At 45.6% G+C, this 122,052-nt stretch overlaps 1 protein-coding gene and 1 long non-coding RNA gene across 53 annotated transcripts; one reads left to right on the top strand and one right to left on the bottom strand.

Annotated features, from left to right (window-relative positions):
* Window positions 1–1,749: 1,749 nt before the first annotated feature.
* Pmfbp1 (polyamine modulated factor 1 binding protein 1) lies at window positions 1,750–51,605 on the bottom strand. 51 transcript variants are annotated; one of them, XR_015643257.1, is made up of 21 exons: window positions 51,469–51,543; window positions 49,554–49,614; window positions 44,536–44,691; window positions 32,220–32,468; window positions 29,079–29,300; window positions 22,443–22,613; window positions 21,823–21,933; window positions 18,289–18,415; window positions 18,049–18,206; window positions 16,381–16,621; window positions 13,994–14,183; window positions 13,679–13,832; window positions 12,591–12,758; window positions 12,207–12,344; window positions 7,733–7,893; window positions 7,039–7,206; window positions 6,543–6,710; window positions 5,716–5,819; window positions 5,214–5,288; window positions 2,514–2,812; window positions 1,752–2,002 (listed from the first exon to the last, which is right to left on the bottom strand). XR_015643257.1 is itself a non-coding variant. In XM_087593797.1 (21 exons), exons 1-21 carry the CDS (start codon window positions 51,498–51,500, stop codon window positions 1,986–1,988), a joined length of 3,114 nt encoding a protein of 1,037 aa, XP_087449923.1. In that variant the 5' UTR covers window positions 51,501–51,571; the 3' UTR covers window positions 1,752–1,985.
* On the top strand, window positions 15,907–96,357 carry LOC134483361 (uncharacterized). Of its 2 annotated transcripts, XR_015644135.1 has the most exons (5): window positions 15,907–15,990; window positions 36,585–36,707; window positions 92,274–92,352; window positions 94,984–95,040; window positions 95,130–96,357. It is a non-coding gene; the product is annotated as an uncharacterized LOC134483361 (long non-coding RNA). The 2 variants fall into 2 exon arrangements; XR_015644136.1 differs by lacking the exons at window positions 15,907–15,990; window positions 36,585–36,707 and adding an exon at window positions 81,449–81,522.
* Window positions 96,358–122,052: the final 25,695 nt, after the last annotated feature.

The following is a 122,052-nucleotide window of genomic DNA, read 5'->3' as shown; positions in this document are numbered from 1 at the left end:
AGTGTCTAAGTAGCTGAACCTTTGGGGGACGTTCTTATTTAAACCACTATACCTGATGAGCTGTCTCACCAACTCCCTTTTCTAGTTTGGGTATCTTTTCTCTTCTTCCTGCCTAAGCACTCTGGTACTTACTGGTACTGTGTTAAACACAAGGGACCAAGTGGAAGAGTGGGCCTTGTTCTTAGCCTCAAAGGTAATCTGTCAGCTTTGAGCATGAAGCTGTGGGCTTTTCATGTGGAGTTTTTTTTTGGGGGGGGGTTGTTTTTTGTTTTGTTTTGTTTTTCAAGACAAGGTTTCTCCTTGTAGCCCTAGCTGTCCTGGAACTTACTCTGTAGTCCAGGCTAGCTTCGAACTGCCTGCCTCTGCCTCCCGGGTGCTGGGATTAAGGGCGTGCACAAATACTGCCCGGGTCATATGGAGCTTTTATCATTCAGAGGCAGTTTCCTCACCCCCTTTCTTCATTGTATCTTAAAAATTACAAGATGTATTGCCGCAGCCATTTCTTTTTAGTATCAGCTGTTAAATGCCTCTGAAGAGGCGGACTTCTTTGGTTACTTAAGGAATACTTAGTTCCCCCCGCCCCCTTCTCACAGCCTATTCTGCTACTCTGGTCTGAGCTTTCACAGCTAGCTGACTGGGTGTAGTAGTAAAGCATTTCTATCTCCTTGCTTCCCATAATTCATTCCTCCTTGATCTGATATAATCACCCCCAGAGAAAGTGAAAGACAGCTTTGGATGACTATGTTACATTCACAGTATCTGGAGGTTGCAATTTGGCCAACGTGGCTGAAACCTCTTCATGATTTATGGGGATAAGTCTGCCTTTTTAGAAGACTGGTCTGCGAATCTCAAGGATACTGAACTAAGACCAGGATGTAGGTCTCACTGGTATCAGGTGTTTCTCTTTTTCAAATATTTCTACTTTTCTCTAGAAAATAAAAGCTATTCTAAACCAAGTGGGGAACAAAGTTGGAAACACTTAAGCAGATGGGCATCAAACACCACGAGAGAAGTTTCCAGAGCTTCGCGGTACCTCATTTCTCTCTGCTTGTTGGAACTTAGCCTTTCTGCACATTGGCAAGGCTGAAACCATGATTAACAGAGTTTTCTTGGCCTTGATTTGACTGGGGAGGGAGTCTTTGAGAGTCACTGTCCACCAGTAGGCTTCTTCCTCCCTTCTCCCCACCCTCTCAGCAGTGCCAGCGCCTCCATTTCATATTTTACCTTGGTAGCTCGTTGTCTCTATTTCCTATAACCTGGAAATATAAATTCCAGACATGTACTCAGCTTAACAAAATCCTACCACAATAAAATAGTTTAGCTGTCCTTGGAGTTTGTTATAATGGAATTTTACTTGTATTGCCCTGGCTAGGGAGAAAAGTAAACTTGTTAAAAGGAGGAATGTGATATGGCAGCCAGGCAGGAAACAGATGGTGTGCTCTACCTCCGCCACTTGGAAAATACATCACCTATTTCTAACACTTTCTTTTGGGTCCTAGAACTGTTTCCCCTTTTGGGGGTGAAATAAAAAGGGTCTCTAGATTTTCTATTAAAATTTCAGACAGAGACAGAGGGGGGAAGAGGTACTACTACTCTTGTTGGTTAAAAGACCTAATCCAGGTAATTTAGTAGCTTCCTTTGGGAACATTGTTTCTCCTACAGAAGTAAAGAGACTAGCATGTTTTGACTGGTGGAAAGCACTGTGATGAACGGGCTGCTGGGAGACACCTCAGAGACACCAGGCGCTGGTGGAGGCTGTGTTGTTTGTATCTTTATTTCAGAGTCTGGGCCCAGAGTCTGGGGGGAGTGAGGTACCACAACTCCACTTCAGGAAGTAGGCAAAACAATAATGCATGAGCATGGTGCAAACGAGGCAGGGGCCTTGACGGACGACTGTAGGAGCTGATTCCGGTCAAGAAAGAGGGGCGGGAACTCACGGTCCTCTGTATACGTGTAGAAGAGACGCTTAGGGTGAAGAGCCAAGTCTAGCAATAGGAGGATCCTGGGGGAACAGGGAAGAGACAGGGGAGATGAATGAGTAACTCCTTTAGGGCCAGCCTCACAGCTAGGTAGCCCTGTTGTAGGGTGACACTGGGGTGTCATGGAATGAAGAGGTGCTAGGAACCATAGGCATAGCCCAGGCTGAGTGGAGAGCTGGGGTGCTCTTGTGGGGTTTCCAGCCACATAACGGAAGGAAGAAGTCTTCTCTTTCCCTCTTTTCCCTACGCCCCACAACAGGACTAAGTCAGGGGAGGAGGTCGGTCTGAGATACGAGGTACTTGTGTATCACCAACATCCTCAGGTCTGAGGGACACTACAGATGTTGGAAGGGCTGACCACTGGTTTGAGGCAAGCTAAGCGTGTGACCAAAGGTCTGTAGTAACCTGTTTTCTTCTTCCTTTTTGACTTCTAACCCAACTATTTCTAAAAAACAATGTCACATTATTGCTGTTTTGATTCAGGGGACAAAGAAAGGAGACATTACAGAAGCAAAAAGCCAGTGCTACAGGCACCTGAGCAGTGAGGCACCCCGGTGTACTTGGTGAGGTCCATTTTCGGCAGTGGGTCCTGGCATACTCCTCTCCAGCCCAGTGCACCGCACAGCTTTCCCTTCTGGGACGGCTCCAGTTTGCACGGGCCTAGGACCTTGGCACAGATCCTCGGGTTCCCAGCCTTTAGCTTCTTCTCTTCAATCTCGTTCTTCAGCTTCTTGTTCTCCTGCTGCAGATGGACCATCACATTGTGGAGGTGGCTGTGAGAGGGGAAGAGGGGTGAGGAAGGCAGGTGGCTGTTTCGCCTACTCGGCTCCTTGCTGGAAAGAACACAGAGGGGGTCAAACGGGAGGGGTGAGGAGGGCCTGCCCGCCTTTTCAGAGCTGCTGGGTTCTTACATGTGCCCTGAGTTCCAGAGAAGCGACTTAGATCTGTGGGGAAGACCCAGGCAGCGGACCACTCTGCTGGCCCCGGGCTGCTCTTTTGTACTTTCTTTTTCTTTTCTTTCTTTTTTTTTTTTTTTCCGGAGCTGGGGACCGAACCCAGGGCTTTGCGCTTCCTAGGTAAGTGCTCTACCACTGAGCTAAATTCCCAGCCCCTCTTTTGTACTTTCAGTGGGGACAATTAAGCCTGTTTTGTCTGGGTTCATGGACGGATTCAGTTGGACAGACAGTGGAAATCAGATAGAAGAACCAGAGGGCTGCTTTAGACACTTCTCACTTTGGATGCCCATAGCTTTGTCTGGGAAGCTCTCTCACCCAAAGCCAACACCCTGGATCTCTCTACTCCACTTTTTGAAGAGGAGAAAGTACAGGGTAACTGGCTCTGTTGAGAAGACAGTCGATTTTTTTTCTTTCCATTTTACAGATGTGTTGGTAGAGACAGGGAGATAGGGCAAAGGAGAGATAACTTGGTGTCTTTTCTATGGCTGAATAGACGACAATATTATCAACCTATGGATTTCTCCTAACAAGTCTTGAGAGAAGTAGATGACAGAAGACTCTGTGGGGACAGGGAAGACATTCAGCTTTCAGGATCATTTCTGTCCTCTTCAAAATGAAGAGGTCCTGGTTCGGTGCTTCAACCTGGAATACTTTGGCTTCACAACAAACAGCATGGAAATAAATGACACACACTCAATGGGAAAGCATGCTCTGAACTTGGATGATTTTTCCGCCCTCAGACTGGCAAGATGTGGCCCAAATTTCTCAGGGGACGCTGGGAAATGGTAGGAAACTGAAGCTTGTGGGTGAGCACAGCCACCGCTCTACAGGCCACGAGGCAAATTATGGGTATTAAATGCATGCTTGGATGAATAATATTTTCAACTTACAATGAGTTTATCCAGCCCCAGCCCCACCTAAAATCAAGGAGTGCCTCCATTCTCAGCTCACGAGGTCTCTCGAAGATTAAGTCAATGTGTGCAAAATATTTAGAACACTGCTTCCACATACTGAATAACAAATGTTAGTTGACTTATTTTTATATTATATATTGTTATATATGAAATATAATTATGTATAATAAATATAGGCTTTTTTCTTATATTTTACTTAGTTTTAGAAAAAGCCATTTTCACCAGGAACTCATCCTTGAAATTCCTTAGTCTTATTTGAAGGAAAACCATTTTAATATCAATAATATTAAAATAATAATAATAATAGGAATTTCAAGAATGAGCTCATGGTGAAAATGGCTTTTTCTGGAACTTGGTAAAATATAAGAAAAGCTTGGAGTTATCTATTGCATTCGGATTTTTTGGTCAGTCCTAGAGATTGAGTTGAGGTTTCTTGCTCAAACCATACAAATGTTCTACTGCTAGACTAAGTCCCCAGTTCTTTTCCTGACTTTTAATTTTTGAGACGAGGTCTCACTAATTGCCCAGTCTTGCCTTGAACTAGATCTATAGCCTTGGTGGGTCTTGAACTTATGGTGGCCTGTGCCAGTGGGTATGGAACTTTTGAGAGTACAACTATTACTGTAGCTAAATCTGTTCATAAAATGTTTTCCCCTCCATTGCAAAGTGCCATGGTTTGTTTTAGAGCAATCACATGACAGGATGGGTCCTCAGCTTCATTTCTGGTCACATGCTTTATCTCCTTGCTCTCTGGAAACCTGGTCTCTTCTCCCAAAGCTCCCCAGTCCATGTGCCCCTGGCCAGGGTCTAGTAAGGACCCTTCTCTTCTACCGGTATATCTGTGTCTTCTACATTCTGAAAAGCCCACCCTACGCCAGGCCTTGGTTTCTTATTCTCCATTCACAGTGGTTCTATTTTCCCCTTCTACCCTAAGTACAGGGGCCTCCGTTTCCTGGGGACAAGGTAAAGCAGAGGAACCTTCCACCTGGACTTCCTGCCTTGAATTGTCCCACCAGAGAGCCATGGCTTCCTTGTGCCTTCGTTCATGGACCTCTGTTCCAGTCCCTGCACATAGCCTGTCTGCCATTGCTCATTCCTTTCTTAATGCCCTCAGCCTCTGAAAAGTCAGAGGCGGTTGGGGAGGGAGGAGGTGGGCGGTCCTTCACTGTGTTACCATTGAGAGGGGGAATTAAGGTCTGGTGTAGTCAAGTGAAATGCCACTGTAGCAAAAGAGCTGTTTCAGATCTCAGGGTCCGTCTGGGATCTTTGGGTTTTTTTCTCTTCCCTGGGGGCTGGTCCCCATACAGAATGTCAATCAACCAGGGGTGGTCCCAAGAGGCAACTGTCCAGGGAGGAGGACTTACTCCTTTTCACCAGTCAGCTTGGCAATGTATTTAACCTGTTCTCGCAGCTTGTTTCCCAGTTTCTCATTGGCAAGCCTGTAACAAAACACACGAGGGAAGAATGACTCCTCCCTAGGTCTGCCAGAAGCTGACTGATGGGTAATGGATCTTCCTGGCAGGGTTTCTGCTGGCTCCTTGGCTCCCGCATCAATCACCTATTCCCTAGAGGGAGAGCCTTGTCAGTCACTAAGGACTTATATTCTGCTGACATCTTTGTCTGTAAGGGATTGGCTTCCACCGGAGGTTGAATCCCAACTTGGGAAGAGGAAGCTTCATAGAAACGCCCCCATCATGGAATGCTATTCTGTTACTATGTTGCAGGCTTTGTAAGACAGCCTGAAGGGGTGAGACCCCTCTGTCTTGTGTGTGAGTGGGTTCTCAGGCAGGCATGTGTGATGGGCCACTGTGGTTCTCAGCCCTTCCTGGTCTTGGGACCCACCCTACATCTATCTCAAACACTTACTTCTGCTCCTTTGCCCACTGTTCCACATTGCACATAATCTGGTCATTCTCCCGGTGGTGCCTATAGTTCTCTTTGGGTGCTGGCTTTGAAGGCATAAGGCTCGGCTTTGCATGAAAGAAGACAACAAGACTATAAGGGATGAGAACACTGGCTGCTACCTCCCTCCCCCAAATCTGGATTCTTCTGGGGGGGGGGAATCAACTCTGCTGTCCAACCTGGGGCCAGAGTTGCCACATGCAGGATCTGCATTCCTCATGGCAGTGACACCTTTGAGGAGGTGTCATTCCTGGCGGACATGTGCATTTAGAGTAACGATTCTAGGCTAATGCCAGTGAAGTGACTTGTTCTAAAACAGTAGTGTTCTGAGCCAACATTCGCAGCAGAACCAAGAAGAAGTGTTTTGAGCAAGTGTCCTGTGGCCACCTAAAAGTGTCCCAAGACTTCCTGCCATGAGTAGACCTGCTCTGGTTGCTGGTTATATGACTTGTCTAGAAAGCTACTTAACCAGTTGGGTGGCAAAACCTGTCAGGACATGCTCAGAGGGCAGCAAACTGGGAGAGGGGGGCGTCTTGAGTGGAAACTGATGTGCCGGAGTCTTTTGCTGGGACAAGGCTTTGTCTGGGTTAGAGGTGAGCCGGAAGTATCCAGACTGTGCTCCCTGCTGAATAATGCATGCAACGTTTGTGTGTGTGTGTGTGCGCGCACATGCTTGCATGTATGTGTTCACAAGTGTATGTGTATGTGCGTGTGCATGTATACCTTGTTCCTGGCATCCCCAAAGACTGCCCAGTGTGGAGAGGAAGTGACAGAATCCAAACAGTGCCCACCTCCTTCTCATCTGCAAGGAGGTTCTCTTTCAGGGCAGTCATTTCCTCTTGGAATTCCCGGAGCTGTGTCTCTTTAGCTGCCAGCATCTTAAGGTCACTCTGGTGCTGCCTCTGCCACTGCAACACCTGGTTGCCCATCTCCTCCAGTTTCTTGTCAAAGTTGTGCACCTGCTCAGAAGTGCAAAGTGAGGGGAGTTGGGCAGGGGCAGGGGCAGGACCAGGCAAGGAGGAGAGCGCCCTCTCTACCCTGGAAGATTGTCTTGGAGGGGGTTGTGGGGGAGTGTGCCTTTTATTTCCAGTGACCAGCAGAGGGCGCCCCTGCTCTGAGCTTCCTGCCTGCCTGTCAGTCCAGAAGCAAGGAAGGTGGAGTGAACCCCAGCAGCCAAAGGCTGAGTGCTAAATAATTCTGCCTGCAAAAGGTGACCTTGTGGACCTCTAACAGGAAGGGAGCCCGAGCGCACGCCCCGCCCCCCTCGCCCGCCCCCCAGACTCTTACCTCTAGCTCACTCTGCTGTTGGAAGCCCTGCAGTTTTTTTAATTCCATATTGAGCTTTTTCATCCTTTCCTCATAAGCCATGATTTCATCTTCCAGCTGAGCTTTCCTCTCCTGGGTCTGTTGCAAGTTGCGCTGCAGGCTCTTTGTCTCGGAGGTTGCCTGTGTGAGCTTTCAGCAAAGACAGAGTGGATTAGAGTGGCCTCCAGGGCCCTTGGTCTCCTCTGCTGAGTCTTTAGTACAGAAGGTTCAGGCCCTCCCTGTGGTGGTGCCCATGGTCAGGTGGCAGGTGATCCGAGGGAAGGGGAGGGATAGCGGGTGGCTTTCTACGCCTCCCTTCCCAGTCTTTCATCCCACGTCATTCCATTCCCGCTTTTTCTACTCTGATCCCCCGATCTGTAGATATGACTACTAGAGAGGGGGCATGGATTCCCCTGACTTTGGGAAGAACCCTGTCTGTGAATCACCAGTGGTAAGACTGGTTAGGTATTACGGTGTCTGTCACCTTACCACGAATACAAAGACAACAACATATAAAACTAAGACAACGGGGGCCTTCATTGGGCGGACAGCCCTGTCCAGGCAAGGGTTAAAAAGCACCGAAGAGTGTCAGTCATATAAGAAACTGATCCCTGTCCACTCATAGCTCCCGGATTTCTTTGACTACTTCCTTGGCAGAGAGTAGGCGTGGCCTCACCTTCTCCAGGGCCTGTGTCAGGTCGTCTTGGCAGGTGCCTGACTTCCGCAGAAGTTCCTCGTAAGTTTCTTTACTGACCATGTTCTGGAAGCAGTTCTTCTCTTTCTGTATGGCCGAATCCAGCTGTGTCTGCAGAATCATGATGGAGTCTTTCTGGCGGGCTATCTTTAGGGAATAAGAACATCACCATCAAGGCTGTTTCTGGCATGCGCAGATGCAGGACTGGAGGAGGCAGGCAAGAGTCGGGCTCTCCCTCATAGCTGTAGACATTCATGTTCACATCCCCATCTTACTGATGCAAAGCGCAGAGCTCTTTCTAAGCTGCCCTGCATCCCTCCAGCCTCATTTCCCTTAATGGCTACCATATCGCCAATATAAAAATGCATGCGGGGGTGGGGGGTGGGAAGCCCCGGGACCTGCTAAGTACACAAAATATGTTTAACTGATGGAAAGATGTCTGTCTGCGCTGGGGAGATACCTCAGTTTATACAGTGCTTTCAAGGATTTGAGTTAGATTCATAGAACCTGTTTAAAATACAGAGGTCTCAGGGCTGGAGAGATGGCCCAGTGAGGACCCAAGTTCAATTCCTGGCTCCCACATGGTGGCTTACAAGCACCTGTAACTCCAATCCTGGGGACTCTGATGCTTTCTCCAGCCTCCTCAGGTATTGCATGCATGTGGTACACAGATATACATGTAGACAAACTATACATATACGTAAAAATTAAAAAAATGCTGAGTATGCTCTTATAATTAATCCCAGTCCTGGGGAGATTGAGACAAGTATACCCCTGGAATTCACAGGCCAAGCAGACTGGCCCATTTGGTGACTTCTAGGTCACTGAGAGAGCCTGTCTCACAGAGAGAGAGAGAGAGAGAGAGAGAGAGAGAGAGAGAGAGAAATGAGGAATTACCGGAAGTTGTCCTCTGGTTTCTACATGTACACACATATATGTTCATGAATACCCTTGTGCACCTGATCTAGAACCCAATACCAGTTCATAGATATGATACAGCACTCTCCTTACCCAGCCCTGTATGTATTTTGGTCATCTCTGCCTCCTTGTTGGACCTTAGAGCCCAACACAAAATAGCCATGCAATAGTCGTATAATCAACCTTAAGTTTTTGGTCGAATGAAAGTCTATTTAGAGATTCAAATATTGTGTGGTGCAAGGAGGGTGTCTTACTGAACACAACTCTGGCAGAAGTATATTTAAAACAACTCTGCATCTTAAACTTGGCAATGAGTAGACTGGAGGGAGTGGTTAAAGGCAGTTGAGATGTGGAATAACATGATATGGGTTGAGGTCCAGGTTCTGTTGCTTATTCTCAGGCCCCCAGTCCTTTCTTCACAGGCTGGAGCCCTTTCACGTGGTGTTTGGGACAACTAAATGAGATGACACGTGTAAATAGGCTTTGTAGTGTATCAGTCACCATATGGATGTGAATTACCATGAATGTAATATGTTTAACTGCTGGAAACTCCTGTCTCCTTGTAGACTGTAAGTCTGGGACAGAGATCTGTTTCTAAGTTTGGAAGCAGAAGGAAGGATGAGTAGCCGCTAAGCCATCCTTGATTCCTGGCTTTGTCCTATGGTCCGTCCCTCAGCCTGTCTTCTCTAGTATGACTCTGATCTCCACATCCTCCTAATGGGTCTCCTCACAGCTACGCATCCCTCTTCCCCAACACATTTCCATCTATTAGTCAGAGTTCTGCGTGTCTCATCCCTTTCAGGAAATCCCCTCGATGGCTTTTCATTGTTCTTAAAAATACAGCTCACAATGTTTTAGCTACGCTGACCTCATTTCAGTTCTTAGATTAAGTCTGTGTTAAAAGAGAGATACATGATGCACAAAACAGGAGCCAAGCTAGAAACATAAAGAGGAACCATAACTATGATTATGTCTGCTATAGTATTGAGTTAAGGAGAACGATGGTATCATCTTGACAGTAAGAAATAGGCACTCGACAGAATTCAACACCTACACTGACAAACCTCTTAGTAACTGAGGAACTGAAGGAAGCCAATAAAGGCAGCACCAAGCCCATTGGGCACATTGCACTCAAGCGGGTGCATGGTGTTAGAGCAAAGAGCCAGATGCCTACTAGTGTTGCAGCCCACCATCATACTGAAGATACCGTCCAATGTGATAAGGCAAGACAAATAAAACGCAGAGAAGTATTACAAAGAAATGTTTAGAGAACTGTGTTGTTTACAAATGATTTAATCATCTTACTAAAAATAACCCCTGAGCTGGACAGTGTGGTGCATGCCTTTAGAGGTAGAGGTGGGAGGATCAGGAGTTTGAGGACAGCCTGGGCTCGTGAGACCCTACTTTCAAAAGAAAGGAGTTCCTGGGCCTAATGTACAAAAGGCCTGGGGTTTGATCCCTAACACTATGTGAACGCACACACATACACACATACATACATACACACACACAGCAGACACACACACTCACTCACATACACACACAGCAGACACATACATACACACTCACACACACACACTCACATACACACACTCACACACACACTTACACATACTCACACACACGCACACACACACTTACACATACTCACACACACACACACTCACACATACATACTTACACACACATTTACACACACAGACACACATAGACACATACAGACACACACACTCACACACACAGACACACGCACTCACACACTCTCACACACACTCACACACACACACTCACACACTCACACACAGACACACATTCACACACACTCACACACTCACACACTCACACACAGAGACACACATTCACACACACTCACACATACACACACTCACACACTCAAACTTACACCCACACTCACACACACACACAGGTACGCGAGCACACACCTTGTGAGAATAAACTGAAAGACGACTGTAACTTATAAGCGAGCCTACTAAGATGCTCGTAGAATTCTTACATACAAAAGAATGAGGCTTTATATTAATATTAGAAATTATAAAATACAGTGGGAACATGAGACCATCAAAGAAATGGAAAAGTTCTTAATATATATTTCCTTGTTTTCAAATAGCAAAAGTTCCAAATAGAACATAGAATATTGATTAAGGGAAGTAGATATTTAGAAAGCAAACCTAAGCCCATGTCTAACAGCTACTATTGATTCAGTGGATCTATCACATCTATGGGAAATGCTTTTTTAAAAGTTGAACATAAAAAATGTTGAAAATGCTCACACACCAAAAACCAACCAACCAACCAACCCAAAACCAAACCGAACCAAACCAAAACAAACCAAAACAAACCTCAAACAACAACAACAACACCAACACCCATACAGATCCCTTTTACTTTTGGAGCAGAGGGATTCCGATATTGGAACTCTTACTTCCAAATCTACATGGCTATCTTTGGAGATCAGGCTCGTACTGAACACTTCGGCAGCATTCCTTAGATGGAAAGAGGCTTCTCAAGGAGCTGCATGACCAAGACCAATGACCAAGAGTTGCTGCTCCAGAGGACAGGACTCCAGGAATGCCAGTACCTGTGACTGTACACTGTGTAAACTCAAAACTAGTTAATATTAATTACAAGCCCGAGGCCAGTCCCTCAGTTCTCAGGGGCGAGACATGGCGGGTGGTCACGTCGCTGCCAGCTCAGACTGTGACTTTTTCGTTCCCACAGTGAGTCACAAAGTGCTGATGGGAAGTGTCAGTTTAAGCTTCCAGTAGTCCTGCGATTTCAGATCTTTTTGTATCGTGAAAGATGAAGGGTAGCTCAAGAGACTGGTCGTCTAAGTACTGTGTATTTTTTTTTCTTGTCCAGGAAGGTATAATATATTCCGCTGGGGGAAAGCATCACTGTGTGCGCTGGAGAAAAAGGGCGTGCATTAGAGTTGGATGATCCAGGTTCAAACACTGGTTTGTCCCATCACTTACTAATTAGTGGCCCTGGGATTCGGCCTTTCTCTCCTTTGTAAAAGGGGGATCACAGTGATGTGTACTGTTAAGAGGGAAGCAGACGGAGGGTACCTAAAGAGAATGAGGGAATTCAAGAGCAGCTCCTAGAATATGTCACAGTCCCATGCCTTTCATCTGCATAACGAAACGTCGAGCCGGAATCAAACGCCCCTCTCCTGCCACCTTTTGGTGCTTTCCAATTAGGTGTGAGAATGTCCTCTCTCAAATGGCTCCAAACAACGAATTCAAAGTTCTTTGTCTAACTTGTAATGTTGGAAGATTTGGTGGAAAATTCCAGGTAGTTTGGGGCAGGGGCTCCCCAAGTGTGAGGAGAAACCTATTACTTATAGAAGAACCTCACCCCCCCCTACACCTCAGAATACCAGTCTGTAGCCATCTTCCTCACCCATTAATACTCATGAGATGAGCTTTCAGGGCCTCAGTGCCTGAAGCCAGTGAAGACACAGAGAGGAGAGCAGGCATGAAGTTGAGGGTCCCCTTTGTGGGGGGCTGCTTCTACTCACCTCCGTGTTGAGCTCTTGGATGACTTTCTGAGAGTTATTGTATTTGTTGATAGAGGAGTCCAGTTGTGAAGAGCAGGAGCTCAATTCCGCCTGGAGGTTCTCCTTCTCCTCTTCCAGTTTCCTCAACTGCTCTTTTGCCTGCTCTCCCATTGAACAGTGAAGCCCACCCGACCCCCGGACATGGGTTAATCACAAACTCCTTCTTTCCCCCTCCCTCCCCTCCTCTGCCCTGTGGCTCCCCAGCTCTCCTCCCTGTCCTCCTGACTGGTCCCCTTCTCAGCCTCCTCAGTTGAGCTCTGAGCTCCCCGGGTGTCTGTCTGTCTGCCACCCTCTTGGTCCTGCATCCACAGTCTGATCTTCCCAGGTCCTTTCTCTGTCTCTCACCATCTTCTCTTTCTTTTTCGATTCCTGTCGCAAGGCCTCAATCTCTTCCTCCAGTGCCTTTTCCTGATCTTTGCTCTTCCTCAGTTGCTCTCGCTTCTCCTCCAAGAGCCTTTTTGTTTCTGCAAGTTCGTCTTGTAGCTTGCTTAGGGAGTTCGTTAGCTCCCTTTGCTGGAGGGGCGGGGGTGGGGGGGAGGAAGACAGTTTCATAGTATAATATTTGGGGAAAGAAATCCAGACAGTTTTACACAAAGGAGGGTGGAAACACGTGTGAGGGTGATTTCTTAGCTCTTCCCCGCCCCCTACCTCCACAGATGTGGTAGGATTAACTAAACCCATTTATCTATGGGTCCAGTTGCTACAATGGCGACTTTCTTGTCCATCTAACCAACTCTTCCCGTAACAACTTCTTGGCACGAAGAGCAAATCCTAGAGGAGCACAAAAGGGGTGCATTGGGGATCAGAGACTTTCAACCGATGGGTTGAAACAGCCTTGTGGTCATCATCAGGAGGGCTGTACAGGTTGGGGATATAGGTCAGGAGGTGAGCGTTTACTGCAAACAAGCAAATGAACAAGCCAGCTGTGGTGGCTTGAATGAGAAGGTCCTTCACAGGCTCCTGCATTTGATTACCTGGCCCCCAGTTGTTGGCACGGTTTTCAGAGGAAGGTTAGGAGCTGTGACCTTGCCGGAGGAAGTACGGGACGGGCTTTGAGGATGTAAGGCTTTCCCCTGTTCCTGCCTTGTGCTCGTGGTTCATGCTGAGACCCCGGCCAGCACGCATGCCTACCAATCCCTCCCAACCCCCCTCCCCCCCCCCCCCGCCATGATGGACTTAAATCCACTGCACCATAAACCCAAGTAAGTTTCCTTGGTCGTGCCGCCACTTTATTATAGCCAAGTAACCAAATATGACAATTGCATTGCCCTCTGGTTACTTTTAAAGATAATCTTTGAGAACACTTGGCTCTTGACCATGGGAACTGGCTTCTAAGTGGCTGGCCTAGCAGCGGCTCAACACAAATTCTGGAAAGTTAGAAAGCATGAACTACTCGGCCTCACTCAGGACGGACGGCCTGCCTGCTCTCTCACCTTTTGCTCAGAAACCTTGGCGCCATGAAGCAGCTCGTCGATTTTCTTCTCCTCTTCATCCAGTGTCTTCTGAAGCAGCGACTTTTCCTTCTCTGCGCTCGAGAGCCGTCTCTGGCCTTCATTGAGTTCTGAGCTCAGCTCCAGTAACTGTTGTCTATAGCAAGGTGGCCACCGGAAGAGCTTCAGGGTCTGGGGTGATGGGTGGTGGAGATGATCCCACCCTAGGGCCTGCCATTTCTCTGTCTCCCTTCTGGGCAGTTGCTAACCTATGGTCCTGGGACTGGGGCTGGGGCTGGGGGGTGGGGGCCGGGGTACCTGTTGTTTTTTCGTTCCTCTTCAGTTTCCGAAGACTCCTTCTGTAGCTTCTGCAGCTGGCTCTGCAGATCCTTAATGACGTCGTCCTTCCGCTTGTCCTGAAGAAGGCAGTTCTCGAGTTTCCGATGAGCGTCCTCTAGGTTATTTGCAGATAGGTGCGCCTCATCCTTACACTGGCTTAGATTCTGATCTGAAGAAGGCAAGAAGGGCTCCGGGCGAGAGGGAGCGCGTCGAACGCTCGGTCAGGACTCACTAAAGACTAACTCTTTGATTCTGTGACATACTTCAGTTCTCGGCCTGTCCTCACCTCTCCTGATGCCATCAGGAATTCTGCTGAATTGCCTGTCTTCAACTACCCTTTAGCCATGGTTTCCTCCCTGACTAAAATGAAACGAATTGCTAGAAACTCTTCATCATCTCCTCTGTAGCTCATTCTGTCATTAGGGATAAATCCCGGGTCTCAAGGAGTTTTTCGTCTGGTGAACACTATGGTTACCCATCCGTTACAGAGAATGCAGAAATGTTATTTATTGATGTATTTGCAAAGCACCAAGCTACGTGAACTGAGAACTCTTGCCATGCTAAACTCACCCTGCCCTGGACTCAGCCGTGACAGCTGTGAATGGACTTGTGAGGAGGGAGGGAAACTGATTCAGACTTAGGAGGAGGAGGAACCTATTCTAGGAAGGAACAAATGTGCTGTGAAGAGCTTGCGGGAGAGGGATGAGTAGTTGATCTGGGATGGAGAATGGGAGGGATGGAAGGCTGCGACTGAGCCGGAAGGTAGTGAGAGGGCGATCAGAAGATTGAAGGCCTGAGAGAAACACTCAGACTCAAAGGCAGTAACCAGAGACACGTGGAGGGGAAAGAGCACGTTAGGAAAATGGCAGTGGTGGTGTAAATTGGAGGCAGGGGCAGGAAGAGCTTTAGAGGCCCAACCTGGTCTACACAGTGCATTCCAGACCAGTCAGAGCCACATAGTGTGGCTCTGTCTCAAACAAAGACAAACAAACAGGAATGTGTTCAGTTAGATAAGACTTCCAGCAGTCTCTCTCCATCCTCTGCCTCCACTGAGGGCTGAGGCCCGGCTGAGCTGTCACTGGGGGGTTTTGTTTTGTTTTGGTTGGTTGACTGTGTTCTCTCACCCTACTCTTCCTTAAACACAATCCTCCCATTCTTTCCATGAGGTGTCCTGGTCTGGTATATTGGGAAGAAAGATGGTGTCACTGAAGAAGGAATCATACATTTTGTAAAAAGGAGTCAGGAAAATTAAAAAAAAAAAAAAGCACAGGAGAGATTATTTTCCTGTTTGGAACAGCTGAGGGGAAGATGGGGTGCTTAGGAGATGCTGTCCGTCCAAGGCAGGCTGATCACAGCTGCAGAGAATCTGAGGAAGGAGCTCCTTAAAGAATGAATACAGAACGGGAGAGGGTGGGGGCAGCGCCTGCTGGGAGGGAGGACTCTGGTCAGGGCATGGAGACAAGATAGTGTGTGTTAGGTCTGTGTCAGATGGAGGGGGTAATTCTACAAAGCGGAGGCCTGAGTGTAGGTGGCTAATGTTGTCAGGACAGAGCTAGGAAGAGAGGAGCAAGGCTCCAATCTTCTATTTACACCGACAACCAACTCATCTAGCATTGAATGCACCTCTTTAGAGTGGCTGATGCAGTGAGTTTTATGAACTCTCAAGGTTGTATAGCTATCAAGACAAGAACATTGTCCCCGCACCAGGTGTGGTAATGGCACACCTTTCATCCCAGCACTTAGGAGGCAGAGGTAGGCAGATCTTTGTGAGTTTGAGGCCAGCCTGGTCTTCAAAGACAGCCAGGGTTGTTATACAGAGAACCCTCTGTCTTGAAAAACAAACACAAACCAAAACCAAAACCAAAACCAAAATCAAAACCAAAATCAAAACCACCCCAAATCACTGTCATCAATCCCGAAGAAACCCTGTACCCAAGGCAAGAGAAAGCAGTGGAGAAAGCAGTCTCCTCAGAGAGGTGAGCACATGTTATAGAACAGAGTGTGTTTGGAAGCTGGAAGGGGTGGGTGGGATTGAAAACGAAGGGAAGGAAGCAAGAGACAAGGTGTGTAGCGAAGGTCTTGGAGAAGACAGAGCTAAAATGCTATGTCAGGAAGCAAGGGCAGAACCCTGTCCTCTCTGGGACGTTCATTCATCTAAGGTGGCTGAGGGAATGATGGGACCAACAGGCTATAGCAGGGGCTTCAGAGGGGTTCTGGGGTTTAGAACTGAGAGTTCAGGAGAGTTGAGGGACTGCTGAGAGCTGCAAGATGAAGTTGTCGTCGGGGTGTGGACTAGGACCCTAGTGTGGCCATTTGGGGAAAGAGGTTTGGAAGTGTGGTGGGGCAGTGTGAGCTTGGGGTCTCACCTGACACTCTCAGCTGCTCCCTGGCCTCCTCAAGACTCTCCTTCAGCTTCTGGATCTCAGACCGAAGGCCCTCGTTGTCTATTTTGGATGTGCTCTGCCTCACTTCCTGGAGGTTTGCATCCAGTTCTTTTGTCGTAGACTGCAGCTTCTCCAGCTCCGTTTCTTTCTCCAAAAAGAGACACTGCACCTGTGTCAGTTTCTTCTCCAGCTCATTCAGCCTCTCGTCCTTGTCTTGGAGCAACTGAGGATGTGAGAGAAGAAGGGGTGCTGGGAGAGGCCTGAGTATCAGCCATACAAGTTATACGGCATCTTCGTGCACGCCACTGGCACGCCATGCTGGGATATTCCAAGAAGCTTCTACATGAGCTCCTTGCTACCATTTTGGGTCCCCTCAGGTTATTTTTAACTGAAATAGCCAGATGGGAACTTTCGGAGTGCCAGCCAGAGCTACCTGTGTTCAAATCCCTCTGCTGGCTCCGTCCTTACTTAGAAAAAGGCCCAAGTCTTTACAGCCATGTCCCAGGAGGCTCATGGTCTGGTTCTGGTTAGGCTACCGTCTGGCCTGGCATCTGGGAACCCCCACCTGTCTCAGTCTCAGCTCGCCTCCTGGGCTGGAGGGTCTCTGGGCTTGCTGTGTGCTCTCCGTCTGGAGTGTTCTTCCTTAAGACCCCTGCCTTCAGCTCTGTCTCTCACATATTAGTCATTACACCATCGGTTTGACCTGGTAGGTCTGTCCCTGCCTTCCAATCTCTGCCCAGGGTCACCTCATCTGAGAAGCCCTCCATTACAACCTGGTAAAGCAGGCACCAAGCTGTTTCAGAAACTTGCCAATCTCCTCTGCAGCTCTTTCAGGATTAACATGTTAATTTTGTTACCCACTGGTGTGTGTGTGTGTGTGTGTGTGTGTGTGTGTGTGTGTGTGTGTGTGTGTCAGTGGCACAACTGTGTTTAGCATATCATAGGCAGTCAGGAGTGCTAAATGAACATATCTATGGGCGCCTTTTTTTTTTTTTTTAACGCTCTGGATGCTTCTGTCTTGACTGCTGGGTTTCAGCCATATTTTAACACAAGAGGGAGGTTTTAATGATGAAAAACAATCAATTGTATTATTTTTTATGGTGCTGAGGAAAGTACAGGGTTTGAACTGTGCTGACCATCAAGGCTTGTACTGGTTTTAAAATCTTCCCGTTCTTGGCAACTGGTTCTCTGCTTTTCCAGGGACAGGTTTATAACAGTGGCGATAGACCTCATAGGCTGCAGCATGGCTCCACTAACGTCTCATATGCTCTGATTTATGCAGGCAAAAGATAACTGCGAATTTGTGTGTGTGTGTGTGTGTGTGTGTGTGTGTGTGTGTGTGTGCGTGCACACAATGTGGTTTGCTTTTGACACAGAGGCTCATTATGAAGCCTAGGCTGGCTTTGAACTTGTAATCTCCCTGCCCCAGCCTCCCAAATGCTGGGATTGCAGGCATACACACCACCGTGCCCAGCTTGACACCCAGTTTTCACTTGTTATTAGAAATGCCAAAGAAGTTCTGTGAGTGACGCCTGGCTGGGAGAGTCCTTGGTCTCTCTAGTAGCCACACAAAGCCGCTCCTGGCCAAGACCGGCTTCACACTTGGCCCCCGTGGCTGCACCAATCAGGACCCGCAGCAGGCTAACTCACCTTGTCCTTCTTTAGGGACAGCTTCTGTGACTCTGTGTACTGTTGCTGCAGATCTTGCAGCCGGTACTGCAGGAAGACAGTCTCCTTGTCCTTCTTCTCGATGACACATGACGTCTCTTCCCGCAGCCCGTGGAGGTCTAGCTCCAGCTTCATCATGTCTAGTGAGGCGAGACAGCGCTGCTTACCCACCCGAGGCCAGGTGCCCTCTGGCCCCAGCTTCGGCTCACAGTCCCGTTTTACCCTTCATGATCTTTTTCTTCTGCTCTGACACGGCTTCCAGCTCCAAGCGCAGGTCCTTCACGAGGTTCTGGTACTCCTCCACATGCAGGCACTGGCTGTCTTTCTGTTCTTGCAGGTACTTTAGGATCTAAGTGTTGGAAGGAAACAGAGCGGAATGGGAGGACAAGGAGCCAAGCGCCTCCCTCCCTCCCCCTCCCTCCCTCCCTCCCTCCCTCCCTCCTTTCCTTCCTTCCTTCCTTCCTTCCTTCCTTCCTTCCTTCCTTCCTTCCATGTTTTCTAGTCTTTAGTGTGTGCGTGTATGTGCAGGCATGTGTTTGTGTGTGTATGTGTGTGTGTGTGTGTGTGTGTGTGTGCACGTGCGCAAGCCAGAGGTTGATTTTTTGGTGTCTTCCTCAATCATTCTCTACCTTATCAATCAATCAATCAATCAATCAATCAATCAATATCAATCAATTTTTGAGACAGGGTCTCTCTCACTGAATCTCACCCACTTGGCTAGACTGGTTCCCAGGATCTGTCTCTGCTTCCTCAGCTCTGAGATCGGACATACAACTCCGTTTTCAGTTTTTCATACGAGTGCTTGGGGTCAAAGTCAAGCACCCTTGCTCGCATAGCAAGCACTTTTGACTCAACTATATCTTTAACCCTTGGAAGGTGGCTTTCTTAAAGGCAACATGTCCATAGTCCAACCACCCAGGGACAGACAGCAGAGAAGAGAGTATCAAGAGGCCAGTGAGTGTTTGCAGTTCCTCAGGGGTGACAAAAATATTCTAGACCCAGACGGTAATAACTGTTGCCTAATCTTGTGAAAATACTAACAACCAAAGTGTTTCGTCAATGATATCTCAATCTGATAGACATTTAAAACTCATTTTAAGAGGGAACGGAAGACTTAGCATGCTCACACAGAATGCTATCCTGGCAATAATATCTAATGGAGTTTCCAGCTAGGAACCATCCTAGGAACCAGGGAGAGTGGGGCATAGAACACAGACCCTTGCCTGAGGAAGCTGGTCTTTAGCAGTGAGAGACAGTAATGGTAACAATGACCTACTGAGCTGGCCAGTGAGGGCTATGGGAGATACCACACACAGAGCAAAGCGAACACAGTAGTGTGTGTGCACAAGATGTGGGAAGGGCGTGCGCTGCCTTTGTAAGTAGGATGGTGGGTTGACCTCATTGGGAAGGGGATCTCCATGCAGGGACTTCCTGGAAAAGGGTGGGCGAAGGCATGGTGGAATACCTATGGGAGAGCTTTGACACAGGGACTGATGGGCCGTGGACAAGGAACTAGGTGGAGGCCCAAGGGGAGGCTGAAGGGGTCACCATGGGAACAGTGGAGGAATCGTGGGAATGATGAAGAGCTCTGGTCCATCCCACTGTGCTGGGTGCAGAGTTTCTTCAAATATTTCCTTTCATTCTAAGAAGGCATTGCCTTCCCAGTGCTGAGGAGGCAGGGCATGGGGCTGAGGCCAGAAATGGACGGCTTGGTACCCAGGGTGCTGAGGAAATTGTAGCAGCATCAAGATAGAGGTGCCCTGGAGAAAATCACCCAGTGTGGCTACTGTGGGGGTTCAAAGACTTACAGCAGCCCATGCCAACTGTGGGAAGGGGAGGTTTCTGGGAGAAGCTGATGTGCAGACAGCACATCTGGGTGGGGGAGGTGGGTGGAGTTTTGGGTAGGAAATACGAAATGGTGGGAGGAAGGTTGTTAGGGTTAGTTTTTATGTCAGCTTGACAAGATTTTACAAACCTCTGGGTATGTCTGTGAGAGTGTTTTCAGAAAGGTTCAGTCAAGATGGCAGACCCGGGGGAACGTTGGAGAAAGAGAGCTGAGGACCGACATTCATCCTCTCTCTGCTTCCTGACTGTGGATAAACTGTGACCAGTCACCCTCTGCTCCTGCCACCATGACTTACTGTCCTGAGGATACATGACTGCATCCTCAAAGTGTGAGCCAAAACAAATCTTTCTCCCCTCAAGGTGTGCCTGGCCAAGTATTTGGTCCGAGTAACGAGAAAAGTAATACATAGTTATTCATTCTCTGTGTCAGAGCAGCGGACATTCTTTCAAAGCAGCTATTGATGAGATGATGTTATGTAGCTTTTCCCTCTGAGATTGAAACATTTCATCCCGCAGGGAAACTTCTTAAAATAGAACAAACAACTCAAAATAGCTTCTGGATGGAGTCCCTGAAACTGACCAGATTCACCAGGCCCCTTCCCTGCCAGAGAAAGTCAAAGAGAGGCTGCCGAGGGTCACTCTTAGACAAGGCAACCTGCAAAGACCTTGAGGCCAGACCTAGAAGAAGCAGAAGTCAGCCAAGATATCTTGTATAGGTCAACTGAATCCCCTGGAAAGGTCCTTCTCCATCCAGCTGAGCAGCCTGCAGGCTGTGTAGTGTGCTCCAGGTTCCCAGCTTTTGAGAGCTGTCACCCGTGCTGGGTTAGGCTTTGGTGACCAGCTGTCTTTGAAACATTTCTGCTTCTGTGAGTCACCCCTCACCCATATTCTGGTAAGTAACCCTAAGAAAATGCACTGGTTCACCAGGCTGAACCTCGGTGGTCTCTGCACTTTGGTCAATGGTTCCCTATCCTGACTGAGAAGTCGGGATGAGATGCGTATCCTCAAAGCTCAGTATCCATGCCGCAGTCACCTGACACTGCAAAGTCTTGAAGAGTCTGCCTAACCACTAGAGGACCCCTTAGAGAACTCGTGTGTTGTTTCCTTTCTTAGCCCCTTCTATGCATACTCCTTCTCCATCCAGACCCAGGCACGCTTGCATGAACTCTCCTCAATATTATTCAAGCTGGTTTTGTCATAGACGTCGTGTTTAGGCGTGGAGGACTTAAGAGCTCACCTCCGGAGCTCATGACTACGGGTTCATCAAAACTTGCGGTTTGTCCATGTGGCTTAACTTCTTGTTTATTATTTAGAATCAACATGTGACAGCTCTTCTGAAACTATTTTACGTGCACACATTCGAGTTTGTTTGTGGGTTAGTGCATGAGAGTGCCAGTGCCCGTGGAGATTACATTCCTATAGCTGAGTTCCTGGAGTTTATGAGCCGTCTGATATAGGTGCTGGGAACTGAACTTGGATCGTTTGCAACCTGAGAGCTCTTAGGTGTTGAGTCATTTCCTTAGGGCAACTTTTGATACTGCTTTGAAGTTACAGAATAAGAAATAAAAAAAAGATGAACGGGTTTGTATTGATAACTTTCCCCCTATTTTCATCTCTGGGCAGATTCTATAAGTTTGTAGAGTCTGAATCTGTCAAGCCAACAGGAGTACTACCTTGCTAGGTTGTAACGTTAGAAGTGGATTAGAAGGTGGGTGAGTTCTACAGTCTACCTAACGCTGCCACAGTCTTTGGGGCTGGAGTACGGTATCCACAGTATCATTTTGGCAGGGCTGGACAAGATTATATAAACACAGAACACTTACAAATACTATCCAAATAATAATAATAATAAAAACCAACCGGAGAAACCCAGAGCAATCTCCCTCAGTCTAATCCCACAGAGAACCTCACCTTTGTGATGTCTTCACAGTCTTCTGAGGAGGTAGGGGGATGCCTGTGGGTGGCCGTGTAGGAAGCAAAGTCTGCTCGTAATTTTATCAAAGCCTCCTCACGTTCCAGAACCTGCAAGAGATCGCAGGTCAGTCAGGGGGAACGATCAGTAACACGTAGCGGGCTCTCTCTGCAGCATAGACTTGTGGTATGATTGTACAGTTCACAGTGCCCTTCCTGCAGTCTTGGGACAGAGAGGGAATTACACTCTTAGACTTCCATTGGGCTGTCTGTGTCAGACAGAGTGGTTTGCTTCACTTCTGTCAGCGGCCTCGTTTTGGATCCTTTCTGGACTTCTATGAAGTTTGCTTTAGGGAACAGGCTTAGGGGAGGCTTTGGGAAACGTGGCTAATTTACCAGTGGTCAAGAGTGTTTGATCACTAAGAAAGTTTCTTGAGGAGTGGGTGGAAGTACTTCAAGGAAAATGAAGGAACATGAAATTTGTGTTTACGGAGAGGACATATGCCACAAAAGAATATGATCAAGAGGCAGGGTCAAACATTTCAGGAGTCTTGGGTAAAGACTTTCTCATGGCTCTGTGGGGAGTCTGGTAGGGCAGTGCTCCAAAGTGAGGCTTGTACCAAAGAATTACTGCAGGCCAGTTTGTTCCGAAGCTCCTGGATTAGGTCGTCCTGTTCAGAAACCTTTTGCCAAACTTCAGACAGTCGCTTCAGGGTCTCCTGATGTTCTTGAATCATGCATGGAGAAGTGTAGATGCGAACCTTCGAGTGGTCACCTTTGTTCTCAGGGTCCTAGGACGTTTAAAAATAGTGAATTGGCTTTGTTTGGAATTTTCCAGTCGACTTCAGAGTCTCACTAGATGTTGCAGGGTATTTGATCATACTGTGAACCCAAAGATTGTGCTATTTACTGAAACAAACAAACAAACAAACAACCCCTGTTTCTAATGTCGCTCCACCTTAGCTTGCACCTTGAATCCCTCTAGATGGAATACAGACAGGCCCTTAGGGCGCAGCATTAATCCCAATGAAGCTTCTGTTTTCGAAAGTGAAGTCTAATTGAGAGGCAGACAAAGTGATGAATCAGAGAAAGATTTGCCACAACTCTCCGAGAAGAGAGGGAAAAGGGAAGCTACTTGAGGGTAGTGCAGAGAGGGAGAGAAAGGAAAGAGGCACAAGGAACAAGGACAGTTATACAGAGACAGGTCACAAAGCAAGAACAAGCTAAACAGAGAGAAGACAGAATGAGACGGAGTAAGAAGGAGCTAGAAGATTAGAACAGATTTCCAAGGTTAGTATCAGGCCAAGCAGAGCAATTCAGGAGAGGCCAAGAGAAAGAAGCCAGATTGAATCAGTCAGCTTGGAGAGGAGTTTAAGCCAGAGCAGCTGAGTTGAACCAGCCAACCAGAGTTCAGACAGAACTAGGAAGAGTGAGCTTATTCAGCAGCAAGCCTCAGAGGCTGAAAACATTGTAGGCCTAGATTAGATTGTATGGAGGTTAGAAGCTTCTGGGCCTCGGCCTAGATTAGCAGACCAAGGTAGTAAGCCTCAGAGACAATTACTACAGGAGAATAGAAGTTACGATTACAAGTAGACTCGTGTCCTAAAAGTGTATGTTCACCTTTGGTCAGCAGAATTTTGGTTAGAAAAAATAGCAGCCAGTGTAGACTCAACATGAAAGTACCCAACAGTCCTCAAAGGCATGCATCTGTGTGTTTTGTGACTCAGGTTCCCACCACTGCACCCCCCCCCATGACACCTTGTGTTACCAATGTTTTTGGTAGCTGGGACTCTATGTTCCAGGCATATCTGTGTGCATATCTGGATAGTTTTCTTTTACAAATGAGTGTTTCTGTACACTGTTTTAATGATGTGCTCAAGTGACAATTTGTTGAGGATATTTTTCCATACTGTTATTTGTAGATCTGTTGTATTCATTCTCTCTCTCTGTCTCTCTCTCTCTGTCGCTCTGTCTCTATGTCTCTCTCTCTGTCTCTCTCTGTCTCTCTGTCTCTCTCTTTCTCTGTCTCTCTCTGTCTCTCTGTCTCTCTGTCTTTCTGTCTGTCTCTCTCTGTCTCTCTCTCTGTTTCTCTCTCTGTCTCTCTCTCTCTCTGTCTCTCTCTCTTTCTGTGCATGTGTATGCTCATGTGAGTGGAGGCTAGATGTCACCACTGGGTGTCTTCCTCAATCATTCCCTGGTTTATTTTCTGAGACAGAATTTCCTCCTGAACCTGCAACTCAATGGTTCGGCTGGACTGACTGGCCAGCAAGCCCCAGGGGTTCTCCTGTCTCTCTCTCTCTCCTTGCTCCTGGATTATAAGAATTCTTTCAAGGTTGACTTTTTCACGTGGCTCCTGGGAATCAAACCTGGGTCATCATGCTTACAGGTTAAGTACTTTACTGAGCCATGTCCTCCAAGTCTATCTTATTCATAAAATTACTTTCAAATTGAATATAATGTTGTGTCTGTCTTCTCTTTACACGGTGACCTTGCAGGCAAGTGTGCATTTCTCTTTGACTCTTCGCTCTAGCCCTGCACCCTCTCCAGTTTTCAGAGAGGACAAAAAGTGCACATCCTTCTAGATCTTTTACCCCTGCACTGACATTATCAACAAATCTATAGGATAATGGGCGGCGTTGGATTCCTAAGACGTAACAGTGGATGTCTTAGAGGTGTATGGTGCACGTGCTTCTGCTCTGTGCTGTCTCGTTTTAAAATGCATTTAGTCAGCTTCTTGTTGATGAGCACACAGGCTGTTTGTAGTTCTTTTCTAAAACCAAGCTGAACCAAATGCTTTTGCACATTGACCTTTGAGTATCTTTGAGCAAATGTGTAGATTAAACTCCTAGAAATGTGGTCTACGGCCCAAACCAAAATAGATATTATATAACTGTCCTTCGAGGAGGCTAGAACACTGGACACTCTCATCAATAGGACTGTTCACCAGGGTGTGTGTGTGTGTGTGTGTGTGTGTGTGTGTGTGTGTGTGATAGCCAGAGGAAAACTTCAGGGGTCACCTTTAGCAATGCTTCCCACCTGCCTTGAGACAGGGTCTCATTGGCTAGAGCGACTGGTCAGCGAGCCGTAGGGGTCTTCCTGTCTCTGATTTCCCAAGCTGGGACTGCAAGCACCACCACCACACTCAGCCTTTTCACGTGGGATCTGGGGGATTGAACTCAGGTCCTTGTGTTTGCAAGGCGGGTGCTTTCTTGACTGAGCCACCTCCTCAGCTCCACTGTGTCTAAAAACTTTCTAATAGACAGCTGAACTCATGCATGACGTTCACGATCCATCTTGTCATCAGCCCGTGGTAGTGACGGGGAAACCGAGGCACATAGCTAAAATAGCTCAGAATTCTAGCCTGGATGGCAGATCCAGTCTCCATTAAATTTGTCTCCCTAACTCCCAAAGCACTCTAATTTCGGGCAAAGTTAGAAATAGTTCGTGTTCACTGGGCGTGAACGCTGCCTCTGAGCATGCTGGAGAAAGGTCAGCCAGTAACCCAGAATTGATCACACATGACGCGCATGTAAATAATTTAGCATACAGGAGGCGAAGGGTTGGAACCATAATAGGAAACTGAAGACACAGCAAGAAAATACCTACAGGTTCTGATATCATCTCCATACCATAGGATAAAAAACGGAAATTGAGTCGTCCATTAAGCTTGAGAGGTGTGATAAAGACTAAAAGAAAACGTCTTTAGTTTGCCCTGTCCCCTTCCCTGCCCCCAGGCCAGGGAAAAGAGATGACCTATCACCTCTGAAACACAAGATAGAGAAAGACATCACCTGCTGGGCTTTGGTCCTGGAGTCACACAAAACAGTGCCGTGAGGCGTTCAGAGACCCCGGGGAAGATGGTTTCATCAGTTTGTACATTTGGCTGACTAGCGTTCGAGATTATGTCCAAACAATCTTTGGACAGACCAGAAAATATTGAAAAAGCTTGCTTGGGTGTGAGTACAACCATTTTTGAAATAATTAAGAAGACATTATTTATAGGAAAAAGGAAAGTCTGGGAATGCGGGTTGGGTAGAGAGAGACCTAGATAGGCCCAAGGAAGAACAAACACTGGAGTTGTTTGTCACCTTAGAGGGACAGCCGTTTCCTTTGAGACGTGAACTGTTCCAAAGCCCTAGAGAAATGCAGAAAGTTCCCCACTCATCTGGGGATCACCTGTGTCAGAGATGAGAGCACAAGGGGCCGGGGTTGTAGCTCAGGTGGGGAACTCTTGCCTACTATGTGCAAGACCCTGGGTTTAATTCCAGTAAAAAAATAAAGGTGGACAGATAGTCATATTGATAGATAGGAATTTAAACTGTCAAACTAATCTTGCTTCTTTAAATTTAATAAAAGATGTTTTAAAACTGACATCCCAATCAAGTAGCTCCCCAAATGGGGTTATTCTACATGGAAATGTGTTGATATGAGGACATATTATCTATTTCGTTAAAGGACAGTATAGCCAAAGCTGACTTTGAATTTCCTTTGCATCCTTGGCTGGCCTTGAATTTATGATCCCCCTACCTCAGTCTCCCAAGTGTTGGGATTGCAAGCATGTGCCCCCATGTCTGGCGGTTACAAACTCGAGAAAGCTTATTAGCAGGAGAATGGGTTCGTGTTTAGTGGTGAGAACTAGGACCAAAGACACCCTGGAGGGCAGCTCAGTCCAGTGAGACGAAAGGAAAGCTGGTCAGCCCTGCCTCCCTTCTCTCTGTTTTTGAGATGGTCTCACCACATATCCCTGGCTGTTCCCAAACTCACTATGTAGACCAGGCTGGCTTTCCAACTCGCAGACACGATACATCTGCCTCTACCTCCAGAGGGCTAGATTAAAGGAGTGTGCCACCACACCCGGCTTGAGTAAAATTTGAAGATAAAAGTGAAGTTTAAAAAATCCATAATGTTTAGTTGCACATCTAGTCAGTAAGCTCAGTCAAGTGTCTGGTACGAGATAAATTCTTCTGTACACCAGTGATCATGCCGGTTTCTTTTTAAAGTATGTGTGCGTGTTTGTTTAGCTTGCACGTGTATCTGTGAGCCTCTGTGTGCAGTTCCTGGTGAGGACAGAGGAGGGCATCAGATCCCCGGAAATGGAGTTACGGACAGTTGCAGGTGGTGGGAATTGAATCTGGGTCCTCTGTAAGAGCAGTTCCTGTTAGTGTTCTTAACTGCTGGCCCACAGTTCAGCCCTTACACGTCTTAAGTGTGTAGACGTTCCTCTTCAGGCTGGACATGGTAGCTTTTTCAGTCAGCACTTAGGCAGAGGCAGGAAGATCTCTGTGAGTTCAAAACCATCCTGTTATAGAAAGTTCCAGACTAGCCAAGACTGCATAGTGAGACCCTATCTCGAAGTAAACAAACAAACAAACAAACCACCCCCAAATCCCACAAACAAATAACACAAACCCCCCAAAAACAAAAAAGAAAAACCACCCAAAAACCAAAACCAAAAACCAAAACCAAATAAACAGAAAAACCTCAACCAGCAAGCAAACCTCCTAGTGATAAAACCAGGCCTGTAAAGGAAAAGTGCAAACCTTTAGTGGAAACAAATGAAGAAAAATTATAACACACCATGCTCCTCAGGGCTCACTAACCTCCTAGAGTAATATATAATAAAATGTGAGCAACAGACAACATAGGTGTGAATTTCATCAGGACATCTAGGAATGCTTGAGGAAAGTTTGAAGTACATAGTGAAGGAGGAGGGGCTACAAGGTACTGTCAACAGGCCGTCAGTCACAGTCCCTGAGGAGCTCTGCCACCAGCAGAAGGAAAGCTAATGAGTGCGAAAGTCTTGAGAACCTTGTGTACCTCAGTATGGCTCCTGCAAGTGGATGCTTGAATTGGCGGGGAAGGGTTGGGATGTTCAGTGAATGGTTTTGGGGACCCCAGGAGAGTCACGTACATAAGTGTAAAATTAAAGCTACATCTCATTTCCTATGCACATATGGACTAAAAACTAAAGACATAAATATGAAAACTTAATAAAAAAATCCTTTTATGATCTTGGGTGTCAGGGAGGCCTTCCAAAGCAAGATGTAAAACCTGGTTTCTATAGGGATGTGGGGGTTTGACTCCACAGATGTTTAAAGCTCACACATGGTAAAAATGTCATTAATAAAGCCAAGTGAAATGTTATGGGTGGTGAGGGAAACTTGCGACACAGCAAAGAATTTTTATTATAGATATTAAGGTGCTCCCATAAGTCAATACAAAAGGAGTAAAACTACTCATTCCCCGGAAGCCAGATCCCTTCGGTAGTGAAAAGCTTCCTAGCAATCCTTGTCTAGCTGTTATGAGGGTGGCTGTTAGCTGCAGGCCATGTAAGGGCCTTTCCTGGGTCTTGAAGAAAGCTGCTTTGCCCAAGTCTCAGAGGGGCGGCCCACACTCAGTAGTTGGTAACATGCAGGTGGCAAGGTGACCTTTTCCTCAGCTTCAGCTCTGAGAGTTCCTGCAGCTCCCTGGCTCTCTTCGGAGTAGGCCGAGGCCTTTGGGAGACTGCACGACGTCTTTGCTCTTTGTGTAACCTAGCTTTGCTCTTCCCTCTCCTGTTGGCTAATGCCAAGATCTCTGTCTACGAACACTTGGATGCAAATCTACCCAGGCCTTTTCCTGGAGACTGACTTCTATTAGGATTAAAGAGAATGAAGATTGTGTTGAGTGAAAAGTTCCTTGCCCCTTCCTTCCGTTTCACATGACTTAGAAGGATTAAAAAAATATATCAAGGCTCTTTTAATTACTTCGGGTAAAAGTAGTAAATGGCAGAACCATTTTGGTTTACATGGCCAATTGCTCAAGGTCAGCACATCCTTTGATATAGCAATCATGACTCTCTCTCTCTCTCTCTCTCTCTCTCTCTCTCTCTCTCTCTCTCTCTCTCACCCACCCACCCCTGTTTCTGAGATGGAATGGGTTTTACGAAGGGGCCTTGAACTCTCTGTATGTACTAGGGATTGAACCCAGGGTTTCATGGATGCTGGGCAAGAACTCTATCAACTGAGTGCTGTCCCCACTCCTCCCAGCCCCAAACACCTGGTTAGGTAATCTTAAAGGAGATGTAAAAACTGTAAATTGATAAAACAAACAAACAAACAAACCTGAATGCTACAAAATTGAGTGGCAGGAGGAACTCCTTTGGTAGGAAGTTCAAGCCTTGGGTAGAAGAGGCTAGGACCTGTAGAGGGAGCCACTGGAGAAGTGTCCGCCTGTTAGCGCTCCTGGCTAAGGGATGTGGCTTACTTAGGTCCTACCTGACAAATGAGTCCGCTAAGTTCCTCCTCCAGCATCTTCACTTGGCACTCCAGCAGCTCGATGTTGCTCAGGGAAGTCTGGTACTTGTCCCTGTAGAGGTTTAGGCTCCGTTCTAGGGAGACGATCTTGTCCCCTGCCAAGGCAAGCTGCTCTTGGGCCAGATGGAGCTTCTCCCCGGTGTTCTTACTGTGACTTCCCATCTCCTCCTCGTAGAGAATGACCTGGTAATGTAGGAGGGGAGGCACACTGAGGCCACGCAAACAGCCGACATGGAGGGGAAGATAGGACCGCGAGAGCCCATAAGTCTGAACTAGAAGCCTACATGGACAGCATTTACATGGGCCCCAGCTCAGTGTCAGGCTGAATGAAGTACTAAACAGGATGTCCTATTTGGTATCTGGAGAACCCTAATGACTTCTATTAGGATTAAAGAGAATGAAGACTGTGATGAGAGAAAAGTTCTCTGACATTTTTTTTAGGGGCTGAATAAACACTGGATGATGAACTGGAATGGGTTCGAGCCATTCCCTTTATTGGAAAGCCTTGGAATGCCCATGTCCTTTCTGTCCTGGGCACTCTCTAGGGATCTCATTTGGAAAGCACGGAGTCCCACACGGACACAGTTTCATGTCAGCAAATTCCCAAGAGACAGAGAGGGGCCACGATCTGAAGTTCCTCTGAGAGTTGTGCAATTCTTTTGCAAATGATTCTTCTGCTCTGTCATCCACTGACAGGAATCTCTGGGACACTCACGAGCCTCACACTGGGCGAGGTACGTAGAGGAGACGCAGTCTCACCTCTCTCATGGTGCTGAGGGGACTGGATTTTAAATTAGCAAGTGATTGTATGTGGTTGAGTGTGCTAAATTGCATGTCAAGTTATATGCGTTCAAAGAATCAAGAGTACCACCATGGAAGGTTTCATGTTGCTTCAAACTGTCCAACTCTGACAGAAATCGGCCCACTAATTAAGCTGGCGAAACCAACTGCTTCCCATCTGCGATTCCTCTCAGGAAAGGATCATTTAGTTTAAGGTATCTCTTAGGGCAAAAGGGGAGGGGTGTTAGATATTCATGTGTTATAACAGGAGGAGTCCCACTCACATTTCTACAGCACTATTTTTAAACATGTCCATGAGCACGCATGCACATACACATGCATCTATATGCATGTGGTGTGTATTTAGGACCAGCTCTGTTGGTGTCTGTTGACATTGGTCTGTAGACAGCGAACTTTGAGCATTCACTATTTCTTTGCACACAGCCCATTCCAGCCACAAGAACGTTTGGCTGTTTGCTCTTCCAACCAGAGGGGGAAAGCTAGAGAAGACATGTTAGTGAGTGACTGCCCCCAGGAGCGAATAGCAGTAGTGGATTTGATTGGGAAGTTCACTCTGAGGACAATTCCACAATATCATCCAGAGACCCCCCCCAACCCCCAGGGCTTGAACTCCCCTTGGCCTAGAGCCAGTAATCCACTCCATTTGGGATTTGCCCTTCTTGACCACACCTCATGCTTCCTCGAATCACTTCCCACATTTAGAACATGACTTTACTCATATGCTCGTCTTAGGGTCTGCTGTTGGCCGAACCCAGCTTTGGACAGGGGTGCGATGCCTCTGTGTTAATGGCATCGAGAGAGCTTGGCAGGATGTTTAGAATGAATTTCGCAGTGCTCTCTCAGATTGAGGTCTGGGAGTGACCAGTGTGCCTAGCCTATCCTTCTTGGTGGCTGAGCATCTATTTTAGATTGGGGGCAGTGATTTGTCTCCTTAAACATGACATTTCTTGGCTTCAAAGAACTTGCTTTAGGGGGTTGGGGATTTAGCTCAGTGGTAGAGCGCTTGCTTAGCAAGTGCAAGGCCCTGGGTTCGGTCCCCAGCTCTGAAAAAAAAAAAAAAAGAACTTGCTTTAGTCATGTGGAGTGTGTGTGGGTGTGTGTGTAACTTTTGGCAAGTGTCCTTATATGGTAGGTGTGTACTTTCTTCCCATCTTCCCTTTCACTTGGGTTATTTGGAATAAGGATGTGATTGCTAGAGCTCTGGCAGCCACCTTGGATGACTGAGGGAATGGAAGTCTTGGATGGACGTGGTGATAGAGCTAAAACATAGGCTTTAGGTTTGTGGTGATATGTGCTGTTTTCATAACCAACGGGTCACCCATCTCTGACTATCGCTAATAGCTCTTTCTGGTCCTTGTTGCTAAGCAGCATCCCAGCTAACTTGGGGGTTCCTTTATCCAAGCTGGACTCTGGCTTGGGGAATAGAGAACAGCCGGTCTTGAACACCTAAGAGCTTTGTTAAACCACAGTCGAAGCTCACAGACTTCCCCAAAGGGCATTTTGTGGGATCACCTTTCTTCCTTCCCATCCCAGCTATTTCCAGCAAACTCTTTCTAGGCTACACTATGCCCTTTAAAGACTTCCCTATACTCCCTCCAAGGTTCCCTTTAAAGTCCCTGGAGTTAGTCTTTCAGCAAAAGCACTGTCTAAATTACTCCTTGGAGTTTATGTGAAGCCTGAAAGAAGCAAGTGTAAGGGGAAGGCACGCCCATGAGTCCTGCCTGCCGTATTAGGTAGAACCACAGTGCTAAGGCTCTCTGTGTCCTTCCTGCTAAACCCATCTTGGTTCTGTGGGTCTTTGGGATTTACTTGGGACTTCATAGGCAGGCTGTCCTTTGCCCTGGAGCATCAATCTAAGTGGATGTCCAGAAAGGACTGTCTCTAAGGCTCTAAAACTGTAGCCTGAAGAAACAGAATGGCGCTCAGTAACCACTTAGAGCCAGTGCTGGACCAGGGGCTGGGCGTCCTATCATCTGTGCAGCTGACTTTCCTAAAAATACTTGATTTAATGGGCCTTTTGTTTATTTTTTTTCTCTGAGAGACCTGGAGTCTCTTCTATTTTAATATCCATAACAATATGGAATGGATGGCCTCTCATGCCACACATGTGTGTACTCAAAGCCTATACCCCACACCCCATACACACTAACACTGTTTTCCTCAACCTACTCATGCCAGTCCACTTCCTTTCCCTTTGCTAACCTCCCTTTGAAAGGCAGGGCTTGCCGTATGGTAGGCAGCGCCCGAGTGCTGGAGGAACAAGGGCAACCTGGGACACATCGAAGGTTAACCTCAGGATACCTCATCTTCCTTGAGTTTGCAGTGATGGTGAAGAACAAGAAGGTCGGAAGTCTGCTTCTCCAGGATGGACTGGTACTGCAGGAGGGAGCGGTAGGAAGCCTGCAGCTCCTGGGTGCGGATCTCCAGCTCCTGCTGCAGGGTCAGCAGCTTCTTCTTCAGTTGCTGAAGTTGTCTGAGGTGATACTGCTTATTGGACTTGAATTCCACCTGGTTATCTGTGAATACTAATGTCTGAGCTTGCTTCTTGTTCTGTAACACAGACAGGATATACAGAAGCGGGTTAGAAGACCATAGAGAGCATAGAGAGCCGCCCTTTGGCTTTCATGTTTTCATCCACAGAGAAATTTCTAAACAGTTCACTACATTCCCAGGGAATCTGTCACTTCCTAGTCCTAGTCTGCAAGAAGGAATCTGAAGAATTAAAGACCGTTCTTTAAATTTTTGAAAATTACATTTTTTTTTATTTGGGTGAGTTGGGGGGAGGGTATGTGCCTACTGTGGTCTACATGTAGAGGTCAGAGGGCAACTTTTGGAATTGGTTTTCTCCACCCACCCTCTGAATCCTGGAGATCCAACTCAGGCCATCAAGAGTGGTGGCAAGTTCTTCACTCTGTGAGCCTCCTTACTGTGCTGTGCCCCAATCCAGAAGAAAAGTATCATGCATATAAATGATCTAGAGGTATGGTTTATGCTGTGTATACATATTACTTATACATAGAAAGATGGCGAACTGGACTGGGAGGAAGTGAATTTTTAGTCAATGGTTCTTGAGCTGAATTTAGTTATTACAAGTACCCAGTTAACAGGACACTGAAATTGCTGGGTTCTGGGGCTTCTGGACTGTGGAAGGCAGACACAGTGCTTACATCTGGGCACCTACTGTCTCTCCGGAAGAAAGATGTGACCTGGTAAATGATGTGTGAGTGTGTGTATGAGTGTGTGTGTGTGTGTGTGTGTGTGTGTGTATGTGAGTGTGTGAGTGTGTGTGTGAGTGTGTCCTGGCAACTCCTTGATGTAGTGTTTCTTAATTTTTGCCTGTAGTTATTTCTGTGGGTCTAATATTCTTCTTGCATTATAAATTCCCACAGAATAATGACTATGTCTGTTTCTACAGGGCATAAATTAGAGATTTCTGGCTATGCCTTTGGATAAAAGGGACAAAAGGCTGGCCTTAGAAATTTTGTTGACTCTCTAGAACTTGAGCCAATGGCCTTGATCACACTAACAGAATACATGTAAGAAAACAGCATTCAAACAGGTTTTGGAATATTTTCTTTTTTCCCCCTTTTTACTCTTTTCATATATGAATACCGAATTTTCCTAATTTCCATCCCTCGTCTTCCCATCTTCCCCTCCAACTCCTCACATGTCTCTCTTCTCCCTTTGAAATTCATGATCTCTTACTCTTTAATTATGAACTCTATCAACTATTAATCTATCATTTATCAATCATCTGTCTATCTGTCTGTCTATCTATCTATCTATCTATCTATCTATCTATCTATCTATCTATCTATCTATCTACCTACCTACCTTCCTACCTATCTACCTACCTATCTACCTACCTACCTATCCATCCATCTGGCCTATTGGGCCCATTTAGTGCTGACTGTAGGGCTGAGTTGGAATTGAATCTGTACAGGGTCTTGTCTATGGAGACAACTAATTCTTTTTCTCAGCAGCCCTTGATTGCTTGTAGCTCTTCATTTAGGGGAGAGTCTTGTGAGGTTTCCCTCATTCATGTTGTTATGTAAACTGGTGCTGCCACTTAAGCATCCATATGGTAGAGGACTCAGATGCAGCTTCCCGGTCTCGTCCTGATCTTCTGCCTCTTACAATCTACTCATCTGACCTTCCATGATTCTTTCTAAGCCTTAGGCTTTGGGGTGGAAGTGTAGATATCTGTCACTTGGAGTTGAGCAGTCTGCGGTCTCTGTCATGCAAATTAGGATGGCCCTTTTCCATTCAAATTCAGCCCTGGTCCAACACTAGGGTCATTTGTTCTCTACATTTTGCCCAAGTTTTAGATCTCTGTAATTGTTCCTATCTGCTGCAAAAAAGCAGGTTCTCTGATGAGGGGTGAGAGCTACTGATCTGTTGGATATAAGGATACATTTTAGAATACAGTTAGAAATTATATTGGTTTAGAAAATGTCAGGGGTAGGCTCTGGGGTTTATGACATCTAGGTAGTTGTCTAGGTCTTCAGAATCAGGTATGAAATTTCTTCAGTGAGAAATTCTTGAGTGAGCCTTCAGTTAAATCAGGCAGTGGTTGGTTCCTCACAAGGCGAAGCTGCCCCTATTGTACCTATCTTGCCTATCTTGTTGTGGTTTATAGGTTTTCCAGCTTCCCAAGACTTTTGATTGTTTTTCTCCTTGGCAGCTCACAGAGCACCTCCATTACTATGCTAGTCAGTCTTTAGAAGGCTCCCGGGTCAGTTCTACTTCAATTCCTCCCAGGCCTGTGTTCAAAGTATGTGGTATGGGCAGCACTAGGACCTTGAAAATCATTTGCTTATTGAGAACACTGGACAAGGGCTGACGGGCGAAGCAGACTATGCTATACACGCTAGCCTAGGGCAGTGACGGGTTGTCTTCCTATGCTCAGATGAATTCTTTTATGTGTAGCTGGTGCCATGTGGAGGAGGATGGTCATATTGGTTGGTTTATGGGAGCTTAACATGAACCACTGTGCATGAGCTTCTAGTCATGTCTGTCATGCAGATCAGGACAGCCCTAGTTGGTCCAAATTCAGTTCTGGCCCAAGGCTAGGGTCACAGAGCACTGGGCTGCAGCTCTGTGGTGTCATTCCAAGCCACGGCTTGGTCTGTCATGGTTTCCAGGCTTGTCTGGGACTTCGTAGGGAGAAAGACTGACTTGGAGGAGGGAAAAAAGGTGACAACACTCATTTGCATCTCCCATGTATCACGTGATGTGTTCTACAATAGGGTGTCACCTTCAGGTTCCTCCCAGAACCAAGAGCAATGACAATTGCTATACCGTTTTTCAGTCTCTTGGACTCTACTCAAGGGCTTAAAAATGAACATTTCTATAGTTTTATTAAACTTTAATAATTTATAAAGGATAAAAATCCTGCCATTGATAATCATGCAACTTGATAGTTGGGCTATATTTATAGAATTATGAGAGTGGTCTGTGGAGATGACTCAGCTAGGAAAGTGCCTGCTGTATCATCATAAATCAGGTCAGATCTCTTTCTGGAAGCCAGGTAAAAACCGGGCGCTGTCACCGGGGTCTGTAGAGATAGCACTGGTTACGGGGAGAGAGTGGGGCAGGTGGGGTAGTCAGGTTACCCAACCAGTGAACTCTGGATTCAGGGAAGACCCTGTCTCAAGAGATAAAGGACAGTGGAAGGCACCTCATGTTGCCTCTACATGTATATGGATATATGCATATGTGCATTTTACACGCACACACACACACACACGCACACACATGAGTGTCTGTGGGCACGAGAGAGACAGATACACAAGAGAAACTAGAGAATAGTAGTGTGCTTCGTGGGCAGAAGTAGCACACAGCAGAGCAAAGCAGATGGAGATGAGACAAGTAGAGTAGAGTTGGTTGTTGTTTCAGAGTAGAAGTTGTTATGGAAAAGGTTATAGAGAAGGGGGGTTGAGTTCACATGGGAAGGAGGCAGGAGAATGAGAACAATAGCCGTTCCAGAGACAGATAATAGACAAATCTATAGACAAGGTGCAAATCTGCCTGGTGGGATCTGATATCCCTGGGTAAACTCCAGCCACTGTGCATGTTTCCAAGCAGAGACTATAAAGGCAGGGAAGCAGTGTGAGAGGAGGTGAGAAATAGGACACCAGGTCCTGTAGGGTAAGGAGGCCATTACGAAGTCCCCAGGTTCTTTCAAGAGGTGACAGTTCACTGGAAAGTACTGTGAAGGGAATTACACCGTCTTTTGTAGTGTTTACAAAGGACACATGGCATGTTCTACTGAAAGTCAACTGTAAGAAAGCAAAGAGCAGAGAGAGCACAGAGGCTATTGGAGGGATCCAGGCGATGAGGGAGAGAGTGTGGTATGGGACAAGGGTGGAATAATGGAAGTTAGGAGAAGTTGATGGATTCTCGATATATTTTGAAAACAGAGCCACCAGAATTCACTGCTGGGTTAGATGTTAGACTGTGGAAGAATTGTGGCCATCCAAGAGTGATTTTAATGGGTTAGCTGGGGGTCACTGGAGAGATGGAGTTTTAGTGAAACTTAGCTGAGACCCTAAGGAAAGAAAGCTTAAGTTGGATGGGTGGTGTAGCAGAGTCCAGGTGGAGGTAGAGCCCAGCTCAGAAACAGAAAGACAGATGCTGACTGCGTGAAGCCTATCTCATTCACAGGCCTCAGAGTTGAGAAGATGAACAAGAAATGGCCCACCATGGTCACCGGCGACAGAAATATTCAGCAGAGACAGGGTGAACACGTGGACCAAGAACCTCTTGAATGCAGCTGCAGGGAAGGCGGTGAGATGTCTCGCCAAACAAAGATGAAAGTTGTTCCCCTCTTGCCTCAGAACCCATCTCCTTTCCCTCCCAGGTCTCTCCCTCCCTTCTCCTTTGTGGTTGCTTTCTTCTCCCTCCCAAGTGGGACTGAGGTGTCCTCAACTTGGGCCCTTCAGCTTGTTTAACTTTTTGAGTTCTGTGGACTTTATCTTGGGTATTCTGTATTTTTTCTTTGGCTAATATCCACCTATTAGTGAGTACTTACCATGCATGTCCTTTTGGGTCTGAGTCACCTCACTCAGGATGATATTTTCTAGTTTCATCCATTTGCCTGCAAACCCCAGGATATCCTCATTCTTAATAGCTGAGTGGTACTCCATTGTGTAAATGAACCACAATTTCTGTATCCATTCTTCTGTTGTGTGTTGTCTGTTCTGTTGTGTTCTCTGAGCTGTTTCCAGTTTCTGGCTGTCACAGATAAAGCTGCTATGAACATAGTGGAGCATGTGCCCCTGTGGCATGGTGGGGCATCTTTTGGGTATATTCCCAAGAGTAGTATTGCTGGATCTTCAGGTAGATCTCTCTCCAATCTTCTGAGGAACCTCAAAATTGATTTCCAGAGTGGTCGTACCAGTTTGTAATCCCACCAGCATTTCTCTCCACATCCTCACCAACTTGTGCTGTCACCTGAGGTTTTTATCTCAGTCATTCTGACAGGTGTAAAGTGGAATCTCAGGGTTGTTTTGATTGCATTTCTATGATCACTAAGGACTTTGAACATTTCTTTAGGTGCTTCTCAGTCATTCAAGATTCCTCTGTTTCGAATTCTTGGTTTAGTTCTATACCCTGTTTTTTGATTGGGTTGTTTGGTTTTCTGGTGGTTAGTTTCTTGAGTTCTTTGTATATTTTGGATATTAACCCTCTATTGGATGTGGTATTCGTGAAGTTTTTTCCCAATCTATAGGTTGGCAATTTGTCTTATTGACCATGTCCTTTGCCTTACAGAACCTTTCCAGTTTCATGAGGTCCCATTTATCAATTCTTGATCTTAGAGTGTGAGACATTGGAGTTCTATTTAGGAAATTTCCCCCTGTGCTAATGAGTTTAAGGGTCTTTCCAACTTTTTCTTCTATTAAATTGAATGTATCTGATTTTATATTGAGGTCCTTGATCAACTTGGACTTGAGCTTTGTGCAAGGTGACAAATATGGATCTATTTTCGTTTTTCTACATACAGACTGCCAATTAGACCAGCACCATTTACTGAAGATGCTTTCTTTTTTCCATTGTATATTTTTGGCTTCTTTGTCAAAGATCAAGTGTTCATAAGTGTGTGGTTTTCTGGGTTTTCAATTCTATTCCATTGATCCGTCTGTCTGTCTCTGTACCAATTCCATGTAGGTTTTTTTTTTATCTCTATTGCTCTGTAGTAGAGCTTGAGGTCAGGGATGGTAATTCCCCCAGAAGTTCTTTCATTGTTAAGAATTGTTTTTGCTATTCTGTTTTTTTAACCTTTCAGATGAATTTGAGAATTGCTCTTTCCATATCTTTGGAGAATTGTGTAGGGATTTTGATGGTGATTGCACTGAATCTGTAGATTGCCTTTGGTAGGATGGCCATTTTTACTATTTTAATTTGCCAATCCATAAGCATGGGAGATCTCTCCATTTTCTGAGATCTTCTTTGATTTCTTTCTTGAGAGACTTGAAGTTATTGTCATACAGATCTTTCACTTGTTTGGTTAGGGTTACCCCAAGATATTTCATATTATTTGTGGCTATTGTGAAGGTAGTTGCTTTTCTTTCTCAGCCTGTTTCTCATTTGTATAAAGGAAGGCTTTACAGCATGTAGCGATAGATGTCTATGTCTGTAAGAAATACTGTTAGGTGCTCTCAGTCTTCCCAAGCTAAGAATGCTGTCCTTCTCACAGCTCTTCTGTAAATGAGGCTTGGAGAGAAGAGGTGGTTGGGCCTGCATGTGCATGCACAAGCGTGTGTGAGACTGTCTCTGTTTGTTTGTCTCTGTCTCTGTCTGTCTCTGTCTCTGTCTGTCCTCTGTCTCTGTCTGTCTCTCTGTCTCTGTCTCTGTCTCTGTCTCTGTCTCTCTCTGTGCATGTACTCTCGAGCACAGGACACAAGTCTATGTACAGGGAAATCTCCAAGAGCCCAAATCCTCTTGTCTATATGGATAGAGGAACTATTGGAAGCTACGTGGGGAAAAATTCTTGCAGTTAAATACTTACTGTGGACTAAGTTAAAAAGAGGTGTGAACATTTTGGGTTAGGGTTGATTTTGAGGGACTTGCTTCACTGAAGAAAATACCCCCAAGTTCCCTGTTATTTTTGCTCAATTTATTTTTTTCTCCCTCTTGGTGTTTTTTGAAGGCAGACCAATTGCCGAGGGTTAGGACCTTGGATCTAATATGTAACAGATTTGGATCTGCTTGTCCACTGCTGGATGCCCCAACTGAAAACCAGCTGCCATCTCCTAATGCATATTCATTCACTGCACCTCCTTTTTTTTATGTCTCCACTTTGCTCTTCAATGTCCAAAAGAATGAGAAAAACATTCTTTGAGAGAGGCGAAATTGTCTCTCAGACTTTTCCTCCCTGTACCTGGGGATGCCAGGAGAATTCAGAATTGCTCATTGACTTTGAAGCTTCCTGTGAGTGTAGAGTGTCTTTTCCTGACTACTGTGTGAGGAGGTCTACACTCCGGCAGAAATCCTAATGAGCTCTGAGTCACTTCGCTTCCTCACAGGTCACGTGGGATTTTTCTGGATTTTACTTTATTTCAGGTAACAGATAATGGGGGTGATTTGAACTCTTGCCATTCACAGTAAACATAGCACCTTACTAATGTACCTGATTGGGAAGGTCCAAGAGCTGCTTAAATCCACAGAGAGGCTAGGATTTTATGGGATGGGAATTTTAGACATTTGTAATTTAAGAGATATCTATAGGTTTGGAGAAAGCAAATTTTAAAGACTATGAGAAAATGTCTAAAAATGAGTTCAGACCTAGTAAATTTCAACTTATTTGTCCGTATATATTTAAAAGTGTATTTTTCTTAACTCTTGATAAATGTGAAATAATACACGATAGGCTAAATCCATATTTTACTTACACGTTGTGAAAGGACAGATTCAGAGACTCACCACTACACTTTCTATTATAGGTGTGTGCACATGTGTTTGTGTACACACAGGTGGCTGTACATACGTATGGGGCCAGAGGTTGACATCAGGCATCTTCCTCAGTTAATTGTTTTGAAATGGGGTCTCTTATTGGAATTGGAGCTTGTTGCTTTGACAAAGCTAGCTCTGAGTTCTAGGAATCTGCCATCTCCTCCTGGCCCTGGGGGTAGGCTCATAGATGTGAGCCACCACACCCGTCTGTAACATGGGTGCTGAGATGTGAATTCAGGTCCTGTGCTTCTACTTTACCCATGGAACCATGTCCCCTAGTCCTGGTCTTCTAGAAGTTTCCTCTTAGTGAAGCTACAGATATTATATTCTTCCTCAACTTTTAATTTGGGATCTGGAACAAAACCAAGTGAATTTGAAGTACTCTTAGAGAAGTAACACTAGCTCTTCGGGTAACTGTCCAGCATTGAATGCGATGCTTGAGGCCATCTGGTCTACCAGATTTCTCAGCTAGATTTATGCCCTTGTATCAGCCACATGAAAAGCTGGAGATCTCTGGCTGCCCAAAGGAACTGCTCACATATTTAGTCAACCTTTCAGCTCCACCGTGGTCCAAAAGATTATAGCTGTTGCTCCTTCCTTGCCTATAAGGCCACTTGATCACAGAAGGAAATTAATTGGCCTGGCATGATTCTTTTTTTGAAAAGTCACGTTGGTTACCACCCAATACTTTGTGCTTTTGAAGTTGATGCTAATTGATTGATGTTAAGTTCTATATTTTCCCTGATACTGAAGTGAAGCTGACAGGTCTATAATTACCAGGATTGTCCTTTCTTCCTTTTTAAAAAGATGAGCACTTCATTTACCCTTTTTTTCAGTCTTCAGGGACTTTCTTTATCCTCTTGAGTTCTCAAAAATTATCACTAGCAGCTATGTAATAACACCTGCCAATTCCTTAAGCACTCTTAGAAGAATATCATCAGGCCCTGCTGATTTGCCTAGAGCCGGCTTTTCAAAATAGCTTTTAACCCTTTACCCTCTCTTCAGCTTGCATGCTCTGCTGTCAAAGGTTGGCATTGTTCCGATAACTGTGTCCCTGGTGGTTTCCTTTATTCGTTTAAGAACTTAGTGTTTCTCTGTCTTTCCCCCAATCATTGCCACGAACTTCTTTTCTAGTCTTGGAGGTGCTGAGTGAGCTCTTGGTGTTGCCAGGTCAGCCTTCCCCATCAGTAGCGAAGCTCGTCTGTTACTGCCGGTGTCATCTGTGTACTTTTCTTGTTGAATACAGAAGAGCTGGGTGCTCAGTAACAGGCATTTTGTTAAAATAAATGTTTGTGGTTCAGACATTCTTCTAACATGAGATCCATGTCTGTTTTTTTTTTAATCCATTGGGAATGATTTTCTCTCCACAGACAAATTCCAAAAATAGGACAAATTTCCCATGGATCCTCCTTTACTCGTTCCCAGTCTTAACTTCATATGCAACCAAACTAAGAAATCGATGCTGGGAGGGTATTAGGAGTGAAACCAGATACCGGTTTTGAATTTTACGTATTTTTCCATTAGTTTTTATTTTCTGTTCTAGGATCCAATTCAGGACCACACACTGCATTTAGCAAATTCATTACAATCGCCTTTATTACGATGATTCAAAAGGATATCTTACGATAACGCTCACCAGGCTTCTGCTAATCTTTAGACATTCAACTAATTAGCTTCACTTGAAAGGATAACATTTGTTTTTATATCTTTTAATGCTAAAAAAGATCTCCTCCTCCATACATCTCCAAAATTAGTTCAACAATAGGAGCTCCAGTATGTTGGCATGTTCCCCATTCCTCAACGTGAATAAAACCTGGGTAAACTGTTATTAAGGTTCTTCTTTTTCTGATTATTATTTATTTATTTGGTTTCAGTTTGTGTATGTGTGTGTGTGTGTGTGTGTGTGTGTGTGTGTGTGTGTGTGAGAGAGAGAGAGAGAGAGAGAGAGAGAGAAAGAGAGAGAGAGAGAGAGAGAGAGAGAGAGAGAGAGAGAGAGAGAGAGAGAGATGTGTATGTTTCTATGTGCATTTGTGTGGAGGCTACCAGTTGATGTCAGGCACCTTCCCCAGTTGCTGTCCACCTTATTTTTTGGGAAATGGTCTCTCACTAACATGCAGCTTTCCTATTCAGCTTGATAGGCTGACTGACAAGGCCCAGGGCTCCCCAAGTGATGAGATTATAGGCATGCACTGCCACAGCATTTTATAGGGGTACCTTTTATTTGCCACTTCTTATCTAAGCTCTGAGGATTCAAACTAAGGCCCTCGTGCTTGAGTTTCAGAGACTTTACCTAGCGAATCATTTCTCCAGCTTCTGACTTGTTTTTAGAGACATGTCTTGCTGCATAACTCAGGCTAGCCTGCAACTTGCTACATAGGCCGTGATGGTCTGAAGCTGGTAATGCCCCCACCTCAAGCTTCCTAGTTCTGGGATTTCAGGTGTGGACTATACCGGTCTTTATTCATGTTATTTTAATGTCTCTGTTGTTCTTTCTTTTCTTTCACTTTGAGTCACTTTGACTAGAATGATGGGCATAAGGTACGAATTGAAGGAAATGCTCAGCCTTCCAGTCAGGCAAGTACCCAAAGGATGGTGCCCAAAGCCTAAAGTGCCCATAAGTTCTGTACCCTGGGTACCCTACTTTCAAATAATTCATTATCTTAAAACAGTTCTATTTTAAATTGTAATTGTTTATCTGTGTGCATCTGGGTGAGGGTTTGTGCAGATGAATGCAGTGTTCATGGAGGTTAGAAGAGGGCATCGGGCACCCTGGAGCTGGAATTTTGAGAGGTTGCTTGCTGCCTAGCACTGGGAATCAACTCCAGTCTTGGTCTTTGGCAACAACACTGTGGTCTTAATGGCTGAGTTAGCTCCCTAGCCCCAGAACCTTACTTTGGTTGCTACAGTCCGCTTGTCTCTGGGTTTTGGAGTCTATATTCTTCGATTTACAGGGTCATGCACTTTCTCTTCCGCCACCTGTCTCTCTCCTGTTTCTTTTATTACACATAACATCTGATGGAATATTTTACTCTTCTCCCTTAAATGTGGTCTTCAATCATGACCTCCTGCCTGTTTCCCCAGTTCCTCATCAGCATTAGTCAAAATTCCAGAAAGCCTGGTGTTTCTCCTTTGTCAACACAGTGCATTCCCCATGGAAGGCAGGTCTTAAAGGGGTTTTGAGGAGATGAGTGGAGGGCTGAGTGTAATTGTGTATTTGTATGCATAGTCTGCAATTTAAATTCTGTGCTAAGTGCTAGGGAGAAAAAGAGAGCTTGTTTTAGATCCCGTATCAAGCTGTTAGACCTTCTTCTTGGCAATTAGAATAATAAAATGCAATTTAACGCCTTTCTCCTTCTGAGTTGCCAGATACATTTATAAACCACATGGCTTTCTCTGACTGGGGTGGTAAGTAGACTCACGATAGCTCTAGTGGAAATATCTTAAAATGTTAATATTTAGAAAGAAATTATGATCATCTTCCTACGATTGATTTAGGGAAACCAGTGGATTTTTTCCCCCTCTTTCTGACTTCCTGAGCAAGGCCAGTAAGATGAGGGGAAGTTGCTTAGTTGATAGCAAATTTAGGCAGCTGCAAAGAGCAGTGTGAGGTCTCTATTGTCAAGTGTGAGTCCTGGGAGCATGCTGACAGACACAGTGGGGACAGCCCAGGTCCTTAGGCACCAGACCATGTGGCTATCTGCACAGCACCTAGGGACCCAGCAGGTGCCGTGCAACCACCGACTCCTTCATGGTCACCTGCAACCCAGTTTATAAACAGGGAAGGCGACCTCATCTGGTCTCTGATTTGTGTCAATAAATTTAAAAACTGGCGTAAACACTTCAGGTTTAGAGATTCATAAGAGAAAGAGAACCGAAGGTCAAAGTGAAGTTGCCCAGTGGGTGAACTGCCTAGACTTCTTGGTGAGTGGGAACTCAACGTCAGACTGTGAGGTCTGCCATTTCCACCCTCAAATTGAGTTTCTGAGTGTGACTTTGCTTGGGCTGTGAAATCAGGCCCTGCAACGAGCCACTGAATGCCAAGTACTTTAAGCAGGTGCTGTTTATAGAGAAATCAGACAAGTTGGGGGCTGAGATGAGGAAGGGGAGATGTACACCAGGCTGGTTAGGACTGGTCCACCGGGTTCAGTTCCACTGAGGAATTCTGGGAGAGAGCTAAGAGCCAGCCTTGAGTTAACTTGGACTAAGTGGAAAAGGATATGGTTATTTGATCAACGTCTCTCTATTTGTTATTGGCTGAGGACTCTCTGGCATGTTAGCCTGCTGAATGACTGGATTCCAGCCTCCAGAAGAACAGCGAGCGGCAAGGCATCAGGAGCTCCTCATGCATGAAGATACCCCAGAGCTGGCACTGTCATGGCTAATGTGGACGATTGTCTGAGACCCATCCTAGTATTTTTTGGATGAGCTAAATCCAGATAAAGAAAAAAAACATAATACCCAGTATCTCAATAATGTTGGAAATAGCTAGATTGGAAAAAAAAAATCCTGAAGATACGAATAGTTTCTTCTATGTCGGAGTGTGTGTGGTGTATTTGGTTCTCCTGATGCAGGCTCAGTTGATACTCTGAGTGGCCCACAGTGGAATGTCCCCTCCTTCCCATCAGAAGTGACAGTGGTCAAGCAGTGCTGGCCGGTGCCTTACGTGGTTGGTTTTCAGCATGGCTTCCTCCACACAGAGCTGGTTCTCTTGCAAGGTCTTCCCCTGTCTCTTGCAGACATCGTGGAGATTCTTGATGTCGAGCTGCAGGCTCAAGAGCTTGCTATTCAGGTTGCTGACTTCTCTGTCTCTCTCCCCAGCCTAAGCAGACAGAAAAAAACCCCCAAAAGCATCCATTATGAACGAATGAGAAAATGCTTGCTTTCCTTCACTTAATGGGTTGACAGGGAGCTGAATTCGCTGGGAATTTGTTTATTGAGCCCATGCCGTTATTACTCATCTTGGGCAACATTTACACAGGATCCATTTGTGAGGTGTCTTAGAGCCTTGCATTATTCAGACAATTACTTATTTATATTAATTAATCTTCGCCACACTGCCCTGGGTGCATCAGACAATTCCCCTGTTTTTCGAGGGGAAGTCAGTGCTTAGAATGATTCCAGGCACCCAGAGAAATGTCTATAAATATTAATGGTTCTGCCACCGATGGAATAAACATATCGAGATGTCAAATGGACTTGACAAGACTACGGCGAATTAGTGATAGAGTTGACGAGGGATTCTGAGATCTCCCAACTTTCTCTTTATCCATTAACCAACCCCCTCTTGTCTAAAAAACCTAGTGCTTTTCTTTACAGGCGCTCACCAATGGGAGCAAAGGCGAAAGCCCTGCTTGCTCAGTAGGCTCTCCTGGTCTTTGATTAGGAGTTAGAAGGGTTAGCTAATTGTTGCTAGGTCAGAAAGGAAAAGAGTGATTGAGATCAAAACATTGTGTAGAGAGTAGCAACTTGGGCGGGGAGGGAATTGGGTACAATGCAGTGGTGGATGGGTGGTGAGAAAGTAATAAGAATTTAGCAGGAAGCACTGTGGGAAGCTCTGCAAGGCTTCCTTGCTAGTTCTGTACTGCTCTGTCACATTCCTGAGGAAGGAGGAAGAAAGGAGAGAAGGAAGAAAGGAGGAAGAAGGAAGGAGGAGAAAAACTCTGAGGCAAACAAACGGGCTCACACAAAGGTCTCTGGGTGCCGATGTTAGCCTGATCCCACTGGAGATCGCAGAGTACAATTACATCTCAGAGCCGATCTTGATTAGTGGGAATAAAAGCTGAGCAGTCCAGCTCCGTACCAGTGATGCTACTAGCCAAAGACTGCACCATGCCCTGTGAGCTCCCAAGCACTTCCAGCCCTGTTTTTAGAGGTGAAGTGATCTCAGTGGCCTTAAAGCAACCATTTTAAAAGGAAACCGGGGAAGGACACACAGTAACCGGGCAGGGATCTGAGCCACCTTTCACAGCCATGTAAGTCAGAAGAGCCAGGGCTCACATTCCTTTTCACCGAGGAACCAGGGTTCCACCCACCTATCTCACTGACTTGGCTTCCGAAACACATGAGCCACAGGACACACATTCCCACAGGAACTCGAGACCTGAGGTGGGCACAGTAAATCAGGCATTTACTATGGGCCCTGCCTCTAGGAGGCCTCTGAACAGGCCAAGGTGGGCCAGAGGACAGTGTGGGAACCGGAAGCACAATGTCAGAGTGCCGGGAATCCACATGGTTCCCAGAAGCACTGCTGTCTCAGCTGATTCACTTCATTTCCATTCAGTACCTGCAGTTTTTCTTCTCCCCACTTTACAGTTTAATTAGGTTAACGGCATGGCTCTGTCATTAAAAGGATTTCATTATCTCAAAACTCTCCTCCCCCTTTTTAGCTATTGCTTCTCACTCCTCACTTTCAGAAAAATAACAGTGGATGTCAACTGCCCCAAGCATGTGATTACCATTAAGACAATTACCCGGGATTCTCTTAAGAGAATAGTGTAGAGTGGTTTAAAAAAAAAAAAAGAAAAGAAAAGAAAAAGCCTTGGCATGTAGTCACTGTTTTCTAACTTGAAAACAAAAACCATGATCCCCACAGGGAGCAGACGCTTCACTCTGTAGTACTTTGTTTCTTTATTCATGGTTGCCAGCCCAGGGATGATGTGGAATCTCATGGGGGAGCTGGATGCCCAGGATGTTGCTACAGAATTGTTTGTATGATCTGGGAGGTGGGCGACAGCTTGTCCTATAGGAGAGTGTGAGAGTGCTCTGCACGCCAGTCTTGGTGCCGATCGAGTTGAGGACCATGATTTCTGGTTGCTCTGAAGGAGCCTCGGCCACTGAGGGCTCATTAATACAAAGCCAGTGAGACACAACTTGGGCTTCCCCAAGTCAACAGTTGGAATGCACTCTCTCAAGCTAGTGAAAGTATCCTTCTCTCTCCAGATTGGGCTTCCTCAGAGTAGAAAGCCCAATGTCACCCCATTCTCCTCTACCATCAGGACCTCAGGGCTGGGCCTTCAGCACCATCTCACTTGGATATTTAGGAACAGCCTGGAGTCTCTGAGGAAATGTCTTCATTCATAAAACAAGAGGGCGGGGATAAATCACCTTCCTTTGAAGCCAGTTGAGTAACAAATGTGTTTTGCTAGATGTCAGATGAAATTTGCCTCTAAAGTAAAAATGGGGCCATTCGTTCCTAAACGGCAAATCATCACAGTTTTGAGGTATGAGAGCAAGAGAGAAGGCACACGTGGAGCTGCTCCCGACATCCATTTTTAATGAAGTTAGTCGTAAGAGGAGGCTGTGCTCAGAAACCCAAGAAAGGCGAGCTTTCATGGGGTCCTAATAAATCTAACTTCTTTCTGATACCTTGCTCAAGACATTAGCTGCTAACTATTTATAATTCTCTGTACTTTAGAGAATGAATTCCAGGCAGATGTCTTCAGAGTATCAATATGCATTAGGTATAGATTTGAGCTGACATTTCATCAATCATGGCTCTGTAACCAGTACCAGAGGTAGGAGATGAACCAAGAAGCTTTAACGTTGACCCTTGGGCACCGTCTGATAGCATCCTGGATCTGAAGTTGGTAGTGATGGCTGAAATACCAAACGGATGCAGCTAGGTGAAGTTTCATTTCCAGTGGCTGTGGATTCAGATACCCAGTTTTTCTGATACAATTTTCAAACCTGCCCAGAACTACATGACATTGGCCAAGCTTCCCACCCACAGGCAAAGCAGCGAGTGCTAATACTGCTGTTGCTTCCATGATCATGGTAATTATTGGAAATTTAGCTATTTAATGATAGATGATTCTGTATTGATTTAATGAGCTTTCTGTCCATTATTATGTCTTCTCAAACATATATTTCAAGAGGGGAAGACATTTTTCCTCTGAGTTTTAAAGGACTGACAAATAGTTTCACGTATATTCCCAGGCAAAGCTGGGCCAAACTTAAGCTCATGACTCAGCAGTGCTTGGAGAGCTAAGAACATCTAGGATTCAAAATGGCCGGCAGCATTCTCAGGCTTTAGGGACTTGGAGGAGGAGGCTTGGAAAAAATTGGAGTTGTAGTAGTTCCTAAGCTAACTTTGTAGTCAAATGATAACCCAGTTAACTGTCTTTCGGAAATTACTTGTCCACGGACAAAGGTCAATCTTCAAAAAATAATGAAAAACCACTTTTAGCCATCACCAACACTACAGCCGCCAGGCAGATAACAGTTTATGGTGAGAGTTATATTTTGGGATGCAGAAAGCTTGGACTGGTGAGGTCATGACACGGGCTCCTGAGCCTCAGCTGAGTTTGAGATCATGGTGGAAGTTGTTTTCTGATCTCCACCTTGCCCCTCTTAATATGTAAATGTAATATGATTTTTTGGAGACAGAAAGGCTGCTAATGTTGCTTCGGGAATTTTTACATTTTACTTGTAATGATTGAGTAATAATTGAGTTTACAGCTGTCTATAGCAATTCCATGAGCACCGCTCTTGCTGACTTGGGGCTGAAGTCCCAAGCTTATTATGATAGAAACACTACAGTTTTTGCATTACTTTCGATGGAAATTAATGGAAAGCCATTCAAGGTTTTGCCCCATGAGCACAGATTTTAGAAACAGCTCTACTCACATAACAAAGGCCATGGCCATGTTACTGTTCTGAATCGAGTGAGCCTGGCACGCCGGACAATTAGGTGCTTTAAGACACACATGATCTGTGGTAGATCATGGCTACCTGAGGAACGAATGCCGATGCTTTGTGTTGGCACTTTAGTAGCTCCTCCTGTCCTGAGGGACCACCCTGCTAGAGGGTAGGGTTCAGGAGAACAGGGATTTTACTTTTTGAACCTCTAGAACTATGCCTGGCACACTGAAGGTGTTCCAAAGACATATGTTAAATGAAAAAAAAAATAGCCTAGGTAATTTATACCGGGCCCAGTTCCCAAGCAGAACTAGCAGCAAGTCACACTCGGCAGCAGTAACGCAGCAGGAAAGGAACAGAAGTGTTGGTTTTAGAAGCAGCTTACTTCTTGGCGGAAGCACGTGCCCGTAAGACCTCTTTACACCTACCCCAATGGACTCTTCCCATCTTATGGGGAACAATGAAGGAATATATACAGAGAATTTGGCCGACACTTTATTACACAAAGCAGAAAACTCCGTTTTACAGATCCCTAAGAGATAAAGTGAAATGTTGGCAAGAATAGGGAATGTCCGGGGCTAGAGAGATGGCTCAGCGGTTAAGAGCAGCGGCTGCTCTTTCAGAGGTCCTGAGTTCAATTCCCAGCACCCACATGGTGGCTCACAAGCACCTATAAGGGGGTCCGATGACCTTTTCTGGCCTGCGGATATATATGCCGCAGACCACTCATTAAATAAATTAATTAGTAAAAATAAATGTCCATTAGGTGCTTTCGCACATAGCACCTGATAAGGTACCCAGCAAACAGGTGAAATAAGGGCTCATCGTTTATGCTGTCCCCGAGGAGGGTGGGCAGCGTGGTCCAGGTCACTCTGCTGTTAGATGTGGTCCCAGAACTACTGAAGCTGGGACCGGGGTTCTTACATCTTATGTCTGCTCTTCACGTGGTGATTTGTGACGCTTCTACCTGGAATTTGGAAGCTTGAAAGCAATCCCCTCCAACCAAGATCCACCTTCACACATGCGGGCGGTTGGGAGCCTTACCTCATCTTTCAGTCCCTTGGCAGTTCGAAATTCTCCTTTAAGCTTTAGCATTTTTGTAAACCTGAAAAAGGCCAAGGGTTTAAGATGGGAAAAGCACAAACGGGCCCAGCCCCCTTTAAAGGATTTTCCCGGCTGGATCTCTGCCCTCAGCAGGGGAGCTGGAAAATCTACTAAACCATTAACAATCCCCAACTTTCCGACCCATCTGTTTGTGTTTTCCCGTGGGTTAAAACCTTTGTGAGGGAGGCAGAGCCATAGTTTTACATCTTTCCCAGAAAACCACTGTGTGCTAGACCCAAAAGTTCCTGAAGTCACTGCCCTAGGGAAGAAAAAAGGCTGAGCTGAACTTTTTCTAGATGTTCCTGATTCAGATAGAGTTAAGACTTAGGCTTTTGTTTTTGTTGTTGTTGTTTTTTTTTAATGAACCACACAGGATGTTCGTGACCTATTCCCATAGTAACCCGGGGATTGGGGGACAAGAACTACTAATATCCCCATCACCTAGGGGAGGAAACTTAGGAGGTTAAGTAGCTTACCCAAGGTCACAAAGACTCTCTTACTACTCCATGAAGCTTGCCCACTCATTTTACCACTAGGACTATGAAATGTCCAGTGATAGGACTTGTTTTTGAAGCAGAGCTTGCCATGGTGGGGATTATAAAGTTAGAAATCTTATAAAGTGCTGAGAACTATCTCGGTTAAAAAGCTTCCAGTGAAACCAAGATGGCCGCACAGGTAACGGTGTGTAAGTACAGGATGATGCGGCTGAGGTCACAATGGCTGGACTTACTAAAATAATCTAACTCACTATGCTCCATATGGTAGGGCTGGAGGGAATTTCCCCCAAGCACTTACCTGCAGAATGGTTCCAAGAATGAGAATCCACCAAATACTCATTCTTTATAATAAGTTACATCCCCCATCCCTAATATAAGCCAAGAAGAAAGAATGGCTGTGAGGTGTGGAACTTAGAATGTTTTACGGAGCTGCATTCTGGGTCCTCTTACATCTTCACGCACAGCGATGCATCATGGGAATGATGACATCGCTCCATCTTAAGGCCAGTCTGGGTGATTTCACACCAACAAACCCCACGTCTCAATGGCTTGAAACGAGAAGGGCTGTTTTTCCCTCTGATGACACGTGCTTTGTGACTCGTGTGGCGCTCTGCCCCACATTGTCCTTACTTGGTTCCTTATTTTCCTCAGTTAGTGGGACCCCTATTATCTAGTGTGGGGTCTGTTGCCATGGCAGCAGACAGGTAACATGGCGAAGTACATACTGGTTCATAAAGTGGAAGTGAAGCACTTCACTTCTGCTCACCGTTCAGTGGTCCAAACAAAGCACACGACCACACCTAACTTCCTTGGATCTCCAGGGTTGATATCAGCGAACATCACAAATAATTTCCACAGTGGGCAAGCCAAAAAAGATTAAAAGCATGTCCCATCGGAAGGCCTCATCTCTCTGAGTCCTCATCCTTGCCTCTGGAGCTAAAGATGCTGCAGTAAGGGACCTTCCTGGTCTGTCCTAGCTCTCAATTTCACCTTGCTGTTCTCTTTATTTGGGAAGAACTATAAACTTGGTCTGAGTACCACACACTAAAAATGTGTTCTTGAGAATGACATTTCTCTTCAGGAAAGTCCGAGGGGTCATCCTCAGATGATTCTCAAATAAAATCGTGTCTAAAATTAGGCAGAAAGAAAAACCCACACGAATAGTTTTCTAGATCGCCTTGTTTTCAAAGAATATTTCAAAGGGAAATTAGAAGGTGTCAGTTTTCTTACCCACATGGAAATACACTGGGGCTGTAGCAGGTAAAAGGTCAGAGAAAACAATAATGGGATCTTGTCCTACAAGGAGGAGACAGGACTCACGTGAGTCATTTGCACTAACGGTGGCGGGCAGTACTTACGGTCGAAAGGAAGGAAGGGTTGTGCGGTCCATTTTCGAGGTACTTGGTGTAATGTTTGCCAGGTGGATAATAAAGACAATGACGGAGGAGGTTCCGTACCTCATAAATAATCGTCTGGAACCCTCACAGGGCTCTTTTAGGAGAACGACTGACAAGACTTTCAGAAGGAGACATCCCAGAGGGAATACGATAGTTTACCGGATCCCTGGTTACCGCTCTTTTGGACCTAACACTTTTTCAATGCCATCTCTTCTCAAGCCCCTGCCTTGGTCTCTTGCGTCTCTGTTGAGCCCATCCCTTCTTCCTGCCTCGCCTGTTCTATTTGCCCAGGGAGCTGTTTTCTTCATTTCAAAGTCTTGCCATCTGCTTTTTAGTGTTTTTCTTGGTGACAACTGTGCCCAGGGGGGAAATGATTTGTAGTCTAAATAAAAACTTAGAGGCCCATGGATATGAACTAGCAAGTAAGACAGTTGTCACGCAAACTCGATACCTGGCATTTGGTCCCTGGAACCCATGTTAAGAGAGAAAACGGCTGGATATGGATGTATGCATCTGCAATGCCAGGACTCCTATGGTTATTAAGACAGCTAGAAGCTTCTGGGGCAGCTAGCCTGGAGCAGGCTACAAGAGAAACAAGAGACACCCTGTCTCAACAAGAAGAAGGTAAAATCTGACCGAGAATCAGAGGTTGTCCTGTGTCCTCCACATGTATGATGCGACATGCATGCGTGTCTATGTGCACATGTAGTTTCACGCACACACATACACACACAAAACAAATACAATCTTAGATATTCTAGTGCTGCTTTGCTCCCTTATAGCCCTCTCTCAGAGCACTGACCTATGCATGTAAGAAATAATACTTTCTCCTGCTCGGAGTCAACTATGAGCTCAGGTAGGGAAGAAAAAATATCTAGTTTTCATTACAGAGACTCTTTGTTATGTTCCATCCCCAATACACAACAGAAACTTAGTCTTCGCTGTTTCTATGAAAGTGTCATTATTATCGGGTAAAAATTTAATCACATTATTTAAAAACCCCTTTAAAGTGACTTTAGAGTGTGCCTAAGTTCTTGGGTCCTGCAATCACGGGGGTGGCGGCTTCTGGCTCATGGCCGCCGGCCTTTTTTAGCTAGAGTTTGCTGTACTGTCTTCATGCCGGGAACATGCTACATGTATCGTATCTTCCTTCCCTATAGGCTTCGAGTCACTTGGTACCATCTCACCCTGGGAGCCTCATGTTTTATGGTTTCCACACATATAAATATTTAACATGTGTATATATGTCACATATATGTCATATGCATGTGTGTGTGTGTGTGTGTGGTCACGGCTTTGCTCTTCTCCCAGTTGCCCTACCCAGAGTCTGTGCTTTGCCTTGAAGGTATACAGGATCCCGACTCTCACTTAGATCAGTGTGCTGAGCTTTTGTCAGGAGCCATTGTTTCCGTCCACCTTTGCCTCAGTTTATGTCTTTCGCTAGGACCCAATCTGGTCTTTGTTCTAACTCATCCATCATTTTTCTTAGCTCAGACAGCCTTTGTTTAGTTTTGGGAAGAGGAAGGGAAAGGTGAACACATGAAGAAGTTCAGTGACACAGGTACATGTCCAACGGGCTTTGAACTCCGTGTCCTCCAGACTGACCACAAATGCACAGCTAATTACCCAGCGCACCTGTGTGCGCCTGCATTACAGGTGAGCGACCACACGTGCTCGTTCTTCCTTCTGACCTGAGCAGACTGGATCGAGGACTCATTTTCCCCCCAGATAAACTATATCTCTGGATTTTCAGGGAAAGAGGCCTTTTAATTTAAAATAAAAACAAACTTCAGGGGCTAATCAGAATTAGACTGACCTACAGCCACTTCTAAGTATTCGTACCGGGTTTTAGATAGTTTTTCAACATTCTGCGTCTCAACAAAGGAATAAATATGATGAATCCTCAGAGACATTTGTTGTCAAAGTGATGATAGGATGCTCCAAGTTTTTTATTTTTTAAATGTGTTACTGTTAGAAATGGACTGAGATACCTCTCGTGAGATAATTTTCTTTTTCCACCCAGAATGTATGGAAGGAACCATGATATATAGAGCCTCATTTCTTTGGGTTTAAACCCAGTAATAAAAGAAAATTCTTGGCCTGGAGAGATGGCTCAGTGGTTAAGAGCACTGACTGCTCTTCCAGAGGTCCTGAGTTCAATTCCCAGCAACCACATGGTGGCTCACAACCATCTGTAATGGGATCCGATGCCCTCTTCTGTGTGTCTGAAGACAGCGACAGTGTACTCATAGGCATAAAGTGAATAAATAATTCTAAAAATAAAAAAAAGAAAGAAAACTCTTGGTCTTGGAGGGTGTGTCTGATAGGGACGGGGCGGAGCCACAGGATCAGCTGATGCATTAGTAGGTTTTGCTTGGGTGTGAGGGAAGGGACTCTGGTACCGAAGTCCAGTAGCTCTCTCCAGCAAGACTTTGGGATGAAGGAAGAAAGGAGGCGTCTGAAGCAAAAGGCAACTGTTCTAGGATTTCTCAGGACTCTGTCCTGGGTTAAAATCCCCCACTTCTTTTGGTACATTTCACAGAGGCTTTAACCTCCTGTTGCAACATCCACTCTCTCATCTCCCTTAGTAACGGAACCTTAATTTTATTGAAATGTCTGTGTACTTATTAGGAAACCAATCTCCCAGCATGCCTCCTGCACAGGTACGGCTATGCATTTAATTTTTGGCTAACAAAGTGCGAGCATTATGAGGGCTTCTAGGACATCTTAAAGAGAGGAAGCACACAACTCTGCCTGTTCTGCCCTTCCCGACTGCCTGGGATGCCGACTTGGTGCCTGGCTCACCAGCAGCCATTTGAAACATGAGATGCTCACGGAGGTGGAGCTTAGGTCCTTAATGCTGTGGAGTGACCGTGTGTGTGTGTGTGTGTGTGTGTGTGTGTGTGTGTGAGGGGGGAGGTGGAAGGGAGAGGGAGAGGGGGATGAAGGAGGGGGAGGGGAGCAATCGAGAGATTTTGGTCTTATTTAAGTACGCGTTATCCTCTCCTTTTTCTGTCCCATGCTATGGGATTTAATTCAGGTGGACAACATAACCCTGGTTCATGTTCTTGGAGCGGCAACTCTAACAATTCACCTAGCGCCATGGCTCACCTTAAGATGCATCCTGGACTGGATGCTGTAGGGGAGGGACCTGGGTTCTGTTCTCGGAATGTACACGGTAGCTCGAGCTCCTGGGGTTCCGATGCCCTCTTCTGGCCCCTGCTTGTATTGCAAGCACATGGTGAAAAATCACATAAACCTGTAGGCAAACCACTCATACATATAAATGAAAACAAATTCTAGAATGCATAGAGGACTGCCCAGTTTGTATACTGTAGACAAGTCTTTGACATCAGTACATGACATTTCCTTTTTCTCCTCCTTCTACAGTTAATTGTTTTACATTCTCCTCCCTCTTCTCCTCCCTCCTCCTCCCCAGTGCCCCTCCCCCTAACTTGCGCCCCTCCCCCATCAACAAATATGGCATTTGAGAGTCCTTGGGCTCTCAATTCTCCTTGTATTAAGGCTGGCGGAGACAACCCAGTATGAGGAAAAGGGTCCCAAAAGCAGGCAAAAGAGAGGGCCTAGGTTAATCTCACGCAGGCTCCCCGGTTGTCAATTCAGTCTCCGTGGTACCTTATGAGCCTAGGTTAGTTGAGTCTGTAGGTTTTCTTGTGGTGTCCTTGATGCCTCTGGTTCCTACGATCCTCTTTCTTCCTCTTCCACTGGATTGTGGGAGCTCCGCCTAATGTTTGGCTGTGGGTTTCTGCATCTGCTTCCATCAGTTGCTGGACGGAGCCTCTGATGACAACTGGCCTAGGCACCAAGCTATGGGTATAGCAGAATAGCATAAAGAATCATTTCATCAGCTTTTTTTTTTTTGCCAGTCGTGTTTTGTTCTATTCTAGGTCCCTCATCTGTCCAGTCTCTGTGTCCTGACCCCTCTAGGCTGTATCATGGGAGGGCTCCCGCTTGCGGCATGGGTCTCAGGCTGGACCAGTCACTGGCTGGTCACTCCCACAATTTCTGCACCATCTTTATTCCAGCACGTCTTGCAGGCAGGACAAAATGGAGGTGAAGGCTTTGAAGCTGGGTTGGTGCCTCAGTCCTTCCACTGGAAGTCTTGCCTGGTTACAGCTCAGAGATGGCCAGTTTGGGCTTGGGATCCCCCATTGCTAGGAGTCTTAGGGTCACCCTCATAGATTCTTGGGAGTCTCCATTGTCCTAGGTTTCTAGCTCATGCCCAAGATGCCCCCATGAAACTAGCAAAGAACACCATCAGTAGGACAAAATGGCAGCCTACGGGATGGAAAAAGATCTTTACCAGCCCTACATCTGACAGAGGGCTAATTTTCAAAACATGTAAAGAACTTAAGAAACTAGACATCAGTGAATCAAATAATCCAATTGAAAAATGGTGTCCAAATCAAAACAGAGACTTCTCAACAGAGGACTCTCAAATGGCCAAGAAAAGCTCAAAGACCTAGCTATACCATTCCTGGGCATATACCCAAAGGATGCTCTACCACACTACGAGGATCGGTGCTCAGCTATGTTCATAGCAGCCTTATTCATACTAGCTAGTAACTGGAAACAACCTAGCTGTCCCTCAACTAAAGAATGGGTTAAGAAAATGTGATACATCTACACAATGGAGTCATCACTCAGGTGTTAAACAAAAAACAACATGGACTTTTCAGGCCAATGAGTGGAACTGGAAAAAAATTTATCCTGAGTGAGGTAACCTAGATCCAGAAAGACAAACACGGGATGTACTCACTTCTAAGTAGACATTAGCTGCTGAGTAAAGGATAACTATGTTATAATTTGTGGATCCAGAGAAACTAAGTAACAAGAAGGGCCGAAGGGCAGGTGGGTGAATCTCCCTAGGACAGGGAAATAGAATAGACATTGTGGGTGGTCAGGAGCGGGGTCTGGGGACCAGGATCTGGGGGCTAGGAACAGGTAGATTAGGTGGAGGGAGGACGGAGGGAGTACTGGGAGAGACATTTATTTTTAAATGTCCCCTTCCCTCTTTGACTTGGCTTGACTTAATCTGTTGTTCTTTGCTTTCACTTCCTCCCTCTCTTCTTGATGTATGCAGTAGGAAGACAGGGTGAGGAAGGGATTTACAGGCCCAGGTTTCCTACTGCCACCATCATTAATCTCAGGCCATATGACAAACCTTCCTCTTTGGAAGTACATAAATCTTTGTTGCTGTGACCACATACATGATCAGTGAGGGGGAAAGTCCAGCCTCTTCCTTTTGTCTATGAGATGCATTCTTTCTGTTTGCCAAAAATCACATTCCCCTGACCCCCCCCCCCACAAAGCAACTAGTGGACACTCGAGCCATCCTCCTCATGGCCATATGTAATATTTGTACTGGAAAGTTCTATGTGCCACATCCTGTCCTAGACATAAAGTGACAGTTGCTTCTCCCAGTGGCCTTACCAGGTAGGTGAGCCTCTCCTAGTCAAGGCATGTGAATGAATGTGTTTGAACTTGACCTCTTGGCTTTACTGTGGATGTGGGTGATCTGCATTTCCTGTGTATCTGGGTAAGAATTGTCTACTCTAGTGAGAGTGTAGGAGCATACAGACCTTTTTGAAATCATTCTAGATGTTCAGAACAACCGCTAAGACAGTCACTTGGGATTCTTTTAATCTGACAGATCTCTACTCTTTCATGACCTAGATACTTTCGGAAGATTTTTAGCCAGTAAATTTATAAAATGATGCTCAATTCGGATTTTTCTCATATTTTCTCCATACTTAGATCAAGGCTACATTTTGGTCATGTGTGTCATAAGCCATTTTAGTGGATCATATCAGGTACTTGTGATGTTAATACATTTCATCCCGATGATCTTAATCCTGGGTCACTCAGTTCTGGTTTTATTTACTGTAAACGGATTTTGGTGGATATACATCTGGGGAGATACAAAGATTCTGTTTGTCCTTAAACTTTACCCATTATTTTTTTTTAGCAAGATAGAACTCTCTTGCAAATATGATTGCTGTGTTATTCCTTTTTGTCTGCTTTTTTTTTTTGCATGCACACACGTTTGCAGGAGTGGAGATGCACATGTGTGTGGGTGTCCATGGAAGCCAGAGGTTGATGTTGAGTGTCTTCCTTGATTGGGCTCTGTTCTTGTCTACTGAGGCAGGATGCCTTACTGAGGCTAGAGCTCACTACTTAGGAACGTGTCCTGTGGATTCCCTGTTCCTATCTGTGGCATGCAGGGATGACAGGTGGGCTGTTATGCCTGCATGGCTTTTATGTGGATGCTGGCAAGTGCTTTCCCCACTGGCTATCAGCCCAGCCCCAATACTGTGGTATTCTAACAGAGATTTTTGATTTCCCTCATTCCCCTTACATTTACTTATTGGGGTGCTTCTGGACAGAAGGGCCACACTTTATCCCTGGTTAATTGCTTATTTGTATTGGTATGAGCCCATGGATATATATCTGATGAGATGCAGTCTAGTACTATTAATTTGGTTGCCCAACTGTTCCTACTTCAACCATTGGAAGTCCTTTCATATTGGTCACTAACCCTCGAATAAGCTCCACCATTTCTGTAGCACATCGGAATGGTCCAGGGCCACAGCATGCAAACTCTGGCCTCAGGTTGCATTTCCTGTCCCCTTCTCCCACTTCTCCCTGGAGTTGGGGATCCCGTGTTCACCCAGTTCATATGACAGTGGTCACAGTAACTTCTTTCAAATCTAAGCATCCTTACTTGGAAACCACTGGGACAGTGATAGCCACCTTACAGGAACACATGTGTGACTGGTGTTATATTTTTAAAATTCGAATGGGCTTTTTACTTTTCTTTCTTCCTTTCTTTTTTGCCTTCAGGAGGTTAGAATTTGTTTCTTGTGTTGCCTTATCTGCCTTCAGCCTGGCATTATACAAGATTCTTATCTTGAAAAAGGATTTTCCAAATACTCTCCCCTTTTCTTCTTATCTTAGCCCTTCTCCATCTTCTAGTTTTTAAACAGTGCAAAGAAAAAAGATGAGGACTGTCAGGGGCAGTTGTGATAGCACCGCCAGGATGCTCCTAGTGCCTGCTCTCCAGCAGGAGAGGGGTTAAAGACTTTGTGATAACTTCAGCTGCGAACTGCCAAGTCTCTTTGGTTCAGCTCAGCAATCAAACTGCATAACCTAATAGAGGCCCCTGGTACTATGGGAAGCACAAGACACTGATTTATATTTTAATATCAGTAATTTCCACAAGAGCAACATTTCTGAGTGTCATTTTACAATTTCTGTCAAATGCCAGCTCGGTTTTTCTTAATTCTGTTTATTGTGTCTGAATTTGCAACCTCATCGGCAATGCAGATTCTTGGCTCCCAGGAGAGAAGAGAGTTTTCATATTTCTCCGCAATGGGAGGGCTGGGGCTGGGGGACAGAAATGGGCCTCTGGAAGAATTGGAAATAGAAATGAAATGCTGCTTATTAAGAAGTGGTTATGAAGTACATTTAGCCTTAAAAAAAAAGAGAGACAGAGAGACAGAGAGAGACAGAAAGACAGAAAGAGACAGAGACAGACACATACACAGACACACAGAGAGACAGAAAGAGACAGACACACAGATAGAGAGACAGACACACAGAGATAGAGAGAGACAGACACAGAGAGACAGAAAGAGTCAGAAAGACAGACACATACACAGAGACAGAGAGACAGAGAAACAGACACAGAGAGACAGAGAGACAGAAAGAGACAGAGAGACAGACACACAGAGATAGAGAGGCAGAGAGAGACAGAGATCAGAAAGACAGAGAGACAGAGATAAAGTATTTGAGATCCACAATGGAACCTTTCCTCCCAGAACCAAGAACCATGCACATATTGCAACATGGAAAACGGGGGCAAAGAGGTATCTGTCCGTGTTTGCTAACAAGTGGTTGCTGTGTCCATTGGCAGTGCAGTGGGCTGTGAAGGGCTTTGGGACCCACAAAGATCAAAGGCGCAGAGCTACATAAATGCCAGATGTTCCCAGTAGAAAGAAGGAGCCTGGTTCTCTCCTGGATTCTTTGAACGTCTAATAAAAGAACAAAGCTGGTGCAGCTGGCACAGACCTCGCCTTCCGGTTGGTGTGCTTCGGGGGCTGTGGTACCTTTTGAGGCCGCCTGCTGCGGAGGTGCACGCTTGCAGACCCACAGCTCCTGTTTCTGCACTGGTACTTTCCCACACATGTCGGGGTGACCTCCTGTAAGGAATCCACACGTAGGGTAAAACTTAGCTGGCTCATCTGGATGTCTCCCTTGATCGTCACAGAAAGCCAGTAAGAGTCAGACCTGAGGCGCTCCATGAACACAAGCGGTGTCAGTGACCAGAATCCTTCTCCCCAGCGCCCGAGCTCCTGTGGGTCATTTAGAGCCCTAGAGCCACGTGCTTGGCGTCTGGTGTTAAGACTGAACACATTTTACCACTATCCTTCAGCTTCACATGTTTGAAATCCAACATCGCGTCTCAGTGCCAAAGCTCTGGCAGAAGCTGTGTTGAGTTTCTCAGTGGAGCTATCGACCACATTGACTGAATCTGCGGCAACGTGTTTCTCCCCATCCGAAAGGGTAAAAATAACAGGAACAAGTTGTCGGAAATGAAATTTCAATTCATCCACGCCCTTTCTACACTTCTGCTGCGACTCCCAAGCAGGGATCGATAGTGTTTAGACAGCCAAGGAGATTTTTTCCCCTCTTAAAGCACCAGATCAATAGTTTAAAAAAAAAATCTTGCAGCCCTCTGTATGTGTTGTAGTAAATGTGAACAAATCAGAGGCCTTCGGCTAAAGCGATTGACTGAAGGCGGCGGCGGTCGGCGCTTTGTAACCAAGAGCGCATCAACACACAGGCGGTGACGAGCAATGAAACCCCGACGCTTGCAGGGTTCCAATAGCAAGGATGGCTTCAAAGGGAATTCCTGTACCCAAAATGAACGGAGGTTGGGTGAGACACCTTTGAGAGCTGGGGATACAGTGCAAGGATCAGTGGCCCTCCTTCTCACTGGGTGACAGCACAGGTCCTGGAGCGCGCCCCAGGACACTTCTCCTTCTTCCCGCCCCTTGCTTTTTAAAACTTAAGCGTGTATTTAAAGTACCTGGCTGCCGGTCTTTTACCCCATCGACCCACATGTGTTCTTTCCACAGTGCGGTCACCTTTCCACCTGTTTCCTCTACCAGACTCGAGGACTGCATTTTTACCCACGATGCCTCTTACGTGCCTGGTTTCCTCATTTGTCACCACATATGTCCTCTGGGCCCTGTTTCTCTTCCTCTTTTAAATCCTGTTATTCATGTGAGAGAGAAATTTGGTCAAAGCTCAATTCTGACTTTCCTCAAATGGTTTACTCATGAGCAGTCTTTTTCCATTTATGAAAACTTCTATATTTTATTGAACCTTCCCACCCCCCAACTAAAGAAAATGCAGTACCCAGATATGTGAGTTAGGCTGAGATCTAAGGTTGGTCTTTCAGTTTCAAGACTGGGGAACCAAGAGGTTAGAGCCCTGACTGCGGGACTTCTGAGAAGCTGAAGACTTCCGAGGTGAACCATGGCAAAAAAAGTTCAAATCCTTCATCTCACTTGGAAAAGCCAACCCAGAGATTCAAAGACTGCCACATAGCTGGGCCTCTTTTGTGAAATAAGACAAAATACAACAACAACACCAACAGCAGCAGCAGCAGCAGCAGCAGCAGCAGCAGCAGCAGCAGCAGCAGCAGCAGCAACAGTAGCAGCAGCTCTTCCAAGTCGTACAACCTAAAGGTGGATTCCGTGAACAGATGGACAACAGTCTTCATTATGGAAGATTTGTTATTCTTACCAAGGGCCACTGTGCCAACTTCTATATTAGAAACAAAATTCTGTCCAGGTCTAATGCTGAAGCAGAACACGGATAGCACAACAGGTGTTATGTTTTTTTTCTTTTAATAGCGTTTATTCCACCCCCCCCCCCCGTGGTAATAACCATTGAACTCATGGCTTCATGCACAATATGGTGGCTTGAATAGGTCCAGCCCCCACAGACTCTCGTGTTTGAACACTTGGCTCACAGGGAGTGGTACTATTAGGAGGTGTGGCCTTGTTGGACTGACTAGGTGTGGCCTTGTTGGAGGAAGTGTGTCACTGTGAGTGTGGGCTTTGAGCTCCCACCCAGTGTGACAGTCATTTCTGTTGCCTGCCGATCAAGATGTAGAATCGGAGGTCCTTCTCCAGCACCATGTCTGCCTGCATGACGCCGTGAAAATAATAAACCCCTCAAACTGTAAGCCAGCCCCATGATATGTTTTCCTTTATAATAGTTGCCGTGGTCATGGTGTCTCCTCACAGCAGTAAAACCCTAACATGCTCAGAGAGTGCTTTGCTGCCAAGACACCTCCCACCCCAAGACCAGTTTTGATAATATAGTTTCTTTAACTAGAGTTAGTTAAATATTTGTCTATAATCTTGAAGAAAAGGAACATCATTTCTCACCAGTTGTGCTATAGACCAAAGCTTAGAGTCACTTTCTGGTTGGCATGAGTCCTCAAGTCACAGACTTGTTCTCCACAGGGGTACTGGTATATATCCAAAGCACCCCCAAGAGAAGAGAGCTACAACAGTTACTTCAAAAGCTGGACATTGGGCAGTGGCTGCAGGGAATCTCTACCCTTGGGGGGTGTTTCTAAAGATAGGAAAAGAGAAGCTAGCTGGGTGTGGTAACACCAGTGTGTCTGTCTGTGTGTGTGTGTGTGTGTGTGTGTGTGTGTGTGTGTGTATAAAATGAGATTGTGAAGCTAGCGTCATGGTGGCTACAGCAAGATCTTGTATCAAAGTAAACCAAACCAAATCACAAACAGAGATCAGAGAAACAGACTTAATATTAATTTATTCAGCAAGTCATAAGTTCTGGGAACCCGGTACATAGCAAATGAAATGAAAATGTACAATAATAAACACAACTGTGGGGGGACCCCACATTCCTCCTGTAGGTAGCCTCACGTAGAGCACAGCATTGTAACCACTAGCTTCTCTCTGGTTCCTCTCTCTCTCTCTCTCTCTCTCTCTCTCTCTCTCTCTCTCTCTCTCTCTCTCTCTCCCTATGTATACATGTGCAGAGGACCACCTTAGGTGCCATTCCTCAGGAGCTGTCACCTCCTGTCACCTAAGACAGGTTCCCATTGGCCCGGGGCTTGCTGATTCAGCTGGGCTGTCTGTCCAGGGAACACCAGGGCTCAGTATATCTCTGCATCCTTAGGGCTGGATTCACCTGAGCATACAGCACCAAACCTGACTTTTTAAAATGTGGGTTCCGGGGCCAGCATTTAGTTCTCCATTCTTGCACAGTAAACACTTTATTGACTGAGTTAGCTCCTCAGTATTAGCATGCTTAAACTTTAAGTCTACATTGCTGTAAGGGGCTCTGAAATGTGAAAAGGCTTGGGGCACGGGGGTGGTGGTGGTGGTGTTGGTGTTGGGGGGGGGTTCCATCCACTCTTCCCTCTCAGTTTTCTGCATTCTAAGGGGTACCCTTGTTCTCTGGCCATCTGGCTTGGCTAGTGCAGAGAGCAGCAGCAGCAGACCAGAGGGACGGAAGACTGCACAATGTGCATGTTGCCCTCAGCTTCTGACCTGGGAGGTCCCCAGGAGTGACAGAGATGCCTCACTCAGGGTTCTTGCGTGCAGTCACCCCTTTGACCATTTCCACCCTGCTCCCTCCCATGGCCCTTGAGGTCTGGAAGTGGCCATGGCACTCTGGGCACAGCATGGCATTTTGTAGCTTCCTCACAACCACGCCCACATCTCTGTGGGATACGCCACAGATTATTCTGCGCATGCGCACCACTAAGTCCCCGCTTACGCTCACCAATGACGGAAACTGGGTGGGAAATCTTGCTAGCAGTTGTATTCATGCTTCCAGAGATACTTAACAAAATCCCACAACCAGGTGGCTTAAAACGGATGTGTGGTGTCACCACTCCAAAAGGTCAGAGGTCTGTGATCAAGGTGTCTGAAGAGTTGCTCTGTCGGAGGGTGCCCTCTCCTCCCTTGGTGCCGACTCACCACTCCTAAGTCTGTCTTTGTCTTTCTATGGCGTCCTCCATGGATGCATGTCCGTCTCTCCGTTTCTCCTGTCATTACTATCTTGATGACAGGGAAACTTGGAAGTAGACATGCCCACAGGGAGAATTCTATTTGGGTGACAGGAGTAAATGTAAGAGCCCAGAGGGATATGCCAAACGACGCTAAATATTGCTAGAGAATCAGCCAAACTAGGGAAGGCCTGGAACGGATTTCCCCTCCCAGCCATCGGAAAGAACCAACCTTGATCTCAACCATTTTATACCCAGTGTGGTGAGAGTATATTTTAACTTTAAGCCACTTTATCTGACCCCATCTTAACTAATTATTACCACAATAACCCAGCTTCTGAATAAGGTCACATTTTTGGGTCTTGGGGGTTGGTACTACACATATGAATTTGGGGGAGGGGTGGGACCCAGTTTAATTCAAGCAGTGAAGTACGTTAAAGTATCTTCCACTTCACAAAAGGAAAAAGAAATCACTTTTGACCTTACTCACTCAGTCTCTGTCTCTCCTTCTGACCTCAAGTCACTTGTCTTGCTGAATAAATGGGCCCTCCTGTGTTTGATCAACCTGATGCCAGAGGCTACGTCTAGAATACCGCTCCAACCCGCTGCCAAATCACTTTCTGTCCTTGGATTCCGAGACTCTGCCTCAGGTTCCTCCAGTTCTTTTGGCTGCTCCTTACAGTCCTTGGTACACACTCCTCCCGCCTGTGCCTGAACGGGTCCCTAAGATTCTTTTCTGTCCTCTTCTTTCTTATCCTGTAACATCTAAGGGCCCTTCCATCATCTTGCCATCAACTACCATTCAGAATTCCTCCAGCATAGAATCTCTGGCCTGGCTTTGCCTTCTCGATGGTTGTGCTGCCCTGACCGTTTCTGTAATTCAACATCTCCACCAGGAAACCTGTAATTCTCTATTCCAGAGCTCCTCCTCTTGTGCCGATCGTTTATCTCACATACAAATAGCTGTGTGCTTGATGCTGTCCGTAAAAAGAACCATCACCTGCTTTGTTTGTTAAAGTCCAAGAATCTGGTGCTGTCTTAATATAATCTGCCTGTCAATCTGTCTGTCTGTCTGTCTGTCTGTCTGTCTGTGTCTATCTGTCTGTGTCTATCTGTCTCTGCCTGTCTGTCTGTCTCTCTCTCTCTCAGTCTCCTTAACCTGATAATTTGCAAAATTCTTCCCACCATATTTTTCTTTTTTTTTTAAAAGAATTTTTATTTATTTTATTTATATGAGTACACTATCACTGTCTTCAGACACACCAGAAGAGGGCATTAGATCCTGTTACAGATGGTTGTGAGCCACCATGTGGTTGCTGGGAATTGAACTCAGGACCTCTGGAAGAGCAGTCAGTGCTCTTAACCACTGAGCCATCTCTCCAGCCTCCACCCCAACCCCTCACCATACTTTCTAAATAAAGCTTCCGTTGCTTCCTTTACCTCCATCCATACTATCGATATGATCCAGGCATTGATTGGTTCAAAGTCTTTCAATCACTCTCTATTGAGGTCATGATAAAGTTTAGGTCAAATGGCTCAGGAGGGCTTCTTTAATCCGGGCCATGTTTCTGACCATCTCCTCTATCTTCTTCCTTCCATAGCTCTACTGGGGTCTGCTGCCATGCTTCTACCCCATCTTCTGCTGCCTGCATCGGTCCTCTCCCTCTTCTCATCATCCTCAGGCTGGTGATGCGGGTCCCAGTTGGTCCCTCAGGACTCAGAGTAAATACAATGTCTCATGGGAAGCCCTTTCTGGTTCCCAAGACCTGGGTTCTTCCTCTGAGAACCTGCTTCTATCCTGTCATCACACCGCATTAGAATCATGCGAACACGTGTCCACATCCTCCTTTAGAAGACCATCAAGGGACTGTGCTTTCCTAGTTAGCCATCTTGTCTCAGATTAACAGACAACTACCTGTCATACAGTGAGGCCGAATTATAGTGACTGAGAGAATGGAGACCAGCTCGCTAATGACTCTAGAAGGAAATCACTGTCACCAGGACTGGGATACTCAGTCTCTATGACAGGCACACTCTTTCCTTATGGATAGACTGACATAAGAGACTGAAGAGGTCTGTAAGGTGACAAAGCAAAGGACCCTGAAATTACCCACTTGAATGGCAACTGGTTTAGACAGAAGCCTGGAGATAGCTCAGATAGTTAAGATCTTAACTGTGGAGTTGAGGCTCTCAGTCTATTGGCCAAGCTCTCTCTTCTGGACATCTCTGGAAGGGCTCTGGGTGCCTCTTGCTAACTCTATTTTCCCTCTACATCTACAACTGTTGAGGTTTTTCCTCCCTATGTTATTTGGTCTAATCCATCCTGGCCTGCTGGAGAGCTGCTTTGTCATGAGTTAAGCTCTACCCAAGCAATCTTTCTTATTTTAAGTTCTAAGGGACGCCTCTCCCTCCTCTTCAATCCCTTTGAACTTGCGGACCCTCTGCTGCTTAGAGGCACAGTGGATCGCAAATCAAGAAAGATTTTATGGAGACGACTGCTTTCAGTCCACTCTTGATTCTGATGAATGGTGATGGGCTGTATTCTAGGATACAGAGGAGAAATAAAACTTTCGAACTAGGATTTGGAGGCTAGAATTTGTCTAGAGAGGCAGTAGGGGCACTGACAGGTGTCTGAATCTCGGAATGACAGCAAAATTTGCTTCAGGGCTGAAGGGATGGTTTATTTATTATGTAAATATGAGCGTATCCCCAGAATCCACCTAAATGCCAGATATGCATGGTGGCTTGCCCGTAATCCCAGCACTCCAAAGACAGAGACAGGGTCCTCAGAGCAAACCGCCTAGGTACACTAACTGTGGGTGAACTCTGGGTTCATCTGGGAGACTTTATCTCAATGAGTACTGTAGAGATAGCTGTCTCAGTGAGCAAGGTGAAGAGTTACCAAGGCAGGCCTAAACCTCAAGCGCACACATGCACACACACGTGCACACACACATGCACACACACACATACACATTCAAACACACACACATGTGCACACACACACTCAAAAACACACACATACACACACATGTGCGTGCACACACACACAAACACACACATGCACTGTACCACACTTCCTCACCTTCATCTCTACAGAAACAAACATGCATACATACACCTACGTACATTACATATAGATACGTGTGAGAAAAAATTGCTTCAGATTAGCCTGACCTTCATGCATAAGAGATAGGGAGCCAGGACTAGGAAGAAAAGGGAGAGACCTAGACAGCTACACAGGAGTTAGGCGATGACTCTTCTTAAAGAAAGAGTCAACTGAGTAGAGCAATAGCCGAGAAATTGATTTCTTTGCTAGTGTTACAGTATAATATTTAATCCAATATGTGAACATACCCTGTAGAGAGGTTTGTGGAGCACTAGTTAAAAGCAAACGAAAGGCCTCAGGATCTGAAGACTTAGCTCCTAAATGAAGACTGGGGGTGGGTGAGATCTAAAGGGGACAGTACCACCTGTGGGATGGCCTATTTTCTTTACAAACCAGGTTGAGTGTTTAGATCAGGTATTCCTCAGTGGTCTTCAGGAATTATCTTGTTGGCTTAGAGCAGTATGAGGTACCGTCAAGTGTCTGGGACTTGGAAATGTTTTCGCTCTAAACAATCCCTCTGTGTCGAGGAGTCACCCGCACCTTTAGGCTAATTCGTCACACTTTTCTTTGTAACCACAAAGGTTAAAAGTGAGATGGGGTAGGAGAAGATTTTGGATCGGGGGAAGGTAAGCAGCCCACTCCTAGCAACCCACTGAGAGTTGTAAGCCTTCCCCTTTCGCTGTTCCCAGGGATCTTGTCCTGGAAGGGAAGGGCGAGGCGGGCGGTTACCGTGGGGTGGTTACAAGTGGGTGCCGCTCTTGTTACGTTGGAAAACACTTTTTGATGAACAGTCATTTCCTGCCACTGCCAGAGGGTGTTGATAATGAGCAAATTACCTTGTACTCCCTCTGGTGTGGATGTGAAATTGCCTGTTAATAGAGTTGCTAATGCTACCGGGTTAGCATGTGATTGTTCTATTTTAAGCCAATTTAAGTTATATTTGGGGAGTAGCCAATGAGACACCTCGCTAAGAATGCGCCCCTGACTGCAGCATTTAATATTGAGGAACCTGCCTCACCCACAGATGTAGCCAGGAGTGGAAAGTGCTGAGCATTAACACGCAGTATTTTAATATAATGTCTTTTTTTGGGGGGGGGTAGGCACAAGAGTGGTCTCATTAGGCAGATACCAAATGTTTTCATCCTGGGCTAGGACCCATTTTCCAACCCCAATCATACAGAGTGTCATCAGCCAATGGCATACTCTGTTTAATCTAACAATGGGTTAATATTGGTCATTTCATTAATGCTTGTTATGTGGCGAACGCTTATGAGAAAATGAAGTGTTCAGATATTAGTTGAAAGGAGCAAACGAGGTGAGAAAACTCCCCGTGTTCCATGCTCTGCTGGGCTAATTAAAGGCACAGGCCCATTAATGAAAGTGGGAGTGGCTTTGATTTGCTGAAGACGCTTGCCTTGGGCAGCTGATGTGTCCCAAAGCATCTACGGTGTTGTGAAGTCCAGGGGGTGGGGGGCAGAGAACACAGTTTTTCCATCTCCCACACTGTCTAGCCCCGTCGTCACCTGGCTCCCATCCCCCTGACATGCCTGTTGCCACCTGGCACCTGGTGGGTAAATTGAGAGTGTTCCTCCAGACAGTCTCTTGACTAATCAGGACGTCCTTGAACAAAGCACACGCTGTTGATGTGTGGGTTTTGTGTTTTATTGGCTTTCATGTTTTAAATATGAATCTCATTACGGAGAAGGGAACAGGTATGAGGGACGGGAAAGAAAGCGCCGTTGACGGGATACAGAAAGGTTCAGCGTGAGCCGCTCTGGTTTGGATTAATTGGGCTTGGCACCATGAGGGGTCTCGTCACCTGATCAGTTTACAGAACTGGAGAAATCAGGGGTGTGGAAGGTGCCGTTGCCTAACAGAACCCCAGCCTAACTCCCTGCCAGAGTACCTCCCAAGGGAAATTGAGGCCCAGCATCTCTAATTTGCCATGGAAAATTCACCCCTAACGATCTTCCACTCATTCGACAAACATGGTGAGAGCTGTCGTGTGCCAGGCTGGGCACAAACGACTGGAACAGGATCCCTGAACAATGGATCAGCGTGTTGTGGGGAGACAGTGGCACTTAAAGTGAAAAGACATGGTGCTGAAGCAGGCTGGGGAGAGAGTGGGCACTTAAAAAAAAACTTTCAGTGTTGATCATTCTCTGTGGGCACACAAGGTCCTCACAGTGAGGGTCAAACTTCACAAATATTAGTTTACTAATTCTTTTAATAATCTTCAGAGAGGACGGGGAGATGGCTAAGCCACCAATCAAATGCCTGCTTTGTAAGCATGAGGATCTGAGTTTGATCCCCAGAATGTAAAAGTGTTGGGCGCCTGAGACAGCTCAGTCCATAGAGCTCACTGGCCAGTCTGCATAGCCATTTTGGTGAGCACCACATCGTTGAGAGACCAGGTAGATGGTGCCTGAGGAGCTACACCTGATTCTGGTGTGCACTCATCACACACACACACACACACACACACACACACACACGCCTGCACACACGCACACACGCAAACACACATTATGCAATGCACACACATATACACACATACACATACATATATATACACACATGCACATATATACAGACATATGCATATATATATGCACACATGCACACATATACAGACACATGCATATATATGCACACATGCACATACACACATACACATAAGCACACATGCACATAACACAACATACACACATACTTGCACCACATGCACACACATATACATGCACACATGCACATATACATACATACACACCTGCATACACACTTGCACACGCATGCACACATGTGCACACACACAAATATGTACACATGGATGTACACACATACATACACTCATACTTGCACACACTCGCACACACATGTACATACATACGCATGTACACATGGACACACCCCTTCATGGGCAGATACTTCTATCTTATTCATTCTCTAGGAGAGAAAGGTAAAGTACAGAGAGGTTGGGAGACTTGCACTAGATCACACAGCTCCTTAGCTCTGATCTGGGCTCTCCCTCTGGCATCCATATTTAGTCACCGTATGCTGCGCTCCTTGTGAACCAGTCTCTGGATCATGAATGGGCAGCATTCAAGGAGATGGAAGAAAGGGCACGAATCAGATAGGGCATCAGAAACTGTTCTGGTGCAGGGACAAGCTTGCCCAAAGGCACATGTCCTACGAGGAGAGCCCCAGAACTCAGAGTGGTGGGACAAGGAGGCATATTTAGAATCAAGGGTTGATCCTGGGGAGGGGTAGGTATAAAGGGGAACTGGTAAAGAGGGCTGAGGAACGCACTGAAGGAAAACCAGAAACAGGGTCTTGGCAGAGGGGAGAAGGCAGCAGGGTGGGGTGATAGCTATGGCAGAAGGCGAGAGAGAGAGAGAAAGAGAGGGAGAGAGGGAGAGAGAGAGAGAGAGAGAGGACTGGAAGGGGCAACTATAGTAAGAGTGGCATGTGTGTTCTTCTAGATTCTGTATGTGTGTGTATACATGTATGAATGTGTGTATGTGTGTATATGAATATGTGTGTGAGTGTATGTATGCATGAGTGTATGAGTGTGTGTGTATGTGTGTGTGTATGTGTGTGTGTGTCATGTGTGTATGTGAAAGTGTGTGTGAGTGTGAATCAAGGGGACAGCCTTAACTGTTGTTCCTCCGAAGGCCCTGTTCAGTTTGTTTATTGCGATGGGGTCTCACCCCGGGCTGAGATTTGCTGGTTCAGCCTAGGAATCCTCCTGTTGCCATCTCCTCAGCGGAGACGACCACACCCAGCTTTTTAACGTGGGTGCCGATCAACCTCAGGTCCCCAGACGAGCTCAGCGTTCACTTTATAGACTGAGCCCTCACCTCCCCGTCCCCTTCCTGAATGTCTCACAATAAAGGGAGAGGGGACACAAAGGAAAGGAGTGAGAGAAGAAGGCAAACCTCATGGAGTCAGGGGGGGACAGCAGGCAGAAACCGTGAAGGGCTGAGTGCAGGGAGCTGAGCCCAGCAGAGGCTGGAAACCTTTTCCATGGCCCCTTCTCACTCCTGTGCACCCAAGGGAGCAAAAGGCAATTACAGCTTCTCCCAGGCAGCGAAGTGGATGATGCAAAGGTGCAGATTTAACACAGGGCCATCAAGGAGGATCGGGACTCGGACCGTCCCGCCTATCCTAAGTCAAGCACCAGGCAAGAACAGACTCTTGGAGGGTTTGTTGAATAAATTGGTCTTATTTACATTTTTATTGTGAATATTATAGAAAAGAATATGGCACTGATTTTAAAACACTTGGAGATGCAGTCATAAAAAAAAGCGCCTAAAATTTTATGGCCTGCAAGTCATTTTAGGAAATGTTGCGAACACATATATGCATCCCGCCCCGGGCCGTGAGGTAATAGGACCATTACAGGATTCCTCATTGGGCCGTCCAGAAAGTTTCCATTCTCACATTCGTTACTTTACAGATGTATTCTGTGTTTTATTAAAGCTGGGGAAAAAATAAATGGTTTCTGAGGCAGAGGATATAGTTAAGGGTGTTAAGAAAATGTAAAACAATTTTACTAGTGTCTTGACTACTAATTTGGATAAATGTTTATTCTCGAAATGTTCCAACATTATCTTTCTTCCCCTGGAAAGGTCAGGCACATGCCACTAAAAAAACACATTTAGTGCATATGAGAATATTTTTCAAGTGATTTATTGGGGGTAATGCATGGACTATGTATTTAAATATATCTCTCATTTCCAGTAATGCTACAACCTCATTAGAAGCGACTTGGCTCATTGCTTAAGCAAAATGATTTAGCTGTTTAGGACTTCTCATTTTAAAAATAGGCCATTTTCTTCTAATAGTTTACCAGAATTGGGGAGCTATTTTTAGAATTGGGCAGTAGCCCGGGCAAGGGCATAGCCATGAGCCTTAGGGAATTCTTCCAGAAGTTGTGTCTGTTGGATATGGTAGTTCACTTCTCTCCTTTCCAGATTCTCCAGAGGAGAGGGAGTCTTTACTTTCGGGATTAAGGCATGGCACTTTTCTTGCGCGCGTGCGTGCGTGTGTGTGTGTGTGTGTGTGTGTGTGTGTGTGTGTGTGTGTGTCAGGGGTTGCTGTAGAAAGAGAGACTGTGTTCTGGTCTCAGTGGCTGACACCCTGCTAGTGAGGTTCAGGGCTTAGAATGTTGTTTAGGCTCCTTGGGGACATCGGAGGACCATTTGAAGTGTTTAGAAATGGAGACTTGCTAACTTGCTGCACGTTAATCCAAAGTCCACTCAGGGTGGGCTGCTCAAATGCCATTAGCATCAACATGGACATGAAGCAGGACAACCTCTCAGGGAGCAGACATGTCACCAATACAGCTAAATGTGCTTCCCCCTTTCCCCAGTCCCTGCCTCTCCCTTGAGGTAACCACCCTAGATTTTTATTTATGTCTTGGGGGCTGAGGAGATGGGTTAGTGGATAAAGCGCTTACCACGGAGGTGTGAGAACTAGAGTTCAGATTCCTAGAGGAAGTTGGCGACCAGGTAAAAGCCAGCAGACATGGCGTCTGCCTGTAATCTCATCATTCAGGGGGTGGGTGGGGCAGGGGTAGTGGCAAGGTAGTTAGCCGGACTATCCAAGTCACTGAGTTCGTATGAGACCCTGCCTCAGTGTACCCACTTTTTCAGTTGAGAAAGATATCCATGGTCAACTTTGGGCCTCCACACACACTAGTGAGCACATGTGTGAACACACACGCACACACACACACACCTTATACATACACACACGCAGAAAATACCCTTGTATTGCATATCTACATAGGTTCCTAAGGGAAGAGAGAAATCTCTCTCTCTCTGCCCTGTCTCCCTTACTATTTCTCCCCTCCAGCTTTTTAAATGCTGCCTAGAAGATCTGCAAACATCCTCAGTTGTTTCCTTCCATGTCATGATCTAAAGTGGTCTCTTACAGAATGTTAAAAACGTTACCATAGACTCTAGTTGGTTTGAGTCTGAGGAAGCCAGCGTTTTTATTTATTGTCTTAATTGCTTTCCTTCTCAGAAGTTACTTATTAGGATGGGACAAAAATCCCCAAAAAGCACACTGGGACAGCAATTTCCTCTCTCAGGGTTAAATTATTAGGGGAGAACAGAAGCAGTGCACAGTGAGGTCTGTGTAAGGATGCTAACAGCAGAACTCCTCAAATACAACAATGAGCAAGTTCCTCAAGGAGAAATAATCACATTTCCAAAAGCCGTTGGTTAGCTCACTGTGCAGTTAAAAATGCAAGAGGATGTGAGTGCTGTAGGAGTGAAGGACACAGTTATGTAACGCGGACACAGACCACTGTATTTCAGGACCATCTGAGTTTTATGAAGTAACTTCTGTATTTATATGAAATGCCATGGATGTTAATACACTGGACTTATAAGCAGTGGCAAAGTTTTAGATGATTATTAGTTAGATGAAGTGAAGAATAACTTGTTACACCCTATTTGCTAAGGCTAAAAAGTTTGGATATACGACTTCTGGGTATAAACCCAGACAAACCAGACAGCAATACCTGTTCCTTCATGGTAATTGAAGCATGAGTCACACTAGTCAGGCGACAGATCAACCACCAATGGATGAATTGACAGACAATGGATACACACACATACACATACACACAACACGTGTCATGTGTATATATGCACACACATGTAATGTGTATATATACACACATACTCACACACACACGTGTTATGTGTATACACACACTCACACACATGGGTTATGTGTATATACACACACATGCTCACACACACGTGTTATATGCATGCATGCACTCACACACATGGGTTATGTGTATATACACACTCACACACATGTTATGTATATATATAATACACACACTCACACATATGTGTTATGTGTATATATACACACACGTGTATATATATACACACACACTCACACAGTGTTATATGTATATATATATACACACACACACGTGTTATGTGTACATATACACATACACACACCTACCCAGACACACACACACACACACACACACACACACACCCATTCAGCTATAAAGGAAAATAGAATCATGTTTTCACGAAATGAGTTGGGATGGGTTCAACATGTTAGGATCAACGAGAGGAGAGTGAGCAGGTGATAAGAGAAACGTGTATCACACGTGCGCATGAAGATGTCACAATGAGACCTGCTAATTTGCATAATTAATATGCGCTAATGAGAACACTGTTGTTAGAGGGTGAGAGCTTGAAGAGTTGTGACATTGCCTATATTCCATTATTCCTCTGTCTTTGGAAAAAAATCATAGATTGACAGCTAGTATGAAGACGTTTTTTTAACCCTCTGTTGTGTTCTCTGAGGGTGGGAACTGATTTTATGTTAACTTAAAAAAAACCCCCACACAAACAGAATTATACACAGACCACCCCGCACCCCTTACAGCCTTCCGTAAAATGCAAAACCAAGCTTCTGTGTTACACTGATCTATTCAAGAGTATGGAGTGCCTCACCATCACGCACTAACTGCCACCCCCATGCTGCCAGGCAGCTCAATATTTTTAATTCCGTGTGTCACTCTAATATCCCCGAGTGGGAGAGAGTATATGGTGTCAGGTATAGTAATTACCAAGGCCTCTCCTTTATTTGGTAAAAAGCTGGCCAAATATTTTCATTTTATAGTCCGTGGTCTCTCGGAGCCTTGGAGAATAATGGCCGGTAGTTCTTCAAGTTCATTAACTGATTCCCTCAAGGCTGGGGAGTGTGCATTATCCGGCCCGCTGTTTTACATATCGCGCCATGTTTTCGAGTATTCCCTTACCTGGTTTTATTTCAACATCTATATTTAAAGATCTTCATTACGTCCTAATTATCTATTCTCCCGTTCTTTATTTTTCTTGTTAAAGACTAATTTAAAAGAGCAGTGCAGTCTCCCTGCCACTCAGTCATCATTAATTTCTCTCCCCCTTTTATTTATTAGTCCAGCTATTTTATCACCCATGCCCGTCTCCCCCTCCCCAGCCCAGGCCTTGCCTCTAACCTCCTTGGTGGCATTAACACATTTGGCTTCCTCTTCTGCTCTTCTCTTTCTTCCCTCGGTGAGCCTCAGAAAGCCCGTGTTTCACTCTCCCCTCTTCCCCTCTCTCCCTCATCCTTTATTTCTGCTTTCTTCCACCTTAGATCTTTTCAGAATTCTTTGTCGAGCTGCTCCTTGCATTTTTCATTCAAGGCATCTTGGGCTTTGTGGCTTAACTGTGACTTGAAAACTTTGTGCCCTTGCCTGGCGTGCTCTCTCTGGGTTTCTTAATTCGCCCAAATTGGATTTCTGAAAACCCAGAATTGGAGCGAGTTCCTTCATGTTTTCAATACAGAGATCAGGGCTTTCACCTGGCCAGCGCATCTCGTGGTCAACAGCATCAAAGACCCTTCCGGGCAGGAGGGAATCGGGATCCAGGCAAGGTCACTACTCATGCCTGGGGCAGGATATAGACATTCTTACACCCAAATGGATCCTCTACCAAAAGCTTAAGTGAATTAGCGGTCCTGATTGTTGACCTCTGACCTAGTTTTCTGGGCTGGGAACATGCAGTGAAAGGCACACGACCTCCTGTCTGAGGGTGAGTCAGGGAATGTTGGTCACGAGTTGAGTTCGTCTTAGTCAGTGGCCGAGGAAGCAAGTTTAGATGCATCAGCTCACTGTTTCCCTGTTGACAGCGTGTAGACAGACATTGGGGACCTTGGGACAGCTGCCCTTCAGCCTGCAGAAGCCATGAAGGCACGTTCTCCAGGTATCAGGAGAAGAGCTGCCACAAAGCTGCAGCTAGCTGACAAGCCCCCATGGGGGGTGACTCCCCTAGCTGGAAGATGGGGCCATACACTGGTGATAGCAGGGCCCACTCTGGCAGTGCAAGGCGCCTCTGTGGGAGAGCTTTGCGCTGTGTTTCCCTGTTGTAACGTGCTACAGTTGAAGTGCCCCTTCTCCTTTTACAGATGCTGGGCCCACGTACCAAAATGAAGGTTCCTCCTGCTGCCCCACCCCTCCGAGCTCTGTCTCTCTCTCTTTTTTTTTTTTTTCCGGAGCTGGGGACCGAACCCAGGGCCTTGCGCTTGCTAGGCAAGCGCTCTACCACTGAGCTAAATCCCCAACCCCCGAGCTCTGTCTCTTGCTGAGTCCTTCACCCTTCAGATGTCATTCCAGTAGCTTGCTTCCTGAAGCACCTGAACTGACAGAGCTGAGTCTCCTTTCAACCTCGATAGCCCTCTTCTACCTCTGCGTTCATCCGGCCAGGCACAAGTCCGGCTGTGTGCGCTTTTCTCATTGCTTTGTGGAGAACTCGAATGCTGTGCAGGCACTGGATACATTCCAGACCTAAAGAGAAGTGGAATTAGGGGTCACCTCCAGTTTGGGATTATGCTTGCCATCAACTTCATTCGTTAATGGGGCTAGCTCATCTGACTGCAGTTGGATGAAATTGGACAGTTCCCGGGAAAAGAGCTTGTACTTAAACCGGAGCATCACTAGGTGATGCTGCTGCCCCACACAAAGGCTGCAGCGGGGCTAGGCTCGGTCAGAGTTGGTGGCTTGGGGTTCTACCTTCCTCTGGCTGGGTATGGACTGCCGGTCTGCATCCTAGTCCAGAATCCTGTTCATCTCCAGGCACGGGATTCAGACCTCTAGAAGAACATATTAAATCAGTCTTGACTCTCACAGAAGGTGTGTGTGTGTGTGTGTGTGTGTGTGAGAGAGAGAGAGAGAGAGAGACAGAGAGAGAGACAGAGACAGAGAGACAGAGAGACAGAGACAGAGATAGAGGGGGGAGGAATGGGAGTGGGAAGGGGAGGAGAAGAGGGAGAGGGATAGAGCTCACACGTGTGTGTGTGTGTGTGTGTGTGTGTGTGTGTGTGTGTGAGAGAGAGAGGGGGGGGAGGGGGGAGAAAAAAATTGAGAGCCCTTGGATTGACTCAGAAACTGACTGTCTAAGTGTTTAACACTCACCCTATACTTCTGGATGGACAAAACATTAAAAGTTCAACAATATCTTTACCCTTTGCTTCTGGATATGGGAGAAAGAACAACACCGCAGGCTTTATCTAGACTCCCTCAAGAAGCATGGTCAAGCATGGCTTGTGTTGGAGAACATGGGGACGGAACGCAGGGAGCCTGGACCACTCATCTGCTTCGCTCTCCATCTTCTCTGCTGCATTCAGAGCAGGAAGGCCTCTCGCCAGGCTTCTGGCTTCAGTGCCGACATCTTTGATGCCGCTACGTTAGTCTACACTGGCAGTCAGCAATCTGCAAGCGTACCACCTGTCCCGTGAGCCCTCATAGAGAAGCTGCTGAAGGGACTGAAACTTTAACCTTACACGTCACCCCACGCCCATCGACCAGAGCCGTCCACGCACACGCTCTGCTCGGAGCAGTGGCGTTGACATGTTGACGAATCTGTGCTTTAAGAAGAATTTGTTTTCTTCTACAGGAAATAACTCTTCGGTGGTATAGAAAATGAGTTCATATTATTCATGTCTCCATTAAGGCGTCTCTATAGCTGCCAGCCTGATCTTTATGCTTTTTTTTTTTAAACCAGTGTTCTAGTCTGTTTTGCCCCCACTCTTCATGAGTAGTAGTTTGGAATTCCCCAGAAGACTTCTGGCTCAGTATATTATAGGGAGACATTAGGATGTCAGTATCAACCTTTTTAAAGAAAGCTTTGGGTCGGGGCAGTGGCTCAGCCAGGAATGTATTTGCTGCATGACCACAAAAACCCACGCTTGGATCCCCAGCGTCTATGTAACCATCAGGCATGGTGGTGTGTGTCTGTAATTCCAACACCAGGGAGGCAGACACAGACAGCATGGTCCCGGGAGCCTACAGCCTAGCCAGTCTCTCCAGACAGGTGAGCTCCAGTTTCCTTGAGAGATTCTATCTCAAAAGAATAGTGTGGAGAACAACGGAGATGTCTGCCACTGTTCTTTGGCACACTTGGACACTTGAGTCGGTATGTGCCCAGGCACACACACACACACACACACACACACACACACACACACACACACTCTCTCTCTCTCTCTCTCTCTCCCATATGCCCACAGACAGCTGTAATGGTACCAGCCTCGATGGTCGTCGGCAGTGCTTGCCAAATTCAGTTTTAAGAAAGCAGGTGCTCTTTCACCTGGAGATTCTGACTCAGGGGGGCTGAGGCACACTAGCGATCTATATTTTACACCAGCAGCCTGTGGCTCTCACGGCTAGGCACGTGCAGGAGACACTGCCCTGCTTTACAAAGTGGGTTGTGGCCACGGAGCTACATGCGATTGTTACCAGACTTAGCAGAAGCCATGGGCAAAAAGAGAGGAGAGAGAGAGAGAGAGAGAGAGAGAGAGAGAGAGAGAGAGAGAGAGAGAGAGAGAGAGAGAGAGGGTGGGGGTGGGGTGGGGAGCGCCATCTGTGAGTCATGGGCTGACCTCACCAGGTAATTGGGCACTTAGGGTCACTGAAGCCACCTGGAAGCTTGTGATAGAGAGAGCTTTGGGGAATCTTTTATTAACATATTTAATATGCCTGACTAAGGCGAAAACCTACACAAAGCTAGGCGGCCTTGTTAGCAAGCCATCCCTGCATACTGCTTGGCCAGGAAATATAATGACTTCTCTCTCAGGAAAGGTTTAGTTTAACCCTTGGCTTGCCTTTCTCCAGGGGGAAGCCAGCGGACATGTATAAGCCTTCCTAGGTTAGTATACGGGTGGGATGGGCAAGGGCTGTCCCTGGGGTCTTTTTGGAAGTGCCCCGTAGAAGTGCTGCAAGCCACACGAAACGCCGTTATGGAGCGGGGTCATGGCTTCCACGAGAGAGCAGTCTTCCTTGTTATGTCTCAGGCCGCCTCTTCCTCTATTGGGGTCAGCTTTGAGGACCTTTGGGGACCCCCACAGAATTGACCCACAACAAGAAATCCTTCCACCTCATGGTTAAGGCTGAGAGGTGAGGGCAGCTCTTTTGCTGCTGAGCATTGAGTAAGAGGAAGCGCAGCGGCTTAGTGGGCAGCTGAAATCAGAGCCATGTGTCTCAAAGAGCGGAGAGCCGGGTGGAAACAGAGCCGCGGCTTTTCCAGGCTGCCTCTGTCGCTCTGCCTCAGCTCAGCGACATCACACCTGCACACCAGACCTAGATAGGTACGGTGGCAACTTGCCCCCTCCCCAACGAAGTTGGCCCACCCCCGTGGGAAATGCTTTGTTTGGTGGCAATAGCTAAGAGAAAATAGAACACTCTCTTCCTGTTTACAGATGAATCATTCTGCATCAGAGGCAACTTGTTTCCCATCCTTGCAAGAGTCTGAGGGTGGCTTTTCCTTTCTTCTCCTTTCCTTTCTCTCTTTCTTTTCTCTCTTCTCATTTTTTTATCCCTGCCTTTTTCATAAATAAATATTTTAACTGGAAATTTCCAAGTGTATGACAGGCCTAGAATGTGAACTTGAATGTACTGTAATAGAAATCATCAGTTGCCATGGCGACCCGTTCCAAGAGCAGAGCGCGCCGAGTCACGTGATCGGAGGGCGCTCAGTAATACTAACACATCAGAGAGCGAGGCCACTTAACCCCAATCGCTTCCAGCTATTGTGCAGAATGCAATTGAATTTATTCCTAATTTCTGCCAGTGCTAAGGAACAAAATTTCCCTGCAGATTTTAATCTTACTCAGGCGGCGCTCAGACGCTGTTCAGCACCAATATTCAGCCCGGCTACTCGCCCACTTTACAGCTCCATTTTCCTATTCTTATTTGCAATAATAGCTTCCCTCTGCCTGCTGGATACCGCACATCCCCCTGCCCTGGGGAGAACTGCCCTTCTCCTTCCCACGTGGCTGTGCGGTTTTCTCTGACTCTGGCTGCTAATGCAAGGAACACAGCCTTCATAATAATACCGATAAAAAAAAAAAAGGCAGCTCTCTACTTTCAGCAATAGTCGCTTCCCCCCACACCCCCTCTCCCCAAACCTGTTGTAAAATACGATTTCTGCCAGCTTTTGACTGTGCTTTGGAATACCACAATTAACAGCCCCATCGTAATGAGGCAAAGCCCCACGGGTCAGCGAATAATGGAATCAAAGTGTGAGTTTTCGGTCTCCATCACCGTCACCTCCCTCTGGCCCCCCCAACCAGGAGAGCAGCCCAGACGCCCAGGAGGTACAGCCGCCTATCACAGAACACTCATTTCGAGAGCTTATCAGCTCCTATGAAAGCTGATAAATCAGAGTGTCTCATACGGACAGTCTCGAGTTAGCCGTGTCATCGATCCCTCCTCCCCTTTTAAGCTCTTTGTCTTATTCACTTCCAGAGATGCTATCAGAGATGCCAAATGAGTCTTTGTTTTCTGTGCTCTTGTGCAGCCTAGGGTGAGTCGCAGGCTTGAGGCAGGGACAGGGGGTGGGGGGTGGGGGGGGGAAGCGAGCTTCCGGGACTTAGTCCTTTGTTTCCAGCCCAAGGTCACCTCTGGCCCCTCGGTTCAGGTGTTGTCAGCAGTCTGTCTGTGTTCAGAGGCAGGAGGCGGAGTCCTCCTAGCTGACAGTCTTTGCATGGCCCTAGCCCTCCAGTGACCTCCCCCTTTTATGAATGCTACTTTAAAAAAAGATGTAAAACCTGCTGGAATAGTTAAATGGAGACTAGGTAGAGTCCAGCTTTCAGAAAGTCCATGTTGAAGGTCATGCAAAAGGAACCTTAAAAATAGGGAGATTATTGGATTTTTTTTTTTTTTGAAAAAAAAAAAAAGGTAGTTTCTGCACTGGCTTGCATTAGTGAGTGCCTCAAAAATGGTGGGGGGAAGACATAGTTGCAAATGCCTTACTCAGTCAGTACCTGACTGTTGTTCCAACGCTGTGGCAGGACAGGGAGTGAAGCAAGTCCAGGGGAGAGATAATGACCATGTGGAATTAGGACTGCCTGCAGTCAGGGGTTCTGGCGTCAACAGAGAGAGCTTGGTAACTATGGAAATCTTCATGGGGTAGATGAGGGAGAAGCAGCCAGAGAGGTCATGTGATGAATTTGGAGCCAGTGGCATGACGTTTGGATTTGGAAAGAGAAAGCCACATGCTAAGCAGTTAGTGCTGTACATGGCTCTCTGTCCGCCCTGCCGTGGTGGAGTCCCTAGAAGGTCCTTGTCAAACAGCCGGGCCCCACCACACCTTCCTATCCACAGAGCAGTGTTACAAGGTCTCCTTGGGTAGATAAGAGCCAGCTTGCTAGCTCCTACCTCCTGGGCTGTGAGGAAAAGTAGTTTTTGCTGTTGTCATTGTTATTGTTTTGTTTTTGTTTTTAAATTGGCAATTGCGTCTAGTCACAGAGTTGAGCTTAGGTTTTTTTCTTTTTTAGAGTAAGTATTCTTTTACTTTTTTGGTTTTGGTTTTGTTGTTGGTCTGGCCGTAGCGATAGGTGGCTGTTGTTGTTGGCTTTTTGTTTGCTTTTGTTTTCCCCCCAGACAGTGTTCCTCTGTGTAGCCTTGGCTGTGCTGGAACGTACTCTGTAGACCAGGCTGTTTTTGAACTCGTAGATCTGCCTCTCTGCCTCCCAAATGCCGGAACTAAAGGTGTGCACCATCCCTGAGAGGCTAGCGTGTGTTTTCCAGGCAGCAGTGGTTTGATATTTATAGGAGCCTCATTTCTGTACTTATCAGTCTAAAATCCCCATGACCCTCTGCCCAGAGCTGTGCAGGGAGCTACTGCCTTGGAAAGTTCTGGGAGGTTGTTTAATCTGTGTCTAATCAATGATTCTTTCGACAGGATAGTCTTCTAGAAGTGTCAGAACACATCACAGGGAAAGACTGAGCCTCACAGTCTCAGAAAGAAGAAAGATGGTAAGAGGATTTGAGGAGAAAGCCAGGGCATTGTGTGCCTGGTGGATTTCATTAAGGGGAAGGGCAGTCTCTGCTATTATGCTAATACTGGCAATTGCAATTTTATTACGTTCATTAGTCTATAATCAAGGAATAACACCATTACGATTCTTATAGCTTTTCAATGTACTTTTCTAACTGTTATCTTACTTGATCTACGCAGTATACCCTGGGAGCGTATCTCATGGAGGAAAGATTGGGCTAGCACAAAATCTCAAAAAGAGTTAGATCTAGAACTCAGGACACCTAGGCCAGTGCTGTCCCCATGGCCCTTGACATTACTAACCAGGCTAACGGCCAGGGTGCTTACTGGGGACACGGCTCAAGGTGGCTCCTTTCAGTACAACTTGCTAGAGCCCTGGTTCGAAATGAATCAGCTTCGAGTCGACATAAGGCGCTGGTGCCTGAGCATCTCGGGGCTTTGCGAGAGTTTGGTGTGGATTCTGCTCGGTGAGGGGAACTCCATCCAGTCCAGCGCTGTCTCTTGGAGAGGTGACTCCTGGGAGCAGACCGAGGCTTCAGGCTCACCCTCCATTACAAGTAGCTGCTGTTCAAAGAGGACTCGGAGCAGACATGGCCTCTGAAGTTTGGATGTGACCTTGCTCTGACAGACTACAAAACACCGTGTGACGTAAGACACAGGCATCCTCACCTCTCTGTGTGTCTTCATCCTTAGTCTACAGTAGTGAGACAAAGATGGCGGGCTGGGGCCAGCCATATCTTTAGCAATAGGAGGCGGATTTCCTTTTCAGTCGTAGAGCCCAGGGCTTTGCGCTTCCTAGGCAAGTGCTCTGTTGCGGAGATAAATCCTGAACTCCTCAAAATAGACTTTTAACCCTGGCTGTTGGAGTAAGGATGCGTGAAAAAGGCTTCATGGAAATGGCCTCCTGAAAGCACCCGCCTCGATGGTTGTTTCTCCTATAGGGAGAAAGGAATCCTGAGCTGCCCCAAGGGTACTCTATGTATGCTATGGGTACTGCCATAGGATACACATTACAGTTGCTACCCTGAGTGTGTCTGGACGCTATTGAGATGTGTCAGCCTTCGTATTTTTGCGTCTATTTTTTATTTTCTGACAAGAGTTAACCTGAATGGTCGGCCCCAGTCAGGAGGTACACAGTGAGTCGTGGCAAAGTCTCCCTGGCCTCCAGGACCGATGAACGCCTGTGTTCTTAGGGCGACGATGATGACGACCCTAAAAGAGGATTTGGAAACGGATGCTGTTGAGCTTATGGGCTGTTCAAATGACTGGAGAGGGGCGGTCAGCATTTGTCCTCCTGTGGGTGGGGACATTAACTATCCATCCATGAGTAGACATGAAGGTCTGTGCTGTCCTAAATATATACGGTACTCTTCAAGTGGGAAGGGGCATTCAGGAGCACAGACTTAATGTGTTAAAGACAGACAAAGATGGGGCCGGGGAAGGTAGTCACTTGACATGGGAGTATTAGGGTGTACTTGGAACCCCACCCTGGAGGTAGGAATACATTGATCCCTAGGGCTTGCTCACAGTCGGCCTACTCTACTTGGAGCACTGGGCCCGAGTGCAATCCCAAAGGAAGATACTGAAGGCTGTTCCCTCCTCTCTACTCACACATATACACGAAAGTCACCCCGAGAGATGAGACTGAAAGAATTCCTCAGAGACTAAAAGACAGTCTCCAAATCAGAAAGAACGATGGGGAGGAGGGTGAGAGGGAGGGTGTGATGCTGAGAAAAGCGTGATGCTCTTGACTGCCGGATGGACTTGAACACTGAGATCTGACCACGTGTCCAAGAGAATAGCAAGAACCCCGGAGCTTCCAGGCCAGTGCTTTGCAACCTTGGCAGAGATGACACAGTTATTTGTAATGTCCGCTGTCCTGTGCATGATAAGGCATTTAGTAGAATTCCTAACCTTTAGCCGTTAGATAGCAGCAGTACCCTATACTCTTCTCAGTTGGTCACTAAAAATGTCTCTGATATGACATTGACACTGTCTCCGGGGAGGGAGGTGCAAGCGTGCAAGTTGTCTCACTTCAGAGCGTGTCGTCCAGGGCTAGGGATGTTGCCCACAGGAAGTAGATGGCAGCAGTAGCAGCAATGGTCAATTCTGTGGCGTTTGCTAGAGGCCAGGCAGCATCCTAGTTCTATTCGAAGTCTTAATTATTTTCATTCCGGATATCTAGAAAACAGTGTTAGCCTCCTTTTGCAGACAGAGACACCTAAGCTGCTGCCAGACCCCACCCGTTTTTGGTACAGGATTCTCCAAGGCACCACTGTCCTCTATGAAACCAACTCGCTTGGTGTACATAGCACCTCAGGGAGACAACTCCACCACATACCGTTAAAGGTGTGAGGAGTAATATGGTCTCCCATGGTATAAATGTTTTTATTTTTGATAAGCTTTGCTCAAATGAGAAGACTTGTTGAATTGACATCCCCCTTCCCCCACCCCCCAAAAAGAGACCCAACCAAGTTGGTATTTTCAAATCAGTACGTCTCTGGCATTGTATGGGACCTTCCTCTGAGGGATCGATTCTCCTACCTGGGCAGCACCCAGTCTGTGGGATATCTCCAAGGAATGGGCACACATCTGGAGCTCATTGTGATTTGCTGATTCTCCCTCTCTCCCTTTTCTACTGGGGAGGCAAGACGATAAGCCATCAGGCACAGGGAAGACCAGGCTGCCCCAGTTCTGCATGCTGAAGTAACATACATGGGGGCTCCCTGAGCACTTTAGACGGATTATGACTTTCTGTCTGGACAGATGTAATGATTCATGGCTTGGTCTTCAGTTTGTCCCCATCCTGGAAATGTCTGATGGGAAAGGCGAAACTTGGTTTTCAATTCCTAAGCTTTGCTCCGAGGGAATGATATGAGGCTAATTTTAATTCATACTTTTATGCTGAACAACGATTCTTAGAATGGTGCATTTTTATTTAAGTTGGAGTTTGAGAGGTGGAAAAACGTATAGGTGCCATGTTCACATTTTCATCATAAATTCTTTTTATTTTTCAGTATTTTTCTACACTGCACCTTATTTCTTTTCTTTTTTTTTTCTTTTCTTTTCTTTTCTTTTTTTTTTGGTTCTTTTTTTTTTTCGGAGCTGGGGACCGAACACAGGGCCTTGCGCTTCCTAGGTAAGCGCTCTACCACTGAGCTAAATCCCCAGCCCCTGCACCTTATTTCTAACTCTGTGAATATCATAGTTAGGGAAAAAAAAGTGATTTTCAGAGCAATTCCCCTGGACATGATAATGAACCCTTTCCAAAGATACAGAAGGGCTGGCTCCAAAATAAATATCAGAGTGCCTAAGCAAAGCTGCCAGCTCATTAACCCCGAAGTGGGTCAAAGGATCGCACTGGATTTCTGGTTTACGTTCAGCCGTGAACCTACACTTGGCTCTAGTCTTCAGAAAGGGTTAATGTACCTTAATTCCCAGTCCCTTCTTGTATACATTATCAAAGTGGATTTCCAGTTTATGTTGAGCCATTATCTCAATCCGTTACAATTATTTTCCAAGTTTATAATGTAAGGGACATCAGATATAGAAAGACCGCTGACTCTGCAAGGTGGATCAAGGTAGGTGCTGTGCACATGGACTGCCTTGCCCAAGACTAATAGATAGAGTCCTTCCCCTGCAGGGGTGGGGTGTGGCTCTTTTGTCTGGGAACTGTAACGTCCTTGTGTTTGGCCTTACACTCTTATTTATTCACACCCTGTCTCCATATTGGCGAGGACTTACTTTAGAGAAAATGGTTTCACATGTCTCCCAGTGTTCACTGTTACTGCCTGGCCTACTTTCCATCTTTATTATATAGAACATATTGAGCAGACACCTTTGTGTGAACGAATAAGTAAGTGGGTGGATGGGTGGATGGATGGGTGGATGGGTGGGTGGATGGGTGGATGGGTGGGTGGATGGGTGGATGGGTGGATGGATGGGTGGATGGGTGGGTGGATGGGTGGATGGGTGGGTGGATGGATGGATGGGTAGGTGGATGGGTGGATGGGTGGGTGGATGGGTGGATGGGTGGGTGGATGGATGGATGGGTAGGTGGATGGGTGGATGGGTGGGTGGATGGGTGGATGGGTGGGTGGATGGGTGGGATGACCAGAGACTAGAGATGAATCTTGAGGGACAGGTAGGTCCAGATGCTCTGTGGGGATACAGCGCCACTGCAGTACTGTGAGAAACCTCTCTGGTTGGCATCCTTCAGAAACCCCTTGTTTACGTTTTTATCTAGGCATGAAGGAAGAAGCAAAGCAAGCTCGCCCCGACCGCTGCTGCCCTGATCCTCCTGTCCCCCTTCCCCATCTCCCCTTCCTCAGGTCCTGGCCTGATACTGCTTAGGTTCCCCTGTAGCACTGTCTTGAGCAGCATCCAGGATAGGGAGGTGGTACTTTTGGGGCAGAGATGCCATTACTATCCCTGTAGGAGGCTGTCATCTCCTGGCAGTGCGGCACCTCTGGTGCCATTCTCACGCGTTCGCTCTCCTGACTGCTGGGAACGCACAGGCGCACTGCATGCCACTTGCTCCCCCAGCTTTCCACAGTCTCTCTTTGTTTCCAAATCCTAAGCAAATTGCCTGGTTGACAATCAAAACCCGCGAACATCAAACAGCTGCCACAGACAGGTGTGCTGTGTGGCTACCTGCTGTTTGTTTCCCTCAGCAGGGACTGGGACGACAGACAAACCCGGAGCTTCAGAGCCACTCCCCATAGCTCAATTTCTTTTGCTTTCCTGGCATTTTTCTTTCTTTTTTCCCACCAAGGCTTGGAAATTCGCCCTAAAAATAGCGCCTCTCAGTGTTCATCGATGAATGTCTGGGCCACGTTTACAACAGCCCCGCTGATTCTGCAGTTCTTTGTATATTGGAACGGGCGCTGACACGAAGAGGTTCTGGCTTCTGGGTTCTGGAGCTCCTGCTCATAGGGACCATTCGGTCTCCTTACTCTCTAGACTTTTTTCTTGTAATGAACCTATGAGTGCTGCCTCTGGCTTTCTGGTTTAGGACTCAGGCTGTGACTTCTGAATGTTGCTTTCACCACCTTGAAGTATGACTGTCCTCCCAATCCCCTGCTGCTGGTGGATAGAAAGTGTGGCCGGTTAGAGAGGGATGGGTGTCCATTTCTTCTAGCATTTCTTCCTGTACTTTGGAGTCAGGAAAGGCAGCAACTGCCATTGCTCAGATAGCATTTCTGCCAGTGGTTCTGCTAGTTAGATATGCCCAAGTGAACCATAAAGGTGAGCTGAGGTTGAGGCTGAGCCTGTGTTCTCAGGAAGGGCTGGCGAGGCTGTGTTGGGATTTCTCTGTTGCAACTGTAGGTGGCGGCCATTTTCTGCCTGCACTGTGAGGCAGCTTCCTGACCACAGCTGAGGAGGAAGCAGGTGTCATGGTGGCCTGGAGTCACTCCTGAGAGCTCGCTCAACTCAGTGCCCGTATCTGTGGCTTTCTTGGCAAATTTTGTAAGTCATTTAATACCCTGCTTTAACTTGCTTGAGTGAATTTTCTTCCCGACACTGACCCTTAATCAAAATAGAGGGCAATTGGGCAAGGACATTAATCCCTCAGCGCTCAGCAGGGTGCCCAGAGCAATCAGTCAGTCAGCAGGGGTTCCACACACAGCCTTAGGCTGGGTGTTCCAGGATTCTCGGCCAGGCTGGACCCTGTCTGGCGCTGTGCCTTGCTCATGCCCTCCTCGCTGCATGGGATGGTCTTTTCTCCACCTTCCTGGTCCCCTTTACCCAGCTGGAAGCTGCTTTCCTTCTCTGAACTCCATGAGCCTTGAGCACACTTCTTGAAGGAAACCACCACGTTCCCCTCTCTTTTGTTGTTTATGTACATTAAAAAGAAAAATGATAATCTTGAGCCAAACTGTCAGCCATTTGGGGAACAGGAGTTGAGCTGAGATTGTTTTCATAGGTCCAGAGAGTTCCAAGCTGGGGTATGTCTTCTGTGTACAGGCCCCCAGCAACACTCAGGGAGTGCACACATGAGCAGAGGGAAGGACCCTTCAAAGGCGTGTTCTGAGGAAGGCCTTGGCCATTATTATTATTATTATTATTATTATTAGTATTAGTATTAGTATTAGTATTAATATGAATACAGGGGTCTTTGTCAGCGTTTTGTTTCTGTTTCTTTGTTTCAAATATCGAGAGAAAGAAATTAAAGGAGGAAAGACAAATTTTAGTTCAGGATTTCTGAGGACTCGGCCTGTGGTAAGCAGTGTGCCACTGCAGCTGAGGCCACATGCACAGGTATTTATTTCTAACTCTTGCTGCATACACTAAAGGCTTGGTACAAGGGCAGAACTGAGACCAGTGACACAATCACAGAGTGCAGCACACACAGGAGGTCGCCCGGCTGGAGTGTTGCCTCCTGTCACGAAGTTCTGAGAGTGCACGTGTGGGGGCCCTTCCGTGCACAGTGTTCTCTTTCATAGAAGCAATCCTTAAAGGTCAGCATTTCAGACCCCATGAGGAGATGGTCCGTACATTTAGTATTGCCTCAACAGCTTGTAGGGAGGGGACACAATCCCCAGTCACGTGCTCTTGAAGGGTTCTCATCCTTGCCTACACAATTCCGGGATCATCTTTTCCCATGGACTCTTTTTGACGTGCACCTAATTATATCATTTTGAGGTGAGCCAAGATGTTGGCATGTGCTGGGATGCTCTTTCATTTCTTTATGGCCATGATACTGGCTTTGCAAGGGGACAGCTCCCTGGGATAAGCAGGTTCCAGCCTGGCTCCCAGCTCATTGTCCATGGTGGATTGTGCTAACAGCTGGAGCACAGAGTACACCAGCATCACTTATGCCAGCTGCTACACTTTCCACAGCATCTCACAACAGTCCCATGGTCACTGCGATTGTTACTTCCATCCCGTAGATGATAAAGGCTGTGTATGGTCCCAAGCGGTCATGACTTTCCCAGACTGCGGTATGTGTTAGCTGGGATTCAGCTCCGAGGAGTTTAGATGGGGAGCCCCCACTGTTGACCCTCCCCTCCCAGATTTCCCACATTCAGCCGAACCCAGCTGGGCCAGGATTACAGTCCAACAGTAACAACAACAGAGCAGACTAGGAAACACTTAGTTCCTTGAAAGCATTATGGTGAACTTCATACCAGAGTTACAGTTTCAGCAAGAGGACTGGTTATTTCATTGTTTCAAAGAGAGAAAGAGAGAGAGAGAGAGAGAGAGAGAGAGAGAGAGAGAGAGAGAAGAATTTTGAATGGAAAAATAAGTTTTCCACTTCTATACTTTTCAGTGTTAGAGAAGACAAGAGGTTTTCAAGAAGGCAGCACCCTGCGATCTAGCTGTGCTAACAGGGAGTCTGATTCACCCTCCTAGCCAGTGTAAGCCGGTCAATGGCAGGCAGACTTCAGAGCAATGGAGTCTGTACTATGTACTGAGTTGCTGACTGGAGGTTGTAGGGGAGGCAAATGCTTGACATTGTTTCTCTTTGATCTATCAGTGGTCTGCAGAGGGAAACAGGACATCAGACTTCAGGGGGCCAAGGAGAGAAGGCTACTTGTGGCAGGCAAGAATGAGTTCTGGACAAGGTTGGAGTAGGAGGTTTGAAAAGAAGGAGCATCATGAGGTGAAAACCAACAGGGCTTGTAAGAGCTGGACCCTGGGGTGGAAAAAATCAGATACTGACATTTTTATGAGGAAAAGAATCAAGAGACAGTGTTAAAGGAGAGAGTTAGCTTCACCAATGTTTAGAAACAGAGGCACTGAGTTGCAGTAACTTGTAGGCACTAGGTGTTTCTCCGCAGTGTAGAATACTCTGGCTTGAGATTGAGTGGAGAGTAGGATCCCAGCAGTGAGAATCCAGGAAGGCTGTAACAGGCCTGAGAGATGTGAGATGGTGTCAGCATTACCCAGGTCCAAGGAGGAAGCCGGTCCATAGAACCTGGCTGCAAGACCACAGGAAACATTTGAGAGTGTAATCAGGGCTTTCTAGAGGAGAGAAGCCACAGGTGTGTGTGTGTGTGTGTGTGTGTGTGTGTGTGTGTGTGTGTATGTGTGTGTGTGTGCACGTGCTTTTGTGTGTGCTTATGTGAGTGTGTGTCTGAGTGTACATGAGTGTGTGTCTGAACCTACACAAACACAGACATGCAGAGACATTTATTGTAAAGAGTTGTCTCACGTGATTACGGAGGCTGAGAAGTGTCATGCTCTGCAGTGGGCAAGCAGGAGAGGGAGGAGAGTGAAGGAAGGCCTGGAGTTCAGGAATGCTGAGATAACCTTCAGTTCACAAGCAGGCAGACTCAAGAACCAAGAAATGCCACTTTTTTTTTTCTGTCCAAGTTCAAAGACTTGGAAATACCAGATAATTCCTCAGGGGGATTTCCTTTACTCTGCCTTTTTGATCTGTTTCGGCCTTCACCTGATTGGATAAGGGCCAGTTGAGTTAGTGAGACGCTTGGCTCAGTTTATCAACTCAAATGTTAACCTGAACCAAAAGCATCCTCACAGTCACACTATGGCCCAGGGAAGCTGACATAGAACATTAGCCTCCAAAGTACCACGAAATCAACTTGTTGGGGGTTAAAGACTCATGCTTTAGGTAAAAGAAAACAGGAAGACATAAGCTACCCCCTGAGAACCTTGCAGCTAGACGGAGAGAGTTTTGCCTGCATCTCAAGAGTCAGCAGGGCCAGTTAAAGTTTCTCTAAACAAAAAGGCACAGTAACTTGACTCCTCTGCTAATCCCTAAGACACTTATCCAGGTATTCTTTCCCCACCAGAAGGTTCTTAGATTGAACTTGGCAAGTTCAAGGCAGTCGGCAGTCCTGGCAGGCAATGCCAGCCATTGGCAGAAGCAGGCAGTGGAGATGCTGTGGGACCAAGGAGACCTGGGGTTGGTCGTCTACTGTAGATAAAGGTACATGCAGCCCTCCGCAGACCATTCTCAGGAGCTGTGCAGGACAACCAAGTTAAGCCTGACTAACTTACAAATAAACAAGACTCAGACTACTGTTATTTTATTTGCCTTTGACAATTACTGGGGGGTCACCCCTAATCTGCTTTTCTAACTGCCGGCCTGGCTGCCTTCCTTGCAATGTACCCCAGTGTACTTGCTGTTTCTCCTGGCCACATATCATGATCCATCACCCCCACCCCCATGATAGCTTCCTCCTCCCCTTTCCTTCTTTCTCCTCTTCTCTACTCCCAACCAGGTAACTCAAAAAACCCACCTACCTCTAATCCCTCCAGTAACAGGCTATAGCCAATTTCATCTAACCAATAGTTAAAAATCAAGGAACGAGGTTTGACAACAAAAGCTCGTAAGCGTGAGAATTCACTCATAGGCCTAGACCTTTGGGTACAGAATTAGCATTGCCACACATAGCAACAGGCCAAACCTCAACACCAATATGTTGTAGGAATATTTAATCACAACTGGGGGCTTCTAGCCTGCCTCTGACCATTCGGTTCCAGATAGAAGACATATATAACCTTTATATTTATTAGAAGCCTTTATCAGCAGTAGAGCTGGGCAGATACCTACCCTATTAAATGTACTTTCCTATCGATAACCCCAAGTTATTACTTACGGCGTTCTATCTGGGATGCTTTTACTTCAATTGGCCAACACTCATGGCCATGATTTTAAGATTCTTACCCCATGTCATCCTCTCCTTTCTCTCCTCGTGGACTCCTCTGACCCCAGGCCTGAGAACCCCAAACCCTATCTATGCTTCTTATGCCTAACTATTGGCTATAGGTATCTTTATTTAACCAATGGTTTAAAATCAAGGAGCAAGGTCACATGGTGGTGCAGATTCTCTAGTTCCTGGGAGCAACCAGGCCTTGGGGGCCAGCACTTATCATTACAATATGGATCAAAGATCAAAGTGCCACAAGCTGCTCTTGTCACCTGTGTGTTTCTTCCTAGCTTTCCAGCTGATGTAGTTTATTTAAGCAGACACACGGACAGTGATGCCTCATGGGACAGAATGCACAGGAGAGCCTGTAGTTACTCACTCACTTTAAGCAACTGAAGCATAGGGGCATGTCTGTGTGCTTACATGTGTGCTTACATGTGCGTGCGCATGCATGTGTGTGTGTGAGGGGGGCAGTCAGACAGACAGACACACACACAGAGATAGAGGGAGAGGGCGAGGGAGAGGGAGAGGGCGAGGGAGAGGGAGAGGGAGAGGGCAAGGGAGAGGGAGAGGGAGAGGGAGAGGGAGAGGGAGAGGGAGAGGGAGAGGGAGAGGGAGAGGGAGAGGGAGAGGGAGAGGGAGAGGGAGAGGGAGAGGGAGAGGGAGAGGGAGAGGGAGAGGGAGAGGGAGAAACAGAACCGTGAGAAGCCTCTGTTTGGCAGCACCGTCTCCCCTCTCTCCCATACACCACCTCCACTCTTAGATACCACCCAGCCAGCTGGACCTGGGTGCCCAGTCCTAGAGTTCACATTTTCCAATCGTTTATCTTTTCGACTGCATTGTGTCCAGTAAGTTATGGCCCAGGACACCTTTGAGCATCAATTCCAAACATTCGCTGTAGATGGCTTTGGATAGAACATAGATTGCTACCAAATGTCATTTCTCATGGTGCCACTGTCTCGTGGCTTTTACTTGGGAGGATCCTGTTTGGATTTCCAGTCAAGACCCATTGGAAGAGTTCAATGATATCCCACACATATTTTCATTCTTTACTGTTACTGTATGCACACTGTAACATACCGTGACGTTTCTTCTCTCACCATGTTTAGAATTGACCACACTCAAGATAAGGAGAACTTATTGAGCATCCATGCGTTCAGGATTAGGTCAAGTGCCCTGGGGCATACGGTAAGTATAAATAAAAACTTATCACTGATTCTCAGGTTGACCACACAAGCTGGGCCAAAGGAGATGCCACACAACTGGAGATGTCACAACTGGTGACGGTTAATTGTCCTGACTCTGTTGACTGTCTTAGGTAGGAGAATGAGAGGTAGTATACATGTTCCTATCTCCTTCAATCATATTCCCGAGTCTATGGGTTTTCTCTCTCCCTTTGCAGTCCTCACTGGCCCAGTGGACACTGGGGTTCTGGTAGTCCCTTCCTTCCTAAGGCTAGGAATCATACCTTGCTGTGCTAGCCCAAGGGTCTTTCCCATACCTACTTTTGTATCCTTTACTCCTCTGTCAGTAGCATTTCCTCTAGATTCTCTTCATTTGCACCATTATTAGTGAGTTGATTCTCTTGGGGGACCTGACTAAAATTTACCAAGCAGCAGGGGGTTGGAGGGAGGGTGTCACTTTGTTTGTTCAGGGTGTCAACCAGAACAAATACTTGTTTGATGGAGGAGAAAGAGGTCGGCCTTCTTGCGCAGGAGAGGAGGAAGGAGGAGCTTTGAAAGCAGGCTGCCGCCTACAGAGAAGAAAAGACAAGGGCTTGAAGTGAGCAAGGTGGCCTTTGGTTCAGACAAACCCAATCTGTGCATCTAAATCTTAGACTTTAAAAAGTTAAACGAATCCTTCCTGGAGGCTTGTGCCTCCTCTCCTGTCACTTGTTTGAAAAGAGAGCTACATCAAAACTCCAGGCGTCAGAATTCCCTAGAACCCAAACTTCACAGCTCTGCCCTGCTGGGGGAAATCTCAGATCCTCAATTAGGCGGTAGTGCGGAGCTGAGCCGGGAACTCCCTCCTGCTTTAATTACTTCTGGCATAATGTTCTTTTTTAAGATTTGCTAATTGAAATTAAACAGCTGCTGCGTTTGGACAGGGACAACAAAGATTTCATTGTCTAGCCTTCGCTGATTTCGCACAGATTGACAGGCCGTGAGGAAACCAGGGGCAATCTTCCGCTTATGGCTTCTGGGGCATCCTATGGTTCACTTAAAGCAAAATAAAGAGTATCAAGGAGACGTGGGCTCTACTGCTACCGCCAGGAGTCCACAGGACAAATGGCATTTTAAGTTAGTATCAAGGCCACGTTTATAAAAATTACCCAGGAGCTAACACTAGCAGTCCAGATACCTTAGTTGTGTTTTCTGTTGCTATGATAAAATACCCTGACCAAAACAACTCAAGGGAGAAAGGGTTTTGGCGCATGGCCTTCATAGCAGGGAATCCCTGGTGACAGGCACTTGAGGCTGAAAACAGTGACTGTCCATGTTTATCTGGTTTCCTCCTTTTTATGTAGTTCAGCATCTCATCCTAGGGAATGGTACCACCCATAGTGGGTGTCCTTCTCAGCTCAAATAACCTAACCAAGATAATCCCTCACAGGCCTGACCAGAGGCTAAGCTAATCAAAACAGTTGCTTATAGGCATGCCTGGAGGCTTGTTTCCTAGGTGATTCCAGATCCCATCAAGTTGACAAAGTGAAGTCTGTCATGCCCAAACTATCAAGACCCCTGTTTCTACATACTGTAAGAAACTAAAGACAGTCAGTCACAGGAGAGACTTCATGCAGGTGGAATCTTTGCTGGTTAAGTTCGTGTCTAGGCAGGTGATGTTGTGAACAGGCAGTTTTATTACCCAGGATGTTAGTAAAAGGTGCTCCATGGACTTAAGCGTTCCGTCAGGTACGTTCAGAGTTTGATTCTAAAGCAACAAGGTGGCTCAGGTCTTTGGAGAGAAGTTGGAGCTAGAAGGCTTGAGTTTGCATGAGGTTTCATGAGAGGCCTCTGTGCTTTTAGACTTCTGTGCCTTGGCTTTTTCGTATTTCCAATGAAAATAATGAGAAATAATTTGAGTAAGCCAGAGACAATCAACTCAGGTAAGCACACTGATTTCTTTGGGGGAACAAGTTGAGCTTTTGTCAGGAAATAATGCTTATTAATTTGAATAAAAGCAATGAAACTATGTGGGTTAAACACAGAAGAGAGAGGATCCTGGGTAATGATAGTGTCAGACATAAGAACAGCGACGAATGGAAACAAAGGCTTGTAAGAAGCAGAGTTCGTCAGTGCGGGGGAGGGTTAGCTCGAAATTGTAAATTCTCTTCGGTAATAGCATGGGGTGTGTGTGTGTGTGTGTGTGTGTGTGTGTGTGTAATCATCTCTGTCTTTTCTCAGTATCATAGAACCAGAGAAGACTTTCCCGATCACCCTAAAAGCCAGTGTCCTATCTTAGTTTGATTTAGTTTTCTTCATGGCTATCAGTCGCTTTGCCTCTGTCTCTGTCTCAGTCTCTGTCTCTGCCTCTCTCATGCGTGCATCTATCCATGTGTCTGCTTCTGCTAACCCTTACCAACGACTTTAATAACGCAAAAGAGAAGAGACTACGTCTGTTCACTGTTGCCTCCTCAGTGCCTAAAACCATGCTCAGCACATAGTAGGTATGCAGTCAGTGTTTATTAAATGTATTTAATAGCAATACTATAATTTAACAGTGATACTCTATGATCTACAGTGTTGAAGTGTACAGAGAGTCTCACAAGATACCTACTAAATAACCAACTTTATACCTCTCCCATTCTTCTCCTCAAAGGGAGCAAGATCACTTCACGGTCATGCAGACCAGAGACCAGTGAGCACAATAGTCGAGGTACTCAAGGCTTCCTCTTTCTGAGAGAGCTCTTGTTGCAGAGCCCAGATGAGCTTTGGATTTTCACTCTTTCTGTCTCGGCTTCCCAGAATTGCAGGGAATATACCACCATGCCCATCTCTAAATACTCCAATTTTCTAAAAAACGTACTTTATGGAAATGGAAGCAGGATTGAAGACAGAAGCAAGACCTCTCCCCCTCCAGGAAGAAGACCAGAAGTTTCCACACTTGGGTAAACTAGTTGACCCTAGCGACTAGCTCCTCCACATTAGTAGTCTCCATCTGACAGGGCCTCAGCTGAGGCCCATTAGTTGGGCCTGCTCTATTCCAAAGAAGATGCACCCTGTTAGGAATCTCGTATTTAAATCGAGGGTCGTGCAGAGATGCGAGGGGAACCCTCTAAAGCAAAAGAAAGAGACAAAAATTGTAAGAAAAAACAAACATGGAAGGAGCCCCCAAAAGCAACAAGGTCTGTATCTTTAGGGGGATCTGGGAAGGTATTACAGGAGGTAATAGTTAAGAGAATAGAGAAGAGATGTCGGAATTTACAAATAGGTTTGCCAAAGTGAGAAATGTGGCGGGAGAACTAGAGGAGAACATCAAGCTGATCTCCCAGAAATTACAGCAAAAAGTTAGGGAAACACAGAGGACAAGTCTGGAGTGGAAACTTCTGGTTTCTTTGGAATGTCAGTTGTGTCAGACGATGGGCACACAGGTGAAAGGATATCTTGCTAAAGCAGACTTGTGAAAGAATGTTTTCCTGAAGCAGACACAGGTGAAAGGAGGTTCTGATATAGCAAACACGTGAAAGGACCTGTGATGAAGGGGTATAAATATGTCCCCACAGACACTGAGAGACGAGCACAGGTCATTGGTTTGGTGTGCACAGTCTCGCTGCCTAACGATTCTTCCCTAAGGACGCACATGTATCGGTTCACCCTGTATAGCATTGTTGAACTCAACTTGCGGTTATTCCACCACTGAGAGAAACTCGCCAGGGAACTGCTCGTGAGGTTCCTTTCAGTTTGCCATGGCCTCACCTCAGGATGGTTCTCAAGCCTGGGAGTGTTTTCAGGACTGAACTCTAGCTGCTGGTTCATGCCTGGTGTCTGCCTGCCTAGAGCCATGGACTGCAGCTGCTGAGTGCATTGGTGTTTGCTACGGGACTGAACTGCTGCCCAAGGAGATCGAACTCACCCCCAAAGAACTATTGCTAAACGGGTCCATTTTCCCCACATCCTGATAACTTTTCTATTACCTCTGTTGGGTGGTGGGCAGGAGGAGAGGTGGATCCTTATTAAAAGAAGCTGAAAAAGATTTTATGTCCACACAAATCTGTTTAGCAGCTGTCAGTGCTCCCTGAGCTCACCTCACCTCACTCGGCGCCTAGTTTTGTAACACGTCTGAAGCTGAGAGCGCGTTTTGTATGTTCGAATAGTGCGTTGAAAAAGAACATGGGACATAGAGCATATGGGGTCCACAAGCCCAACATGTTCACTGCATGACTCTCTACAAAACCACTTGCTTAACCCGGATGCAGAAGGGTCGGTGTCCAAACTATAGGGATTCTGGAAAGAAGTTAACTAGTAAGGGAAACATTCAAGAATAGCCCCCAAATCTAAGGACATGAACCTTATACTGAAAACCTATAAAAAGGCCTGGAACTCGGTTCTCAGAACCTAGGTGGGGCCACTCACAAACACCCATCACTCTGCTCCAGGGGATCTGACAGCCTCTTCTGGCCTCTGTGGGAATCCATATATATACATGCAAGCACTCCTTACACTCCAGAAACATAAATAAAAATTAAATAAATCTTGAAAACACGCAAGGGATATCCAGTACAAGGGATATCACTGTGAAATTCCAAAACATTTGAGTTAAGGAGATTTTCGGTCTCTGGAGGATGTGAGAAAGCCACTTACACATGAGAAGCCAGGAGCAGACAGAGCCATAGGCCAGAGACATGGGTCAGCAGGTAAACGTGGTTGTGACTATCCTAACAACCCAAGTCATTCTCCAAGTTGTCCTTTGATGTTTCTATGCACACACACACACACACACACACACACACACAAAACTGTAGTAAATGAAAAACGTTAAAAGAAAGTGAAGGAACTCCTCAGGTTACTAGCTGAGAGCTGGACTAGAAATTAGGGAAAAGGAGCTCTGGGAAAATTAAAAGGGCCTCATGAACACCTTCTGAAATGGTAACCAATGGTCTCAGACTCACGGTCATACCGTGCATCACCCTCTTCCTGGAGCTGGGCCTAATCCTTTGCTTACAAGGAAAAGAATTTGGTAAAAGTGATGCTGTATCAATTCCACAGTGAGACTTTGAGAGATTGAGGCTTACTCTGTCTGTTCTCTCTTGTTTGCTCAGGTAAAAGCCAGCCACTGTGTTATGAGGAGCCTTGTGGAGAGCTACCCATGGGGCAGGAAAGTGAGGGATCCCCCCGGCCAAATTCTGTGATGAAGCGGTTCCACCTAACAACTACTTGAATGACCTCCCTGTTCTTCATCAACCATGAGATGCTTATATCTCTCAACGGCATCCTAGTTGCAGTCTGAGGACCCTGAGTCAAGGGATCCATCTAATTCAAGTTTGATTCTTTTCGATATAGGGATAGCACATTAATAAATACTGTGTGGAAATGCAAAATTGGGGAGCAACCTGTCACATGGCCATGATGAACAGAAAGGAATCATGTAAAAATGTCACGTCATAGCACATCTGGGGACAAAGCCCAATATAAGTAGGCAAGAGATTTATCCATAAATCAAAGCTATTGTAAAGTCAGCCAGGTTCCCGAAGTTGTCCCAGAGAGAGAATGCCATTACTATTTACAGCTGGGCTCCACGGTGCACAGTCTGAACATAAACATTAAAGACATAATTAAAAAGAAGTGATAGATAGTGGAATGAGGTAATTAGGCTCTCGGTATTATAGTATGAAATCACTGGATAATTCCAAACACTGTAAATAAGTATGAAGGAAGCAGTCAGTAATTTTAGCCCGAAGAATATCCAGTGGCTGTCTTGATGGGGCACAGAAAAGCTCAGAAAAGGCGTGGGGGGGGGTGGTGGCGTGGGAGGGAAGGGGCGGAGCCAGGGTGGCTCAGAGAAGGTGGGGATAGGGCAGAGCCAGGGTGGCTTAGAGAAGGGGGGGGGGAAGGGCGGAGCCAGGGTAGCTCAGAGAAGGCGGGGGGGGGGGGGGGGGGCGGAGCCAGGGTGGCTCAGAAGGTGAGTGGAAAGAAAGCCGGTTTCCTTTTAAGTTTTGCTTCTACTGACCAACCTAATCTCACATCTATTACTTTGATTTCAACTTGGCCCCCTAGAGTGACATGAGAACATCAAGAAACGTTCAAATGAATGAAGAAAAAATAATACTGGATACAAAAAATCTAAGGCTAAATTTAAATCAAGAAACATGAACATTTCTGGAAGACAAAGGTGTAGATGTTTCATAGCACATGTGTGTACATGGAGGAAAATACCTATCGGTGTTGACTGGGAACCTGAAATGAATGTCCTGGTAGACAGCAAGAGATGGTGCTGAACAGAAAGCTTTGTCAGGATCAGGACACAGCCATGGCAGGTTGTCTGCCTCAGAACCACGGGTACTAGAAACCAGTCTTTCTAGGCGTAGGTGTGGATATGTACACAAATTTCCTTGCCAACCACAGTGCGCTAAAATTGAGTGCAGACACTACTATGAAACTGGTGTGGGTCTACTGAGTTCTGGAAAGTTCAGACTACAATGCACCATAAAGACACACTGAGACTCAGGGAATGGGTAGGAGTAGGTGCCATTTTGTACATAAATATTCTTGTGCATAATAACAAACAACACATTTACGAACAGAATAACAGGAGGAAATGCATCATGAGAGATGGTTTGCAGATACACCAGAAAGAAATCACATAAAATAACAAATAGTTATAAATCAGATTTAATAATGTGCTCAAAAGTTTCAAAGAGACGATGAGAGGTTTGGTTAGTTCATCATAAAAAGAAAATGTCAACAGATATTTAACAATTATATATATGTATATATGTATATATATATATATATTTCAGAGGTAGCCATTGAAATGTATCCTCATGGTAAGTGAGAGATTGGGTGTGGCTAGAAGGAGATTGAGCAAACAGGAAGACAGAGAAGAGGAAACCCCCTGAAGTATCGTCTACAGACAGATGCAAAGCATGAAAGAGAAACAAGGAGAACTTTGGAATGAAAACTTCCAGTGTATGCCAAATAGAAATTCCTGGAAAAAAGAGCAGAGAATAAAGCAGCTTTATCTGAGGAGAGAGAATGGAATTTTAAACTCAGAGGGCATGACTTTTAGGTCAGGATCCGGCCCCACCCGCTCTGTATAGTGCTGGCTGTCCTGGAACTTGCTATGTAGAACAAACTGACCTGGAAGTCAGAGATTAGTCTGCCTGTCTCTGAGTCAGGGGATTAAATGTGTGCGCTACCGCACTTGGCATTAGGACAGGATCTTAACCGCTGAGAGATGATAGATGATTAATAGATAGATGGATAGATAGATAGACAGATGATAGGTAGATGATAGATAGACAAATGATAGATAATAAGTAGGTAGGTAGATGATAGATGATAAATTATGGATAGATGATAGGTAGATAGGTGGATTGTAGATAGATGATAGATTATAGATGGATGATAAATGATAGATGATAAATAGATGATAGGTAGGTTTTATATATATGTGTGTGTGTGTGTGTGTGTGTTTGTGTGTGTGTGATAGATAGATAGATAGTTGGATAGATAGATAGATATTCAACTCTAGATACTATATAGTAGAGGCCACTACTAGAGCAAATGCAGGTTTTTTTTTTTAACAAAGGAACAGTTGTTGCCTACATGGTAACTTCTGCCTGAATCATCATTCATTTACTGGCATGTTTCTCTTAAAGTCACTCTCACTTCCCCCATCTTCTGTTCTTCTTGCTCAGTTCTCTCTCATAAAACCATTTCCTGTGTTTGTTCTTTCAGTGAGAGTCTGGGATGATCTCTCTTCATTTTTATGTATCTGGAAATATCTTTATATCACCTCACTCATTGAAGGATAATTTAGCCGGGTAACCAACTCAAGGTTGTCAGTTACCCCCTTAAGCATTTAAAAAAATATATCGATTATCTTCTAGATAATAATTCTGATGGAAATCGAGCTATCAGATCAATAGAAGAGAGTTGCCTTATCACAACAAACTTCATGGACTCTCTGTTAGGCAGAAAGGGCTTTATCAGGTGAAAGATGTTGGAATTTCTTTGTTACATACCTTAACCTATCCTGTGTGATGATGTGGGTGATGCTCTATGAACCTAGAAGTAAGTGGTGCAGGCTCTGGTCAGCGGGGGTCCAGGATGAGGTGAAAGGTAGCTCGGCAGATGGTGCTCAGGGGATGCAGTGGTGGGAGCTAGCCTGTGGTAACTCAGATGCTGTAAGCTGTCACTGTAAACTGGTAGCTCTGAGGAAGTGTCTAGGGAACAGACTGTAGGTATCGTGGGTTTGGTGCTGATTTGAATCAATGCTCCTCACTGAGGATATTTCTAGATATTTCTATTTCTGTACATCAGTCTATATATCTCTCTTGTTCCAGTTCCAGGATGACTTTGTTACTATGGTTCTTGTATAATTTTAAACCAGATCTTGTGATTGCTCCATTGCTGCCCTTTCTGCTTGGGGCCTCAGGGCTAGATGCTAGGTTGAATATTATATCTCTAATCCCAGCACTTGGATAGAAGAAGGAGGAATAGCACAAGTCTGAGGCTAGCCCATGTTACAAAGCATGCTGGAGGCCGAACTAGAGTACAGAGTAAAATTCTGTTTTAAAAACAAACAAATTAAAAAAAAAAGCTTTCTGGGGCTGGGGATTTAGCTCAGTGGTAGAGCGCTTGCCTAGGAAGCGCAAGGCGCTGGGTTCGGTCCCCAGCTCCGAAAAAAAGAACCAAAAAAAAAAAAAAAAAAAAAAAAGCTTTCTTCCAGGGTCTCCCAGAGGATACACTGTGCCAGGTCACAAGTAGGTGAATTTCACAATCTTTTTTGTTTTCCATCTTGTCTCTTTGGAATTTTTCTTAGTCCTGTAGCAGCTGGCTGCAACCATCTCACCCCGCCATCCTACCTCCATGTCTTAAAGACTCTCCCTCATGGTGCAGGCCTTGGTCTCTCTAGTCTTTCCCAATGCCTAAGCCTTTCCTCACAGCCCATATCCATTCCTTTGTGTCACAGGCTACCCACAGAAGCAGTTCTACCAGGGACCTCACACCTCTAGGGTCCAGATTGGGCAGCGGCAACCAAAGAACAAAACAGCAACCCAACAAAGACAAAATTAGGATGCCAAGATACGCCTCAAACATCACAACTCTAGATGCCTAGAACCCAACACAAAACCACAAGCAATGTTCCTCCTCCAGAGGCCAGCAACAAGCTATTACATTAGGCCCTAACGTGCAGTTTTGCTGAAGCACAAGACAATGACTTCAGAAATATAAATTATGACTATGATCAAGGGCCTTAAAGAGGATATGAGTAAGCCCCCAATGAAGACAGTGAAATCACCAAGGGCAGAGTGAAGTAATGAACACGGTTCAAGATATGAAAGTAGAAATAGAGTCACTAAAGGAAACCCAAGCTGAAATATATACCTGGAAACAAAAACATAGGAAGTCAGACAAAAATTCAGAGGTAAGTGTCATCAAGACATGACAGAACATGGAAGACAGAATCTTGGGTGTTGAAGAAAAGTTAGAAGAAATAGATATTTCATTAAAAAATGTTAAATCTAAAAAAATCCAGGCACAAAATATACAGGAAACTTGGGACACTTTGAAATGACCAAATCTACAAATAACTGAGAAAGCAGGAGGTGAAGAAAACCAGTCAAAGGCATAGAAATATTTCTTTTCTTTCTTTTGAAATCGAAAGTAGATGTTCTCAGACAAATATTTGGATTATGGTTTTCTTTCCCCTTCCCAGGTCCTTCCTACTTCCCCATATACCCAAATCCATTCTTTTTTTTCTTCTTTTTTCATTTGAAAACAAATAGACGTCTAACAAAATAATAAAATAAAAATAAAAAGCAAACAAAAAATCCAGAATAGGACAAAACAAACAGGAAAAAAAGAGCCTAAGAAAAAGTATACTAAATGCATGCAGATGTTGAGACACAGAGAAAACCCATACAACAAAATCGGAAACCATTATATATATGTGAAAGATCTGAAGGGAAAAAAAGCCCCAACAAAACATTATGATACAACAAGTCAAGACAAAATAAAAATTTCTAAAAATACCATTGAGCCTGTTTTAATAAAACCATAGAATAAAATCAGCAACATGAAAAAGGAGATGCCTATCAAAATACAAGAAGCATACAGAACACCAAATAGAGAGGAACAGAAAAGAAATTCCCCACAACAGGTAATGGTCAAACCAGCTAGTGTACAGAACAAAGAATACTTTTTAAAAGATTTATTTATTATATATAAGTACACTATAGCTGTCTGCAGACACACCAGAAGAGGGCATCAGATCCCATTACAGATGACTGTGAGTCACCATGAGGTTGCTGGGGATTTGAACTCATGACCTCTGGAAGAGCAGTTAGTGCTCTTAACCACCAAGCCATCTCTCCAGCTCCCAGAACAAAGAATATTAAAGGCTAAAAGGGCAAAAGACCAGAAACACATGAAGGCAGACCCATCAGAATAACACCTGATATCTAAAATCCAGAAGGGCCTGGGTGGATGTTCTACAAGTTCTGAGGGACGACAAATGCCAGTCTAGACTTCTATACTTAGCAAAACTATCAATCACAATTGATAGGAAAAGAAAAACATTCCATAATAAAATCCAATTTAAGCAATTTCCATATGCCAGTCAGGACTCCCCAGAAGGCACTAGAAAGAAAACTTCGGTCTGAAGAGGTTAACTAACTACATGCAAGTGAAAATATAAAGAATAAATCATCTCAGAAGAGTAAATCAAAAGAGGTCAGAAAACCCGCATCACAACCAAACAGCAGGAATCAGCAAACACTGCTCATTGATAGCTCTTAATAGTAATGGTCTTGATTCCCCAGTAAAAAGACACAGACTAGCAGAGTAGATTCAAAAATAGTATCCATCTTCCTGTGAACGCAAGAGACACCTTACCATGTAGAATAGATATCATCTCAGGGCCACAGGATGGAAAAGGTATTCCAAGAAAGAAGACCCAAGCAGCAAGCAGGGTTAGCCATTTTCATACCCAAAAAAGATGGATACAAAATCGAGGCTAATCTGAAGAGATTGGGGGGGGCACTTCATACTCGCTGAAGGAAGGAAAAATACGTCGAGAAGACGTTGTAATTCTAAACATTAACGTACCAAATTTAAGGGGGAAAGGCAGAGAGAGAGAGAGAGAGAGAGAGAGAGAGAGAGAGAGAGAGAACACAGAGAGAGACAGAGACAGAGAGACAGAGAGACAGAGAGAGATGGATACTGGAGTTAACATAATAAATTAAAATAAATCAAATGTATCTAGCACATATCAACAGAACATTACAGGTAAAAAGAATATACTTTCTTCTCAGTGGCCCACGAGTCTCGGCAGATATAAAAATATTGAAATGACACCCTTCATACTATGTGACCACCATGAATTAAAGCTGGATATGAATAGCAGAAATAGCAGGAAGCACACAAACTCAGGAAAACTGAGCAACTAACTATTGATCAAGACAGAGATCAAGAAGGAAATTACAGACGTTTGAGAACTGAATGAAAATGAAAACAACATACCCAAACCTAAGAGACACAAGGAAGGCAGTTTTAAGAGGCAAGTTCATGGCACTGAGTGCCTGCACCACCACCCCCACCACCACCCCCGCCACCATCACTACCAGCAGCAGCAAACCACCGTTACTGCCAACCCCAAATAATGGAGTGATCTACGTTATTAATTTAGCAACATGCCTGAAAGCTCTAGAGTGGTAATTGTCAACCTTCCTGATGCTGTGACTCTAGCATAATTCTTCACATGTGGTGACCTCTCAACCATAAAATTATTCTCATTGCTACATCATAACAGTAATTTTGCTACTGTTACAAGTCATAGCGTAAATATCTGTGTTTTCTGACGGTCTTAGATGACCCTTGTGAAAGGGTTCGTTGGACCGCCAAAGGGATCCCAACCTACAGGTTGAGAACCATTGATATAGAACAAGAAGAAATAATACTGCAAAGGGTAGATGGCAATACATAGTAAAGCTTGGACATGAAATCAATGAAATGTAGACAAGCAAAAGCAATATAAAGAATCAGCAAAATGAAGAGTTGGTTGTTTGTGAAAAATAAGGTTCACAGACCCTTAGCCAAATTAACTAAAAGACAGAGAAGAGGACCCAGATTAATAAAAATTAGAGATGAAATGGGGGACATTACAAAAGACACAGAGAAAAAATCATAGAATCAGAAGTACATACTTAAAAAATCTATACTTCATCAAGTTGGAAAACTTTAAATGAACAAATTTATTGACATGGATGACAGAGAAGTCGAGCTGGAAATTAACTAGAAGCTTCCCCCTTATTGACTAGTCTTCAAGGCACTGGGAGATAGTCTGCAGGTTATTGTAGGACAAATGTAACCACCAATATTACTCAGCCACAAACACTGAAACCCCCAGCAGTGACCTCCTCAATTTATATCGGTGAATGAACAAATGTTATGGCTGTAACTAACCCACTTGTGATTGGAATTAAGGCCAAATTCAAAGGTGGAACCCCAACCTAGAAGTTCTGATGTGACCAAAAACCTGAGACTAGGACAGGTCATGAGCCTACAGGAAAACCGACTATTAATGCTCTGTTCAAGGCTGTATCAATACAATGACTGCTAGCGACATACTGCTCTACCCACAGACCAGTGCCTTCCTCAACATCAGGGAAGCTTCCTCTCGCAGTAGACAGGACTAACACGGAGACCCAAAGTGGACAATGTGTAGAGAGTCAGAGACTGTGTGGCACATGGTAATACATAGGTAATACATTGTCTTCAACAAAGCCCTCCTCTCAAGGCTCAGGGATCTATGTGGAAGAGGGGGAAGGAAGGTGGAAAGAGACAGATGGAGAACACTCCAAGGAAATGGTGTCCTCCAGAGACAACAGAATGGACACACACACGAACTCATGGAGCCACAAGACCTGCATGGGTTCAAGTCAGATGGGGTCCTAGCCCTGAGGAGGAAGAGGACACAGGGTCCTACCCATAATCAAATTTATACCATCTGGCGTGGGGACAATCAGTTTTCCCCAGAGGAGTCTTTTTTTTTTTTTTTTCTTTTTTTCCGGAGCTGGGGACCGAACCCAGGGCCTTGCGCATGCTAGGCAAGCGCTCTACCGCCGAGCTAAATCCCCGACCCCCCCCCCCCCCAGAGGAGTCTTATAGGTATAGTAACTACACTCAGGGCAGGGCCCAGGCCCAGAGGCAACTGGCCACACAGAACACACTCAAAGTTAGTTTTGTGACTTTTTGTTTCATTTCTATTTGAGCTCTTTTTGTCTTATTGATCTTTTATTTTTTATAGTTTAAATTGTGTTGCTTTTTTGTTTTGTTTTGAGTGTGTGTGCGTGCGTGTGTGTGTGTGTGTGTGTGTGTGTGTGTGTGTTTGAAAGAGAAAAAGAGCGCACCAGCGGTGGGGAGGTAGAGATAATCAAAGAGTAATTGGGGATGGGAAACATTTGTTTTCAATAACAATCAACCCTCCCGAAAAAACCATATTAAAAAAAGATAAAAAGTAGAGGGATGTTATTTGGGACTAGGAAGGGGGTCAATGAGTGTTTAGAATAGAAACAAAAGATGGTAAGATGGTAATGGGGCGTACTAATGTACGACGAATGAATGAAACCTATCATGTTGTACAATGCTTATATACTAATTAAAAAGAAAAATATTGATGAAAGTAGGACCTTAATTTCTCCCCTCTTTCCTTCTTCCTGATCTAGGAAAATGGTAAGTGCACCGTCATGGGCGTTTTACTTCAATCCAATGCTCAGGCTGTAGGGAGGGGATTTCAGTTCATTAGTTGCTCACCATGGAAGCCACATCTGATATGATAGAGAAATCTTGCATCACTTAGAGATTCCAGATTGAGCTAGAAAGAAGTGTCTAGAAGGGACTTTGGGCTGTCTCATGGACAGTGGTAGGAATATGAAAGAAAGAAGAGGTAGTTCATGAGCAGGAAGATTTAAGAGAAAGCAGGAACTTAGGTGTGTGTCAGGCTGTCTTCTCCTTATACAACCCAACTAATTATTCTTCAGTTCTTACACATGAGTGAAACCGTATAATTGTCTTCTGTCCAGTGAAGCGCACAGAGACGAGTGATGGTGAGGTTTTAGATGTTGGTTCTCTAGAACACAAATACACAGTATACTTGATTGCATTATACATTCGTGATATAAGCAATGAGTAACGTATTGTTTAGAATTGATAATATTACAGTTACACTGTAGATTGATTTGCTCAAAGATTCCACCATTGCTTCCTATTAAGCCTGGTATTATAGCCAATCTATGGCTATAATTGATTAGTGCATATAATAAGTGTATCTATAAAAATATTGGTTTATACTTTAAGTTAATGAGCAAGTGAGATAAACATAATGAAAGAATATCAAAATTTGTTTACTCTTCCCCAATTTAGACAACTTCTTTGCTGAATCAATCGTTAGTTTTCAAATACTGGAAGGATATTTCCTCAATATTTTGGGCTATTCACAAGCACAACAGTGTGTAATAAAAACGTGCTTTTGTTATCTGGCTTTCCAATTCTTTACAACCCTCTAGTATACTTAAGCAATCCAAACAAAAAACCAGACTCTGATACAGTGTTGGCCAATCTCTGTGGTATAAATATCTTTACCAGGGTTGATCGCAAACCACTGATAGGTCGTCAAATGTGGAGCTTGGAAGACATGCCCAGTAGCCACCATCATATGGTATTTCCCACTAACGGATGTGGGAGACACTGCTAATCTCCATGACAGACAATGGTGGAATAAAATAAAATAGGCATCTATGAAGTTTGAATTCTCTTTGAGCCAATTAATGCTTATATAATTATGAAACATGCTGCCTTCACATCTGACAGTTAGGACTTGGATTACGACCCTCAACAGACTCCTGTATGTCAACCACAATGCCAAGGATCCAGTGAGGACAGCAAGGGTACCCTAGGGGACAGAGGAGCTTGGGTCCCTCTGTGACTAGGGAGGTGCTCAGAAGTGGCATCTTATTAAAAATGTCTCTCTCATACGTCATATACAATAAATAATATTTTGCTGTGTTGTGTCTCTGAACATTGAGGTTGCTGCCATAAACCTTGTCATGACCTACGCACTTTGTTAGGAATGAGGGTTGAGGAGACAGCTCAGCTGGTGAAGTGCTGTGTAAGCCAGAAGACCAGGATTCAACCCCCACCACTGCCTTTAAAAAGCTAGGTGTACCAGCGCCTGCACTCCAGTGCGGGGAAGTAAGACAAGAGGATTTCTGAGTTTGGTGGCTAGTTACTCTTGCTGAGTCAGCAAGCTTTGGACTAATGGGAAATTCTGTCTCTGAAAACAGGATGAATGGTTGCCACCTAAGGTTGACCTATAAAACACACACACTTACACACACACACACACACACACACACACACACACACACACACACACTGAAACCAAGTTCTTGCTTGATGGGTGGAGTTGAAAATAAAGTGAGCTGGACATGGTGATGAGTCTCTTTAATCCTAGCACTCTGGAGGAGGAGGCTGTCAGATCTCTGAGTTCGAGGCCAGCTTTTCTATGTAGTAAGTTCTAGGACAGCCAGTGTTCTGTAGAGATAACCAGTTTAATTGGTCCACACTAGAAACAAGGTGACGTCATGTATCATATTAAAAGTCCCTCCTCCCTGTCAGCAGCTTATCCAAAGCTGTGGGAATAACCCTGTTGTCCCATCTTGGCTCCCCTCCTCTAGTGATCCACATTGCTTCCTAATGTAAGCCTGCGGCTTAAAAAGCATCTTAGAAACATCCATTCTTCTAATCCCCGGGCTTCGCCTGCACCTTGTTAATTTATTTGACAAATGTTTGGGGATAAAGACCAGAATCACACATTTTTAGTGAAATTGAATTATCACTGTTGGCCATGTGGCTCTTTGGAAAAATTAAGATGATTCCTGAAAGATCCCATTTTAACTGTAAGCTGACTAGATATTTAGATTCACATCTGGGAACAGAACCAATGACAACCCTACAGCTAGACTGCATGGACTTTTTTTCTCAGGGAATGTAACCTGACAATACTTTAAGGGAAACATTGAAAAGATTCTGCTATAGAAATTAAATATGCACAGCTGAATATTAAAGGCATTTGTCCCCAAGACTGACAACTTTGATCCTGGGAATTCATATGGTGGAAAGTAAGAATGGTCTGATATCATTGGTTTGTCTTCTGACCTCTACAAATACCCACATGCACACACACACACACATGCACATACATACACACATCCATACACACACACATATACACATATATGCACACATATACATAATATACACATTAAATATAAACATTAAAAATTCCATTCAATAAATCAATGGAGCACACACAGGAAAACAAACAAGTTTTGAGAAACTAGTTTACTCCTAAGTTGAAAGTTTCTTTAAAGTTCTAAATATGAGCATACAGTATCAGGTCTAAGGGGTCTTTAAAATTTCAAACATGGATACTTAATTTAGTGTATAAAACACTCCAGAAAGTCCAGCAGTCAAGAGTACAGTTACCTCCATACATCCATTTCCCCGACACTTGTCAGACATCTATGCATGTGCAAGGCCTGCATCAGGCATGGTGACATCACAGGGCTGGTTACATTTCACAGAGGGGGATCTGGGCAAATGCTAAAGGGCACCACGAGCTTTGGAAATGACCTCAACAAAGCAAATCATTTGAGAGATGGTTAACACCCCAAAATGTCAAATGGATGAAACTCCTCACGACATTCTGAGGATTATGGACTGCATTCTACATAGAAAGAGGAGAGAGTTACTATATGGCCCTTGCTTGTGTTAGAAGACAGCGTTTTGACATCCAAAGGACTGAAATGCAGAGAATGGCTGTAGGCAATAGAACACTGAAAGGCTTAGACACAAGTCCAGTTAAAAGAGTGTTGAAAAGCAAGGCTGTAGGATACAACAAAGACATATGCTCCACTATGTTCATAGCAGCCAGAAGCTGGAAAGAACCCAGATGCTCTCAACAGAGGAATCGATTCAAAAAATGTGGCCCATCTACACAATGGAGTACTACTCAGCTATCAAAAACAATGACTTCATGAAATTCATAGGCAAATGGAATGAACTAGAAAATATCATCCTGAGTGAGGTTACTCAATCACAGAAAAACACACTTGGTGTGCACTCACTGATAAGTAGATATTAGCCAAAAAGCTCGAATTACCCAAGATGCAATCCACAGACCACAGGAAGCTCAAGAAGAAGGATGACCAAAATGTGGATGCTCCCACTCCTTCTTAAAAGGGGGAAAATAGGGGCTGGGGATTTAGCTCAGTGGTAGAGCGCTTACCTAGGAAGCGCAAGGCCCTGGGTTCGGTCCCCAGCTCCGAAAAAAAGAACCAAAAAAAAAAGGGGGGGGGAATATCCATAGGAGGGGATATGGAAGCAAAGTTTAGAGCAGCGACTCAAGGAACGGCCATTCAGACCTGTGTGTCTTAGGGTTTCCATTGCTATGAGGAGATACCATAACCAAGGCAATTCTTATAAGGAACAACAATTTAATTGGGATTGGCTTACAGTTTCAGAGGTTCAGTCCATTATCTTCATGAGGAGCATGGCAGTATCCAGGCAGCCGTGGGGAGCAGGGGAGCGGCAGGGAGACAAAGTTCTACATCTTGATCCAAAGGCAGCCAGGAGAAGACTGGCATGCTCAGGCAGCTAGGAGGAAGCTCTTCTGCATTGGGTGGAGCCTGAGCATAGGAGGAGCCCTCCAAAGCCCGCCCCCTTAGTGACACACTTCCTCTAACAAGGCCACACCTCCTACAGTACCACTCCCTATGGGCCAAGCATATTCCAACCACCACACCATGGGACTGGCTCCCTGACTGAATGCACATGTATTGGCTGCTCCACAGGAGACTTCCGTGTCTGGAGCCCATGACAGCTGCTTGAATGGGGGCCTTCGTCCAGATGGGGATAGTGACACTGAGCCCAAGAGACCAATGGGCAGATCCAGACAGAGCTGAACTACTGTGGCCTGAGGTTTGAGGCTGGTGTTTCACACAAGAAGAGGGACAGAGTACAAATGAGGTGACAGGCAGGAAGCATCTGTGGGAGAGGGCAGGAAACAAGTGCTGAACGGACAGGCACTTGGCTTCAGGTTTCTGCTGAGATAGCCTCTCTCATCAAAGCCCTATGAAGGGCTCACTGACATATCACCGCAAAGAGTTAAACTAGTGACAAAATGAAGAAGTGAATCTAAACTTGGAAGTTTATTTTTAATATTGTAATACATAGATCACTACATGGCATGACCCTTCAAGATTAGAAAATAATTTGGAAACACATATCAGAAGGCTAAAAAGGAATTGTATTCTTTAAAGCGCTATCAATTTTTTAGACTGCTTTACAAAAAATAACTGCTTTGTTTTTGTTTTTGTTTGTTTTTTTTTTTTAAAGCATTCTGTACAGAGATTCATCCCAGGGTATTTGCGAGACTTAGCTTAGAGGCTTACACGGTGGAATGGCTTAGTAAGTTTTTGACACACCTACTGCGTAGAATATTAAGCAGCCATGGACGTGATATTAAAAGTGAGTTTGCTATTTATGTTTTAAGGAAGAATTGATATCCAGTACCACCACAAATATATAAAACAAAACTAGAACGTCCACAAACAGGAAAATGTAGAGAAAGTAACAGCATAGTTTTTATAGGGTCTATCTATATTTTTTAGACTGCCTTTTGCCAATATTATTGATCCATTATTTTGAAAGTTTTCTATAGAAACCTTTAATGACTATTAGTCAGCAAATAGTCTCTAACAAAGACAGAACGAAGCCTAGGGCAGGCTTATTGTGGCTTTGGAAAGGAATCAGGGAGAAGGTAGCCTATCAGGTGTGTAACGCTCTGAGGGCTGCAGAGACTTCCGGGGACACAAGGCCCTGTACACATACATCCCATGAGCTGCTTTTCCCACGCCCCTGCCTCACATCCTCTGCTCCCAGAAAGGATGGAGCACCGGACATAAGTACCCTCTGGGTGTTTCCAGAGCTCGCCATTTCCTGGAAACTCTGCCTGTCCCTCCTTTTCTCGCTTCAGTTCCTCAGATTCAGAGAGCCGGGAGACAGCAAGAGTGGGGGAGGGGAGCAGGGAACACGTGATTGCCGCCGAGACACACCATAAGCCCATAATGTCTGAAAGGTTAAGCAAAGACGGAGACGTGAAGAGGGGAAATTCTCCATTCAACAATAATCGCTCCCCTCGTCTCTTCTTAAAATGGGAAGAAAGGGTGCGAGGTGACACTAGGCACTTTAAAATATGCAAAATTAGGAGCTGTGCAGACCTCATTAACACCCGCCTCCAACATCATTAAGATGTTTCCAAGAAAATTAATTGAGAGACTCATTAAAAATAAATTAAGAAAAATGTGTTGCAGAGCGCCCGCACTGAGCTCATAAATCACAGCTCAGAGCTCCGGCCCGCTGCTCCGGCAATTAACTCCAACCGATTTGTTTTATCCTGACTGTGAAAATTAGAAAGCAGACGTGGAGATTAGATTAGGGACGTCTGTCAAGCGGAACTCCGAGTGAATATTTTAGGTTACAAAATGGAAACCAGGAAAACAAAGAAAGCAGAGATTTCATACGGAGGAGTTTGTCTGTGAAACGTGACTGGCGGATGAAGGGGGTTGGAGGGAGGGCGTGGGGGGAAGGAACCGGTACTCTTGGGAGACAGAAGCTGGTCAGGAAAAGAACGGACGTTTATATGATAAGCCTAAACGGATGCTCATGGCAGAAAGCTAGCACCAGACATAAAGTAGAGGGTCCTTGATGACCCCTACGTACCTATGCCATACCACCTTGAGACATCCGAGCTAATCACTCCAAGCAGTTCTGGCTTCCCTTCACTGTTTTGATGAGCATTGGATCCATCTTCCTCTGTACGATGGAAAGTACACTAACTTCTCTCTGTGTCTCTTATGATCGTCAAGAGTCAAGGATCACCGGGGGCTCTAGTTTCATTTCTGACAAACACCCTGGTCAAAAGCAACTTGGAAGAGGCAAAGGGCTAGGATTTACACACTCAGTTCACAATCAATCCACCACTGAGGGAAGTTAGGGTGCGAACCACGGAGGAATGCTGCCTATTGGTCCTCGCTCGGCTAGCTTCCTTATATAGCCCAGGACTACCTGCCTAGGGATGGTACTGCCTACAGTGGGCTGGGCCCTCCCACATCAATTAGCAGCTAAGGAAACACTCCAGGGCAGGCGGCAGGCGTGGCTACTTCTTTAATTGAGCGTCCCTCTTTCCAGATGACACTGGGTTGTGATGAGCTGACGGACAGTAAGAACTCTCTAGGACGTAGAGTAGTTAAGTAGGCATCTTGCTGGTTTCACACACACGTCTGCCATCCTAGCTAACTCCATAACTCCAAGAGAGCCAATTTATAAGTTACAGAACCTGGTGCCCAGGGTAAAGTGCTAGTTGGGTTTGCAAACCTGGTGCTTTACCCTGAAACCCGGTGAAGCCATTGGTGGCAGGTTTTTTGCTTTGTTCCCCAGTCAGCTTGCTTTCTTTCTTTCTTTTTTTCTTTCTTTCTTTCTTTCTTTCTTTCTTTCTTTCTTTCTTTCTTTTTAAATTTCATTCAGTCAAAACAAAAAGGGGCTTTCATTCTTTTCTTTCTTCCTTCCACAAATGTTTACTATAATCTGCCAGGTGTGGTGCCAGGTTGGGGAGAAGGAGGGGTGGCTTCCTTGAGTTTAGGAAAATGGTTGTTGGGTGAGACCCTGCAAACTCGAGGTTCTGGTGAACACGGTCTCCAGGGCAACAGAGACCTTCTGTCACCCCAGTCATATGTTGCATGTTCACTCTGTGATGGTGCATGAGCCTTCATGACTCCTTCCTGGTTAGACCACTGGCTCTCTCAGCTATCAGCTAAGAGGCACTGGGCAAGCCATTCAGTACCTTAGTTTCCACATCTGTAAAATGGGGATAATGCTAATACTGGTACTTACTGCAGAATGAATCCCTCCCCCCTCCCTCTGTCCTTCTCTCCCTTCCATTCTTTCTCTTGAGGATGAAGTGAGAAAATCCCAAGAAGCCCTTAGCAAAGTGCCTGGCTCAGAGTAAGCACTGGGCAAATGTCAGCTGTTATTATTTACAGGTGACATTTATGCTGGCTCTTAAAGGGGCAGCAGGAATTCAATTAGAATTCCATTTCTAGGGACAGCTGCAACCTTATGGGTAGTATTTAATATTATTTGGATCTTCTGAGTAAAGGGAGGAGAGGATAATCCGGGGCATTAATGAAAGCCGGACCAGCTTGTCATGACACACAGCCTCCCTGGGCCATGGATCTGAGCTCGCACCGTGAGTGGGTTTTGAGGGCGGGACAGGGGCACAGCACCTTTGTTGAGCTTCCTTGGTGCACCTGGAAGGCAGGGAGGAAGAACGCCATTCTGAAGGGAGAAAGGAGAAGGTGGAAGACTCGTAGCACATCATAAACCTTCTCCACTGCTTCCTGCCTTCCCCAGGAGACAGCCGACAGGGGGCAGTAGCTGGGAGACTGGTTTTGTAACCTCTGGGATTCAGTGACAGCTGAGTGGGTTGTATCGTCGTATCACTGCTTTCTGCTTAATGTAATTGTTAATAGATGGGGTGGAAGTCTTCGTAACGGGAGTTTTGGCCCATCACTTGTGATGGGGGCTGTAATGGGCCAGAGACGCAGGATCTGAGTGAACACTCCTCTGGGTGTTCCGAAGTGGCCCTAACTGTTACTCCCAGCTGGTGCTGTAAAGAATCATTCTGTGCTTTGGAACCAACCCTGCCTCAAGGAAGACACAGATCAAGGCAGAGTCTGAAAATAGGAAGTAGGAAATATTTCCTAGGTGGGTTGGTCACCTGCCTAATCATAATACAAGGGCCAAACATTTGATCTGGTGAATACCCTGGGCAGGAACAAAAGAAGACTAAAGACGGTTGACTCCCTGACTTCATTAAGAGATTAGGCAGTGTTCACTCCACTGTTTGCTTCCATAAAGAACCTAAAACAAACGGAGTGCCTGTCAGATCATTTGATCCCGTTTTAAATAAAGCAGAATCTAGTTTAGGGAGCCCTTATGGTGGGCTACATGTAGACTGTTTGGGCATAGAGGCATAGTGTGTGCGCTAGGGATCTTTCAATCCAGTGAAGGGGAGGCTGATGCATTATTGTGGCCCGAGTAGAAGAGACAGTGTAAGCATTTTTACCAACAAGTTTGTCCTCATTCAAAAAGGACTGGCCGGCACTATGCAAGCTCCCAAAGTGGAGAGCACCTCTTCTGTCGAGGGTGACATTGTAGAAGGGATGGACAGCTTGGTCTGGGCTTTGAAGAAGAGCTTAGAGGTTGCCAGGCAGAGAGCTGAGGCAGATGTGACACAGAGGCTGTGATGGAGAAGTAAAATGGACAGTGTGCTTGGGAGACAGTAAACAGTCAATGTGGCAGGAGTCACAGTGTGCCATTAGGATATCCGTGTCTCTGTAGCGAGAGATAGGCAAGAAAGGGCAAATGTAACAATGGAGAATTAATGACACCTGCAGGTTGATCTCAAAGGCCTATTCCGAACATCTGGTACATCCTATTCCTTCATACACTATCATTTCTCAGAGAACCAGAACCTCAGAATAGTCACTTATTTAACTATCTAAAGAAGCAGTGATGTCTGGGTAGAGTCAACAACAGAGCCCTCCCCACACCTCAGATGACATAGAAGACAAATCAGTGAGGGTCCCCTCCTTCCACTCCCTCAAGTCTCAGGAATGGAACTGTTCGTGTTTTGGTGGCAACAGGAATCCGCAGAAGTGATGACGGTTAGCAGAGTGGTCATCCAGCATCTGTGCATCGGGACTGTCCCCCTCACTTCCCCAGCACCGTCCAGACAAGATAAAAGTCGAGAGCCACTCACCAAATCCCGGGAACTCTTGTTTACATGCAACCCTCTGGATGTATTCCACACATGCAAGATGAGTAGTTACGCTTCAAGAAGTCAGTATGGGTTGCTGTGAGCAAGTTATCTGGCCTCCTCCTCTTCCTCTTCCTCCCCCACCTCCTCCCCCTCCTCCCCCCTCCCCCTCCTCCCCTCCCCCCTCTTCCTCCCCCTTCTTTTCTTTTACCTAAAGGCCACATAGGGGATCAAGCCTTGCTATTGTGTAAGATGTCTTTTGCCCACTTCTTCCCGTCAGGTCTGTGTTCCAATAGAACAGGACATCTCAGCTGCAAACTACACCCTGTGGGGTGGCATCCGTCTCTCTCTGAAATGACAGATGCCTAGGCTCTGTTATTCAATCGGACTGGCCTGGGTTCTTGGAGCAGCGTGTATTTCTTCTGAGAATTCTTTGGTTGTTGGGTGATTCTGGGCTACGATTATCTTGCGACTGTAATATTAATAATTAGGACAATCAGCGCAATGAGGAGCTTTGGGCTGATTTATTCTCTTGAGGTCGAGAGCCCTGGTTCTGTCAGGGTTCAAGTGATGCCCCTGCTTCCACTGCTTAGTCAAGCATTTCTGGAGTTCATTTTCATTAAAATAACCAGATACTAATGACAAGTGACTATTTCCGTCCCCATTTGCAATGTCATCCTAATGTCCTTTGGTTGGCCTCTCACTAAAAGATGCAGAGACAGCGTCAAAAGCTTCCGTTTGTCCTGGTTACAGACTATTCTCCGTTTAACTTCAGAATTGTATCCTTGGAAGAATCCGTTTGTTCACCTCTCACAGTAAAAACAAAAAGTCAAGGAGAATTGCTTTTCTTTTCTTTTTTTCTTTTTTCTTTTTCCTTTATGGTGGCTCGTTGAAATAACAGTCAGATGAATGAGACTGAACCAACAAGGTCTGAGGATTCGTGAAGAAACGTTTGGTCTTGAACCCGGCTGCAATATATCAGTGAGACCTTGCATGACCTTGACCCCTTGATTCGAGTCATCAAAAATGGGGCTAATAATGCGTAATAATGCTTACCTCAAAGGTTTTAATGAGGATGAGATGAGAAAAAAATCTTGGTTGTTGTTGAAAGCTTGGATGTGAAACACATCGGAACGCACTATCATGTTACTAGCAAGCTGAGACCTAATCAAAGGGCCCGCCCCTCTCCATTCCTATGCCAATCTAAGGCAAGAATTTAATAGATACCCTCTATGTCCTCTGCCATCCCATTTGTGCTGGAAAAAAAAAGACTATAAAATTAGCAGTTTTAGGAATTATAAAGACTATTTATTTAGTGTAAACTTCCCCCACTTACTAGGCAAAGGAAGGGATCTAGGGAAGCTAACTTTAAGGATATGTGGCTGGTCACTCCACAGCCTGGTTTCCCTTGCGTGTGCACACACACAAACACAGTACTGTGAGTGCACGCACAGCCCTGTGGGGTGTGCTGGGATGCTTGAAGAGGTGTCCCTCCTTTGGAGTCTAGGGCAGGAATGATGATAGCAGTTCATTGTGGGTTTTAAAAGATCTTTAACTTTTGGTTATGTTTCGGAACACACGCTGTTCAAGAAAATCTGGAAGGAAAAATCTAAGGAGGAAAACGGAAATTGCCTGCAGTAATACATATATTTAACATTTGTCTGCTTGATGAAATCGAGGTGACTGCATGTATATTTTATGTTTGAAGGCTGTTTTGTTGTTATTGTAGTTGTTGTTGCTGTTTTAATTTGGTGTGATCTCCTATACCCTTAAACCATCCTTGGAAGTAGGACTCACAGGGACACATGGCATTTTTTTATGTGGATTTACCACAGCTAAGGCAGCAGCATGACACATACCTAAAAGTCAGACGTACCTGGTGTGGAACTTCCGCTCCAGTCCTTTGCTGTGGGTTGATGTGAAGCCAGCTAACACAGCCTCAGACCTCCCATCTACACCGGCGATAGTCGGTGAAGGTGATTTCTACCCAGACTAAACCACAGAAGAGACACACAAGACACAGAAGAGACGCTGGAAGCGCCCTGCCAGTGGTAGATACTGACCAATTCTATCTCACTGTACTTCTGTTGTTGGATATTTAGGTTTCTGATCATTAATTACCAGGTGAACCATTATCCCCATACCACCCACAGTGAGGTACCTGAAACACACACATGTATGTGTATGGAGAAGTATCTTAAGTAGAACTTCCCAGGGAATGTTTCCACATGGCATACATACATACATACATACATACATACATACATACATACATGCACACATGCATTCTTAGTGGCTGATTTGATTGAAACAGACAGAAGTGTCACCATGTGGACTGACCTGCGGAGAGTGGGGCCCTAAGGCTGTTGATGCCCAACAGTATGTGTCGCCAGATGGCTGGAGATATAAACTGTAAAGAGCAGTGACTTCACTCACCTCCCATCTGTGTAATTTCTCTGAGTCCATTTTCACATCTGTAAATGGGTTTAACGATACCTCTTAGGGGTCATGTGATGACCGAATTGAATCGAATGGGCTGACACACATAAAATCCTAATACATACATTTGTGTGCTTTTATAGACTGCTAATGAAGAGAGAGATGCAGGGAAGGTGGATCATCTGAGGCAAGGGGATTTGAGTCCCGAGTTTAGGAAACAACGAAATGGATCTGTTTGATTGATTTGGATTTCATAAACTTACGATGTCCATATACAAACTATTAGGGTAGAGCCAGGCAATCTCACTTCATCACACGGGAAGTGGAAGAATCAGAACTATAAAAACCCCTACCTTTTAAGGGGCTGTCGAGTAAATGGAAACATCCCTAAGATACTTTAAGGTGTCACACGCAAACCTAGGATTTTAATTACTCACACACATAACTTGGGAAAAAAAAATCAGAATCCGGGACTAGGAAGACGATTCAGTGGGCAGTGTGCCTCCCCTCCAAGCATAGGATCTGAGTTCTGAACCTCACCATCCACATATGAAAGCCGGCTGTGCCAGTGCACGCTTGTAACCCCAGCACCAGGGAACCAGAAACGGGCAGGTCTTTAGGGCCCACTGGCCAGTTAGTCGAGCTGAACTGGTAACTCCAGGTTCAGTGAAAGCTGGTCTCACTCAACAAATAAGGTGGTGAATGGTCGAGCAAGATCATCGGTGTTGATATCTGGATTCCATATGCATGTATACACAAACGCACACACACACACACACACACACACAAATACACACAGGCACACACAAACATACACAAATACACACAGGCACACACAAACACACAGGCATACACAAACACACACACACACATACACAAATACACATAGGCACATACAAACACACACAGGCACACACCCATAAATACACAGGCACATACAAGCACATAACTCATGCACATATAAATATGTATACAAACACACAGGCAAACACACACACAAAAAGACATACAAACACACAGACACACACAGATAAACATACACAGGCACATATAAACATGCATATAAACACACAGGCAAACACACACATACACAAATATACACAGGCACACACAAACACACACACAATTACATACACACACAAATACAAACACACACTCATACACATATAAACACATACACACACACACACACACACACACACACACACACACACACACACACACACAGGTCTGCCCTGGATCAGCTGAAGGAGAAGGATCACTATGTGACTGAGCTAGCCTGGGTTAGACTGGAAATCTCTCACAAAAGAAAAAAAAAAACCCTCAACATTTCTAGGCCTAAACTCTCTCCTGATTTGGTTTCTGTATCCAGCTGACTAGATGACCCAGGCACAGTACTGCACTATTCCCACCCTCCACACGTTCAGTGTTTCTCCTGTTCTCTTCCTACTGTACCTCTCTCTGCCTATTTGGCTGTTTACAAGTCAAACACTCAGGGCCACTATCAAGTCTTTATCTGTTGCTCACGCCAGCCTCTAACTAGATACCAGAATTCTGTCCAAATGCTTAAATGTCGATCACCCCCATCCCTTCTCCATACACACAGCGCCGCCCTGGGTCCGTCCCTCTTCATTCTGTGCCTGCACCTCTGCCATAACCCCCGGCCAGCATCCTTGGTTCTGGTTTCCTCACTCCCTTCCATCAGTCACATCCCTGTCACCAGCGCGTGTGTCATCAATCTGGATGAAAAGGAGCTGCAAATGGCAATAGATATCAATGTCCACCAACAGTGTTCTTTAAAAAATATGATGTCATAGGTTAAGGCATAATCGGTTAAACACAGTTCTCCTCCAGACAGGTTGGCTGTTTGGCACGAGAATCAAATGAAATATAACAACAGACGATATATCAGTCCACTTGAAATAATGCCATGGAGAGCTGACATTTATTGGACTGGGTAGAGACAATGCAGCAGCCATGCTGGAAGGGGGTGTGTCAACGTGATTCTCCACTGTCTCCGGGTCCACATGGTCTTGGGGCCATGCTTGTTGAGGGGACGACTTGGTGAAGTACATTTCTTACAGCTTGGAAATCATAGCTGCCAAAGCCACAACCCCCAGAGACAAACTTTCTTACCCCTCCCCCACACATGGCAAATACATTGTTTGAGTAGTTGAAGGAGCTCCTCTTAGTTTTATGTCCATGATGAACCCCATAACACAAAGATCTCTAAGTGTGTGTATGTGTATGTGTGTGTGTCTGTCTGTATGTCTTGACTCTCTGTGTGTATCTGCCTTTCTTCTCTCCCTTTCTGCTCCCTCTTCCTCTCCTCCTCCCTTTCCCCCTCCCCTTATCCCCTCCCCCTTCCACTCTTCCCTCCCCCTCTCCCCTCCCCCTCTCTCTTTCTCTCTCTCTGTGTGTGTGTGTCTGTCTGTCTGTATGTATGTCTTGACTCTATGTGTATCTGCCTTTCTTCTCTCCCTTTCCCCCTCCTTCTTCCCCTCCCCCTCCCTTTTCCCTCCCCCTCTCCCTTCCCCCTTCCCCTCTCCCCTCCTCCCTCCCCCTCTCCCTTCCCTTTCCTCTCATCCCCCCTCCCCTTCCCCCCTCTCTGTGTGTGTCTGTCTGTATGTATATATGTCTTGACTCTGTGTGTATCTGCCTTTCTTCTTTCCCTTTCCCCCTCCCTCTTCCCCTCCCCTCCCCTTCCCCCTCCCCCTTCTCCTCTCCCTCTCTCCTCCCCTTCTCTCTCTCTCTTTCTCCCTCTCTCTCTCTCTCTCTCTCTCTCTCTCTCTCTCTCTCTCTCTCTCTGTGTGTGTGTATTTGTGTGTGTGTGTGTACATATGTATGCATTTGTATAGATGCCAGTTGAATACCTGGTGTCAAGACATAACACAAAGACCTCTAAGATCTCCAAGCATTGCCAATGCTTCAAGTCTTTGACACGTCTACTGTCTGAAAGACAAAGAGGACTAGATGGTCCAAGACTCACATGTTCACACAGAATGACAGTCTGACAACTGGAATAAGGTAAAATGAGAAGCAACGAGATGTGATATTTTAGATTAGCATTTCTCAGACCATCTGTGGTACAGACCAGTTTAAAAAATAGCTAATCTTAGACAAGTATTTTTTTTGTAAAACATGCTAAAATTAATACTAGATGAATGAACCACAAAAGAAATGCGGAGCATAAGGACTGTTTTTAAAAAATGACACATCATTACTATATCAAATTGCTATCAAAACATTTACACTCTTATTTTTAATTTTTTGCATTCATCTCATTACAGATCTGCAAAAACCAGTTCAGAGACTGGTACTGGTCTATGGGCCACACTTTGGGAGGTACAGCTTTTAAGGATTCAAGAGATGGGAAGATGGTTCGGTGGGTAAAATGCCCACTGTACAGCATGAAGACTTGGACCTCCAGTTGCACCCACGTTAAAAGCCAGGCGCAGTGGCACATGCCTGTAACCCCAGAGCTTGGAAGATAAGCGTCAGCAGATTTGGGAGCTCAATGGCCAGCCAGCCTAGCTGACCCAGTGAGCTCCACTTTAAATGAGATCCCCTCTTTTAATAAAAAGTTAGAGTCCAGTGAGATGACTCAGTGGGTAGAGTTGCTCGAACAGAGACCTAACAATCTGGGTTCCTTTCCTGGATCCTACAAGGTGGCAGGAGACAACTGACTCCTGGGAATTGTCCTCTGACCTTCACTGTCACACACGTGCTTGCAATTTTATGAACACACGCACATAAAAATATAAGGTTAAGAGTGAGTGACCAAGGAAAACACCAGGTATTGAACTGACATCTATACAAATGCATACACATTTGCACACAAATACACAGAGAGACGCAGACACACACACACACACACACAAACACATAGACAAGACAGACATGGACAAGACAGACATATATACATGGATAAGACATACACACACAGACACAAGACAGACAGACAGACAGACACGGGCAAGACAGACACATACAGGGGCTGGGGATTTAGCTCAGTGGTAGAGCGCTTACCTAGGAAGCGCAAGGCCCTGGGTTCAGTCCCCAGCTCCGAAAAAAAGAACCAAAAAAAAAAAAAAAAAAAGACAGACACATACAGAGACAAGACAGACAGGCAGACACACAGGGAGACAAGACAGACAAACAGATATACACAGAGACAAGATAGGCAGACAGACACACAGACACACGCACAGCCCTCCTCTCCCATAAGAGTCTCCTAACCAAGTCACACACTAATCTGTTAATTGGTAGTAAGGTGGCATTCATTAATGACTGAAAACATTTTGGCTCTCTGTAGCCTAGAAAATGTCCATCTCTAGTCAGGCC

This window comes from Rattus norvegicus, chromosome 19 (genome assembly GCF_021556685.1).
Source record: "Rattus norvegicus strain SHRSP/BbbUtx chromosome 19, alternate assembly SHRSP_T2T, whole genome shotgun sequence".
In the NCBI taxonomy this organism is placed as follows: domain Eukaryota; kingdom Metazoa; phylum Chordata; class Mammalia; order Rodentia; family Muridae; genus Rattus; species Rattus norvegicus.
Note: the sequence above shows the minus strand (reverse complement) of the source record. Positions and strands in the feature narration are given on the sequence as shown.

Coding starts and splice junctions, on each gene's coding strand:
- Pmfbp1 (XM_087593795.1), bottom strand. CDS start 51,500: ATGGACCGCACAACCCTTCCTTCCTTTCGACC. Junction 21,934..22,442: donor TGGCCTGCAGTAATTCTTTG/GTACAAGCCTCA, acceptor GATCTCTTGCAG/GTTCTGGAACGTGAGGAGGC. Junction 13,833..13,993: donor GAGGAACGAAAAAACAACAG/GTACCCCGGCCC, acceptor ACCTTGCTATAG/ACAACAGTTACTGGAGCTGA.